Raw genomic sequence first — 121,896 nt, forward strand, 5'->3', positions numbered from 1 at the left:
ATGGCAACTGGATCATATCTGAGAGAGAACAAGTGGACCTCTGGAGACCACAAGGCACAGATTTCAGAGAGAAGTCAAAGGCATTAAGTCCAAGTCCAATTTCCTTGTCTGTCTGGACACTCGAGGTTCCCAGACGGTTTGGTCATATGGAAAAAACACACGGGTCTTTGATTTGAGAGGAAGCACCAAGCTAGCTACTCATAGAGGTTTACTATGTAATATATCACAAGCTGGTTATAATAAAGGGGGAAAGACATGTCAAAAAGAATAGCCTTGATCATACGTCTGCAGAGTGTTTAGGTACCGCCATTCGGACAGGTGTCTGAGAGCTCTTGCATGAAGTTCAGATTGGAAAAGTAGAAAACTAACAGCACAACTACAGTTTAATGTCAAAGGCTAGCAGTCCCTGTAACAGGAAGATTTTTCTGTAATATGCACAACTCACAAAACAAATTGAAAATATTATCATGAATGTTGTGTAAAGATACTGTTTAACATTTTCTAATATAAATATAATTGATTACAGAGGCCTTTCCAGCAGTGTGTGATGCTTCTATTGCATCAGAAGTGGCTAGTGTCACAGAGATACAGACAAGGTGTGTGTAGGTATCAGTGCTTCGAAATACTGGGCACAATAATTTTCAGTGCCTAGGTCCTGCCTAGGTTCCACTAGAAGTTGCCTAATTCAACAGACATATGGACATGAATCACCACAGTACTCTCACTTATGGTGAACCTTTGTTATAACAGATTATAACAGATTCTTCACCATTTAAGGACGCCAAGAGCAATTTGAAGTGCTTGGCATCTCCTCAGCCAACAGAATGAATTGGATGACTAAAAAAACAATCTATTTTTAAGTAGTCAAAATATGAAATATCTGGGACAAATCATAAAGATGGGCAGAAGAAGAAAAGTCACGAGGCAACCAGAGAACTGAAAGAGTTACAAAAAGGAAGTCAAAAAGCGGCCGATATGGGAGAGCGATGTAGAGATGAGGGAGAGTTTATTCCTCTCCCCTCCTCTGCTGTCCTTTTATTCTCTGATGCTCAGACCACAGATGTGTATCTGGATCTGATCTGCATCTTTTTGGACTGATCCCTCGCCGGAGTTCCTCAAACCAACCCTCTGTGTTTGGGCAAGCTTGAAAGAGCGCTGATAGTATTCAAAGTGTCATGACAAGAGAGTGACGCACACAGCCACAGAGCGTTATCTCGTCATCGGCAGCTGCAAGTGGAGTCCCAACGCATGCCCGCCGTCTCACATTTCTTCAGCAGCGATCCCAAATGCAAGACAGACCATGAAAGGCCCTTCATAGGTCAATGGCTAGGTGATTTATGAGACAGTGAAGTACTGCACAATGACAACACAGTGTGCCATGTCAGCTGAACAGATGCCTTAGAGGTCCTGAAATATTATCAGTTGCATCTCAGTCATACCCCTGAGCCATGGATACATAGAGAGATAAAATCCCCAAGTCTTGCAGAAAGCCTTAAGAAGCAACCAGCTGATAAATTCATTATGCTAATGTGCCCGTGTGGTTGGTCTAATTTCAAGCAGACTGCTCTAGTCGGAGAACAACAGGATGCAAGTTTAGACCAACCAGGACGTTTTCCTGCTTTATTGTTAGCACAACTATCACCACACAGAATGGAAAAACTCAGCGGATATCTCTGAAAAAAAGGCCTCTGCCTCACTCATATCAGCACCACAGATCAGTAAGAACTGCAGGGAGGTCTTTCACATACAAGGCAGATGATTGTTCCTTTTACTGCAGTTTTTCTAAGCAGTGTTTGCGCTGGTTAGATACGCACAGAAGTGATTCAGCAATATTATCATTTATTTTGTAATGTTCTATATGTTACTTCTACTTGTTTCTACTTGTATTCTTGGTCATTGTGTATTTTTTAATTCGTTTTGATTCCCTTTTTAATCATTTTTAATTTATCACATTTTAATCACTTTGAATCACTTGGACACTGTTTGTTTTTGGCTTTTTTTGTTTGGTTGGGGTTTTTTTTGTTATTTCATGTATTTTTAGTCACTCGATGTGATCATTTTCCATCTCTGCACTTGTTTATTGTCTCTTTGAGCTTATTTTCATCCCCTTTGGGCTGAAAGTGAAGCTGAGCGATCATGTAAGCATTTAGAAATCCATCCATATTAACTTGGGTGCACTCAAAACTAACTTGTTCATACATGTGTAGTCTGACCGTCCCTTAAGGGGGTCAGTGCTGATACCTGTTATGAACAGATGAACAGCCACACTTGACCTCTGTGAGATCAAAGCCATCATTGGTAATAGCTCTTACCCAAACCTAACACTGAAAAAAGACAAGGATCTTTTTGGAAAAACTGTAAAAAGTCATTCAGGGATGTCAGTTACAATTATCATTATGATTAATGCAATCTATCCATCTTTTTTGGCTTATCCAATTCCAGCTGTCCTAAGTCAAGAGGCAGGGTGCATCCTGGACAGGTCACCAGTCAGATGAAGAGAGACATGCTATCCTTCACTGTCATATTCACACCTATACCCACTTTAAACCTAACATGCATGTCTTTAGACTGTGGGAGGAAGTTCAAGTGCCTGCGGAGAACCTACACAGGCACAGGGAGAACATACAAACTCCACAAAGAAAGACCCCAGGGGACACTTGGACTCAAACCCAAGATCTTCTTGTTGTGAGGCACCAATATTATTATATTTTTTTGTCCCTGGGATAGCATGTCTTAGGGGAACAATTTCTAAAGATGAAAAAATACATATTTTTTTATTTAGACAATTTTTATTTTCATTTTTTATAGCTAATTTATTATTTTTGTAATTTTAATACATTTGTCTGACACAGATTTCTCTTGTAAACTAGACATTGAGTCTCAATGGGAGTAGCTGTATAAGTAAAAGTTAAATAAATAAAAAAATATTCTGTATAACACAGGGTTAGGGTTAGATCTCACAGAGGTAAAATCAACCAGGTTATTGATGCCCATCTGAGTTAGGGTTGGGTTTAGTTTTAGCTATCTAATGAATGGGCCAATTTTTCAAAACTAGGACATTTTAAATGAAATCTAATAAAGTTTGGCATTACAGTTATGCTGATAAAAGCTTTTTAATTTACAAAGTATGGAAAAATTCTATAAAAAGGGGGAAAAGTTCAAACTACAGAGGCATGCTGGTCTGGTTGTGGATCTTGGAGAGTTGCAGCAGTGCGTCTCAAACTTTCCATGTACGCCCCACTTCAGAACCTAAAAGATGTCAACCACCCACACCTCATTAATAACAAAAAAGGAGCAAATACCTTCCAAAAATAAAAATTGTTACTTCATATTTCTCTCCCGATTGTCTACAGCCAAAATTTTGGCAATGACTGAGAATAAAAACACTTATGTGTGTGCATAGAGCAGCAACACAGTTCCAAGATTGGAAAAACAGAAAGTTTTCACACATTCAGAGATGGTGTATAAAAATACTTTTTTAGTAGTTTTATAATTATCTGTTAAAAACCAATGGCATGTTTTTTATGGCCTACAACCATCAAAACATAAAAATCAACTGGCAGATAATTTTCTGAATCAGTGACTGAAACAGCTATTGCAAAAACTGATCACCGATGCCTCCTTGTGTTGACCGCTCATAGTGCAGCTCACACTTGAACACAACCCTTAAGTGAGAACCTAAACCAAGCTACAGCAGTAAAATGACGTTTATTACTTCTATAAAAAACTCTGGCTCCAGCTGTAAACCCTCCTCTAATGTGTGATTTTCCTCTTTACCGTAACAGCAGTGGGACTTTTTACTGGATCATTTGGCGACATCACAGAACTCCCTCACCGATTCCTCCCATGAGAGTGACTGTTCATGTGTGATTAGTGGTCAGCGTGTATGTTGGTGCTCTTTCACAGGCTCTGCACTGCACGCTACCGTGACTCGGGTGGCCAGACCGGGTCGTGATTCACAGAATTAGCTCCACTTACAGTTACAGCTACTGTATCAGCGGCAATCTGTGGTTACCGGTCTGGACCTCAAGTGGCCAGAACTACTTTCTCATGGTGCTCAAAGGGGATGTGAAGGAAAGTCCCAGACAGAGTCATATCCGAAAGTGATTGTTCCTGTGGCAGCTCGCTTAGCATTTGAAGTCTTAAAACATAAAGATGACTTGTCTCCACCTGCTGAACTTGCATGGCCTCAAACAATGACATCTTCTTCACCACTTCTCCCAGTTGAGCCAACAAAATGCCTGGGCCGGATGTTAGAGACCGGGTCCTTTGAGGTTGACCGTGACTCACTGAAATGGGGCAACACCCTCCCTCCCCCGTCTCTCGCTCCCCTCCCACAGCTTTGAAGTGGTGGCAGATTGTGCACAAACAACATAAACCTCCCTGCGACAAACCCTGCGATTTACCACCCAAGGCAAGGAAATGGCCACTAAGACAGATCCATTCAGTTTATAGGGTTGTTTTGTAGCTTTCGTACCTCCGGACGGACTCTCCTTTGTCACAGCCACTTTGAGATCTGTGGTAATGAGGATTCCCAAAGAGGGACTGCGAGAAATGACCTCTCCAGGTGCCTCAATGTAGCTTTGGGACAGTTTTGTCACAGATAAATACACACACTCTCACTGCTGTGCTTGACACCTCCAAAATACTGCAGTTAACTGCTGCTTCTTCAGGTTCAAGGTTCACCCACATGTGAAATCCAGAGCTGATTTACTAACAGTCCCGATAAAGGCTGCAAAGAACTAGATATATTTTCACACCACAATTTTCACTTAAAATTGAGTCAGAAGTATAAACAATTGTGTACCTCTATCAGAAGTATAAGGTGTACTTTGTACTCCACAACAGTTAGTTAACTAACTAAACACTATGGAGTACACCCAAAATAACAAGGACAACATAAACGCTCTAAACTTTACTTCAGCGAAGGAACTGAGTACAGGTAGCGCGTTCCGTCGATCATGCTGTGGCACTGGAAGATTACCAGGTCCGATCCAGCTGTACCTGCGGGTGGGCAATCATTAAGCTCCTGTCTATGCATTCAGGTTTGTGCTTATTGGTTTTTTAAAACAAAAGGAAGAAACACTGACTCGCAAAACTGAAAACATCAGATTTACTTCAAATTTTACAGTGATGATGTATCTCCTGTGCTGGATGACGCACTTGTCTTTTCAGTGTGTTACAGTTCTTTGTTTCTTGTATCTTGCCATGATTCTCAGACCCACTTTTTAACTGCTCTGTTCATGTGCAGCAAGTCTTCAAGCTCAGGTTTTAGAAACCCTCAGTTTAACTACAGCCCATGGGCTCACAAAATATATCAACAATTAGGAAAAGACTATTTTCAGTCTGAATCAGTTGAGACATAGGTTTTGTTTCCAATCTGATGTCAGATTCTACTGATTTTTAACCGAAAACATTGCAACACTTTGGAGGACCACTAGAGGGAAGCACTTTCCTAATTATTCAAGGCACAGTTTCCCTACATACATTGTGACTCACTGAATGCATTACACATTGTGTGTGTGTGTGTGTGTGTGTGTGTGTGTGTGTGTGTGTGTGTGTGTGTGTGTGTGTAATACTGGCCAGCTCTTTTTGCTTCTAAAAACCCATCATCAAATGTTCCAGTAAAAGAAAGAAAACTAAACATCCACATTAAGGGCTGAATATTTAAACATAGGTCAAAAGGTCAAGGTCATGTGATACTGTGTTATATGGTTTTAAAACAGTATTATTTTAATTTAGTCCTACTAATCTAATCTAATTTCTTCTATCATAAGCAAAATGATCAGAGTAAGAAACTATTTTAAAATACATGTTAAATATGTGTTATTTTTAATTTCTTTTTCTCAGCTTATTTGCATCATTAGTGTGTTTATAATAACCTGAATCTTCCGACTGTGCACAGATGACGCTGGAGGAGGTCCAGTGACTGAAGGAGGAGCTCAGCGATGGCAGATAAGAGGACAAAGCAGCCCCTGTACTCCAGCAGAGGGCTGCCTCACTTAAAGCCAGTACCTCATGAAGTCCACCTTGTTTTATGGAGCTGGGAGGATTGAACATGTCACATGTTGCACAGATTTTAATGCCCTCTCTGTTAGTGAAGGCAATAAACTGATTTTAAATGCAACATTAAACTCTGTTCAAAGCAAACCTTTCTATTTGCTTTCATTTTCGTGAACTATGCTGAATATTCTGTACAGATGTGTCTGTTGAAAATGGGCTTCAGTGATAGCAGAAAAGAGAGGAGACCACACTTTAAATATCTGAACAATTACACTTTTTCTGTTCTTCAGATTGCATGTAACACACTTAGTTTGGATGAGACAAATAAGAGACACTTTTGTTACCCCGAAATTTGATAAATTCATTGTTAAAGGAGACAAAACCCCATGTGAAACAGGATAAAGTAGAAGAGTTAAATAAATTAAAACACAATATGACAAAACAAAAGAGCTCATTAACGTAAAATGACTCATTTTATTCTAAAATAAAAGGTGAACAACAAATAAATGCAATAAAATGATTCAGAATAATGTAATATAAAACAATATAGTCTAGCCCTATAGGGATTAGATTTTTTAGTATTTTGCCCATGAACTAAAACCAGTTTAGCTCATTGGTTCAGCTACCAGTTTTATCAACTATCAATAAGAAGAGACAACACGTATGATGTTATGTAAAGGTAAGATTTGTGCATTTGGGCTGAATTCAGCCCACAAAACAAGAAACAGACATAAAAAGTGAGTCTATTTGTTCATGTTCAGTGACACAAATTGTCCGTGGACAGATACTTTCTAACTGATGCATTTCAACAACGTATAATGTGCTGTCCAGAGAAAGCACCATGGTTCACGTAACCACGGTAGCCAAGAAAACAGACCTTTAAAAGGAGTGGCAACTGTGATGAATCTCTAAACCTAACCACATTGTTACAGCGCGTAATCTGAACCAAGTAATTTTTAAAGGCTACACCAAGCAACATATGTTTACCATTAAAAAAGTTATTCATCTTTCAAAATTAATAACATATTAAAAAAAAATAATAATAAAGGATGAATGAAAATCGGTCAAATGTGTGACTCAACCCCCTACGAACTTTTGGCCATTAAAAAGTGAAAAATATTTTGGGCACATAAACACAAAATAGTTCATATGTGACTGAATAGATGAGAAGTCATGTTCAGGGAGATGAAAAAATGTATGTTCAGAGATACAAATCAATAGATTTAACTATAACTATTTGAAAACTGCTGTGAGACTGCGCTGGTTTGTTGTGTTGCAGAGATGTACTCCCTGTGTAATGCCACTTGGAACCACAGGGTGGTGCAGTGAGTCATGGCAGTGTTAGTCAAGCATCCTTTAACTCAGCACTGGGACAGAATTTATGCTGCTTTAATACTGAGCTGACGGGTAACCATTAGAAACCTTCTTTCAAATAATAATTTTAAAACAATTATTATTATTCTTTAATAATGAAATTTTAACTTTGATACGACATAGATTTCTAAATATTTGTATATTTATCAGACAATGTGTTTTAGCCACAACCTTTACTGTGTATTTAAAAAACATTAACTTGACTTGTTTCACAGATCTTAGGCTTATTACTTCATTATGTAAAACAATGCAGAAAAGTTGACGTAATGATGAATAATCTTAAATATATAATGCTGCAAAATATCTCGGAGTGATTTTTTTCTAACAGTGAAATCAAAATAGCAGCATGATTGAGCAATGGATCACCGACCTGCCAAGTTATCAGTAAGAAGTATGCTATAAAGACAAACGCTGAGTTTCTATTACGCAGACACTGACCGTCAGATCAAACTGAAATCCACCAGATTGGCCAACAATTTCATTTAAAGCAACATGTGACCTATAAACACGGGCAAATAATAAGCTGCACCATCACGGGCTGCAGGGGTCATCACTAAAGAATGCATGAGCTAATACGATCAAACTATGATCTTGTGGTCAGACTTTGAATCCTTTGCATGTCTTCACCTCACCTCCTTCCTTTTATACTTGTTCCCTCTTTGATTCTCTGTCCAAAAGCTTTGGTGTTCGATCTCTGCCGTTACATTCTTCTGCTGTAATCAGGGGAAAAAAACACTCATTAAAATTCCTGCCTGTGAGAGTGTAGTAGCACAGGAGAGAGGCCTGACACTGGCATTCACCCTCTTTTGAGGACACATACAGGCACAGAGGACGCTCATGTGCACAGGCTGGTTTTCACAGTGGCCACTCAGGCATGATGCAGGCGCAAAGAGAGAATGCCACAAAAGGTGGCACCTTGAGCCCCAAAACTAGCTAGGCCTGACAGCCCTCCTGTGACTCCGTCTCTCCTGGTTCTCTTTGCTCTGGAGCTGAACATGTGCGGCCAGGGTTACCTGGGATGTCCATGTTAGTGCTTGTTTCTCTCACACATGAATGGCAGGGCAGGATCACGAAAACATGCTAAAAGGCCTCTTTTATGGACTGTGTGTGTGTGTGTGTGTGTGTGTGTGTGTGTGTGTGTGTGTGTGTGTGTGTGTGTGTGAGTGTGAGGGGGCTCTGTGATTGACAGGTCCTCAAAAAACAAGAAATCCTCGCAGGGATGAAAAGCCGATGAAGAATGAATGCATCTGTGAGTCAGTGTCTAACATCACCAGTCATTCAGCTTTGAGTCTCTGTTTACTCAACTGCTATATAGTTATAAAACTGAGTTTGTGGCTTATTGTTGGGCAGCACTGCAAGTTTCAGTCATTATGCAGCTGTACTGTTTATAAGGCTGCAGAAACCTGCAGTCAGCTCACAGTCAAGAAGTCACCACGATGAGTGATTGCATCCTGGTATTTAGTTGTTTTTTAATACACAGCAATGGCGGCTCAAAAATCTTGCAATGGCTCCCAGAAGTTAGCACCATATGCAACCCATGCCATAGAGATAGTGACACAGAAGTTTAAAATGCACTTTTAAAAAATGTTTAATGTTAATGTTTAATTAATGAAATCAAATTCACTTGTAGATTTTGGGCATGATAGTTGATGCCAGATTAGGTTAGCAAACATAATAATAACCAGGAGCATATAATTAATTGTGAATTAATTTATGTTAATATTATTTCATCTAACATTTTGGAATCAGTAAAAAAAAGCTTCAAAATCTGACCTTGTTTTGTTGACCAAGTTAAATATTCGCTTGTAGACACACTTATCATCATGTTAGTTATCACGGGATTACTTAAACCACCATGAAAAAAACTGGCAGGTAGGTAATAAATCATTTTTAAATATTTATTCTGTTATATTAATGAAAGCAGCCGGATTTCTCACTGTAATGATCAGCTCAACTATGTCAAAACTGCAGTTAAAGGTTTGTTAACACTTGCAGTTAATGTTAGAGCTTTAATATTTTATTAATTTATATACAGAGATCTAACTACATGCACTTCACTTTGGCATTACCAACTATTGTATTGCAATGTTTTTATTCACGACTAATTCCTGAAAGAAGAGCTCTGCCTCCCTATATTCACATATTCCAAATCCCTGCACAGCACTTCCGGGAACTATCTGAAATCTATATGAACCACATGACAATCCCGCATTCTGGACCCCACTGAAGCAACTCTTCTCATTTGAGGGTCTCTGTGTGGAACCATTTTGACAGAAAACAGAATAAAAGATAGTCAACAGTGAGATAAAATCGCTTTAGATTTTCTTCGAGAAAACTAGACAACCATTCCTGAAGACCACTTACAGAAATTGCAAGAAAGCTACCTAAGAGAGTTCAGGCTGTGTTGTAAAGGCGGTCATACTAAATATTGACTTTCAGGCTCATTAGGATTGTACACACTCTGTTTTTGCCTCGTATGCTGTGTTTGCACACGTTTCAAAGTGGAAACATATACAAACATATAAGCATGCGATAAACTGCTGGACTTATTTTCCATTTTCTGAGTGAAATATGAAGAAATGAGTGACAGCTCAAGACATTTGTGCAGTGTTGTATGTGACTGTGTCATGAGTGGGGACAGCTCATTGGTAAACTGGTATTTATGTAACACTTTTCTACTCTTACTATCCACTCAGACTTCACACACGCGCTGCACTTCAAGTACTTTTTAACTGCCACTCACATTCTGACGCAAAGCATGCATCAGGAGCTTTGGGGTTCAGTATCTTGCTTGGGGACATTTCCAAATGCAGACTGGTGGAGACAGGGAACAACTCACTTGATGGTCTGCACAGACTGCAGAGAGGACATGAAAACTCAGTTATTATTATATTTTATTTGAAAGGGGAAACTGATGAGTTTATATATATAATTTCTGTTTTCTGTTTTCACACATTCACTGCAACACCCAGCTTTTTAAAAACAGGACTTTTAGTAATGTTGACAAGGCCGATGCTGATGGATCGAGTGTTCTTCAGACTTTAACCTGCAAGATACCTGGTATAAAGTCTGTGCACTGATGTGTGAATAAAGCAGCTAATAACCTGTTTCATTAAGCGCTCCATCAGGCAGCTTCACCTAAACCACACAGGCACTTACTGTAGTAAGACTATGTCCTGCCTGTGAAAAAGGACTACTGATTCTCCTGAAATTTTCCATGCTCCATGTGTGAAAGAGTCAGAATGCACAGAGCTCTGCAGCTTCTGGTAAGCCTGTGTTAAACGCAAATTCACTTAAGACCGGAAGGTGAGGAGGCGAGCTGGAGCACGGTTCTCATTTTCTTTTGCATTATGTTGATGGTCAGGTGCTGCATGGTGTGAACTTGGGGAAAGGATGCCACGTTGGCATCCTTTCCCCAAGTTCCCACTGGGAAGTTCCACTGGGAAGCACTAGGTCCTGCATTCATGTTTCTGTAAATCTAAAATTTTTAGAGACCTTGTGACACCTGCATGGGAGCCATGTTCCTCTTGTTTTAACAAATAAGATGCTGCCTTGGCATTTTGTGGCTGATAAAGTCAGTAAATCAGCTTCACCATGAGGCACTTCAGCATTAAAGTGGTGCTCACATGGAAAAACATCTGCTGGGGTATATATTCTAAGATTGAGCCCTTCAACTTTGGTTACTATGGGTATTTTTTATTTATTTATTTTATCATTAATCTGTACTTAAGCAGGATTTAGAGTTCAGTCTTTTTACTCTTCAGCTAAATTCAGATTTGATTAAAAGTAAACTTCGCGCACTTGTGCAGAGTGGACCTGGCTTCCCTCAGTTTCTGTCTCCTCTTTCCACATCGTCACTTTCCTTAAAAAAGAACATCTAATATTTTGAAAAAAGAACCACAAAATGAGCCTTTGAACGCTCTGCCACTGCCTGGGTTATGTGAGGTGAAATCTACTGTACATGCATCACATCATAAATGCCGTTTGTCCGCACCGTGCTGCCCCCGCTGCACCGCTCAATAAAAGGTTCCAACCAAGATGAAAAAGCCTACATGGAAGTAAACAAAGCATGAATTATGAAGATTGCCTGTTGTCTACTTTTTAAATCAACAAGCTGTGACTGGAACTACAGGCTGTAGATGTATCTGTTGCTGAATGCGCGTTTGGTTTGTTCATGATAAAAGAGCGCTTTGATAATGTGTCCACCCACTCAAAGAAATCACTGCTCCCAAAAGGGAAAATTACCAGGCGCTTATTTCTTTTCCAACATCAGCGCTTCAGCTGATGCAGATTTGCGCATTTTAAGCGTGAAGTCTAAACCCGGCTCAGATAGACACGCTTAAAGATGAAGCCTGTGAAAAACCGGGCAATAACTGAAACTTAAGCTAACTTTTTCCCCCTGCTTTCTGCAACTGCTGGATTGAGTTAGCCCGGCCCATCTGGTGCAGCAAATGGCCCAACTCACCAGGGAGCACGGGGAGTGAGAGGAGGGATGGTGAGGGGGGGAAGAGAGACAGAGAGAGAGAGAGAAGGAGGGGGGTCGGATTGAAAACAGATCAGCAGTCTGAAGATCTCAACAGCACCGCATGTCTCTGCAACAACTGCCGTGAGACGCACACAAACCGCGTTTGCTTCCAAACTTTTACGCGCATCAAGGAAGAAACTTAAGCATGAGGTTAGTTAGCTGAGAGCGCGCACAGCACAGCACGCACGCACAAGCGCACCTCTTCAGGAAGATGGATTGTAAGAAAAAGTTAGACACTGCGCTCTGAATCGGGAGACGAAAGAGAGAGAGCGATCGAGAGAGAGAGAGGAGTGTAATGTCGCGCAAACTTTGCGGCTTTCCAAACTTTTCTTAACTCGGTTCATGGAGTTTTGCGTCCAGCCTGGAGAGCGTCGCTCAGTGCTGGTGCCAGCTCGGTTCTAGTTTACGGGAATCTCGACTCCTGGCACAGTCCTCAACCCCCCACCCCCGGCAAAAACACGGAGCTGGAAGAGCTTCGAGGAGAAAAAGAGACGTCAGTGAAGGTAGGAGAAGTTCGTGCAGATGCTAACTGGAGTCGCTTTAATGTTGCTGGGTTTTTTTTCCCTCTCTTGTGTTAGAAAGTGTTTCACTGCTGTTCCTCCTCCTCCTCCTCTTCTTCCTCTGTTTCGGCTGCCTTGCGTGTCAGCGGCAGATGAAGCTTTTAGGGCAGCTTCACATCTCATTTGCACTTTGAACTTATCTGACACAGGAATCCAAAAAATTTTTGCTCCTGCAACTTGATCCATATGGGAAGAGATGTGATCAGAATACCCGGCGCCAATCCTGCTTCACTTTTCACAGTTTAGCACTAACGTACCCAAAGTCGACTGTATTTTTATCTTCTTTTCATTTGTTTCATTTCAAGCAAAAATAACCTTTGATATATATTTTTTTCCTGCTTCATTGTAGTTATTCTGATGTCAGCCACACGCTCCACTTTTTTAATCCTGTAATGGTACAAAGGAGCAAAAATCAAACAGTGAGCTGAGGAATGGTGGACACATCAGTGCCTTGGACTGTGGGAGATGTGTACTTATTGTTGAAAGATTCAAAGTTTACTGTTTGCTCTGCAGCCTGAGCAGTCAACAAACACTTCACGCCTTTGTGGGGCCCTTTAGCAGCTATATTTGCTGTTGGCTTTCCCTCCTATCTAACAGGCGCTGCTAATGATCTCCAAAGTCATGGGTGGACTTTTATGAGTCCCCCTTTTTTCTTACTTGCTTTGGCCTAAATGTTAGTGGGAAAGAAGCCCCGTCTTTGGTGGGAATTTTTCTAAGTCACATTTGAAAATCTGCTTTATTATTATTATTATTTATTTATTTGTATGTTAATGAGACACAGATTTAGGAAAATTGGGATTTTTTTGGACTTTAAGGCCAAAATGAAGCTTTTTCTAAAGAATTTTTTGATTTTTTTAAAGGTTCAGATGATGGCAGCATTTGTGATCCTTTTTTAAAAACTGAGAAGGTTCATGTGTGTTTTTTTGCTGCACATGATGACACTGGCGGTCAGGGCTGAGGTGATTTGCATGAGAAGAAAAAAGAAAAAGTTTTAGTGCGTTTGGCCATTGTGAGGAATGAAGAGTTCCAACAGTTCAGGCCTATGGAGAGTGAAAGGAGGGAAGAATGGATGAGCCTATTCAGCTCATTCAGCCTCAGTTTGGGGGCTCCGCTCTGTGCCGTTCATAGACCCTATAGTGGCCATGTCACTTTCATCTCTGCAGCCCCCGTGTGCTGCTGAAGCCCCCCATTTCACACAGGCCCTATTTTATTGATCTGCTTCTTGTTTTTTGTTTTGTTTTGTTTTGTTTTGTGTGTGTATGTGTGTGTGTGTGTGTGTGTGTGTGTGTGTGATATCTCCCCCACAGCACATCTATCTAAACACGTGTGTGTGTGTGTGTGTGTGTGTGTGTGTGTGTGTGTGTGTGTGTGTGTGTGTGTGTGTGTGTCTGTCTTTTTTGGAGGTCTGCAGAAAATTTAATGAACCACATACTGGTAAAGGAGTCAATGTGTGTGTGTGTGTGTGTGTGTGCGTAGGTGTGTGTGTTGGAAGAAGAAGAAGAGGAGGAGGGGGTACTTTTCTTTTTTCTTTTTTCTTTTTTTTAAAGCAAATACCGATGAAGTCTAGCGTACAGGGGCAGAAAGGAGGGTTTGGAGGGTGAAGTGACTCTGAGGAGGGGGAGGAGCACCCCTATACCACCACCACCCTCCTCCTCCTCCTTCTCCAACACCACAACCGCTCACTCCTGCTGAGTAAACTCAAAAGTTGAAAGACAGAGAGAGAATGCCTCTCACAGTCTGCACTGTACCAATGAAGCCATTCAGCGGCCTGTCACCTCGTGATGGCATAAAGTGCAGCCAGCGTCGGGATGCAGTAGCTGGGGGGGGGGGGGGGGGGGGGGGAGGCTTCTGAGGCCTCTGTGGTTGAGCGGAAAAATGTTTGCACTGGAATTTAGCTGCTGTGGATGAAGGATAGCTGCTGCTTGCTCCCTTAAGTGCCGTGTAAACCCCTGAACTGCTGCAGGGAGCGTCAGACAACACTTTGCAGACATACTGATGAGCACTTGGCCATCAAATCTTTGAATATGTGCCTTCAATCACTTCAGTTAGTTGATTGTAATCCAGATTATAATCCAGAAAGTGTACAGAACCTCCAGAAGATGAATGCGTGGATGCTTGGCTGTTGGTGGTAGATCGGCAGAAGAAAAATAAATAATGAAAAAGCAATTTAGACTGACAATCTGACTCCATTTAGGCTACAATTTTTAGAATAGCCATGGGAATTGGGACATGGAAAAAAAAATAGGTGTCCAATTCATCTTTATGTTTATTATGCCTTTTGTCCCCCCCGATCTGCACTGAAAAAAAACAAGTGCAGGGAGTTCCAGGGAAAGGCTGTATTGTGAGTGTTAATAAATCAATACTTCAATACATGTCACATTTTCTAAAATGACAATATTTCAAAAATGTTGTTTTTCGCTGTTACAGCATATGATATGTAATAACAGTATGCTGATCAAACAGGCACTAGACACCTCTTTTGGAAAGTTATGTGGATTAGAAAACTCAATTCCAAGGCTGTGGAGGCACCAATAAAAAGAGTCAAGAGGAATCTGGCGATATTAGCTAATCGACACAAAACAATTACTTGATTTTATTTTATTTTTAAAAGCAGATGAAAATACAAAAGTGAGCTAAATGATTATATTAAAGGATTATGAAAAATAGTTGAGAACGACACCCATATATTCAGAGTGTGTGTGTGTTTTTGCTCCTGTTTTCACTGAGCTGGCCTCAGACTGTCATTTCAGTCTGTAACTGCATCTTTGGGCCTTTTTCATCTTCTTCTTCTTCTTTCCTCTCTCTCCTCCTCCTCCCTTCATTTTCTTTTGAAAAACTTAAACATTACTGGCAGAGGAGCAGAAGCATGTGCACGCCTGAGCGTCGTGGACATGGTAGTGAGAGAGTCTGTGTGCGAGAGTGGGAGTCGATCTTGATGAGTCGGTCGTGAAAGGCCTGTTAACTCCTGCCTGCCTGTTGCTTTATTACCGTTCGAGTTTGTAGCGAGCCAAAATTAGCCTCGGGCTACCGGGAAATGTCCTCCAGGCTCCTGACAGGCAGTCCGTCACCAGCTGCAGCTCTTTTCCCTGACTGATGAACTAAATGTAAATAGAAAACCGTGAGTCATGTTGTCCCTGCTCAGCTTTGCAAAGTTGTTTTTCAGACATTAATTTTGGACCGAGTCAGGGTGAGATAGTTTCAGTTCAAGTTCAAATTTTTAAATTGAACTTTAGGCCCAAGAACCTAAAATTTAAGAGCTGAAGCTAAAACCTAATCTGCTGCAGACAACATCCTTCCTTCTAAAACTTTTATTTCTTGTTGATCTCATTGACCAAAGGGTGTTTTAAACCATCTTGGCTTGAGCTGAACTAAACAGTGATTAGATTTAAGCTTTTAGGGAGAGGTGAAAGCACACTACTGTAGGTGCGCTAAGGTGCACAAAAAAGATTGAATCTTTAAAGAGAAAATTGATTTGATTGATTGATTTTCATTATGATTGGAAGACAAATCTAAGTGAAATTTTAATATTTGAATAATCGACCAGTCTGAGCGTAAAGCAGGAAATACTCAGCTTCAGATGCATTCACACTCCATGTGCTTTAGGTGAGTGATCTGCCTGAACAGAGCGTGGAGGAGGCAGCACGCATGATGCTCTGTAAGGTTCTGGAGAAGCTCGGTTTGAAACCAGCTTTTAGTTATCCTGCTAAAATCTTCTCTGAGCACGCCTTAAAACCTGAAGCGACCGTCTCTGTGAGAGTCCCATAACTGACAACTTAAGATTACTTTCTGTTTTAATTTGTTTTCACTTCAGGCTGTGGTGTCTCAGGATTTTTGTCCATTCTGAGTCTTTAATGGTTTTTTTTTATGCCATTTCTACTTATATATTTTCTTTGAGTTCTTCTGCTTATCATATCGACGTGGCTGTTATGGTTTTATTTCTCCCTCTTTTTCACGCTGTGTGGTGTGCTTTTTAAAAAAAGGGTTTTGACTTGAAATTTGAGGGGTCAAAAAGATCAGGAAACTCACAATTCTGTCTTCACGTCTGTCACGGCCATTGTGCTTTTTTAAAAATATAGAAAACGTGATATCATCAGTTTCATTATCAGTTTCTCTTTCTCTTTTAAAAGACAAAAAAACATAATTGTTAAATATTCACATTATTGAGGGGATGATAAGTGCGATCACACACCCCTTACAGAGCAAGATGTGTGTTTGTGTGTTAGTATAGGTTTGTATGCAGGGATTAAATATATAACGACTGATTTTCACCATCACAAAAAAATGCTGTAAAATAATTAATTTGGTTTGTTTTATTTCAATTTGCTGAACCCGAAGTTAATGATTATGATTTAGAAAATAAAACATAATGAAATGTGTAGCTCAAAGCTGACATGTGGACCAAGTGAGAAATATCTGATATTGTATTAATGAAATCTGTTAGACACTCTGATTTGGTGATGATGAGACTCACTGTGAGACCCGCAGCACACAGACAGACGGGGTGGGGAGGTGTGCTGAGGACTAAAATGTGCAGGGATGAATTGATGAGACTTTAATGGGCGTTTAGAGCGGCAGTAAAAGGCGGCGTGCAACCGCCATCTTTCACAGTCAGCCTGCACTTCAGACGGAGGGGAAAGTGTGCGAGCGAAAGAGAGAGATGGCCGCTTACATTCATGTGTAGAGCCCTTCACTCAATCCCGTCTCCTTTGCTTCTGGCATGGCGGGCGGCGCAGGACAATCCCCGCTTGTTTTAACACTTGTTGTTTCTCTCCCCTCGAGGCGTCCCGTTCAATTCTGACTCAAGTGCGTGAGGTTAAAGAGGCTCACATCATATCCGGGCTGGGCTTCGTCCTCTTTACACTAGAGCGGGTACGAGTGGCCACTCGAATCCCGGCACAGAAACAGAGGTCACGCCACATTCAAAAGGAGCACACATGGCCTGTGAGAACACATGTGAAAATGCAGGATAATGTAGTTTTAACAAGCCGTTTTAAGGGCTGTGCAGTAAAATAACTGACAAGCTCATTACAGGCCGATTGACCTCGTCAATCACTGCAGCCTTTCTCCTTCATCTTCAACACGATTGCGGCGGAAATAAGTTGTTTCAGGGAAACTGAGCCAAACTGAGGGTCTAACGATCGCCTTCCTCTGTCATGTAATTCTACCTCAGCCAGCTCGAGACTCTCCAAAGAGGGAGGAAAACTTAAACACATCCACTCTTGTATACACTGTACTTGGTGTGATGCACGATGTGTCATCAGCAGCAGCGGTGGACAAACACACAGCCCGGTCAAACTCTTCACAGACGCTTCTCCACTGACTCATCTCAAGCCTGGTTTCCCAAAAGTGTTTCAGGTCTAACATCATCATTGTCTATCAGCTTACAAAGGAACAATGGTGGTCACAGAGCGGGGGTCTTGCGGGGAAACCCTACCCAGGTCACCACAGGTCAGTTCATTTGCAGGAAGGGAGGGGGGGGGGGGTGAAACTTATTCTATTATCTCACCGCAAGATAAACTCTGTGGACAAAGGAAAGTGACAGGTTGGATGTTTTTTTTAAGCCGAACACTGAATATTTTTAATTTAGTCCTGTGACTAAGTGATGAAGTGTTTGTCTCTGGCTTGGACCGTTAGAAAATTGGTAGATTACCAGACATTATTAGCCTGTATCAGCTACAAGCAGTAACCTCAAGAGCTGAAAAATAAAACCAACATGGAAACAGCAACAGGTGCAGTTCCTTTAACATCCACTTGAGGCTCCAGCAGTCTGTTAGTGCCCATAGACGTCCATGTGATGTCCAACTTCACATGAGAACAACAAATTATTTTCCGTCTCTATAGCTAATTTTCCCCTTCGCAACAGCTTTAATTGTGTGATATTTTTAACTCACCTGTTTAAATTGTTTTGCATATTTTGCATCATTAGGGGGCGTGGTCTCTTTGACTGACAGATGGCTGTAGTTGATAGCTGTCTGCTAGGCTTCACCTCGTCCCTGACCTGGACCTCTGGATTGTGTTTATGCTGCCTGAGCCTTTTGACGCATTTTTAATGAAATTATCGGACCAATAATATGGCTGCTGTGCGGTTATTTGTACTAACTGATATCAAAGAAGTCCAAGCTCCAGTGAAATTCTAGAATTTTATTAAACTGTGTCTGTATGCTCCCATACAGTCTACAGAGGCAGACTGCAAAGCATTTCAGCGATGATCAGGTGAAAACTTACCACTTCATTCAGATATGGTCACTTCCTGTTGTAGCTAGCATTTATAGATGTAAACAGAAAGTTGGCACCTAAACTGCACTGCACTCTTCTGCACATGTAGCCCTTACAGAGAATCAGCTTCAGATATTGTCCACAGTTGCTTTTTATTAAATGTAGCACACAGCACAGAGAAATAGTCGACCTTTGACCTGTTCACACTTTAGGAAATAGTTTTTTTTACACGGGCACAATCAAATGTTGTCAAGGTGTTTAATATCCAGACTAAAATTGGACATTTGCATTCTCATATTGTGCGTATTGTAAATAAAAAAAGGTTAAAGATTGAACTTCACATCTTTAGACTAAGTCGAACTGTCTTCCCAAAATATTTGAGTCTGTAGAAAGTGATGATGGTGTCCTGTTTATTGTGAACAAATGGAAACCACATGGGAAGGCAGAGTAATGTTTCCAAGCTCATGCATGCTTTCTTCAGTCCATGTTGCCCCCCTGACTGGCTGTGGAATCAGCTGTTAGTGCCATTGATGAGGAGGATTTCTGATTTCCCTTCACTGTATCATTGTCACTTCCTCATTAAACACCCAGCAGGCTTTTTTCTGTGTGGTGGAGAGCTGTGAGATAGACTGACACAGGCTAACAGACAATGCAGTATTGTCTGTGTTGTTTGCCGTTGGCCCTAATCTGATGCAGAGGCAGAGATCGGGGTTTGCGCAGAGGCCACTCGCAGCAAAATGCAGCCATCGTGCTCAAAGAGAGAGAGGAGGGGGATCTGTTTGTGCTCCTAACTCTGGGGTTTGTGTTGGGAAGGGGAGAGGGCAGGGAGTTTGTAAGTTGTGATTTACACCAGGCCCTCCCATAGCTACAAAGTCAACGCAGCCTTAAGGGCAGGGCAGCTGGGCTCCTTTTCTTACATTTCCATATGATGGGAAATATTAGATTCCACATCACGCTGACTCAGTGCCAGGCCACAGTCTCCTCTCAGATAGAAGCCGGAGACAAGAGTCGGAGCTCAGAGTTGAGCTAGGATATAGAGACATGTGGTTGTCTTCAGCAAGTTCCTCCAAACCTTCCCCCTCCTCCCTCATGGCGTTTCTGTTGCTGCCATCCTCTCCTCTCTCTCTGTGGCTTGGGTCTGCTTGTGTTTTGTAATCAGCTCATTAGAGAGAAAGTAGGATGAAAACCTCGCCGTGTTATCTTCAGGGCCCATTTTTGTTCTAATTTGTTTCACATGCAAAACTTCTGTAATGTCAGGCTGCTCTGAGCGTGAACTCGGTAATGCCAAAACATGGTCGCAGGGCAGCAGTGGATTCCAGGGTGAAAAAATTCAGGTGAAGACGGCAGAAAAAGGTTGTTTAACAGCAAAGCGCATGTTACCTTTCATATGGGCCTGACATAAGAAGGTCACGCTCTAGGTTAAAGAATGCAGCTTCATTAAAGTGGTTTTTCTAACACTAAATCTAATCCTTGCACTTAGAGGACAGTGCCATTTGGCTCACCTTGAGCTACACATTTAGTACTTTTAGAGTTTGTAGCAGCCACATAAAAGCACACGGGAAAAGGGACGGTCTACCATTTCTACACATAAGGATCAATCGAGAACCACAGCTCAGCTTCTCAGCTTCTTGGAAAGTTTTGAGGCTCTTTCTGGAGCAGAAGAGATGTCTGAGTAACTAACTGAAAGTCTGCAATACAAACTGGGAGTGTGGAAATTAGCAGCTAATGGTGTAATTATTAGTTTTAGTGAAAAATTTAAAATAAAAAATTAAAATGCACTTTAGGTCCTGATAACTGTTACTGGTCAACTAGGATCTCATCTGAAGATGCGCTTTGACAGCTGCTTTGGATGCCTGCATAAACACACATGCACAGCAAACTTCAATGGGAGTCCCTCTGCTGTGACTAAAGCTTTGACTGTGAATTGGCAGCAGCTGGCATGAGTGGCCGATGCAGACACATGCAGACTGTCAGCTATCAGACACTTCTACTAAACTCACCACAACGACGTGGAAGCTGCACCACAGTGAAACCTGAGTGTAGCAAATGCCAACATTGGCTCGTTGGAGCGTCCGAACACAGACGTGCAGAGTGGCAGTTTAGCTGATGTCGTGGTCGAGGTCAGTGACAGCTGGAGTGGTCGAGAGTGAGTGCTAACAGCACGTTTAGGATGAATGGCCCCCGGCCAAATGCTTCAGAGAGGGAGGCACGACTCAGCAGTGTGCATGGTGGCACCAGTGACAGCTGGGACTTAAAACACACATTACATGGATACAGACTCAGCTCAGCTTCATTCAGCTGAGATATGCAAGCAATGAGAACTTTCTAACTCGTCAGCTTATCAGTTAATGGTTTGATTAATGATTTGCATGCTTGTTGTAGACCAGCGTGGTGGGGCCACACTGGCTAAAATAACTTGAAAATGTTAAAAAAAAAAAACTTGCTGTGAAGTTTGGCGCGGGCATAGTTGTTCCGTGAATTGTGATAAATTCGGCAGTCCTGTGACATTTCTTCTTGCAAAAAAGTGAATACTTGCAAAAATAAAAGCATTCCCACTTTGCAGCTAAGGTGTAAGGTTACACAGCAGAAGAATGCGTGGCAAATATTTTTTTTGTCCCTTTTTCATGTAATCATTCAATAGAGATCAAAACAATTCAATTCAGTTTTTTAATATAGCGCCAAATCACAACAGCAGTCACCTCAAGGTGTTTTACATACTATATATTTTATAAAATAATATGGTGAAAACCCCAGCGATCAAAGGCTGACTTTGAGAATGCATTTGGTGACAGTGGGAAAGAAAAACTCTCTTTTAACAGGAAGAAAATGTAAGAATGTGAGTGACACCTAAATTTGCGCCAAACTCTTTTTTTTTTTTTGTGCCTTTGACAGTGTTAGGACCATTACAAAAAAAAATAATAATAATAATCACATTCATATATCTTCCCCTCCAGCTGGTGACCGTGTACTATATAGGCCACGAGCTCCACATCTGTTTTCTGTTGGTTGAGAGAGACAAAGAGATCAACCACAGGATATTGCCTTTACTAGAAGGAAAGGTCAGGTTCAGGGGTGGAGTAAGAACTCATCCACAGGGCTTTTTTCTCTCTGCTGTTTTAGATGCCTTTTATATTACATCAGTTGTTAGCTTCTCATTACTCTGTATGATCTGCAATCCACTGGATACTTGGTCTTTGGTGAGGGATTTGGTTCCCCCAGTGTGTTGTGCACATTGTAAACATTTGGAATGGATAGTAGATTCATACAAACATGGAATGCAATGGAGAAAATAGTTCAGTAATCCCCGATTTACATGCCTGTGATTGAAAACAGGGCTCACACATATGAGCCATAGTGGTTTTAATTGATATAAGAAATTATTTGCAGGCTTCCTTTGATTCACTGCACGTTAAATTGCTCTTAAAGCAAAGATCTTAAAGTAGCTCAGCCAAGTTAAGTGCTTAACCCTTAAAACAACCTTCACCCTGGCAATGAGAAAGCATATTGTGGCAATCGTCTCCTTTCTGCTTGGCTGACCTGAAGCTATACATGTGAGGCAGCCTGTGGTAATTTCGACCTCTGAATCAAACTAATGGATAACGTGCTACTGTCAGGCCTCTCACGTCTCAACTGCTTTCATGATCCTTCAGACCTGAGCTTCAAATCCTCAAAGGGAGACATTTCTCCGCACAGAAGTGATTCACCCATGGAGAATGTGTCCTGTCCTAGTCTAAACTTGTCTTTTCCCAAAGGTCTTTGTAGTCGCCGTCCATTTTGGCATATCATCTGTCAACAAAAACATTCCTAGTCTGATACAGACTGTTTTGCACTGATGGGGTACAGATTTTGCCACAACAACATCAACCACATTAAGTAGTTTTATGGTGTTATGAAAGGAGTTGAGGGTTTGTTTAAAGGTGCCAAGGTCACATCTTCCGTTTTACAAGACATCTGCATTTTGCATGATGTCAAATATTTGTAATATTGTATCCTAAGAGTTTTTTTTTTCATTTGTAACAGATTTGTAGCTACATAGGGGAAGAATAAAGAAAAAAACAACTCTAACATGTTTTCATATTTTTAATTTTATATGGTGGACTACAGTTGAGCCACGTTACCATTCAGTGGTCATCCCAAAGTTCAGTCTTATCCTGTTTACCTTTGATCTTCGGTCTCCACCAACTTTTAAGGGAAATGTTGGATTTTTAGTTCTTAAATGATGAACTGTTGTTGGGTTTTTAGAGATTTATCACTGAAAACAGCATGCTGCCATGGCTGCAAACCCAGCCAAAACTATAAATTCAAGTGAAATAAACTCTTGGGAGAAAGAGGGCCAACGCAGTTGAGTGACCCGTTTTATTGGTATTGGTTATTATGACTATAAAGGTATAATACCTGGTCAAAAAACTCTAAGTTTTCCACATAATCTCAAGATTTAGTACCTAACAAGCATATCTACGGTGGGTCATTACCCCATGACTTTACTTTCACATGACCATGACCTATGTTCTTTACTCTGGCACCGAAAACAACATGCAGAAATCAAAAAGTTAAAACAATTAAGTAATGGACATTTGCCTGAATACAGTCTCAAATGTGGTGAACCAAAGGTGAAAGTTTTAGAGTGTGGTTTAAAAAGTACTGCCATTTTACTGTTAGGTAGTGTTGCAGCCAAGACCAAAAATGAGCTGAATAGTCTCAGGAAGGAAGCATTTGGTAAGTGAAAAATGCTCTCATGGAGAGAACATCTGGGAAGTTAAATTAAAGGTTACTTATGAAACTGTCACAGAGTCAAGGAGAAAGTCCAGCCAAGGTGGTTAGAGCTGGCCATGAGAGGGGGAAACCATATGTTTTTATGTCCACATTTTGCCGTGAGCTCTCTGAATACGCAGGGGATGCAACAAAAGCACAGTAAAAAAAAAAGAAACTTGCGGTGAACCTGTCACCAGCACTTCCCCTCCGTGCACCGTACACCTGTCTACCTGTAAATTAGATCTGACAGCTGAAGAATTCCTACGTAACCTAAAAATAACATGAAACTTATTCTGTTCCTACGGAGAGTAAATAAGTAAAAATATAAATTATACAATTATCAAGGCATCAGTTAGATGGTTTAGTGGTCATTGTGTGTCACTGCATTTTAAAAGATTGTGAGTTCGATCCAAGCTAGCCAGCCTTATTGAAGCATGCTAGCATACGGTGTGTGTGGTGATCAGATTCCAACAAACCAAATGTGGGTGGGACAATGTGAAACACCCTAATATGGTAAGAGGTTATATGTAATGTAATTAACAAACTATGCAGAATATAGATTGGTCAAAAAGGTAATAACTAAAAAACAAATGGATTCTTTTTTTCCCCCCAGATTGACTATTAAGTAAATACAGTAAGCATACGTGAAAGATTCTTATAAAATAGCCTTCCTTCACCCATGTTTTCCCATTTTGTGTCTCAGTAGTTGTTCAGCCGTTATTTGAGCTGCTGTTCTGTCTGGTAACCATCTTTAGGTTTCAATAGGAATGCATCTGTACATCTGCAGGTCTCTTTTTGAGCGGCATGTTTCTTGTTAGAGCCAAGTATTCTGACTTCTATAAAGTAGAGCAAATACAAATGTGGGACACCGTCCCTGTAACAAGAAATAAAAGTGTTATCCACCGCTGGTCACGCTATAGAGCTGACTTTTAGTTAAGCAAACTTAATGGTTTAGCAGTTTTTTCAGCTTATGTGAATTATCCCTGTCATAGGACAACTTTAATCTAATAGGCTTAGTCACCTAAATGTAACCAAATCTGAACCAAAAAGATGGCAGATCAGGAGGTACTCATAAGGGTTAAAGATGTTAAAGGTGACAAATAAGAAAATATGAAGAGTAGTATACAATCCAAAGTCTACAATACCTCAAAAAAAAGATCAAAAGTCTTTCATCTTAATCATGGCTCCAAAACAAAATGTGTGATGAAGATCCAAAAATATGTAAAACAAAACCATATTTTGGCTCATTTTAGTTGTTTTGTTAACCTGCATGAGTGTCACCGTCAGAAACCCGAGCAGAGAGGTCTGCAGGTGGCATAGGGGCTGGAGACCTCACTTATCCGTCTGTCCCTTGTTTGCCAAGTGAGCAGAGTGTGGGACAGCAGTTGGTGTGAGAAACTGACTGTGTGTGTGTGCGCGCTGCCAGGAAAGAGAGCCTACCAGCATACGGATCGCATTCACTGAAAGATAGGAAGGAAGAAAGTAAGAAGAGCAAAGCCTGGAAATCTTCAGAATGAGAGGGCCTCTTTTGATGTGTGTTTGCATTCCTTTCAGTGTTGGTGAAAGGGGAGCTGTTGAACGGTAGTGGAGGAGAGGAACACTTGAAACTGAACGAGGCGCTAAGAAAAACACACACCGGGTCTCATAACAAAAGTCCTGCACGTCTGAGACGAAGGGGGCAGAAGGTAAATTAACAGAGAGCGGAAGAGGAGTTCAGACAAAAGCAGGCGAGACCAGGGGAAAATCAATCCTGACGTGAAGAGCAAATTCATTAAGCAGGCGATTTTTCTCACTACTGCTTTCATCGTTGCTCCCACAACAAATGATTTTGCTCAGAAATAAATGGAATGATATGGCTCTCCTATGATCTTAGGTCACTGGCAGCTCATCTAGGGCTTGGTTTGGTTTTAGCCACATGCTGAATAGCCTTTTTTTTAAAAATATATAAAGTAGAAGATGATACATTTCAAATGAGGTGTTAGACATTTTGGGGTTACCGGTAGTTTTTTTGTGTTAAAGTTTTCCATTTGATCTTCCAAACAGGCAAAACGTCAATGAAAATGGGGGGACATCAACTGAACACTAATCCTAGGTGACCTGATGGATCTTAAGAGGTTAAGCCTCGAAGCAGAAAACATATCAGTGACAACTCCCCATTACCTCAGTCTTTTTCCGGTGCCTTGTGCGGTTACTGGCACGCCTGGACCGTCCATCGTAGCAAAGTCCTGGGGAAGGAAAATCAAGATGTGCAATCTCTCCTATAAACTACTCCTTTTCTATGAATCATCAAATACAATAATTTATTATAAATCTAGAATATGTTCAGCAGACTGCATGTGACAGGAAAGGAAGGATTTGGGTAATTAAATAAATATAAGATGTTTCTTTGTGTCTGTGCTCACTTCTAAATAGCAGTTTTGAATGTTTGCAAGATAATTCACTAAAGTGGGGAAAATCATCCAGTTTTTTGTGGCAGGAAGGAGCAAGAACAAAGATGAAAGTGAAGCTTAAGGTTTCGGATATGGTTAGTCTGGCCTTAACCACAGGCAAAGAAAAGCAGCTTTGCATTCAGATGAACAAAATAAATCATTTAGAACTGCAATCTGCGTAAGTCTTGTTTTGGGATTTTGTTGTTAGACTGACATTGCTGTGGTGTTTTTAGCTCTGCACTTCCAGGAAATCATTCGATCATCAGAATTTTGAGGCCGTCTGTAGAGCATCGCCTCCAGTGACCGTCCTGTAAGAGACCAGATAAATTTAAAAGCCTGGGTTCTGCTCAGGTGTAACATAAAAAAAGAAGACTCAATCAGATGCCTGCTCTGCCCTCTGAAGTCTCTGAGCCTGTGGTCACATGACACCAGAGGGTGGATGGGGGGGGGGGGGGGGACGACGCTGCTCGTCCTGCGACAGGCTGCCCAGCCAACCAGAAGATGAGTAAAGAAGTGCACCCTTGTTGTTTGTTCGCCTTTGGCCCCTGCCATCTGTCCGCTTAGTTCCTGACACCTGTACCAGCCCGTCAGAACTGGGCTCCCCTGTCATTGGGGGCAACAGGGTCTTGCCTGTAGGGAGAGATTGGTTAAGGGGGGTGGAGGGTGTAATGTAACAGCTCCAAGGTATTAAGGAAGGATGAGTGAGGGTGAAGTTGGGGCCACTTTTTCAAAAATGTGCTCAAATTTTCCAGTTATTGACAGTTTTTGCACCTGTTTTTTTATTTATTCGTTTCTTGCTAAACGACCTTTAAAGGTGTTTGCACCCCCAAACCCCTCTTAATCTAAGTATTGGCTCGAGGTTCAGAGGCAACTGGAAACCAAATAGTTGGCTTGCTGTAAAAGCATGGAAACGGCCATTAATGCGATGCCAGATGTTCATCAGGCGGCAATGTTAAGGGGAGGATTCTCAGTCAGGCTGCTTGAAAGGCGAACACGGTTGCTCCGAGCTCTGGTCTGTTCATGGGCACATCTTATCCGAGCCAACAGGGATCACCACCAAAAACTAGTCGGCTTTTTGGCCAACTCTAAATACGATAAAGGCCCATGAAAGAGCAAATTAGATTCTATCACTAAGGTGATGTCAGAGTGACGGACTTCTCAGAGACGAGATGGCTCGCTGGCGAGCTCAGCGACATTTTTGGCAGCAGAAAAAAAGAAACAGATGTAGCCTAAACCTGTTAGTCGCCCACCTCTAATCGGCTTACATTGGCTCACTGACAGGCGACTGGCACCTCCGAAGGGTAACAGACATGGCTGCTAGTACGCACACCTCACAATAAAGCATGACATGTTGGAAATCCACATGAAACCGAAAACAACGCTTCACACGTTTGCCTGGTAGGAACCAGATCACTGAGCAATTAGGTTTCCATTTGAATGACAGTATCATTCTCCACATTCCTAATTGTGTATTTACCTGGTGTCACACCATCCCGTGTTTTAATATGTTACAACATAGGCTCCACTAATGTAATTTATTATCATCAGGCTGCTCTGAAAGCTCCCTGAAAAGCCTTCAGTCGATCCAAAATACACAATGAGACAACTAACTGGGACTAGAAAGAGAGATCCGTGTTCTTCTATATTAACGTCTCTTTTTTGGCGCAATTTAAAATCCAGAATTGAATTTTAAAATACTTCTCCTCTTGATTAGGCCCCATCTTATCTTGAAGACCTCACAGTATCATATAATCCCAACAGAGCACTGGCTTAGTTGTGGTTCCTTGAGATTCTAAAAGTAGAATGGGAGTTAGAGACTTCAGCTATCAGGCCTCTCTTCTGTTGAACCAGCTCCCAGTTTGGATTCAGGAGACAGACACCCTCTCTGCTTTTAAGATTAGACTTCAAACTTTAAGATATAAGCTTTCTAAAAAAGCTTATAGTTTGGGATGGATCAGGTGACCCTCCCTAACACAAAGTGAGCCGGGTGTTGTTGTGGATAGGTGCTGTATAACTGAATTATTTTGTGGTTTCTTTGCAGCCAAAAATCACATTTGTTTCTCGTATATAAGCAACAATTAATATCCTCTGGATGTTGTTTGTGTTCTTTGGGCACATATTAGGTCATAAACACATTTGGTTTATAAGATCTGAGGTTGTTTTAATCAGCTAGCTGCAAACAGGTGTGAGGAGAGGACAGAAACCTGCAGACCCAACACCCCCCTGTGATTACATGCAGTTGTTCATTCTCTTGTCTTTCCAGCATTGTGACAAACGTTTTCTCACCAGTGTCTGAAAGCATGTGGAAGAGCAACGACCACAAGCTAGCCAGAATGACTTTTCCCTTCTAGGCCAGCCCGGTGGTGGGGGGCTGGTGGGGGAGGTGGATGGAGAGACTGGGTCTTATTTGCTCTCAGCAGAGGATGATCTTGTAGGTCCCACCAAGTCAAACAAGTGGCAGGTTGCCAAGTCATCGAGCCTTTCACACAGACATGAGGAGGTATTGACACAGTGCGTGAGGCTAAAACCTCAGCGCTGAGGGCCACTCACATTTACAATTGGAACAGAAGGGGCTCCATGAACTCATTACATCAAACTGAGAAACCTGAGGGTGTGTGTGTGTGTGTTCAAGGCTTTTCGGTTACACTGGCCCAATAAACACATATGCACACCTATGGAGATATGCTACAAACACACTATAGCAAGACAGTTTTTGTTAGTTCAGTATGAAAAAAAATTCACCTCTCTTGCTTCCTGTGCCGTCTGTTATGTCAGCAGTAATTGCTGAGAGTAATTTACTTATTTAATGTTTGGCTTCCTGAAAGCCCAACTGTGCAATTCTACAATCTCCAGATTTTAATGTTGGGTCTTTTTCCAACTTAAATTCTATTTTGTAGCTTAAAGATTGTTGAAATTTGTTTGGCTTGTGAATGGAAACATTTGTGCTCTGTTAAACTTAGCTCTGTTTTTGTTAGTCTAGTGGTTCTCAAACTGTGGGGTGGGACCCTCTGTTGGGGTATTTGACCCACTGTAAGGGGTCAGTTTTTTGTTCTTTGCTTTTATTTTTTTGTTACTATTCATGTTAATAATTGAAGATAAATGTGGACTGTAAAGTGGGAATTAGTCTGAGTTTCTGAAGAGGGGCATGCAAGAAAAAGTTTGAGAACTGGTGTGCTAGATGTGAGAATGATGAGTATCTTTTTCGCTCGTTAGAAGAAAAGGACAATGTTTAAATATTTTTCAATGCAAGAAAAAAAATGTTTTGAGTTGATTTCCCAGAATGACAGAACACTAATACATTACTACAATACATTAATACAACTGTCTGACTTTTCTGTATTATTATTATTATTATTATTATTATTATTACGCTGTTTTTGCTTCTGCAGGACTTTGAGTTCAGCACAGTACTTCCTTCACCACATGATGTTTTCCTTGATCAGTTTTTTGACCTTATGTTCTTATGTGTGTCTTGCCTCTGCAGCTTGTGACAGAAATTGAAGAGCAGCATGGAAACTTCAGCTCCAACAGCAACTGACAAGAAGGAGTGTAAGAGTTCTGGTCTGGATGGAAGCAGCTTCTCAGAACTCCCGAAGAAACCCTCGCCCACCACTCTGACCAGAGGTACATCCGTATCCGTTTGCTCTTTCCTCATTGTAAGGTGGAAGTACAGCAGAAGAGATGACAGATTAGAGCTTTGACATAATACTTGTCAAAGTAATTTGTTAAAAAAAAAAAAAATCAGCTTCTCTTTGGCGCCTTCAAACACCAGAATCTGGACCTTTGTCTTTAGGTTTCTGCACTCTGCACTGCAGTGAACTGCTGCTCACTAAGTAGTTGGGTGGCACATGAAAATGCTCAAAGATGGGGGCTGCATGTTTCAGAGATGTCAGAGAATGAGTGATGAAAAAATGTTATAATGAGGTCGAAAGACCTTGTTCTCACCTCCCGAGTGTAAATTTCATGAATTACTAAAAAAGGCTGGCACAGCAGTGGACGACATGGTGTATCAGAGGCCGTGGATAAAGAGGAGGGAGGAGGGAAGCACCTTTGAAATGCTAACAAGATGTCGTATGACATTGTGGCGTTAGCGCTATTTCTGCTTAATGATGGGCTTGGTGGCCTGCCACAAGAGGAGCCATGAGCATTAATTGTTTAGGGATGCGTGGTGAGAAACTAGGGCGTTTCAGTGCGTCCTCTCTGGCACCTCCACAAAGGGTCCAAAAGTTTTTCAAACCAGCGATAAGAAAATATTGCACTTGCCATAACATGAATTATTCAGTCGTTTACACAGTTGTGACCATTGTGTGTCACGGAGGCTGTGGGGGTTGAATTTTCATAACCTTGCCCCATTGAAAAGCAGCAGGCTGCAACCATCAGGGGTTATTTGTGCTTGTGAGGTAACAGTGAGGGTGCTGGGTGTCCAAGACTTCGTCTCATAATTAAAAGATGAGAGCTCATGTTTTCATTAGTGAGTGTGTGATGAAAACTCATCATAACGAGGTTGGAGGACCTTGTTGGGGCCTCTGAGGTACAAGTGTTATAAATTACTAACGCCGGCTGGTGGACACTGAACCCCCTCAGAAAGATGCTCTGGCATCAAGTGAGAGGCCACTGCAGCGAATTCAAGTTGTTTTACTGTTTAATGAAGTGCCTGATGCCCTGGCATCACAAAGCTCACTTTGTCACACAGGGGAACCTTTAAAGTAGGACATTAGTATGTCATTAGATAGTTTTAAGGCTTTTGCTTTCAATTTGGATCATGCCTCCTTTTCGTTTCTTATATTAGTATGCAGATTCAAACAAAAAATATAGGACGATTGTGAATACATCAAGTAGTTCTGTACTGGTAAACTTTTAGGGCCTTGTTTGTTCTGCTTAGTCGTATTTGAAATGGAATTTTTAAGTACTCAAACTACATTTAAAAGTACCCGCGTCCTACTCCTAACCCTAACCCCAGATGGATTTCCGTTGACCAAGTGGGTGTAAGGTTTAGGTTTAGGTTCAGATCCACTCTTCTTAAAGAATTTCTTCCTCTTAGGAAGACCAAAATGGAAATGCTTTTTAAAGAAAAATTACCGATGTGGTCTCATTACAGGACATAAAATGCTGCCAGTCTTCCACAATACCATGATAGCACATGGTGTGTTTTAGAGTGAGTAGCTTCACTCACTGCCTGTGACGCTATTGGATGCACAAGGATAATAGTTCAATTTTAAAAGAGCTATAGGTTTCTTGTTGTGATAAGTCGCAGGTTTATCAGCCTTCAGACTGTTTAGGAGCCTTGTTTCACTTTAAAACCAATTATCAGAATTGGTTACCTTGGGAGAGTTTAAGTCTGACTTAAAGGAACGAGAGAATAACTCTTTTACTCAGTGTGATTGTTTTAATGTACTTTTAATTTGATCTGTTATTGTATATTTTACACATGTTGGTATGGGATATTGTATTTGTTTTAAATGTTATATACTTATGTGGTATGCGTATTTTGACTTTTGTTGCCATGATGCCAGGTCTCTCTTGAAAATGAGATTTTTAATCTCAATGAGATTTTTTACCTGGATAAAGGACTAATAAAAAAAAAAAAAAAAACAGTATCCCTGCAAGTTGAAAAAGGATGACTACTCTGAGCTTTAACGGTGACACCAAATGGTCCCCTGTATAGTCCATATGCAGTGAGGTTATTTTTGAAAATATAACTCCACAATGGAATAGTGTAACGCAAGGAGAAACAACCCGTGAACATCTTGTTCTCCATAATCCCTTCTGTCAGCTGGTCACGAATCTCATCACTTTGCTTGTGTTTCATGGAGACTTGCATTGCCTTGTTGAACTTGTCTGTGTCTCTGAGTGTGGAAACATAATGGAAGTTTGTGTCTGGTTTCTAATAGAGTGTGTTAGGATCCAAGGGGAAAGAAGAAGTAGGATGAGGATAAAGGGAAAGGGGAATGCTGGCACAAACGCCCAGATCAGATTGAGTCCATCTGATAAGAATCAGACTTGTTTCTCAGGGTCTTGTTAATGGTTTTAAATGGGCACCCACATTCTGTGTGACAGCCTGCATCTGTCTCGGTGCAGGGCGTGCTTCCACAGGCTCGCCTCCCGCAACCTGATTCCCAGGCCCAGGGATTTACGAGTGCTTCAGCATGTCAGAATAACATGTGTTCAGATTAGGTGCCCACTTCCAGGACTGTAAAACATCTCACAATTTCAAAGGGAAACCTGTGATTGATACAACCCCCTCCCCACTTTGCACCAAAGTGTACATGCGCTCAGATGTGCTACTCTCCTCTGACCTCGACTGACGAAGAGTGACGGTTTCAAACACAGACCTGCCAGAGTTCTTTTACGACTCCCGTTATATTCAGAAAAAGTTTGCCAGAGAGAATTTTTCCATCATCGCTCATTTTTGTGTTGACTGTACGAGGCCAGTGGAGCAGACAAGCTGGGTAATGCTGATTATTTCTGCCTAACCACAGTGTTGTCTTCATCTTTCTTAGAATTTGCCAGAGGCTTGTGAAGCCTTTGCAAAGATCGATGATCCTCAGCATATAAAACGTAATGTCCACAGATAGTTATTCTCAGCACTGATGTATCTAAGGAGAGTGCCAATAGAAGAAAAATGACCTCACTTTCGAGAGCCCTTACTGCAAAAGCATTAAATCACTTCTTCCAGTCTTTCCTCATGAAAATAGATCAGAAATAAGTCTTACTACTCTAACTCGAAATATCTCTGAAACAGAAATCCAAAAAACGTCTGTTTCTGTTCCTACGGGTATTTGAATGTAACTCCTTGGAGCCTTTTATTAGGGTAACTATGAGTAACTTTCTGAAGGCTAAAAATGGATCATATATTACAATAAGCAGAAAACAAATTGCATCTGCAACTTTTCTTCTAGATTTAAAATGCTGGAATCATCTGATTACTAAGTTTGAGTCCATTTTATTGGACTAAGAAAATTTTATTCTGAATCAGGTACCTGTCAGCAGGTGAATCTCTTGCTTTTTAGCCCTATGCTGAACACAGTTTCAGAAACTAGAAGATACAAAGATCTTTAATGTCAAGATCTAAGATCTTGACATTAAAGTCCAAAATTGTCACCAAAGGTTCAAGACTGGTTTCTGGTCTCCACAAGGGTACAGCTGTAGTACCATAGAGGTTACCACCCATGAGATAAGCTGTTTTACACGTAAAGGTACCGAAAGCGTAGCATAGATGGATGAAGACATGGTGTGTAGTATAATTGGTCTTTCTGGGAGTGGAGGGTGGATTTGCGATAAGGAACTGGGTGTTAATTATGGTTATCATTGGGTAAGTCTCAGAACTTGAGTCTGAGGGTCTCTGCTGAGGTCTCTGCCTTATGCACGGGGCCTTTCTCTGGATGGTGCTCTGGAGTGGGTCACGGCCCTCCCTGGCAGAGAAAAATGTCCCAGAGAAAAATAGACCTCCCCCCATCCCTCCCCGTCCACAGGGCTACTCCAAAGGGACAGCCACTAATCTTCCTGAGAAAGAGATTTCTGCTTTTCTTTCTGTGCTCCTAAATGAGGCTCTTACACTGTTGTGGTTCCACCGAACAGTTCAGAGGTGGAGGAGGGGGTGGGGGCACTCACTGGCCAGAGTTATGCAGGGATGACTCCATTCATGTTATACCCCTGTGCCCCCCTTGGGGTTCAACTCCTTGGCCCTCCACCTTGGTTGAAAGAATCACAGAATTCATCTTGTGATGCCTGAAGAACTCAACTAAAAAAAGAAAAATGCAGTTCCTCACAATTCTTCCTGAATTATTCTTTGAAGGAGGCAAGTTAAGTTGGCAGTAAAAATTCAACCTTATGTTATGTGTCCTGTTTAAAGAGGTGCTGTAGATTGAATTACATGGCTACACACAAAAAAAAAACCCACCTCCCCTGGGTCTGAAAGCCACCAAACATGTCACGGGTTTCATTTTTAACAGTATATATCCCCACTGAGGAGAGGGAATCGACTCTTATCAGTTGTCATTTACAGTAACATTTTGTAACATATCAATAATGCCTTCCCTGATACTTGAGAAGACTTGCAAGCAACAAGCTTACAGGAAGGCCTATTGACCAAGTCCCAGTGTTTATTTTCCTGTCAGGGTCTATAGCAGCACACTATCAGGAACTCACTGCTGTCCTCCAAGGATGACTTCAAGAGATGCCGATATTGTTTCTGTCCCGGAAAGACTTTCAATTTACAGCTTTTATTTCCAGATTTATAGCTTTGTTGTCTGCAGGATCGGCTTATACCTGTTTAGATTTCATACCTGATAGCTCCAGTATGTGTTTCAACCAAGTGACTACAGGCAGAAACAAGTTAAATTCAAGACTTCTGATGCTACTTTACCAAAAGTGCAATGGAAATAGATGAAATTTAAAAAATGTACATTTTTCAAGTAAACAGACTGATGTCAGTTCAACATCAAAACAAGTGATCTGATTGTCTGGAGAGGTCAAAAACACTAGCACTGTGTGCTTTACGTGAAATGACATAAAGCATTTAAACTGAATTTAACATCACTTAGAATCTTTCAAGGCACATTAGAAAGTGTGTATTAAAGAAATATTAGGTTAAGAACCTGTCTTAAGTCTGCGCAAGCTCAAGCTGGAAACATTGAATTTGTCTTTTTACACATGGACATGGACATGAACAGCATCTTCAGAAAGAAGCAAGTCAAAATCTATTTTGCCAATTTCCAGTTCAAGTCATTGATAATATGATATGATCTCATGGTAAACACATTAGAGCGTTACCTGAAGATGTTGGAATGGCCAGAAGCTCCTAGGTGTAAGCTTCAAAGCAATGTGTGACAAGTGGATTGCAACATTTTGAGCCATGAATTCATCCCCTAAGTTGAGACTGTTAGCAGAGCTTTACACTATGTTGTTTCTAAAAAAAAATTTTTGCAGAGGTCATAAAATGACTTCTGTGAAGTGATCTAAACATAGCAGCCACACTGAAAAGGGTCCAGAGGTCGGTGTGAAGATGATCTTGAGCTGGTGATCAGCCAAATTTAAATTTGGTTTATCTTTTGATTTTTAGCAACTTTTTTCAGTAGCTTCTTTGATCGCATCTCATATTCACATCTTCCCACCAGCTAGCATTCTTACAATACTTGAACGGTTGACTGGCTTTCTGGGCGCTTAAGTTAATTCATGTGGCTCTTATGAACAGTTAAGTAATCCTGATGTCTATGTCTGCCTCTCTGTCTTATCTAGTGTTTCACTTTAGGCCTCTGGCTGGCTAAGACAGAATTCAAAGATTAGATATGCTAAGTGAAAGCAGAAGGAGGACATCTTGTTTTGTTTTTTGGCCTTGCTGATTGCTGTGCTGTAGCCAAAAACACTCATTTCTGATCCCTGAGCTTTTGCTGAAGCCTTTATCATTAGTTATTGTAGGCAGTTCTCATCACAAAGTGGCTGGCCTACAAAATAAGTACAAGAGGAGGCAATAAGAAGCAATGGTGTGGCTGTCCTCCAGAGACTGGGATCAATTGGCTACAAGGGTTTCCAGTCTAATTTATGGTATATAATCAAACATTTGGGTATTTTATGTAAAACTGAATTATGAATACATTCCCAGTATTCTTTTTTATGTTTATAGCAAAGAAACCCCAACTTGAGTCCAACCAAGGAGTTCAGAGGAATTCCTAACGAGCTCCAAGCACCACAGAGACATTTCTTTCTACTTTTGAAAAAGAATATCACAAGACAAATGTTTATTTTACAGATTGCTTAGAAGACAGCCGGAGAGAAAAATATTAAACAGCCCAATGTTAACACTGTATTTTCTGAATCTATTGTATGCCAACTCAATGGAGGGCTAACAGCCTTTGGCAGCTCTCTAATGTGGTTAGGAAACATAAATCAGGCTCAAATGAGAGGACAATTCTGATACTGGTTGTTTCTTTGGAGCTCCGCCTCTGCTTCAAAGCCTCCAGAATTAAAAAAGCAATGTGGTATGCTTTGGGCAATGTCTGTGGATATAAATCTCTCTGTACCAGAGGTGTCTACACGCACAAGAACCAAAGACAACATGCTACATTCCTCGCAGTTTACAAGTAGAGAGAGAGGAGGTGGAGGCAATATATGGATGCTTTAGGGGATTAGCCAACACCCCGTCAACCAGCTTTCTCTCCCTATCCTTCAAGTCCCTTCCTTGCACTTCCCTTTTTCTTTTTGTGCTTCATCCTCTCTTAAGCAGAAAGCCCTTTCCCAGCATGCAGAGTGTAATCCATGCCCCCACCTCTCAGACACTTCCTGCCTGTTTTGTTTGTGGACTCATGGAAATCTGCCCAAGAAGGTGCCTATAACTCTTCTCTAAGGTGTCGGCTCAAGCAACTGCTTTTTTTTTTTTTTTGCCATGGGAAGATGCTCCATGTTATCAAAGAACTTGTTGAAAGTCAGCGACTGCGCTTTTCGACCTCTCCGCCCCAGCGTAATCCTCAGTATCCTTCAGACTAGAGTTCCCAGTCTGCCAGCCTCGGCTACTTTCATCCGCTAATGTAGCCCTAACACTCACAGTTCAAGTGAAGCCAAATAAACGTCCGAGGAGTTTAGACGTGGTAAAACAAAAATGTGTGCTAGCTGTAAACACAGGCGGGAGGTGCTTATATAAACAGGCCCAGTTCATATGGCTGAGTTGTTCTCGGGGCGGACAGTTTGTGGTCAGGCTCTTCCGGTTCTTATCCCCTAACCTCCCCCTTGACTGCAGGCACAGCTGTGGTCCGCCCTCGTAGAAACACTGCTGGAGGAAAAGGATTAAGGGGGAAGAAAGCCCACTGACCCATGATGAGACAAGCATGTCTGTGGTTAAGAGAATATAGGACCTCAGAACGTCTGCATCCACATAACAGCTCTCTGGGGATAATGTTCTCAAATGTTTCACACAAGACCCCCTCGACTCCGGCCGCCCAACAGATAAGGTATGTGCCAGCCACAGTAAGCCGCTGGACAAAAGGTGTCTTTAAAATTAATGCCTGGTGTAATTGTGTTGTAGCTGAAAGCAAGAGGAGGAAATTGATTTTTGCCATCAGTGAAATTCCTCCTGGGGGACACACTGGTTCTTTTAATTACAGCTATAAGGTTTCAACACCTCAGTCTCTTGCCTCTGGTAGCGTTTAGCAATTAGCCTAATCACCCACAGCTCTGGGGAACAGTCACACTTGTTCATACACATCACCTGCCAGCCTTTGGTTCAAACTTTTAAATAAAACGGTCATGGATGGAAACAATCTCAGACCATCCTGCCCTGTCAGCAGCAGCTGGGTTTGCAGCGGAGGCGGAGGAATTCCATAAACATTTATGAAAAAATAAACTTTTACAATATTTTTCGTAGTCACATCCCCAGGAGGGAGAAATCTTCCTCCAGACGGAGCGTCCAGCCATGAGTCCGGCCGCCCCCAGTGGCCTCGTTTGGGCAACCAGCAAAATAAGTAGATATCTGAGTCAAGAGTGGATACAATTTTCATAAAATATTTATTTTCACTGATGAATATTCACTGTGTGTGGGATTCAAAGTTCAGAATAAAGACAAGTTTCTAAAGCTATATACCATATAAACAATTTCTTACTTCTGGGCCTGGAAGTAGTAGTCCCATTTTATTTTATTTTATTTTTACCATAGTGCTTTTAACTGTTAACGCTTTGTAAGCTTCTATTACTTTACCAGCAGGAAAAACTTGTGCACTAAACCTTAAACACTCAAGAGAATTATTGGCAGAATTAGTTTTTAATTGATGAAGTTTTCAACTCTAGTGAGAAGTGGATGGGGATTGTCTTTACACTGTATATTACTACCAAACAGACAGCTGTTGAGGTACACATGCACATTTTTGGGGAGGTGTCTGTGAGGCCACAGCATAGATTTAACACAGTGTTATAAATTTAATGACTTTCATATTTTTCTAATTACATAAAAAACAGAGTATCTTGTAATTACATTACATCCAAAGGATACAAGTAATGCCCAAGTCATGAAACCAGCCCATTAGCTTTCAAGTGGAAGTTGTGCCTTACAGCTGAAACCAACATGTCTCAAAAGGCATAACTTTTTCTCTCAAGCCAAAGGATCTCCATTTTTGGTTTGAGCCACTCTCCTCACAGCTTGTTGTTTGGCAAATAGTTGTTGAGAGTTTTCATCCAGTCGGCATCTTACGTACAAACTACAGGGGACTGGTGCAGTGCTGTATTCCTCTTTGCAAACAGTTTCATCTAGTAACAGCAAGAAATGTCCAGCATTCACCAACCAGTCGAGGAGTAAATCTTTTTCCATATTTTTCCATCCAAGCTAGGATACACTTAAAAATCTATCCCCAGTTCCTCACTACCTTCTGTTTTTAAGCTAAGCTAAGCTAAGTTAAGCAAAACAAGTCTCAACTTGAGCCATGAGCTCCATCTTTTCATCCCACACAGGGGAAAAAAGCAAAAGTTTCCCAATTGCCCACCTACTTCTGTAAGATCACTCCACTGATATATCACCATATATCAAATGGAATCATATATAGCCACCTGCTATCATAACATTTGAGTTGTCTTGTCATATGAAACAAAAAAGGCAATAAGCTGAATCTCATACAATTTTTTCATATATAGAATAGAAGATAAATTCCAGTTGGGGACTGGTTTTCCTGTACAGTTCTTTATGTCGCCTTCTTTACTCCAGGATTTAAAAAAAACACAACAACAACAACAAAAAAAACAAAAAACGCTATAATTTGGAAATATATTCTACCAGCCATAAGTATCCATTTGCTACATCCTCTTATTCTTTGTGAGAAAATTCTTCAGGACTTTGTTTCTATTAGTTGCACTGCTCTGTAATCACAGCTAAGCCTGTCATGAGGCCCCTGGATGGTTGTCATGGCCCTTCGAAAAGAAAAAAAGCAAACAAAATGCTGCCATATGGAAAACTAATTTGTAATGTCATTCATCATCCAGCTGCAAGAAAAATGCAGGAATAAAGTCAGTCGTTCTAACAGCTGGGTAGCAACACATGATTGAGTGGTATTCCTGGCTAAAAGCATCCACCCTGTTTCTAGAAACAGGATGTCTGAGATCTGAATCGTAAATTCTCCTCATTTTGACTCATCCTAACACGACACATGTCCCTGCTTTTGGTCTGTTAACCTATCACTTTACGCTTGAATTGCCTTAGTGTTCATATGTATAGCAAACAGATCTTAGCTAAGCTGCCATTGTATTGTTTATTGGGTTTCTGAATACACTACACACCAGCGAGGCAGCTGTGCAGATTAGGAATGCAACCTGAGACTCACAAGATATTAAATCTCATTTGGCAAACTCAGAGAACCTAAAGAAATGACCACTATTAAGTTGCACATGAACTTAAAATTGATGGAAAAAGTAGAAAAGTATCTTCCCAAGGCAACACAAGCAGCAAGGACTAAGCAGTACATAGATATTTTAAAATACACTCATATATTTTCAAAAGTGGTTAGAAATTATCCTTCATAATGTTTCTCCTTTCAGTGTTTTGTCAGTAAAGTCGTGCTGGTGGTTTCATTTAATGTTTTGCATTTTATGTGAAGAGCGTGGAGGGGGACACAGTGCTAATACATCACTGAATAACACGCGGCTCATAATACCTTAATGTTAAAATTTAGATTTGTCAATGAAATTTGTTCATTTGGGGGAAATAACGCCCTCTTTGTAAAGCCTTTAGACTTTGCTGACAAAAAAAAAAGTAGCTTTTCTACTTTGTGAGCATTGGTGTTTACTGGGTCCATTTGGGTCTGAACTGAAACACTTAAGACACAAAACTAACCATCATTCATGTTCTGTGAGGCAGAATTGCCACTTTTGTCAGTGGAGTCTGGTGGAGTGTAATGGCAGAGGTGCTAGTTGGAGAAAGTAAAGTGAACAGTTCCCCAGTATCTTCAAGCTAAGCTAAGCTAAACAAGTCTCGACTTGAGCCATGAGCTCAATCTGTGTATCCTGCACAGGGCAAGAAAGCAAATATGCTTCTCAGTGTGTCCACCGAGATATCTCCTCTCATATATAGCCAGCTGTTATCATAAAAGCTAACATGTCTTGTTACATAAAGTGCAATGAAGTGTAAATATAATGGCTTCACTTCCTGTCTGACATCAGGTAAAAACTGTGATATATGTCTAGAGTCTCTGTCCAAGCAGTCCATGGCTTTAGTTTGTGTTTCTGCTTTTTATTACACGTAACATACTGAAAGAAACTCGATCCTCAACCGAGTGAAATTAATCACTGCTGTGACTTCTCACTTGTTGCTTTAGTAGAAAGTACAGAGATAAATGCATCATGTAAATCATCCTAAAAATATTAAGATAGAATTTCTTTCTATACCGTCCAGCCCTATAAGCTGCTTGGGATGCTTTGGTACATGTACAACACATGAATGGTGTTCAAATTCAGCTTTTACATTCTTAGAAAATACCAAGCATATTCCCAGACTTACCTCTGCCAAGTAAAGATAATGTTTTCTTATGCAAAGCTATAATTACACTTGTACAGTGAAGTTTCCCACTTTTTTCCCCCCTACATCTAATCAATAGTCTGCAAATGAGCGTTTATTTAGCTGAAGGCTGTGTGTGTTAGGCATTTGTGTTAGTATAGTATGTAAGCTTGTTGTGTTTTGCTTGCCAGGTGATTTCCCCTGATGGTGTCAGCTAAGCCTGAGAATTCCTGGTTTGGGCTTCAAAGGATACTGGGGTCATCCCCTGACAGCAACAAATACAGACATGTTCAGGGCAGACACAGATCTGAAAAATATCCCGTCTGTCTGTTTGACCGCTTTCATCGCACTTTGCACGGGCCTGAAGATTTGTATAAACTATTTCACAAAGAAACTGCAATGCTTCAACTGAAAACCAGTCACGAGTCCAGTGCTGCCTCACAAACACAGACTCAGATATTTGCCAAGACCATTTGTTTACACTGGATAATTTTATTCTTTCCTCCTGCTTTAACTTTAGAAATTCATTACTCTTTGAAATCAAACAAACAAGAGAGAGAGGGCTTTTTTTGAAGAGGTCATTCAGTAAATATAGCACATCCACTCTAAACCGGTCTAAACTTTAGCAACACTGCAGAATTACAAAGTAGCACTTTTTGTTTCCATGATCCAGACATCCAGACTTTTATTGTCAAAATCAGAAAATTCATACAGTCAAAGAATTGGGCTTGGTATGTGATGCTTAACTGTTAGCAAAAGAGAAAAACAAAGACATTTAAGAAAGTATAAAGAAGTGTAAACATGAATGGAAAACATTATGTAAAATGTAAAAATGGTATATAAGGTAGTGTTTGGAAGTGGTCATAGTGGTAAGTATTTAGTATATGTTCTGGGGTTTTTGCAGGAATTATAAGAAAGAATTTAATATTCCTGCAGAACAACAGCACATATACTGGCTGCTCAGCTCTGCAACATGTGCTGCACACAGTACTGACACGATTAAACAGAGGAGTTGGAACTGCACTGCTGGGCAAGCTGTGTAATTATAAAATTAAATTGCCTCAGTCATCTTTTCCTTTGTATTATGTTCTGTAAAAGACAAGTTTCCATAACTGGACAGTTATCAGTCGTTGATATCCCACATCATTTTTATGTTCTAGTATTAACTCATCTTTGGTAGCTTCTTTGTTCTTGGGTACAAGCTGTCTTGCTGAAAGGCAAGTGTGTGTGATATTGTTGTGCAGACTGAGGCACTTTCTTTCCAGGTGCACAGCAGAAAATACGCACTGCTTTTTGAATGCATACATGATTTAAACTGTTAATTTTGGAATCATGACTATCTTCCTGTCTTTATTAGAAGTGAAAAAGAAGTTTTGGAGAAGATCTAGTTAACCTCAGATAGTTTAAACTGTGTCTATGCTCTTTGCATGAGTGCTGTGCACATTCTTTAAGTGTTAGCTTTGGCGAAACAGGTTTGAGATGCTTAAGCGATAAAGGTACTGTAAATCCTCTTTATTCAACAGAGTTGTAGTCTTAGGGAGAATCTGGCCCATCTGAAATTCCCACGGAACAAAGAAGGAGGGAAGGGGGGAAGGGGTGAGGGGGGCGACTGAGGGGAAGAGAGAAAGAGAGAGGGAGAGGGTACTCAGCTGAAGAGGGGGTATTGTTTACATATCAAGACACTTCCTCTAACGCCGAGGAAAAGCTGTAATTTGCCTTGCAAGGTTTTACACTTTAATTTCTCCATTGTGCAGGGGGATAACCCCTTATTATAGAGAAGGAAGTAGCCGTAAGCCTCGGACAGAGGCTGAGGGCTCACAGAGAGCCTCAGTGAGTTTTTGACCCCCTCTTCTTCCCTTGCTCTCAATCTGGATTTTTTACTTTTTCATTTCTGTGGCCATTTTGGCTGTTCATTAGCACTCAACGTCGTCTGGGCACTTTCCAATTAACGCTCCGCTCCAGGTAATATTTCCTTCCTGTGAGGCCAGGCGAGCTACATTGGTGCAGACTCATAGGCGTCGTGGCCCAAAGAATGGAGGGGGGGATGGTTCAGGTTGCCAAAACCATGGGGTCCCTTACCATTTACAGACTGGAAATCACTTAATAAAATCATCCCAACTTTTGGAAAATTGAATGCAAAAGCCATTACATGACAAGCAAGCCAATTAACATCCAGACTGGGTGCTTGAACCTTAAGCTGTAATGACAGACGTGAGCAAATATTGACCTAACCTATAAATGTTCCAAGAAGGGTAAAATATATGGATACTGCAGAGCTATCCATCAACACGTCATTAAGTTGTGTATTTAGTCTAAAAAAATCTGCACATGGTTTATGTTTTCATATATTTTCAGTGCTGTTTAAGTTGAAGTGACAAGTGTCCAAACTTTTTATGGAAGCTGATTAATCTCAACACATTTTCACACAAGTTCCAAAGTCCCTGAAAGACAGCAGGGATCACAGTACCTCAACAGACTGGAGCTGAAATAATTAGAACATGACTTAATCAATTGTGTACATCAGTTGAAGTTGGAGTTTCAGGATGGGTTGATTTTAAACTATTAGTTGTGAAGGCTAGCTAGCTGAAAAGTGCACTTATAGGCTAGCTCATCCCCTGCTTTAGCGTTTTAATTTATGTTTATTTCAACACGACTTCAAAAGATATCATAAACTCGTCAGAAAAGAAATCACTGACATTATGAAGAAATCAGATTTCAGGCTTTTTCCATCCCTCTCATATAAACTGAGGTTTTGATCGCTGAAACCAAATGAAGCTCCCTCCATGACTAAAACCCGCAGCTGATGCAGACCCTAGTTTTTCCAGTACATCATTCATATTCATGTTTGGGAAAAGGGTTTCAATAATTAACACTGGCTTTCTTTTGATTAACATCAGCTAACATTTTCCTACTGTTAAGATATATACGACTTTCTAGATGTCAAACATAGCACCAAGCTGGCATACTTAGCTAGCCTCCTCACTAGCAAAATCAATTATGAATCCACATTGTTATTTTAGTCCTGACATGTAGTTTAGTCTAGTGTTTGTGATCTGGTTGTTACTGCTACTGATTAGTGGATGAGATTTTTAAGCTACTAGCTAGTGCTGCTAATCAGGCCATGTTAAACCCATTTGTAAAAGCTTTTCTTAGTATATTTCAAGGTAAATTATGACTTTGTTAGGATACGCTGACTAGCTCATTCACCAGCAGCGAAGCTGTTTGTGCAGGTGTGCATCAATGTACCAGGCTGTTGCTGATTCTGTTCAATGGGTCTTGTGGAAAATTGTGTGTGTGTGTGTGTGTGTGTGTGTGTGTGTGTGTGTGTGTGTGTGTGTGTGTGTGTGTTGTCCTGACTGGTTAAAGTATAGCTTTGGCAGTTTGTCACAGTAATCGAGACGGTGTAATTGCCCCTGAACTTCTCCACGGGGCAGATGGAGAAAAAAACAATAATACACAGCTTTTATTTTGGGTGACTCTCACGCTCATATAAGGACAGGATATCAGAGCAGCTCACCATACTAACCTGAATATTTATGAATTCTTTTCTGTAATTTTAAAAAATTTGTGAGAGAGTATGGAGCACATTAGCTCAACTCTTCACACTAGAAATTTCATACCTATTACATACAGTGGTTTTTGTTGGCCTCGCTGGGTGTTTTTGTAGTCTCATGTTCACCAAAAATGCTCTGAAAAATATTTTCCTTCAAAAAGTTACAGATAAAAGTAACAACTCAAACCACGCTGAACATCCTCAATGACATGTCAAACACTGACATTTAAGATATTCTTGATGTTCAAAATCTTATTAATATCAAAACTTCTAAACACATGCAGGCTTTATTTCTTTAAGCACCACTAAACTCTGTTTTTTATGAAGACCAACATCTGCATGCACATTAACCTTCATCCTTCTCGTCCACTGTCTAACTAACTTTCTCTCTTTCACTCGGCTGCCACATAGTGACTAGCACTATTAGCCTGTCATAACACGGCACATATAACCGGAGGTGATCCGAGGTCTCACTGAACCAAGTGTCCCTGGGGGCCTAGAGCTGTAGCAGTTGAACCCGATCACTACCTCGTGGTCTGGGGTGATGGGTACCACATGTAAGCAGAGGCAACCGCTAGCCCTAATAGTAGCTGACAAGTGGCGGTCTGATGGGGGGGGGAGGGATCACTATAGAAACATAACCCTGTTTCAATAAGACCTGCGGTGGCGGGCTTGCTTAAAATAAAGTCTTTGTATGGTAGAAAAACTGAGCTTATGGATTGCTTGGTCTCCCCAGGTTTGGCAGACAGTGTAAATAAAATGTGTTCCACGACCTGTTGGGTCAGTCAAAATCAAAGTTTATTTGTTCCACTAGTTATCAAAACTATAAGCCCAGTCTCACTGCCAAAGTAGCACATATAGGTGCTTGCTGAGGCTCTATCATATTTTAATTGGTACTCTTTAGCATCCTTAGACTAGATAGAATAAATATAGTGAACGTATATTCTAACCTCTTAAAGTCCACCAAGTCGTCAGGTGCATTCAGGTTATTAGCAGGGTTTGAGTTCAGATAACATACCCAGAGACTTGTGCTTTTTTTTGCAGGACATTACCTTGAAGCACAGTCTGGCTTTCTTACCAGGCTGTGTTGTGTACTGAAATGCTAACTCTAGTAAATGTTCCTCCTTGTCTGCTGTGTGACTCACAACACCGCACAAGAAGAAGAGCTATCACCAATTCATGGGGGAATATACAAAATTCACAGCTCTGCTGGAGTGTCAAATGGTACTAATGCTAGATGGACAGAAATAGGACAGTGGTGTTTTTCGTGACACGGTACGTCTCAGGAATGAATGCATGCCTCAGCGCCACTGGTGTGTGGGCTCACACTGAAAAAAGCAGAATGGATTTTAGATATAATGAATACTGTATGCCCCGCAAAGCTGTGAGTGTTTGCTGTAAGACTAACCCTTTAGCTACCAGTCTGGGAGAAGATGACAGAGAAAAACCTAACTAGCTACCTGAGACATACATACAAGTCTAGAAACATTAATGGGTTTAGAGAGAACATGGACAGGAGACAGATTTTTGCTACTTATACCACTGAGAAGAGTTGTACGGTCAAGATATGCCCCCAAAATTCTCTGTTACACAAATCCAGCAACACAGCTGGCATTTGGCCCATATGAGGTGGATGTATGGCTGAGTTGAAACAGTGAGTCTCTGACTTAGCAGTAAAAACCAAATGTGGTCCAAAAAACTGCAAATATAGGCAACATTTGGGCCAAACACAATCCGGGGTGTGAACTAGTAGGCACTGGAAAGAAAAACACTGGATATTAGTGGAGCTGCCAAATTCACCATCGTCTTTATGGTTTTTTGCCGCAGTCATGATTCATTCCCCAGCACCCAAACCTCAGCATATGGCGTCACTTCTCACAGTGTTTGTTGTGAACTTTAATGTGGAGCCTATAAAAGTAGATTAAGAATAATACAGTGGCAGCATGTGGCACCCTTTTCTCCACAGAAAGAGCATGGGTTGGTTGTTGAACATCACAACTGTGCCACATGTGGATCATTACGAGAGCCAGGCAGGGATTGTTAAAACTTCAATGTGCTTTTATATTAGTGCTTTGAAGCAGAGCAAAGGAAAAATACTTTCTAATCAAGGGCCCGGAAGAACAAATGCCACAGTGATCAAACTGTAGAAAGACCCATCTCCAGCTCAAGACGCCAGTCATGTTTACTGAAGGAAAACCCAAACTAAATAGTAAAAGATTGATAAAATAGGTCCATCTGTATTTACTATTTGTTTTGTTCAGTAACTCGTTCTGGAAAATTCTTTAAGAAGGCATCAAATAACACTTTCTCATTACGATAAATGGAATTCATATCTGGAAACAGACGGTAAATACAATTTAGCAGGCCCTCCCTTTTTGGATCGAGTCAAGATAAGCATACAAGAGTTTGCCCTGCATTATTTCTGGAGTTTGGCATGAGTCCACACTGTAATTGTTTCACTATGTCGCTAGTCAGTTGCACAATCACTAAGACATTAGGGCGTCTTATTTTAGCCCTCCAAAACATCAAGGTCTGATGAAATGCCACTGTTATCACCACGTTGTGCTCTCAGTAAAAACATTTGACTGCCAGACTCTTAAATTTGTTCTCCAAATGTTTCATTTTCTATGTTGATGGAAGCTCTCCAGCACTGATTCAGTCTACATGTGGGCTCAATGACAGAGTGCGCATACAGTCCAGTCAAGTATGGCTAACCCAATGTTTGTATGCAAAAACATTTGGTTTGCAATTTAACAATGCAGTAGAGATTTTAAATTACAGTATAAAAATGACAGAGTTTTACGATATGATGACACAACTTCAAACATCTGTGTCACAAATAATGATGTCAGGCTTCAACATGGTACACCCAGAATGAAGTATTCCTTCTCAAGAAAAAACACAACAAAAAGTGTCAAAAATTCATGAAGCGGAGGCCAAGTTGTCCTGACTTTGAATCACCAATAGTAATAGGGTGTCTACCATTAAAAGACTGACGATCTTAGTAAGTGTAAAAGTATCACCTAGGAAAACTATTAACTATTAATAAAGCAAAAAGATGGAGCATGGTTTGCAGCCTCCAAGTGAATACACAGTTGGAGATATGATCAGGTCTGCAGTAGCACTGATGATAAAACTAGCAATGTGCACCCAGCTTAGTGGCATAGGATAGCTTGTTAGCTTGAAAAAATACATGAATGGAGACTTCTGCATTTTGTTGTATGGCACTCAACATTCAGCGCAAAATGCCAGGTTTCCACGGCACGACATGCCCAAATCATACTGCTGAGAATCCCTGGAAATTTGTGTGTACAGCTGTTAACTTGGACACTCCACTTCATGGCATTATTAACTTTATAAGTTACCAGCTCGTTGATGAACAAGTAAAGTTTGGGTATTTTTCTGAGGAGCTTGTGGTGGAGACAGTCTTAGAGCTTAAACAAGATCTAAAAACGTTGTATTTTAAATATGTCAGTATTGTGAAGTGCTTGTTTATGAGGTTCATTCCACCAAATTAGCAACGTTAAAAAATGCACACACAGAAAATGAAAATTAGCCAAAAGACATCATATTCTTCCAAATGCCCATCCTCAAACTCTTATATGGGCAAGAGTCCTAAAAGAATACATAAAAGTGTACTTTATAGCCGTCCTGATTGCATGCTCTGTGCACAAATTCTGATGAGTATGACATCGGGGATTAATGTCATAATGAAGTCATTATGCTAACACTGGATGACGAGTTCTTACCACAACCATGAGCTGAAAGAAATGACAAATATGTTATAGACATGGGATCCTTTAAGAGAAAAAATAGTTCAAAACAGAATTTTAAATTAAATGCAGCTCTTTAATTTGGTCCTTTATCCTCAGAATGTAAGGTCTGTCACTCTGAGATGAATTTCCGATACGAGACAAATTTCTGCAATCACTGCTCTGCTGCCTGGATCTCTTGTAGTTTCAAGTTACACACATCAGGGCTTTAGAAAGTTCAGAACACACATGCTTTTTCTTCATTGTCAACTAGCTGATTGTATGGCTGTCGTCACCAGTTCTCCACCAAAGCAGCCTTGAAGTTTCCACTCACTGTGAAAATGCTTATTTTATTTTGACATTTGCATGTTTTGACATATTCACTGAAACACTGTAAGGCTACATATGTCGAGTGTAGAGTCAATGAAACCACAATGGAGTCCAGATGCTGGGTGAAGAATGCCAATAGGAATCTGGTGGATCAATTTAGAAGTCAATTCCTTTTTCCTAGATGGTGCAAACTAGATATCCTCCTTTAAATCCACTTTCCCTTTAAGCCACTTGTGTTCTGAAAGTAATCTGAAGGCTTGAACAGCAAATCAGTGGTATTCTTAGCCTGAGATGACCATATTAAGAAGTTCCTCTCTTGATGACATCATATAGAGTCAAAAATAGGACATTTTATGACATTTTATATATACAGATCTATATAGTATTTTATGATACAGTCTGTGTCATATTAAAGTTCTGTCAAGTTATAAGTTCAGGTGGTGCAAAAGTGTTTCAGACCCATGCGTGATGTTTGTCCAGCCTGCCTTGAATCAATATTTCTCTTTGCCACCATGGCGTTGTGTTTAAAGGAGGTGAGCTGAAGACACGTGTACAGCCCGCTTTGACCCCCTGACATGTTTACTATGCTGTTAAGATTGCTTTGAGGAGTGTGTGAGCAGAATTTAGCGATGGAGTCACAGTTGGCTGTGCTCCAAAAATAGCGCGCAAAGGCCTCGGTGTGCAGTCCTATTGGCAGTTGCAGCTGGGCTTCGGGTGTGGCCGTTGCTTTTCTTATGACGTATTTTTTGTAGAAATACAAATTAACAGGATTATCCCCTATTTTCATATTTGAGTTCTGGGAAAATCTGTTGCAAAGTAAGTCCTCATTCAGCAGCTGGTACTGAAGTGGGTTTGAGCAAGGCATCAGCTGAAGGCTGGTCGCTCGGGTCAGGCGGCTCAGTGGAGGTCTGTGGTTAAACTGGGCAGATTCTCAGTGTTAATATAAACAAGGAAGTGTGAAAAACATTTTTTACACATGCAAAAAAATCTTTAAACGGCACAAAATAAGTGGTCAATTTATCTTCCTGTTTGTTACATTTCATCATTTATTATCATTATCATTATTATTATTGTTCCATCAAAATAATTTAGACTGAAATAGAATTGATACTTCCCATTCCAAAGGAAAGCTCCTAGTATGTAAAAGTTACAAAACTCTAGAGCCACTTCCTCATGATTGAGAGCCCTTCCTGTCTGTATCCATAAAGGTGTTTGTCAGATAAAGGAGATTCCCCTGCAGGCTCACCCCGCCGTGACTCAACTCTCAGAGTGTCACACAAGGGAAGTATCGTGTTAGCTAATTTTATCACACAATGCACGCTGCTGTCATTGCAGCTCCGGTGACAAATGACGCCTTATCTTGAGGGCTGTTGTTTGTTGTTGCTGAGTAATGTCCTAGCCACTCGCTCCCGTCTCTGGAGCTTTCATCTGCTCGCCTGTCAATTGTCACAAACCGCAGTCACGTGCGCGCACACACACAAACAGCGACACAATCGAAAATGCTCAAGTAGCGCTCTGCAGAAACAACGCAAACTTTCTTTGATATGTACACAAACTCAAGTGTCATTTCCCCCATGGGAGGGTTGCTTTCTATGTTCGCTTTTTCCTCTCTGATTTAAGCTTTCCACCGCTCGGCTTCATGCCCTTCACATTTGCCCGTGTATAATCTACTGAAGACAGACTTGTAGTGTAACACGCATCAACCTCCTCCTCTTTCCTTTGTAAATGGTTCGACCCCGTTGGCAGCGAGGCCCTGATGAAAGGGACATGTGTTACTCATAGGGATTCTTGTTTATTTGGCTTCCATACTTGCATTGAGGCCAAGTAAACTGGCCTTTAGGCTGAAGAACAACTGGAGAGACGTCAAGCACTGTTACGCTGTTTGATCACTTTCACTATGGGGAGGAGATCTGAACCACTGATTGATACAGTATCTAACACTGATAGCATAATGCCTCTTGTGCACTTCTAAAATCCAAAAGTGTTTGCACATGGAGAATGGTTTGCACAAAGAAATGCTTAAGGAAACAAAACACACACACACACATCAGATCTCTAACAGTGCCTGAGGAATGAGGAGGCACCTGCAGGCCCCTTGTCATACAAAGGCAGGTAACCAGTGGCTCATTCTGGGGATGGGGTTGGGTTTTGTTGTAGCCACATGTTACCTGGGCAAATATTCAGAAAGTAGAAGATGTCTAATATTTTAGCATTTCAATTTTCCTTGTAACAGCTTTTTAATTTAGAGGTTCCCAATAGGCATAAACCCCTAACCCTAGCAGGGTTCACTGCTGACCTGATGATTGTTCATTTGATTCTGAGTGTTTATGCTTCGCTGATAAGCCTATCCGGTTACACTTTTTGAGAAATACAATGAATAATCTGCTAAACCACGTCTGCTACATTTTTATGTAAGACTGAAACAAGAGCCGCATCACAAAAAGAGGATGAGAAGGGCAGCATTATCAGACTGTGGATCACCTGCGAGCCGATCCGTTTAGTTGGAGGCCCTCTGACCTCCTTCACAGCTGTTTCTTGTTAGTGCTTTAAAACCAATTCACAGAGTTTCCACGCTGAATCCTGCCCCGAAGAAAGAGGCCAGACAAGAGAGGGGTTTGTGAGATCCGGCTTGTCTGTGTGTATATAAACAGCGCAGTCTTAATGTTTTATCTTATCAGGATAGCTGACCTGAGAGTGCAGGGGCTAGCACTTAAGATGCTCATCCCTGTGTTATGAACCACCAGCAGTCAGCTGTTGCTTTTGAGCTCTTCAAAATCTTTTTGTTTAAACCCTTTAGCATCCACCAGCAACTCATCTAAGGTTAGGTACTGAGGGTTTAAGTTAACATCCTGCCTCTTTGGAACATCTGTGAGACTTCATTTGAAGGAAAACGCCTTACGGCTTCATGAAATTTGTCTATTTAAACATGTGACTAAAACAAAACTTAACCCTAACAAATAAGTACAGTACAGTGAATTCTTTAAACTGTGTAGCTTTCTAATGCAAACATGCATTTAAGCAAAGTGGAAGGATGTTGGCTGTGTCCTGCAGTCGAGGCTGAAATGGCCCACCTGCTTTTAGAGTTGTTGTAAACTTTGCTGCTATTAATGTCTCAATGAAACTAATGGACATCAGTCGTTTATTTAATATAACTTCCACGCTGATGGATATAAACATTTTCAGCAGTGTAAATTATTCTAAACATAAATTATTTTTCCTCTGAAACAATTTACCTCTGGCCTTTCTAAGCCTATGTCTTCAGTAAGGGGAAGTGTGTATCCTTCTGGAAGACCAAAGACAGGCAATCTGATGGAGACCAGGTCCGTCCAAGAGATACTCCCCAGCCTCCTCCCGGGACCTGGGGAGCAGCTTACCCATGGGGGACACCTCACCTCGGGGTGAACCCCAGCTGGGACAGCTTTAGATTGATGTCCGCTGCCTCCTTCTCCCACACATTGTATGCCATTTTGGGCACTTCCTCTGTCTTTCCCCTTCTTTCCTTTAAAGAAAAAAGCCCAGTTTGTAATTCAGGGGGGTCGGATGGCTGCTTTTGGGTAAAGGATGCTGTCATAGAACCGCTGAGGATGCTCTTTGTGTGAACTGGCAGCCTCTTCATCAGCTGTGTATGAGAGGTTAAAGGGCTCATGGGAGACAGACAAAGCTTTCCTGCCAGCTCTTGCCATTTGAGGTTACTTGGCTTGATTGGTGCTTGCTAACACTGTTTGGACCGGACAGAGGTCGTGCATAAACCCAGTTTTTGATAAGTAGGAAAAGCAGAAAATGTGGTCGCGACACCTCATTATGTCAAGTATCACTCCATTGGATGTTAAACACATTTACAGGGGGCCTTCCGGTTTTTCCTTACATCCTCCTGACCTACAGAACGGTGACAAACCCAGTGTGTTAATTACCTGATCTGCCTCACACCTGTGCTCTAAAGTGACCAGGCAATAAATCAGAAGTCTGTACAGGAAGCTGATTATCCCGACACCCCATCAGTCTTCAGAGAGAGGCCTGCTGTAGGCTACCTGAATGTTAGCACAGGATACACCAAATCCTGCTAAATCTCACGATTCAGGCTTAGTGGTGCATATCATATTTGTGTTTTTAGTCCATTATAAGTCTCAGTGGGTGGAGAGCCAAAAATGTAGCCAGTGTTCTTTAGAAAAAGAGCTAAAAATGGAAATTTGGAAAAAATCTGGAGGTAAAACTGACAAAATTGCTCCTGTTTCCCCTCAGCACCTCTTTTACACCAAAGAGAGATATTAGCTCAGTAGCTAATGGCAACCCAGGTGAGGTAAGGTCTTGGTAGAGCTCAGTCTTTAGAACAATTAGGGGAGGCGGTGCAGCACCTTGTAGCCCAGGTGATGGATCATACTGGTGGTGGGTTCGTGGGGTTAAAGCTAAGACTGAGGAGTGATTGGCCGAAGCAGACGTGCTGAACTGACAGAGACTAATCACAGCAGAGAGGAGCCAGCTGGGCCTGAGAGGGATCTGTAAACACGCCGGGACAGGATCGGAGGCAGCAGAGGTCTGGGCGAGTAGATTGAGCATATGTGGGGGTGGGGGTGTCATGGCAATGAGACATAAACACAGGATCAGCAACAGACTTGTTAAGATTTTAATCACTCACTGACATGCACACAGTACATCATAAAAAAAATAATATCAATAGATGTCAGCCTATTTACAGAAATTTTAATATAAACAATTATCCAACTGTCTATTGTTTATCTTGGTTTGGGTCATGGGGGCAACAGTATCAACACCGTACCTACACATCTCTCTCCTCAGACCCTTCCTCCAGTTCTTCTTCTGGTGGGATGGACACTGAGGTATTACCAAGGCAGCTGAGAGACATAATCGCCCAGTATGCTTCAGGCCTCCTCCCAGTACCATTGAAATTCCTGGGAGCCATCTAGGAATCATCCTGCTCAGATGCTGCACCACCTCAGTTGGCTCCATTTGTAGCAGCTCTTCGCTGAGCCTCACCAGCTTTTTCTTGTATCACTATCCTGATCAGCAAAGTTTAGGACCCAGCTCAACCGTTTTTGTCAAGTCTACCTAAGGATCCTTCAGCTTCAACTTTAGAGATTTCTGATGGATGCACATGATTCATATGTAGAGCAGTTCTGGTCAGTACTGCAGTTCCCCTGATTCGGTTCAGTTTCAGTTCAACAAACAGGAACCTATTATAAAAGCCTTGCTATATTTTTAGGACTTGGAGACCCAAACAGAGCTGAAAGCTGATAATGTAATTTGACCAACCTATTATTACATCCCTCCTCTTTTTTTTCTAACCAGCTTTAGGGATTACAAACAAACCATACGATTAGCAGAAGTTTTTAAATGCTGCATATTATCTGATCCCAAGAATCAAAACTGACTAAATTGTCCAACCAAAAAAACTTTAGTCTACAGTACAGAAGTATTAGGATCCAGCAACAAATCTAACCTGTACTGGACATTATTTCGTTTGAAATATCCAATATCCTGATGTTCCATAACATAGTTACACTGATGATTCAAAACCTCTGGAAAACAATTGTGTCAGTGCTTCCAGGCTGCGAGCGTTTTGGTGTGTACACCATAACATCTACAGACTTAGCAGGAGTTCACAGGGACTAATGAATTTCCGCTCAAACCATCTTGTGTCATTACGGAGACCACTGGCCTAATCCACTTACCTTCTGCCCAGAATCCCCCTATCAATAAAAAAGGTATCATTTTACCTTCCCTGAGGGTAGTTAAAAGTAAAGAGCCACCCTGTTAAGACTTCCTTTTAAACATGGCAGTGGTTTTCGTGCTCTCCTGTAAGCCTCTAATCCTTCTGTCGCCATCACTCGCCCATGTACTGCCCTAGAGGAAGCGAAGTCTTGCAAATTAAACCTGCAGGTTTCATGTTGTGTGTGTACTGCAGGATTCCCGGATTAGGCTAAACACACACTTTTTTATTAACCTTGAGCATAGCACTTGCTGCAGTGTGTGTGTTTGAAAAGGGCAGTTCTGTTGAAGCTCCGAGCGGCACGTTTGTCTCAGTCACTTTCTGGACGTCTGCTTACGGAGACCGAACTGCAGAACAAATCAGTGTCTGTGTGTGTAATTGTGAATGTGAGTGTGTATGCAAGCACATGAGCGTTTGTGTATAGCCGTTGGCACGGTGCTGTGTAGTTAGGACTCGGGCCAACTTTTTCTAGTGGAATTTCCTGTCTGAATCGCGCACCCCCACCGCTCCTACTCCTCTGCTTTCTCCCCCCCATCTTTCTCCCCGCCTCTTTCTATCAAAGCACAACAGAAGCCTTTTTCCTGAAAATTATTCCTGGCCTGCTCTGGCCTTTCAGGGTATTATTATTATTATCATTGAGTACTTCCTCAAAGATATGAACCCACTCCGCTCTCCACTTCAGCGTAGTCCTGATCTGGGACTTCATAATGCAAAAGTGCTTTTCCTTCTTCCTCCCCTGAGTCATGAGACTCGAAGTAGCCTTTGTTGATATCGAACACCTGCCATTTCTTTAGTGAGAGATCAAACCGAGGATTCAAGATGCAAACTAAAAAGAAGGGATGGATGTGGGGCTCTTCCTGCTGCTTGGCAGGATGTTTAGCATGTCTGGAGCCTTCTTATGGGGGTCATGGGGGAGCAAAGATTTGTTCAGTTTTAAAACAAACATGTTACCAGAGTTCAGAGCAGATGTGAAGACTGAAAACGACTCCAGGTCAAAAGTCCCTGTGGCCGGGTTTGATTCATGAGATAAGACAGCCGGGTCTCATGGCATGAAAATGGATGTTTGTTCACGATAGTTTGTAACTTTAGTATTTTAATAGGAAGTTTGTTTAGTGTTTGTTTGTGAGGGGTTCAGTGGGACATGTAAATCCTGGCAAACAACTCTAAACTGGCAACGATTGCATTTTAACACATATGATCTTTTTGAAACTCAATCATACAATTCTATTAATAAATCATGTGGTCACTCGTGTTACTGTTATATCCTTAACAGTGGAAAACTGTTAAACGGTGAATAAGTAGATATGAGACCGATCTGATAAAAGATCATATTCAGGTGAGTAAAAATAAAAAGGGGAACACAACTTAATATTCCAAATGTCCTAACTATTTTCCAGTCTCCAGTGGGACTGTGTTGCATAAGACTGTGCCAAAACAAAAGTCCCTCAGTGCTCTGTGCACGACACGCTTATTGCATATTGAGAATGATAATGAATGCTATAATAAAAATAGTTGACTCACAATCCTACGGCTATTCCATGGTATGTGCTTTTATATATAATGTTAGATGCTGAGTTCTAAACTGTTTGCAATGACACAGCAGAAGCAAAACACTTGTGATGTCAGAGATCCACTAAATGTGTGTTTGTGCAAACACTCAGAAACCACAATGCAGTTAAAATACACAAAGGCTTCTATCTGAATAAATAAATGTGAATAAATCACATTTTAAGCAGTAAATCCATGGTACAATCTTGCTGTGTAAGCAAATCTAAAGTTGTCACTGTGATTATTTTATCCTCCATGTCTCTGGCACACTGATTGCTTTTGGGACACTGTGCTAATGCCATCCACACAGTTTTGGCTATATGAAGCCCAGGGTGGAGTAACCCCACATGCCAGCACGCCCAAAGGGGACAGACGGACGGTAAATCAAGAAGCTGAGGCGTGTGAATCGTCCCAGCCGTGTACCTGTCGGTAGTTGTCCCTGCAGCCCAGCAAACAATGCAGCTGTCTGGGTGATGGAAGGTCCTGCTCAGCCCTTATAACCCCCACATCCAGCAGCACCATCCTGGGAGGGGGTGGGGAGAGGCTTCATGCAGCCTCTGGAGCTTCTGCTTGGTGCTGGTTCTTTTAGTGTTTGTGCATGTATTTTCTCTAATGTCCTGGGCATTAGTCCTTACAGAAGAAACACCAAGACTTCTTCCTGTAGAATGTGATACATTATCCAAAAAGACTTAATCACTGTACATTAGCTTTGCAGAACCGCACAAAATATAATAAGTAAAGAAAAAGTAAGCTTCATCATCCTCTTCACCAGAGATGTGCCAGGAAGCACAAGCAGGGGGCACCCCTCACACAAATCACCAACTTCTGGCTCCACTTGTGAAACAAAGCTCAAACTTCTTTTCCCCAGCTCTACGTTTCTCTCTCTTACTGGGTGCCTGTTTTGGCTTGTTCACCAGAAGCTGACTTGGATTTGTCTGACCGTCTTGCTCAAAAATAAATAAATAAATAAAATGAAGGCGGGTCAGTGGCTGAGAACCAGCAACTTAGGTCTCAATAGAAACAACAAGCCCTTGGCCTTTACAGTTCAAGGAGGAGAAGAGGCACCAGACAGAGTTTTACAACTCAATTTGTCTTCTAGATCAGGTCTCACTGTTCTGGGCACATTCAGTGATTAATAAAACCTACAGGGGTTTTTTTCACTGCTCTCTGAACTAATAATTTTTATTATTTGCTAATTTTTTACAAATGAAAATCTTGTAGCACAGTATAGAACATGTGTATATGTGTGGCTGCTTTATTTTGACTACATTATTACAATGGCATAGACATCAGGACATTAAAATGTCAGTTGGAACCAGAGGGTAAAGTCTCGTTAGCTTTACTGACTGCCACCATGTTGGTTTCTGGGAGCCAGACTAACTATATTTGGATGACAGATGAGATGAGTTCTGTGTTATCATCTGCTAGCTAGCCTGGATATTAAGCCATATCCATAGACCGTATGGGAGAGATACATATACATGCTAATTGGTGCAAAGTAAGAGCCTAATAAAATCCAAGAATTTAATTCACCAAAAATTGAGCATTTTTTAAAACAATTTCTGAGCCGTAAAATTTGAGATATGGGTGTGCTGCACTGCAGTTAAAAATCTATTTAAATTGTTTTGTACAATTCTTCTCTTAATTTCATGTTTTCAACAGCGTCACTAGGGCAACGCCTCAGTAAAACCGGGCCTGTCTAAAGTCTGTTTTCAAAGGGTAAAATAATCGCTGAGCGTTAATGCGTGGTCTTAAAAAAATTCCACTCCTGTCAAATGTTATACAGTTCAGAGCTGCCTTCAGGGAACCAATCCAAATTAACCAAGAACAAGATGGTGCAACATCACAATGATTGCCTCAGTCACACTAACAAAAGGCTCTATTAGGGTTAATGTCTGTCTTTGTAACTGCCGTCACCTTAAAACAACATCCAGTATTTAGCCATAGCCTGCAGGCACAGAGTCCTGTTACACACCTTGTTTTCACAGTGATGGCTAAAGTGAATTAGCACACCTGAGGCACATCTCATAGAGAAAGGTGTTGTTAACAATGCAAACACTGAATGAAATGATATTATATTTATACACTATACACACAACTGTTGCTCTTTTTCTTAAAAATACAAAAAAACAAAACCCATAAATACTAATTATTCCCAGCTGCTGTCACGGCAAGTTTAAAAAAAACCATTTTTCACTAACAGGTGAAACTGCAGAACTAAAAATAAAAAGTTTAGTAAGTTTAAGAAGTGAAACAAAGTGAGGAAGACGTTCTTGCACTGGTTAAATTTGGGCTGAACATGTGTGAATATTGCTTTGCATCCCATTGGTGCTACACCAGTTTCCTCCTGACACTTGATGCCAGTGTTTTCTTAGGCTGAGATAATGATCTGCTTTGACCTTTAACCCTTCTGGTCTTGGGCTTACTTGTCCTTGTGAGGACAGAACTCTGCTGCACAGCTCTTTGTCTTTTTCCTCTTATAGTGAACAAACAACTGGATTTGCCAGTCAGATTCACAAAAAGTCCCGCTGAGATACGGCATATTTTTCTCCATCAAAGATCTGAGATGTAAACATTTTAAAGTGGAGAGAATTAGCCAGCCTTTATGTGTGATTAGACCTCTCCTCCTCCTTAAATCATGACGGTAAAGTTTCCTATGATCTGCTGCTCTAATGACAGTAATTAATGAAAAACAGCTGTTCTAATGAGACTTCCCTTGAGCCATCAGAGCATTTATGGCAGGAAATGGCAGATTCGTGCATTTTTGGTCTGACACATAAAGCAGCATTCATTGTTGTGTAAAACTTGCTTTGGTCTTATGGGGCGGAGAGGGAGCAGTTAATGAAGGTTCTTCAGGCACATATGGGTCGGTTTTAATTACTCCTGCATTATGGGAACTGTAAAATGGAGCGGCCACTAATCAGTAACTGTATTCCAGTTTTTCGGCGAGCGTTAAGAAATGCTGTTCTCTAACATTTTTCTGTCTTTTGTGTTTGCAGGGGCGCACCACCTTTTCCCCACTTTTCACACACCTATCCCGATTGACATGCGGCACCACGAGGGGCGGTACCATTATGAGCCACACCCACTCCATTCAATGCACGGGTAGGTATCTATTGATGTCCTCTGAAACACTTTATTTCCAGCCAACTATGGGGGTTGGGAGAAATTTAATGTTTAATTCAATGTCTAATAGCCAACACATTCTGTGTGGCATTAGTAGCGGAGTCTTAGTAAGTGAATATCAGCTAAACAGGTAAAATGGGGTAAAGTCATAACATTTTTCTGGGTCTTAATGGTTCACAGTTACAGCTTATGTCCCTGGGCTTGTCATAAAGTTTGGGAATCATGCTGTGTAACAAACCCAAATTAAAAGGACTTGTATTCTATTTATATTCTTTTAAAAAAAGAGAAAAATACAAGACATACATACTATTAAGGAGGGCTGAAAATAAGCAGAGAACAAAAAGAAACAAACACAAACGCTTGCTCATAACAAGGCTCGTTATCTTAGATCACATGAATCATCAAGCCGTAATAACTCTTTACACAGTGCAACTACATTAGCTCAGTAAGTCATCACCTGTGGATGGAGTTCAACATGGAAAACTCACATTCAGAGTTTTCCATGTTGTAAAAGGCTACCAGTCTAAACAAACGACTAGTGTGATTTAGTTGGAGGACTTGGTGATATGTAAAGTTGTCTCAGTGTGACATGTCAGTTGGTTTATCTCACCACCACTCCATCCAGCAGTCTAGCTGTGGCAGTAAAAAATATACCGTAGGTATCTTGGTGTTATGTATGCGTAACACGTGGGACGTCACGAGCAATTTGAAAGTAAAGCCAGCTGCCACTGCAGACACGGTCAAGAGAATCACCCCATCAAAGAATCTAATCCAGTCTACTAGATGGCTTTTAAAATTGTGAATGTGTCATTCTGTATCTGCCCTCGTGGACCATGGTTTAGGACTTAGCTCTACCAAGAAAGTGGTCCAAACATTGAAAGAAAGTGTTTCTGCAACACAGCAACATCTTTGTTGTATCCTTTAAATGAAAATAAGAGCACTGACTGATTGAATGGTTTGTTATAACAGGGTGGAAGTTTTTTTCCCCTCACTTTTACCACATGTATTCTAACCTGACCTAAAAACAAAGATTCATTTATTTTGTGACTTATGAGTGTAGCGTACCATAAAACTCTGGCCTGCTTAACATTACCACGCCTTCATCCTTATCTAAAATATTCGAACCCTAGAAGGGAACCCAGGAATAAGATCAATAGAGGTTTTGTGGGAATTGTGCTGTTACATTTAAATTCAGCCAGATCAGGTGATACACAGTGCAGGCAGAGCTATTCATCACTAGCAAAGCGAGAGAAAGGAGGGGGGCAAGAGTGTGGCTCTGCACCCGGTTTGTTGTGATTAATGTGATGTGACTCTGTCAGATTGCTCCCACTAATTCATCAAGGCCTTGATCTAGCTGTCTTTGCCCGGCCCGCACCAAATTCACCTAATTACCGCGTGTCGTACTGGAGAAATGGAGCAGGCCGTCGGCGCAGGGCACCTGGTGGTGGAACTTCGTCGGTCACGATGGTTCCCAAGTGTCAGCGTTGCGCATCCTTTTTGATGGATCCTTCATTACTGTTTGCATATAACATAATGAGGTCTGAAGGCCTTTCTATAAAAGCTGCCATCCTGCAGTACTTCTTCCATCCTGTGATTCTGTAGGTATCGCAGGGCTGAACACATTACACTGCCTGCTCCTTGCTGCAGTCACTTAGGATATTTGTGCAAGCTGGTATTGTGATCTACATTGGCTACATTGGAATCACACAAGTGATCCTTTGCTCGAATCTCCAGAGAACAAAAGACTGTTATAAAACAGTGTCTAGGCCAAGTATGTATCAACTTTCTATTAATTATGCAGGCTTTCAATGTCATGTGCATTTTTCAGCAAATTTCTAAAGGCTTGGTCCAAAAATTTAAAAGTAGCAACCGTCACACTGTGGTCTCCGTGCCATATCCGAGCTGGCTCTGAAACACATTAGGAAGAGCTTCTGGTGGGCGGACAGTAGAACTTGGACTTTGATACAGTACTTGTGTGCTGTTTGCTGCATATGTGCATCTTCTGTGCAAACCCACAAGCCAGGAGAGCCAGCCACCGTGCCAGTACGTTTGACCGAGTAATTAGCATCTGAAATCCAGCCTTCCGTTCCCAGAACCTCAATGACAACGCCGTGGATGAGAAAAACAGATCCCCCGCTCATTCCACAGCCTGTATTTATGCTTTTTGGGAAGCAGTTGGGGGCAAATTGCAGCACTGAAAAGTTGAAATATGCCCAAGGTTTTTGTGTGGCAGAGCTGTGGCCTACACCGCCCCTGTACACAAACAGATGTGGTGCTGCTCACCAGGCAATCAGCCTGCTGACGGCCCGCAGCCCCACAGCTCGGAATGTGTTGATTAAATACAGTTTACGCATGAGCCATTTGGGCTGCTGTTGTTTTGTTTTTTTTGCCCTTCATTGTTTTGGTTTGGGTAACATGGGGCGAGGCGGGGTAGGGTGGACTTTGGATTTTCGACTCCGTCTATTAGTTTTCGGTGGTTTTGACAGACATGTTGGTATCTTGTGTTGTTTCTTGTTGGCTCCAGGACCTACTCATTGTCACGGCTCATGTTTGAATTCGGAGGCTCCCCTGAGTTGCAGCCAGGAATGTGCGGCTGAAAAGACAAGAGAGCCATCAATCAAAAGAGCGGGATGCTGCGAATCAATAGGCTGAAATTTGCACGGTTTATCGCATGGTTTCAGTGTAATTTTCTTACACTCAGAAAAGACTAAATGGTATGTGACAGTAGCGGAGCCGAATAATGGATAATTACCCACTGTAAAATCCCATCTCGTTTTAGTTTATTATCCAATCGTCTGACATAGTTCCACAAGGCCTCTCCTTTGTGTGCACAGTGCATGCTTCTCAGGGAGTGCAGTATCACATCAGCTCCAAATCCTCAGCATCCTGATCAGGGCCCCAAAAACATCCAAGGCAGGATCTCACCACATCCCCTGTGGGGCAGCATGGTGATTTATCTTGATCGCCTTGGCTGCCCAGAAGTACAGAAGGGAGTGTGGTGCATCATAATTCATCCCACCCTGAGCCAGTAGGGAAAATGCCAGAGAGGCAAACACTAACTTGTTGGGCAGCTAAAAGGGCAGGGAGTCAGAAGGGGAGCTGACTCTATGTGACCTCCCCGGGAACACAGAAAGCATCCTTTGGTAAAGAAAACTGATCATTTTCAGAATCTTTATTTGCTCAGACAGTCCAGATGGAGACATTCATTCTTGTTCGAGATTTAACAGATTGGTTGAATGGCTCTTTTTGAGTTCTGGGTCCTCTTAATTAAACAGGGTTTCCCTCAAATCCCTTAACAGTCAGAACAAGTATATTTCTGTTCAGTTTAATCTTTTCACTTTTTACCTCCGCACACTTGACCAATCAGCGCCTGTTGGGTTGTTGGTTTGTGAAAGTCTGACATAATAAATTCATCTGACCCCACAGTCTTAATAAAAACTATAAATTTTTCACATTTGTGTTTAAAGGCTGAAATTGAAGGGAGACCAAAGCAAAAAGAGCATGTTTGCTTAACTTATTGTTTCTGTATGATATTGGACTGGAACTGTTCTGGCCCGTAAAAACGATCCACTTTTCTTTACTTCATAACTAATCGTAGTGAAATCTGCCACCACCAGCGCTGTAATGTACATGCTCTGTGGTATGCACTTACTCATATGCTCAACAAGCCGTACCTTGTCCAAATCACTTTTTCTCACAGCAGCGTTTTAACAATGGAACAACAGAGAGCATGTAATCACACAGTACAGAACACAGAGACAAATAGCAATTACCTGCTTGAAAGCATGTCATCTACCGGCTCACACTGGCTTCCTATCCCTCTGTCTCTTTTTCTCCTCAAGTATCATCATCACCAGGACAAATGACAAGACATCTATATTAGGTCTGTTTTCCATTTCTTAGTCTATTTCCACTGGGTAGCCACCCATAGTGTTCAGGTATGATGGAAATCTCTTTAAGTGGCAGCTCCTGATTAAGACGCAGGGCTCCTCCAGAGCTCAGAGCTCCTCGGAGAGCTTGCTATTAAGCCTCTGTGATTGGAGCCTCGGGAAAACACACAGACTTCAAGTAACATCTTGTCAGAAAAAGGGTGGACTGACAAGGCTTCAATAATGGTACCTGCCAAGCAAGACTATTATTTGCAACCACCTGACAGGCAGGGGCAGTAAATTTCACCTTATTATCATGGCCTCATACACACTCTTTGGCTGTTTGAGTGATTTACTGCAGTTCGAGTATTGTGTGTCAGCACGCGGGTTTGCTGTCAGCCAAGAAACAAATAACTTTGCTGATGGATAAAGGTTTAAAGTAAAATGTGGGAAAATAGGTGAGAATAAAGAGTTTGGCATTTTTATTATAACCGGAATTAAATACATTTATTTTCAAATCAAGTTTGAACTGGATAAGTGGAAGAGGATGGGTTGAAGTTCACACTTGAAACTTTGATTTTGCATTCAGTGAACAACAGTGAAAACACACTGTGGTTACAATTAAAGGCAGCTCATTTGACCTTATGTCTATAAACATAAAGACACACCTACAAATGACTGTGCAGCATCAGTGGCTGAGATATTTAGTACTAAAAAGCTTTGTGCTTTAACTTTATTCGTGTTCTGATCATGTTTGCATTCTTTGGTTGCAGGTAAGTAGGTAAAACAAGTGCTTGAAACCATCAGTTATCATCTTTATGTAGTTTTTAATTTAATGCATTTGTATCCATAAACAAAAACTGTCAGATATCTGCAGATTTTGGCTTGGATATCTGCCCTCTATTGCAGATGGAATATAAACTATTATATTTTAAGATTTAATGAGACCTAAATGAAATTGACTATGTTTCATTATGGACTCAGCTTCGATCCAGGATGGAGGTACAGATGCAACATGCTCAGCAGAGTCCTGTGTTGCATTGAGGCAGGTATTTTTACTGTTCTGTCCATTCAGGACACATTGGATTGCCTTTTTATTTAGCTAAAGGCTGGGATTCCCAGTTACTATGATGGACTTTGAGTCCGCTCTGAGACAGCACCAGTGCCAGCTTACCCAGGTAGTCCTTCAGTGAAGCACCCAGGCACTAATCTGAGGAGGCAGTGCCAGCCTCTCTGTATGCTGTTTACAGGCAGATCGGGCAAAGCGTGTTTTTGTGTATGGAGCGTCTGTTTCTTCTCACTTCTCCCCTCCCGTCCAGAACAGAGGGCTCTTTATGGTTGTTTGTAGGGGACGGCAGAAAGTTGGCCCTCATACAAGGCCGGCAGTCTGCAGGCGCTTACTGGAAATGGAGCGAGGGCCTGGGCAGGGCTGGGCCCGGGTGCAGGTTGGCGGCTGCACAGATACACTGAAAGAAAGACTGAGCAGGGAAATTCTGAAGGGAGGATGGGGTGAGGGGGACGTCTCAGCCTTACCAGGTCCCTGGCCCACCTTTCATAGCCACAGAAAGGAGTTTCAAACAGGAGCAGTCACATTCATTTCATCAAATCCTGCCTGATTTTTGATTTTTTCCTCATTAACTTTGATTTATGCCATAAACTTTTGATAAATTAGGTTATACCTCTATAAAAGATTAACCATTCCTAACACACACACACACGATGTGTACCCAGCCTGCAGTCAATGCTGCCAAAAGTCAAAACCACACATATAAACACTCACTTGTTCACACAACAGCCATGGAGATGCTGAAATGTCAGAGTTTGCTTGCCGTCACTCGTAAAGAGAGCATTTCTGTTATTTTTATTACTTCGAATTGTTCTAGTGAGTGCTGCTGACAGATGCATTTAACTGAAAACGAGAAGATTATGTGAACGAGAGAGCTAACTCGAGGCATTTAGTGTGTAATGTTTGACAGATTTGAACAAGGCCAGCATAAAATCACTTCAATCACACACTTGAACATGTAAAGTAAGGCCTAATATGGGAACAAAATGACCAAATGGGAACATTTCAACATTCAGTTTGAACCTCTTAACATCCAACAGGTCATTGGCAACTCATCTGGGGTTAGTGTTCAGTTACACACCACTCCTTTTTATACACTTGCTTAATCGGACCACCCAAATGGAAAATCTTATATAACATTGTATAGTTTATAGCCAACAAAATTTGCTTATTTAGTATGTGGCTAAAACAACAGCAACAAAAAAGCCCAACTCTAACCACAGATAGGTTGCTGAAGACCTGCGGGATGTTAGAAGGTTAAAAGCAGCCTTATGGTGGCCAAAACTTTAATCATTTCTTGCTCCGACTCATTGTGCAAGGCCCTCCTCAAACTCGCTGACAGTTTTAGTGAGTCATTAGTCTGGTCATTTCTAAGAAAGGGAGGACCCCGCTGTCTTCAGGGCTGTCTTACAGTTATTACCCACAGCTTCCTCCCAGTGCCTGTTTCTGTCCTGACTGTAGTATGAATGACTGATGACCTATGGCTGCGATGCTCCCACGTGATCACAGAGAATGAAACTTTTCCAATGCCTTCTTCGGCGTTCACGAAAACAAGTGGATACAGGGTCTCACTTTGATTTCTGCAACATACTGATGGACAATTTACTAGCTAGTAACATAACCACCCTCTTTTATTTAGCATTTTAGTAATCATTGCTTAGGCTTAAGTGTGTTTCTGAGGGCTGGATCTGTGCCAGGTTTTCGTACCACACACTCAGGGGAAAAACAAGCCACTTGTCATGCCTAAAGCAAACTTGGCCGACATAAATACTAGTGCCCCTTCAAAGGGCTGTGTCGTACTGCCAGCGGCTATCAGACAGTTTTATCTAGCTCAGGATTACAACACCTACTTGTCTGCGTTCTTGCTAGCACAGCTGCCAATTACCTGCCACAGGTAACAAATTTACTGTATAGGCCAATTTGACCGGCAGGCTGACGGAGAACTTCAGACAAACTTCGAGCCGAATGTGGAATGTGGCTACAGGGAACCACTTAAGGTTTTAAGCATCTGCTTGTGTCCTCTTATCACACTCCTTGTAATACTTGATTTGAGACACCCAGCAGTTTTGCCCACCCGAACAGATACAACACACTTCATCGTAGCGTTGCAGTTGAAGTCCTGGTCTCAACTTGTCTGTAGCTTTAGGGCTTAATGGGAGAAGGTGAACAAATGGAGATTATTATGTATTAGCTGTGTGACTGGGGAGGGGAAAGGGTGTAAATGGATTTGGACTGAAGACACAAAAGTTAAGGCATGTCTATGAACATACCACTGGAGATCATTCAGGAGATAACAACAATGCTAATATTCAAATGAACGCACTCTATTTTCTCTCCCTTGATCTCTCGCAGTCTGTCTTGCGCCTTCCCTTAATCCACTCTGCCTCTAAATCTTTCTACCGCTATTTATATTTGTCCAATTTTTACTTCCTTTCCACAGGCCTCCTGGACTGACGGGCAGTCCAGTCATCTCAGATATTTCGCTGATTCGCCTGTCTCCTCATGCGGCAGCCGGGACCGGCGAGTCACCATTCAGCCCTCCACATCCGTATGTCAGCCCTCACATGGAGCACTACCTACGCTCAGTACACAGCAGTCCCACCCTCTCTATGATCTCAGCGGCCCGAGGACTGAGCCCTGCTGACGGTAAGATTTTCCCCCCTCAGTGGATCTGATGCACCACCACAAAAATGTCAGTGAGCAGTGGAGCTTAAGCTTGTTGGTATATTTGAATAGAACTTGTGCTTTAAAGTTTATCAGAGTACATTTTTCTCAGCATTACCTTGTGAAGCTGTGTGTCAGGATGCAAATGTGTAATTCTGTAGACTAAGAAGTTAAATGGGATTCCGACAAAGTCTGTGTGATACTTTTTATAACTTGAAGAATATGTGCGAGTAATCAGCCTGCAGACTCAAAGTGGTGTGCTCGTCCCGTGCCCTCCATCACAATCTAACCAGAGTTCTTATAATAGTCAGATTTTTGCTGCTGTGTTTGTAAGAAAGGACACGTTGGACATTGTTTAGAGTTTGTGTCTGAAAATGGCTCAGGTTTCACTGATTGTCCTTCTTGCATTCTGGTACAATTCAGAATTAAGTTTATGGTCCATTTAGAATAAACTTGCATGAGGTGTTTGCTCACCAAGTCAAAAATCTAAAGCACTTATAGTTGTTTCAAGCCATAAAAATCATCATCTTGTAGTTTTCTGCACAATTAGACAGTATGTGTGGTAGGAGAGGGAAAGGATGAGAGCACGTGTGCATCCAAGTGTGTGTGAACACGAAAGGAGGCACGTACACACCTTCTCAAATTAAGATTTGTAACAATAAATATCACCACAATAATAACTTCATTATCCCATGGATGAACTGCACCTCCACTATCTTGCACTGCATCTTGTTGACTTTGTTTTGATCTGCAGCCTTAGCGAGCTACAAGGGGAGCAGCGTCAGCCACCTTGTGCAGGTTCTGGTTAAAGTGGACCTCCAACTTTTAGAGTCTCCAGAGCAGAAAAAGGACTACTCGTACAAGAGATTTGTTTGAAAGTCTCCAGTCACTCTTCTATGTAAATTCAGCGTCTAAGAATGCAAGCTATAATTCTGGCAACTTAAATCAGAAGCTTATAACAATTTCTTTGCACCTTTATTACATTTATATCTAAAATCTGCTCAAGTAAAATAAGATGAGACTACCTTCTGTTGGATTACAGTCACCACCATGCATCTGCAAGATTTAAACACTCAGTCTTCTTTGCTGTACGTAATGACCACAGACTGAAGAGTAAACTGGAAACTCGGCTTTAAGGAGGTGAGACAAGAGTTGAGCGGGTTTAGAATTTATGTATCCTGTGAACTATAAACCAAGTGTTTCTGCTCGGCTGCAGTTTACACAGCTGATTATTTCACCAGCAGTGATAATTAGTCTTACACCTTATACACTCCCCTACATAAGTCCTGACCCACACCTTTCATCAAGCATGCTCTGGTGTTTCTGCATGTGTGCGCATGCTGGTAATTTGTGGTTGTATCAGGCACATGCTTTGCGGTGCCCGCTCGTTTGTATGTGTGTTTGGAAAGGGGGGGACCGTGGAAAATTAGCACAGACACAAACGCTCCGTGCGCCTGAACTATTGAGTTCACACAGTGACAGAGCCATCCTCCACAACCGATCGGAGAGGAGAGGAGCCCAAGGCCTGCAACGAGCTCCAATAAATCACAGAGCACACGCTGCTGGCAAAGCAAAGCCTCCCCACCTTTCAGGAGAAGCAATGCGGAAGAGATGCTGTCACTGATAAACAGGCGGGGAAGTATGGCACCAAATGGAGGGCACTCTGCAGCTCAGCAGAACATAAATAAAGCCTTTGGAAGCATGGAGCTCAGTGGAGCATGTGTAAACTCCAGATACAGTTACCTAGGTGTAATGCATGTGTTAAAGACTGTTTGTAAAACTGCTTTTGGTGTGATACAAAGTCTGTGCTCATAATGCCAAACGCAAATGTAATTAGTAGCTGGTAGTTGCACTGATATGTATCTCTGACATTTCTACAGTATGTGTGGAGAGGTAAAAGGAAGGACGTCCTAACGTCTGACTGCATGTAAAATAGCCTCAGCCGTGTTAGCAGCATTCCTCTAGTATTGGTTGGTCTCCAGAGAATAAAGTAAACTGCCTGTAGACATCCATGGATGTTTGCTCAGCACTGAACTGGAAGACTTTTGCTTTTCACCAGAATATTTCTGAATGTCTGTTGGATATATAGATGGGAAACATGGCAGCTATGTGACAATGACTCGCTGAGCTTTGGAGCGGTTTCCAAAATGACTTTCTACCTTTGACACCTTCTTGAAGTCTGGTTTATTGTAGGGTTTTTACTTGACAATATTGGATTGAACTGGTTATGTGCAGGAAATGTATGATGCCTTTAAAAGTTACCAGAATAAATGATTAATTTGTTTATTTCAGCTGATAATAGTTTGAGTGGTAGCTTTAGTTTTTTTCTGTAGTATTATTATAATTTTCTGTATTATTTGTCAAAAGAAATATATGCGTTTGCAATTTATTCATATAGCACTTTCAGAAAGCTTTCTTAGCACTTTCAACAACAACACAAACAGGTGACTCACACTCATGTAGACACTCAAAATCCTCTCACGCTGATCTGTTGACAAAGACTAAAACAGCAGAATTACAGTTCTTTGTTTTCTACTTTTTCACTTAACTGAAGCTGGAGAAAGCCTGGGTGTGCACGGGTAGAAGCTGAGTTTGGAAAACATTTCAACTTTTGACCAGTGTAACTTTCTGTCTGCTTTCTCTGGGGCTGTGGAGCGTAGCCGCTACCCCTCATCCCTCTGTGTTCATATGTGAGGTCACACACATACACCCAGACACAAAATGCTTCTGTGCGGCGGTGGTAACGTGATCTGGCAGCCGTGGAGAAACCAGGAGTATGCTTGCAGCAGCACAAACATGCTGCCTGTGCGCTGTTACCACAGCTATGGCCTAATAGTTTCTGATGGACCCACAGTTTTGCTTTATGCGTCTGTGCGTGTGCAGAGGGTACAACCCCAGCTTCCCCCGTGTTTCCATTAGGGTGCATATTAATCCATTTTCAGCCCACACCCCTGTCTCCTCCAAATACCCACACCCACTGGAGGAATAGGGAAAAAGTAAAAGCAATCTGTCCCTCACTCTTATAGTTTATGACATTTTTAAACATTGCTTTACTGGATGCAGGTGTTAACACTTTTTACGTCAATATTACTTTTGTTCATGCAGCGTTTAAGGCTTCCTCAGCATTGCACGGGTCCGTGAGCACCTGCACTCTGTGTATGACTTCAGCCTGTCAGACACAAGAGGTGCAGGAATGTGGTCCCCCCCCCTTCCCCCATTTGCCCTGCTCCCCTTCTTCTTCTGCTTCCCTTTAGTCCCCAGAGATTCTTCCCCAAACCCTTCAAGCCTCAAAGACATCAGACTTGTTTCATCAAAAAAAAAAAAAAAAAAAAAAAAAAGCAAGCCTCACGAACATGCAGGAACGAATCTTGAGTCTGTGAAGCAGGGCACTCGATTCCTTCGCTGTTCTCCTGTTTGTTTTTGTCATTCTGTCGAGGGATATGTCAAACACTGTCTGTGAACATATCACTTCATTACAGGAAATCCATTTTGCTCAGCCCTTCTGACTTGTCAGAATTACTTTAGCATCACTTCACAGGTTTACAACGACCTCTGCACTGGGGGATGAGTGGGAATTCTAACAATTTCTCTTACTGATTGCGAGTATTTGCTTTGATCTTTATTTCCAGAAAGAGAAGCTGATCTATTCTCCATTTGTCTCTGTTCTCTGCCGCAGTAACCCACGAACACTTGAAGGACCGCGCCCTATTCAGTCTCCCGCCACCGCCTCCGGGAGCGAACCCTGCAGAGTACTACCTGATGGCCAGCGCCAGCCAGAGAAGCCCCTACGGTGACCTGCTGATGCAAAGTGGTGCGGCGGCCGCAGCTGCAGCGGCCGCAGCTCACCTTCCCGATTACATCAGCCCTGTGGATGGTGAGGAGAGAAATGCTGAGTGTACTGACACATTTACTGTACCCATCAATGTATGCATTAATAGTTTAGCTGAGAAAGAATACTTTGAGTTTAAGACAGGGTCATTTTAAGGAAGCTAAATGGTATGTTCAAAAAAATACAATATTTTATTTCAAGTTTCCATAGTGGAAAAAAGTCTAAAAAGGAAAAATGGGGTAAAAAAGAAACCAAACTGTGTAAACCAGTAGACTCAACAGAGACAGGAAGCCACATGAGGAAATAACCTTCAAAATAAAACAGGAAGAAAACTGAAAAGAAAAGACACTGACACATGATCAGAGCCTATTGTCATATATGTACCACTTTAAGGTCATTGTCTAGCATCCAGGGCTGTCATAAATGGACATGATGAGGAAATGAAAGGATGCATGCAAGAATAGGTATACCTGTAACTCAGGAGATGTTGGAGAAGCTTATTATAGATGGTACTAGACTTTTAACAAATTTTACATAAAGGTGTATTTTATATCAACCCAGGGTTTCTTCTAATTGTAACTAGAGATGGCACGATACCACTTTTTTATGTCCGATACCAATATCATAAATTTGGATATCTGCCGATACCGATATGAAGCCGATATAGTGTTTTTTAATCAATAAAACTGTTTTTTTAAATATCTTGCTGCATTTTGTATAAGTTCATACTCAAGTTTAAAACAACAACTACACTAAAACTATTCTGTTATACCTGTATGCAAAAAAAAATATTTCATAGTTCAGCAATACTGATCAATCTAATAAACTTAAACCTACACCATCCTCCCTATTCTGGTATTTTAAAGAGTACTTAGCGTAAATATTAAGCAACCTAACTAATAGGGTTCCAACTCCCAGCAACAACAAAAATAAATAAATAAAAAATAGGGAACCACCCCTCACGCTCCACCTCATGATGCTTAATCGACGTAATCAACCTTAATTTGATGCAGTGTGAAAAAAATGCACAGAAATCAATTATTTTTCAAGAAATATTAAATAGATTCAACATCTTTCTTCAACAAAATTGCAGACTGCACAGATGGTACCTTCCCAAAGGAAAAAGTACTATAGCTTACTAGGGTATATATATTATACTTAATAGTTACTATATACAGTAATGGACTTCTATTCATTTTACATCAAATTAAAACTTTGGGTGTCAGATAATTATTTATTAAAAGCTAGACATTTTAAATGAGAATAAGAAAGAAAAGTATGTCTTTGTGCCCCCTTTTCCTTGTTAATGCCCTATCGGCCCCCCTGGCTAAACTTTGCTAAATCCGCCCCTGCACAGTTACCAGCGTCAGCTACGTAGAAAAAGATCCTGGTGTAGAAATTAATATTAAATAAATTCTAACAACAGCTGATCAAGCTTAAACGTGCTGCTGTTGTTCAGCCGCTGGTTTCCTCTTTCTGGTGCAAAGTGGGCCAAAAACAAACAAGAGAGACGGAGTCGCGACAGAAAAGCCGATCAGCTGATCATTAAGCAGTTTCATGATTGAAGTAGCAGCAAGAAGAAGCAGTCGCTCCATATATCGCTTGTTAAGCTTAACGCAGGAATGCTTTACAAACATTCAGAGATGGACTTACACACTTGCTTTACTTCTCTCGGGGATAACTTTGTCGGAGATGAAATGCCGGGTTGCTAGCGAAGCTCCACATCCTCAACCAGACCACCGACAGGTCCCGCATGCCACAGCCGCTCCATCACGTGATGCATACTGCTCCGACGTGCTAACGTTCTGAGGCGAGTTACGGCGTGTTGCAAGTTTTGTGAGGTGCTTTCGTCCAGTAATTTAGGTCAGTATCGGACGAATACCGATACGTAATATCGGATCGGTCCATCTCTAATTGTAACTAAGTCATTTTAGTGCCTAAACTGCTTAATTTAGTGTGTTGACCTAATCAGACATCAATGAAAAAAGGCAAAGACATGTTCAGGACTGGACTTTTGGAGCTCTGTGTGAGCCTCACATTGAAAAGTGACACCATGGGGGTAGCATGGAGAGAAGAAAAAAACCATGATTCCCACTGTGAGGTCAAATTTCAACAGCAATTCGTCAAATTATTGTCCAGATTTTATCTAACAGAATGTTTGGGTTCACTGGGAGATTCTGACATGAAAATCAGTCACTGGAGAAGATAGATCATTCTGTTTGGTTCAGCTGAAAATCAGCCTGCAGACTTTTATTTCATAATTAGGCATTTTTGAAAACCTCAAACCAAATCAAAACCAGAACCTGTGGAAGCTCTCGGCGCTTCCAGCATGATATGTCAAAATATTATCAACCATCTTGATACGGAAACCCAAGCTTGTCTTTTATCACCACTTTAACACTAAGAGGCTAATTTAACAGCCACGTTGTCCTTTGTTCTCAGCACCAGACATGTTGATACGGTCCTCTTGTTCTTCCTCTTGAGGCTTTTTCATGGCAGTGCTTTCAACATCAAAGCTAGTGGTTTTTAGACTTACACGTATGGGGGCCGAGGCTAGTTGAGGGTGTGTAAACACTGAAAGCCCAGAGGCCAGGATCTCATAAAACCACATCACCTTAAAGTCTCTAATTCTGATTGTGTTTCAGGTGTGTTTGTGATGTCGTTATGAGTAACAGCCGACAAAAAAGAAAAACGTCCGGGGTAGCCAATAAAGAGGCAGCATGGAGGTATACCTTCATCTCTGCTCTGTATCAGGCAGGGCTCAATCCTGCATATACTGCTATGTAATAGCAGGGAGGTTATTGCTGACACACACACTCACACTCAGTGGCAGGCAGAAATTTAACCGCCAGGCTAATGCTCACAAACTCGTACACGTGTTTGCACACAAACTCACAGAGGCCAGCCTGTTCTTTGATGCCAGCCAGAACCTCGGCCCTCTATCAAAGTGACAGTCAGGCACCAGAACAGACGTTTGACTTCAGCAAGGAAACGCTTCCAAGAAACCTTCAGCCCTCATGAATGAGAAAGAGAAAGCTCACAGAGAGGAAAGTCGGCCTTTTCGATGCCTGATAATCAAACACCCTGCTTGGCACTGACCCCCTTCAGGAGCCCTCATTCTTCCTTTCATTCCATCCAACCACCCACCCAGAAAAAAAGAAAAAAAACCTGCTGCACTGTCACGCTTCCAGAAGACACTAAAGCTGCCATCCTCACACACAGGTAGGAAAACTCAGCAGAGAGGAGAAAATCAGGTACAGGATGGCTTGAACATTAATCTTTTAAATTACCTCAATCACTTAGTCAAACAGAGCTGAGCTGAGCTGCAGGCTGAGGCGGGGTTTCAGAAACTGTAGACCACCGCCTTCTCCCGCCCTCCTCCTTCCTCTTCCTTCTCCCACCACCTCAGTGACCGCCGCTGTGCTGCCATGCCCACACTTGTTTGGGTGGTTGTTTACTTGTGTAGCCACAACCCCCACCCCAACACCCCCACCGCCTGCTTCACTGCAACGTCCACACTAGCTACCAGCTTTTATTTAGTGTTCTACCATCCTCGGAGTGATGTGGTCAGGTTTGGGTCACTCTGCCAGTCTCGAGGCACAGGGACCACATTGACCGAGGCGGCCAACTAATGGTCATTGCGGGCAGCCTCAGCCTGAATCAATAGCCTTATTTACTGCTAGAACATGGGAGAAGGAGGAGGAGGAGGACGTGGCAAATATGTGCTTCACCCCTGCCGTTAGTTTTGGAAGGCAGCACAGATAAAATCCATATTAAAAATCAATTTATGCACTAATATTCAGCAGACCCACCGCAAGAACTGGGAGCACTCAGTGACCCTATAGTATGGCTCGTCCAGCCCATGTTTTCCCTCTGGATGAGTGAACAGCAAGGCTCAGAGTAGAGCCCCAAACACTGGGTGCTGCTGTGAGAAGGGTGCTGCTGGAAAAGTTGTGAGCACACGGGATTTCTGGCAGGTCTGCAGGTCTTGCTGGTCCACTTAAGAATTTTTAGGATTTGCTGTCGGGTATACCTCAGACGAGAAACTTAAACACACCAATTTCTCCCCGATGAGGATGACAGCATTTGAAAGACACTGCTGTGGCGCTGACTGAAGTGGCACAGACTGTTAAAAACACAAACCTAACCAGCAAAATGATTGCTTTTTTTCCACTGTTAAGACTCTCCCTTCCCTCAGGACTGCCATATGACAGGGTGATGGACAGGTCTCCTAAGCAAACAGTGTTAGCAGTGGCCGTGAAGGCCTCGCTGCAACGCTTAACTGCTTCTGTAAGTTAGTATCTGTGTTTGCGGTATGTTTTTCACGCATCAATCACTGTCGTTATCTGGTGAGAAATCGACTGGGCTGAAATAACAAAAGTACATTCAAGTCCAAAGACACATTCATGAAAAATGTGCATGTTTGGCAGCTTGTTTAATTTAGCATTGTTTCCTAGAGTTTCTTTAATTAAAATAGCTCGGCTGGTTTAGAGTTAAAGAAAAGTTCCTTCAGTTGCTTCTTTAAGTGACAGCTAATCCCACGACTAACCTACTTTCAGTAGATTTTTACACCAGCTCCTAAGCCAAAAAGGAAAAAAATGAATAAATCAGAAAACATTTTTGTTGTTACGCTGACCTACACCTGCCAACCTAAAGATGTGTGCAGCTAATTGTCACATCCCATCAGCAGTATGACCTATGTGAGTCAACATAACTGGAAAACTCAGGTACTCAGGTAATCATGGTGCTTCTCTCTTTCTCGTTCTTTCTTGTTATATTCAGTGTAATATTTGTAAGGAAGCTATTTTATTGCATAATAGTAATATACAGTTTTATCAGCTTCCACAAGAACTATTTTCCTTCTCCCGTCTCTTTGTGCTCCACTCTGTGTGTGTGTGGAGGTCCACTTGCAGTGAGGCTGAGACCTGGGAAAGAAGAAACTAATATGAATATGAAGTAATGTGTAACAGTAGGGAAGTAAAGGAGACCAGGGGGACATTAAAATAAAAATAGTACTACATTTAGCATTTTTTAATCTGTACAGATCTGTACAGATGCATCTAGTTGTGTTTGAGGCCTAAGCTTGAATGAGGTTTAAGTGATACTGGGTATATGAATATTATTTTAAATGCCCTTTGCGTATTTTAAGGGTTTGATAATGGTAAAAAAAAATAACAATAATAATAATAATAATAATAATAACAACAACTTAGATCTGTATAACACCTTTCAATAAACCTAAAGACAGTTACAAATAAATATACCAAAAAATAAATACTAATAAATAGGGCAGGACAATATGGACAAAAATATTTATCATGATATATATTTGCAAATTTGCGATAACAATAGAACTGATTACATAATTGATGCGAGACAAAATACTTTACAACTCCACAACTTTATCAGTGCAAAAAAACCCATCAATTTATTTTCACTTAAACAAGCAGCTGTTGCTGAATTCTCTCGCAGCTGCTCTGTTCCCATGTTCTACTGTGTGACTGATAGCCTTGAGTTTAAAATCCGCTTCATACGCATGTCTCTTAACAGGTGTCATTTTGGACTCCTTATACACACACAATACGGTAATATTATGTTGAAGCGCAGTACGTATTACTCTGCGAGGCTCCTGACTACGGTAGCTGTAATGCTCCGACAATCCATCAAGCGGTGCGGATTCATAGATTACCAAAGTCAAACTAGACACTTTTTTGCAGATTTTCGAGCACCGTGTACCACATAAAATCGGTTCGAGGTCAGTAAGCGCAACCAGAATTCATACATAAGGCACACTGGATTATAAGGTGTGCTGTCAATTTTTGAGAAAATTAAAGGCTTTTAAGAGCGCCTTAGCGTCCGAAAAATACAGTAATAACGACGGCCCGCTTGCATGTTCTACAAAAAACTGTGCTTTGGTGCCTATCTGACGGACAAAAACCAAACCAGTTTCACGTCACTGAAGTTGCACCATTTTTACCAACCAATTCTGGTTCATCTGTTTCATTCAACGATCTGCTTATGCCCTTCTCATTCGCCGCCATGTCCGTATGAAAACAAAGGCACTGCGCATGCACATTTTACCCATATTCTATCGCGATATTTGATTTTCTTATCATTGCCTAACATTGTACCGGTATTACTGTGAATGGTATAATATGGCCCAGCCCTACTAATAAATAAATAAATAAATATACAAAATAATAAATATATTAAAATTACAAAAGATAAACTAGGGCCCATAAAACCAGTTGCCCGAGCTGGTCTTAGCCTCTTAATCCCAGTAGGATTAAGACTAAGGAAAGTAAAGTTAGTTAGTGAATAGACTTTAAAGTGTTATTAGCATTGGTACACCGCCACTGCTATGGATGCAAATAAAGTCACATTATGGTATCACATTGGGAGGCTTTCAGAAGGCTGTTTGTATATGAATGCACAGGTATGTGAGGGGTGGGTGGGCAGAGAAATATCAGAGTAGTTTGCTGGAAAACCTTGAAGCTCCCATGACAAAAGCAGCAGCCAAAGTAAATGTCTGCCATCCTGAGGAAAAAGATTTCAGTGTTGATGTAGCGGGGTGGGGGGTGGGGGCCATAGATTTGTGTACCGATGTGGTGGTGAGGGGAGAAGGAGTTGATGGGGTGGGGGAGGGGGGGGGGGGGGGGTTCCCCTCAGACTGCTTACACAAACACTTAACTATATGTTAGTTCATGAGCACATGGGTTGGAAGTGTGTGCATAAACACGATGGCAAACACAACGCTGGCTTTGGGCTGGACACCGGGGGCTCGTAGAGGATACAGTGCGAACCCTCTCGCTAATAAAATTCACAGTGTTCGTATTAGTGCGATTTAACAGGAAAAATAAACAGTCCCCGTCTCAGGCTTGACTGGGGGGTGGATGGAGATGAGGAGGCCGACTGGCAAAACCTTAGCTTTGGTGTAATGGTGGTGTGGGTGGTGTGGTTATATCTCTATTCAAGGTCAAGGTGGGTAAGCTCAAGATTATCTGCTCATTTAAAAGCGCTTGTCAAAGCACAGAAACATTATTAGAAACTCTTATTTGGAAAAACTAGCATGCTTTGGTTCGCAGATTTGTGTTACTTTTGTATCTAGATGTTACTGTTTATACACATTAAATATTGAAAAGTTAAGCCACTCTGCACTGAATGCATTTTATTTTACCAATAACCATTAAAATCCAAGTTTTTACATTGATCTATTTCCCCTAGAAACATAAATATTTACTTGATATTTTCCCCTTGTGTATGTGAATAGATCTTTGCTCTACTTCCATATTCATATGATGGTGCTCACTGTCCAAAGCTGAATATCTGCAGAATACTATGCAAACTAAAATCCCTTAAGAATTGTTTAGAGAACATAAATGTTAGTTCTTAATGAAAACCTTTGACCCACAAAGTTAGTTGCAGTAAAACACAGTGAAGTATGCATGTTCTTGGCTTAGCTTTGCTGTCCTGTACTCAAAACAGATGCTAACCCTTTTTTTCGAAAGCAGAGACAGTTTGTTCACACGTTCAAGGATGTTAGAAGGTTTGCATTTCTTACTACGTGTTTGAGGATTTATTGGCACTGAGCTGAATTTCTTGGCAGTCTTTGTGGGTCCAACTCAGCTGCAATCCTCACCACTCCTCGTTCTGCTGTTGGCTAACTCTGCATTAGCTTAACTGTCTCCATGAACTTATCAAGAGGCCAGTGGATTCTCAGAGAACTGTTTTCACTCACATATTGGCCATGAATACAAATATTTTTCAAACACTGCTGTTTTGTTATCAGTGTTACACAAGGAAAAGCTGCAGACCTATTCTTTGCAGGGCTGCAAAGTGACCCTCCATTGGCTCCGGCTGCAGCGACACCGAGTGCTAGCAACTTCTGGAGATCAGCACAACCCTCCAATTAGAGCATTTTCATTTTCCACAAAACTATTTCGGCAGAAGCAAATGCTTAAAATAATCACGCACACTCCTCACTCGGGTTCTTTTTTAATATTCCTTTTCTTTACTGTATCAGTGTGTGCCTGTAATTATGCCTCTATATAAATCCAGATCCCACAATTACAACCAGCCCGGGATTCAGGCCCACAAAGCACCGATGCACATGCAGACACTCGCATATATGTACGCACAAACACACTCACACACGTTACCACACACTGCTGCGTCGCCACGGCCTGCGCAACATCTGTTTTCTCACTCCCTGCCGGAACCTGTTCACCCTTTCAGTCATAACCACCACCTATAAAACGCTCCTTTACCAAGTGGTGAGAGTTTCAGAGTGAATGAAAGTTGTTCCAGGTAAAATTAGGAAAGATTACTGGGCTAAACAAGAGCTTGCTGACCAAACATTGTTGAAAATTTGTTGCTGGAGGCACTGAGAATTCTTTTGAGCTGAATTAGATGTACAGATTGAAGGCGGCAGTTTAAAGATGGGGGTAGAGGGCGGCACTGTGGGCGCCGTGCCCAGAAGGGTGAGGCTGGCGCCAGCCTACCAGGGCACCAGGCTGTGAGGCCTGTTTCCTGCTTTATAAAGGGGAATATTAATACCTGTATCTCCCATTAAATCTGTTGGCAAGGGTGCAAGTTCACCTTTAAAAAAAAAAAGTCCCCATTCATGATCCCAGTTTTGCTTCAATCCTCCCGCCTCCCTCCTTTACTCCACTCCCACCCCTCTGTGTGGCTGGGAGATGATGACATATTTATTTATTAACCCTACGGAGTCGCATTCCTGAGCAGCGTTTGTTGTTTTTGCCAACTCTTTGATACATGTCTATATCATCTCCACCAGCCTTTTTTCTCCTTTTCCAGGCCCCCAACTTCTGTTGTCTGCCATCTGAAGCTCCTGGGAGCCTTTTAACTGAGTGCATATGCCTCTGCTTTACGACTTGCCACCTCCAAACATAATAGCTTTGGAAGTAAGCCCCTTCTTTATGGCTGCAGGTCTGGTGCGGTGATTATGGCGGTGCCTGGATTAATTTGGCTAGAGGGGTTGTGAGTTGTACCAGCAAAGAGTCGCGATTGGCAACATATTGGCAGCAGCGTAGCTGACATGCAGGAAATGTGTGTGTGTGTTAGGTCACTATGCACGTGCTTAGGTGAGCCGTGATGGGGCTATTATGAGTATCCTGCCTCTCACACCTCTGATGATGCCTGTTGTAAGTTGTAATTGAACGCACTCAACTCAGCTCTGTCCCCTCACACTGGGACCAGCACCTGTTGGTCCCCACCAGTGATTTGTCTCCGTCTTATGTGGGAGTGAGAGTTGCATGCCTTTAAAAGAAATAAATACACATCAGTATGTGTGGAAAAACAAATTGCCTTCTTTAAGTTCATGGGAAAGTAGTGAACCCCGTCATTTTCTTGTGCTCTTTTTGAAAAGAATGAGAAAACAGTACAAGAAGCAGGTCTAACAGGAGGCCATTAACTCTACCTTTGTGAGTCAGCCTTGTTTTTTTTTAAATGGGATTCTGAAATCAATTTGTTCAAATTGCCTCTATTTAACTTCCCCAAGTACAGCGGCTGAAAGAGATTCCTATCAAAGTAATTACGGAGAATGATTAGGCCCAGATTCATTATGCATAAGAGGATGCAAATGTTAAATAGGGGAGCTGTGTGTGAGAGAGATGCAGGAGATAGGGTTTAGCTTAGCATGGCTGTGACCTCCACTAGAATGCCCGCGGCTCAGCATTTCCTCGAACATGGTCCAGGATAACTGCTGGTTTCTATTGAGGCCATGCATAGTTTTTACACAAGGAATTTGCACATTAAAGGCATTCAACGTGAAATCCAAAAAAACATATTGGGACAATATGTGTGGAGTGTTAGATACTGTTAGCTAGCTTGGGTGTATTCAGTGCTCTGGCTTTGCAGCATTTATTTTTGCTGCAAAGCCAGAAATTTTAACATTGGCGTGTATGTGGATCCGGTCACTTTAGGAACCAGTATATATTAGGGGAATGGCGGTTTTGTCATTTCCTCACAGTCTGCATTTTGCTGTCCATTTTTCAAGCAGTTAATTTATTGGTGGCAAAAAACTCAAATATCAAAAGGCAAAATTGGTGACATTTCTGCATTTGTGTCTCTTGTTGTCTGTCCCCAGTATCCCGTTTTTCCAGCCCAAGGTTGACACCCCGGCTCAGCAGAAAAAGGGCGCTGTCCATCTCGCCACTGTCAGATGCTAGCATTGACCTGCAGACCATGATTCGTACCTCACCCAACTCCCTGGTGGCCTACATCAACAATTCACGCTCCAGTTCAGCCGCTAGCAGCTCCTATGGGCACCTTTCAGTCGGCGGAATCAGGTATAATTGCGGTTCATACAAGAATACTGTATGAACATTGACAGGCATATTTATAGTTTCCAGCAACTGTAGTCTGCAGGCGTCTGTTGATTCAGATCTACCACAGTTATTAATTAGTCACACTTTTAAAAATCACCATTTTTCTTGAAATATCCATTATAATCAAGTTCCTTTTTTGGGTGGCTAGTAAATGTATATATTTTCTATTCACAGCTATTAAAAACAAATGGAGCAAATTTATTGTATTCATACTGTTACAACAAACCAGTAGACATGCAGGGTGGCTTCAAGTTAAGCAAGATTGCTTTGAAGAAAAGATGACACATTCTTCTCCAAAAACTATTAAAAATACATCAGTGAGCATTTTACAACTATCACTTAAAGTGTAAGGTTGCACTGGAAGTAAAGGTGCAGTGTAAGTGGGGGCTTGTCCGGGATTTGGACTGAAACCACACAAAAAAACAATTCTGTAGTCGTTGACTTGGTCTTTATGAGGCATTTTAGATTCAGAGTAAAATCGACTTTCCTGCAGTGCCAGGTTACACTACATGGTCCTTGCTTCAAAGGAGAATGCTAGCTTATCTATTTTCACTTGGTAGTGAGGGACAATGCGACCATGATTCCAGTTGCTTTAATGTTAGTAGACAAAAGTCTCCAGCCATGTTAGCCTTAAAATATCTTTTTTCCTCTCACCCCCTCACTCAGCCCGACATTCAGCTTCCCCCATCACATCAACCCCGTTGCCTACCAGCAGCTGTTGTCCCAGCAAAGGAGTCTCAACGCCTTTGGCCACACGCCTCCTCTCATTCAACAGTCGCCATCTTCGTTCTCTGCTCGTCAACACCCCCTCACTGCATCACCTATGTCCTCCCACAATAGCACCAACTCCGAAGCAAACCAGGTAACATTCATGTCTTTATATTTTAAAGTTATACCTCAGATTGCATTATACGGATATGTAAGCTTGGGATGAATACAGATTTTCTCTGATTACCAAATTTTCACTTTTTATGTCATGATTCTAATGTTTTGTGATCACTAGGTCACATAAACATTAATAGAATAAACAAAGTTTAAGTCTTGTGGTTCTCCAACAAGCAAAACCTTTATAACATTCACCGGACACTATCCCCTAGACAGTTGCCAGTCTTCCCAGGGAAGGGAACTTCACCCTGAGCTCAGAATGTGCAATGCTCTGCAGCTACACCTCAGATTCTGCAGGCCTCAGTTGTTATGCTAATGTTCATGACAGTACAATTAGAAAAAGACTGAACAAATATGACTTGTTTGGAATTTCTGGGCTGTACTTAGTTTTTACGCTGTTACTAATGCCACGGTCTCATTTTTCACATGTTGTTGTTCATCTAATGTTTTGTCTTTAAATAAATTTAAGACCTAATAAGGAGCAAATGATTATTTTTATTTTGTCCTGATACATAAAACATTGCAAAGAGTTTAAGTGTCTCTTGAACTTGACCGTAGATAAAGGTAAGAGAAATTGTAAAATAATACTTTGAAAAGAATTCTTCAAATGTAATAGCATACACATTTTAATTACAGATGAAAATAAAATGTAAAAAACAAACAAACATAGCAACCATAACAAGTAAAATAAACCAAACACAAGTGGATATCTCTGCAACACGATACGCAGACATCTTGGACAAAATGTCCAAACTGCTGTTTCTCCACATTCTTTTGATATTTTTAGATAATTTTAGAAGCTATAAAACTCCAACAAATAGTCGTAAAAAGAAGATAGTGAACCGAGACATAGATTTGAGGTGCTGGAACAAAGCCTAATTGCATGAGTTATCATGAAGTATTTTTACAAATGATGTCTCAGGTCAGAAAAATGTTTGAGGCTCCTTCCCAGTTCCATCTGTCTTACTTCCCACTGTCTCCTCTGCTCCACTTTATCAGCCCACTGTCAACACCGCAGCCCCTCGTAATGTAAACTTCCCACTTGGTGAATCACTCCATCTCACACTACACGCCACTGCCTCCAGCTCTGTTTCAGCACTGTGTCTGCTGAATCCAAGTGTGCTGGAGTGTACTGTATATTTGCACCTTTCTGCACACACTCACACACACAGCTTTATTTCTGTAGTGATCAGAACCATATTTCCCTCTTGGTTTCCAGCCAACTGAATGAATCATCGAGGCCCCTAGAACTGCACTGTAGTGTTCTGGGTGGGATTAGAAGACCCCCCTCTCCATTGTTGGACTTCCTCCAACGAACCTCAATAAACACACACACACTCATATCCATCCTTTCTTTTCTTCTCCATTAGAGCTTTAATAGGCCTTCGTAGTCTTTGTCTTTTCAGAATCAGTCGGCAGATCAAAGCCCTCTCGTCGCCCCCACATACACTCACATACTCCTCTAGCCCCGACCCTGCCTCCTCCCCCAATCTGTAGCGAGGGTAATAACTCCTCTTCTTTCATATTTCCTTGCGGCTTTGGCGATCATAAAGCAGTCTAAACTGTTTAGTCTCGGCGGCGGGTCCTAGTCTGACTTATGAACCGTGGTGCCTGGTGCAACCAAGACTTGTCACATCTCTTTGCAGCGGCACAGCGTAACTTTGTGACTCCCCTCTGCTCCCTGTGGTGTGGAAAGCAGTAGAGTCTGGTGCTCAGTCGTTGGTTTAATTAAAAGGTGAGGGAGTGGGAAGATTAATAGTTCACAAATGAATGAATGGTTAGGGATGGTTTGTATTACGAGTAATGGAATGGTTGGCTGATAAATTATGAATGAGATATTTCCAGTGTCAAGGGATGGCTGAATATTTAAAGAGACAAACTCAAAATTTTAAAATCAAAACCTGTAAAAATAAGGATTTGGGATTTGTGTTTTTTTTTTTTTTTTTGTTTAGGCCATGATTTCTGAAATGAAACATTGCTGCTGAGTTTATTTATTAATGTATTTTAAGCACCAAAAAGTAATCTCCATTATATTCAAGAGAAGGCAAACATCAAAACACCAAAAGCTTGATGTAAACTGGGCATTAGGATTGACAAGCAAAACTAGTGGCCCAAGGATAAACGTGTAAATAAATAAATATATATATATATTTCTAGGTGTACTGTCCCTTTAAGAACAATAATTCTAACTAATTTTCCTTCAATAAAAAGAAATGTAGGTAATGACAACCAGTTAAAAACACATTCCTCTGTTCCTTCATGTCTTTCAGAACGCCAGTGGAGATCCAGCAGTCAGCAGCACTGTCAACCCACTGACCACGAAGAGGTCAAAGGTGAAGACCGAAGCAGAGGGTCCACTGCCCATTTCACCATCGTCTCAGGTGAGAAAATAATAAGCTCCTTAAAGTGGGAGAGTGGTGCACCTTAAAGTTAGGTTGCTAATTAGTCTCTAATTGATTATAAGTAATGGATACAAATGCAGCTTTAATATGTGACAAGAGGTGTGTTTTTTTACAACTCTTCCTCTGTAATAAAGAGGTTGATAAGATAAGAGAAATGCAAAATAGTGCGGAATGCTTCTTAATGACTTGTGAAAGGTTAAGTCTTGTTTTTTGTTTTGTTTTTTTAACTCATTTAAATTGGATGCACGTATTTGATATCTGAAGTATCATACACTTTGTCTCCAGGACCACGGTGGGGGGATCCTGGACCTGAGTGAAGATCTGGATAAAGATGAGTGTAAACAGGAGCCAGAGGCCATCTATGAAACCAACTGCCACTGGGATGGCTGCTCCAAAGAGTACGATACCCAGGACCAACTCGTTCATGTGAGTTTTTGAGTACTCAGTTGGATTTTTTTGTTTGTTTGTTTTTTAATGACAGCCAGCCAGCAGACAGAGGACATAAATCCAGCGATTCCCACAGGATTAGATTATATTGCAGTGGTGGACGGGGACGTGCAAGCTTTCTTAATTAGATTAATAAGTAATATAGACTTCAGGAACCGGCCCTGCAGCCTCAGTCAGTTTAAACCAGTTGCACCTGCTGCAGGTTCTGGACTGCTCATCCAGAAACAGATTTTAAAAGCAGAACAGGAACTCCAAAGATGGATTTAGAGTCTGTCCCAATACGAGACATCACAGACCACAACAAGAACGACCTTGTTAGCATGTCTTAATGCATCCTCAATCATCAAGGAAAGGAAATTCTAAAAAGCTGATTCTGTTCTCACACTGAAAACACTGTCTAGATGGACAGAATCAACTTTTGGGGACCTTGTTAGCAGTAACCAACTTTTTCAAAATAAGAGCATTGTCTATGAATTTAAAATATATTCTAAAATGGTTGAGAGTTGCAAAAAAAATACTCAGTTAACGTTGGGAAACACCAAAACTGCTAAATTAGAAATTCCTTTAAAGAAATACATACTACCCTCCTTAATCCCTGGTGGTTGTTAGGGTTCTATGTTGTGTTGCTCATTATGTTGTCAGTATCTGCTGTTTTGTTTGCAATGACAGTGGATAGACTACTGTTGTTGTGTAAAAACTCAAAAGTTCAGATTCCTCTTCTGCTCCTAATTAAATCCATGCTGATTGGGTCCACTCAGAAAGCTGAGTAGTGACCGGTCTCTTTCTGTTGGGTCGACACGCGTAATGTTAATGAGCCTGCTGGCTCTTGCCAAATTCAAGCCCAAGCCCTGCAGCTGTGCCCACCCCTCCACAAGCCCAGAGACCCCTAACCCCTAACCTCTTACTCCCAGCAACATCCCCAACCCCCGAAGCCCAAAGGGCCGGCCATAAATCCATCGTCATGCCAGCAACTTTGGGGTTATGCACCCTTGCTTTTTCCAGGCCAACTTCTCTTCTCTACACTTTCTGACTGGCAGTGAGTCACCTCCGAGTAGCAGTAGGAGAGTCATATGTCAGGTCCATAGACCTACAGACCAATGGGAGGAGGTGGACAGGTCGCTATAAGCTGCTACACGCAGGACCAGAGTTACCTTTAACAACTTTGCAAACTCTGTGGACCAGTAGAGGACTGTGCTGATAAACAGTGCCAACAGTGCGTTTATGTTCCTGTTTTCTATAAAGTATAAATTACATGGGTGTGACCTCTAACACCACCTCTCTGAGCACATCTGGGGTTTCACATGAGGTTCAAACATCATCAGCGAAAAGAGACCAAAACAAACACACATACACACCACACACACACACCTGTGGGTTTCTTGTGGTTTCTGTTTGACCAGAGTAATCCTGTTTCAAGAGCCTCCAAATTACGGATTCACAGTAGTGTGTAACCTGAAAATAGAGACCTCTGCGTGGGCCACACACTTTTTTCCATTCCTCCTCCTCTTCCTCCTTCCTCCCAGAATAGCCCTCAGTAGAATTGCTAACCACAGACCTTTTCTGCTGGTGAAGAAGTGGCCACATAAGTGGAGCATTGTAGGCTTGGATGTCCTCAGGAAATGAGGTGGTTCCTCTGGGTGTGTGGATATTTGAATGCGGTGGACGGGACAAGTGTTTTGAAATGTGTCTGTTCAGAGAAATCATGTTTGACTGCAGCAGAAGTCATGTGACTAAATATGCTGTAGCTGAGGACATTTTGCCTTGAAGTGCTCTAGGCTGTATGTACGTTGGACTCCAGCATGCCATTCTTTTTTCTCTTCACGCCTTTGATAATTGAGTACTGTCTAATTTCTCTGAAGACTTTCTGCATATTTAAAGTGCAAGTTAAAAAGTCACATAGAAACTGTTTCGATTGACCTCATGATCCATGGAAATGAAGGAAATGAAGGAATGCAGTCGGAAATCCTCTTCTTGATCACTTTTTACAAGGATCCGCTGTAGTTCCTTTTCCAAGAGAAATGTGAACACAAACACAGCCTGAAAAAACACACACACACACACACACACACACACAGCCTTTGTAGCTTTTGTCTACTATTGACAAAGGCATAATAACTGTCAGCTATAATGGATTGCAGAGTGATGTCAGTGAGTCAAGCATGCATGGACACATGAGGCGGGAGCCTATTCTGGTGGGAAAAAGACAAGAATTTGCTGACTCTTCTTTAGCATTTTGTTACGTTATTTTCATCTTTAGGGAAAAGTATCATAGAACTGTGACAATTTACTGGAATCAATCTGTATGTACAGCATATCAACAATGACCACATCCACGGTGAGAAGAAAGAGTTTGTGTGTCGCTGGGAGGAGTGTTCACGGGAGCAAAAGCCCTTCAAGGCACAGTACATGCTGGTGGTCCATATGAGGCGACACACGGGGGAGAAGCCCCATAAGTGCACGGTAAGCGCCTCGTATTCTTGGTAATTTGCTGACTGGTATCACAAGCCATCATCTCCCATAATGCAGCCAGCACCATTTTCCAGCTCGGATTGCAATGCAAGCTATTTGGCATAGTTGGTGACATCCAGAGAAATACAGACATACAGAGAAAACCTAACGATCCACTATAAGCAGCAAAAGGCAACAGGGGGGAAGAAGAATTCCTTTCATAACATATATGGCATAGGTTATAAAACCCACCTGTTAAGCAATGATGTATTAACTTTGTTTCCAAAACCATAAACCTAGGTGTGATCTGCAAAAATGCTTTTTAACAATGTGTGTGTGCATAACAATGAGAAGGCAGACACAAAATCTCCTCTCAGATTCACTAAAGTTCCTGCAGAGCCACAGCAGACATGATACAACTAGTTATACACACTGACTTTAATTCTCACAGTTGGTTCATTGATCTGTGTAAAAACACTGGAGAGGCCCTTTAACCTTCTTGTTAACATGTTAACCAACTAGTTGAAGTTGGAATTTATTCCGCCGCTTTAGCAGTCAAAGAATGTCAGCCCTTTAGTGCGTCAGTTTCGCCTGTGGAAAAAAACTCCCTTACAAAAAAACTTGATATGATTTTCTTTGTGCGTACCACCACTATATTTCCCGTGTTTGATAAATCATGGGCTTTCATTGAAGCCTTCATTTGCTGTGTGAAGATCAAATTGAGGGGCCTGTTTGCTTGGCTTCAAAGCTCACTCTGGGCCTCTCATGAATGTATTAAAACAGATGACTTGTGAAGGATAAAGTTAAGAAAGCTGATTGACAGTGTGGGTGTGTAATTAAAATTTGCAGACAAGCAGGGGGCCATGGGTCCTTATTAAGACCAAGCTGTATATTCTGCACACAAATCCCACATGCATCTTCTCCTAACTCCCCTTTAGTCTTTTCTTTTTAAGGATGAGTCTTCGGACTTTTTCATCCCCTTTCTGGGCTGCTCTAATTTGATTCTCTTTTAATTTCAGAGCCAATTACACTCACAATGACTGCTCAGAAGGAATACCAAATTATAGCTTGTACAGTATAAGTGAATACAAAGGCTAAACACAGACTTCTCTTTGTCTCAACAAAGTGCACCAGACAAAGAGCTCTACCACACCTCACACTTAGTTTGGATTTTTTGTGTAATAGCCCTTTTTTTACCAAAAGTGTAGCAGAGCTTTGCTTTTGTGTGGCACACCACAGTAGGTGGGCAAGAGTCCAAGAGTAAATGACATTTAAAAACTGGAACAAAAAGAGCTTTTTCGTGTTGTTTTTGTTGTTGTGTTCCGGCTCTTTTCTCTGGCCAGCTGCAGACAAAACAACAGCACTCAAGCATCAATCTCATTGTCCGTCTGTCCCATTGTCTGTCTCTCTGCAGTTTGAGGGCTGTTCTAAAGCTTACTCCCGCCTGGAGAATCTCAAGACCCATCTCAGGTCCCACACTGGGGAGAAACCCTATGTATGTGAGCACGAAGGCTGCAACAAGGCTTTCTCAAATGCCTCAGACCGAGCGAAGCACCAGAACCGCACACACTCCAATGAGGTAAGTTCACACATGGATCTCATCTGAGCAGCCGGAAAGGTCAGCTAAGATTTAGATTTGCCACAGTAAAAATCATGTTGAATCCATCTTGGCAGAAACCATATGTGTGTAAAATCCCGGGCTGTACCAAGCGCTACACGGACCCAAGCTCTCTCAGGAAGCACGTCAAGACGGTCCATGGACCCGAAGCTCACGTGACCAAGAAACAACGAAGTGACGCTCCCCCAAGGCTACAGCCACCCAAAGGCAATGGGGAGAACGAGGCAAACTCCAAGCACAGCGCAAGAGCCGTAGATGGCAAGGTGGAGGCCAACAGCACCTCTAGGGGAGGGGAAGACTGCCTACAAGTCAAGTCTATTAAGACAGAGAACTCTATGGTGAGTCCTGTTTATCGGTTACACGAGACAGTGGCTCTGGGTGAGCTTTAAAACAGGGGAACAACAGTTATCTTACATTTTTACTAACATTGTTAGTGAGAGGTTCCCTGCTGGACCTGCATGCGTCCTTTCAAACTCACTCTCTGTTTGTTGTCTGAACCTGCTTCTCTCTTTCCTTTGAAACCCTGCTAATGGACAGACTTCACTGAGGTGAGCACGCAGCCTGTTTCAATGTCTTTTTTTTTTTCAAATTCCTGTATGGTGGAAATGTATGGTGCATGATAATCCATGTTCATATATTTTCTTGCTCCTTTGCATGTAAGACAGTCTTACGCTGCCATTACACTGGATTTTTATATCTATGAGCTCAATATTCAACCAACGATAAAAGTCATTGTCACATTAATACTGAAAGGCAGGGACTTGTGTAGCATGTGTGCTGCTCACAGAACTTTTCTATTATCCACTTGTTTTCTTAAATAAATAAACCTCCTTTATAATTCACAAGAGTATGAAGCTATAGGGCTACATTAGTTATTACAAAACACCATCACAATCAGAATTTTTTAACTGTGGTAATTATTTAATATTGAAGAATATCTAATAGGTTTTTTTTTTAGCTTGGCACAAGGCTGTGTTTTAGTTTTCTTTCATTTATATTCATTTTTAAATTTCACTTTTTAATCATTTTATTTTCTTTTTCATTTACTCAAACAGCAAAGTGAATATTTCTATGATCTACTAACCTCTTGGATTTTGATTCATGACACTTTCGTCTGTCCTCCTCCAGACGTATCAGTCCAGTCCTGGTGGCCACTCGTCATGTAGCAGCGAGCCATCGCCTCTCAGCAGCGCCAACAACAACGACAGTGGGGTAGAGATGGCCGTGCACAGCGGGGGCAGCTTCGGGGACCTCAGCGCACAGGACGAGTGCCCCATGGTTGACTCCACTGTTCCCACTGGGGGCCAGCAGGCTGGGATGGGGCTTCAGTTGAGGAAAGCCACGGGTCACGGTGGTGCAGTCACCATCAAGCTGGAAAACATCAAGAAGGAAAGGCTGAAGACGGTGAGGGACCCCTGCCCCTGGGTTAACTCTGCGCCACAGCCGCTGCAGGGCCAACGCATTAGCATGAAGCTGCCTCCCATACCTGCAGTTGGTAAGGACTACATGTTGAAGAAACACCTCATATTGGGCTGTACTGTCATAGACTGTGAAGTTGGAGATGGAGATGGAATGAACCATTTATACCCATCTTGAAGCCTAAGCTTTAGTTATATGTGCTGCTTAGTTTTTTCTTAAATGAGTGATCATATTTCAATTAAAGGTTGGAGCAGTAAGCTAATGCTAGCACTAATAAGGAACATCCAAAACTTGTCTGTCATACAGAAACCTGCTAATAAATGCTCAGTACATTCCAGTAAAATCCCAGAATTTTACTACCCAAACTGGAGCACAGACTTCTTGGACAGTCTGTCAGTACAGTTAACTACACAACAGCCGTATTATTTGTTCCAAAAGTGATGGTGAGTTTAATCAGGTGAGGTTAAGCCTTGCAGACAGCTAGGAGCTACAGCTCCCTGTACATGTAACAAAGCGGACAGTGCTCTAGCTTTCAGTCCCTGTACAGTTGTTATGAAGGTGGACACTAGCTATAAAGACCAAAAACAGCGATGCTGAGAAATGCTTCCTCTGTAATTATAAACTCATGTGCATATATAATGTTATAATATAATAATATTTATTCTAATCTTTTTATCTGCCAGGGTCCCTGCTGGAGAACTCCAACATGAGTAACTTAAGTGGTTCGTACCCTGGCCAACGCATGGATGACCTGTTGTCATGTGAAGTGACGCTATTGAACCAGCTGAACGAGCGCCGTGACAGCACCACCAGCACCATCAGCTCTGCTTACACCCTAAGCCGGCGCTCCTCTGGTATATCCCCGTGCTATTCCAGCCGTCGCTCCAGTGGGACATCCCAGTTTGGCGCTAATCGCCACAACAATATCAGTTCAGCTGACTCCTATGACCCAATCTCTACTGACCTGTCTCGTCGATCCAGTGAGGCCAGCCACTGCGGAGGTGGCGGTGTCAGCGGAGGAGGTGGAGCAGGCCTTCCAAGCCTTCTCAGTCTTACACCAGCACAACATTATCGGCTAAAGGCAAAGTATGCTGCTGCCATTGGTGGAGCACCACCTACTCCTCTTCCCAACATGGAACGAATGAGCCTAAGGACTCGCATGGCACTCTACAGCGACTCCCAAGAAGGCTCATCGCATCCCTTCCATCAGCCACCCTCTGGAACTGTACCAAGACGGTGCAGTGATATTGGATATGGCACGCAGAGCATGATGCCCCACGAAGTACCCACCAATCTGCCACGCCGTGCAAGTGATCCAGTGCGTCGTACGACACTGGACCCTCTCTCCCTTCCAAGGGTCCAGCGCTACAACAGCATGAGCAGCATGAACCCCATGAATGCTCCACCAGCTGCAGAACGTCACCAGACACTGGCTACACAGGGCTATACTCGCTCTGATGGAAGCCTGCAACGCTACCCATTTGCCCCCAGACCACCAAGCATTTCTGAGAATGTAGCCATGGAGAACATGGCGGTAGATGGAATGATGGTTGGGGGTGAGCAGGGTGGAGAGGATGATATGGTGCTTCCAGACGATGTGGTACAGTACCTCAGGTCACAGAATTCTGGCCCCTCTACTCACAACTTGGGACAAACCGACTATAATTCCCACGGTCAGACTCAGGGCTACCAGACAGGCGTGGCTCCACCAGCATCATTTTTTGCGCAGAGGAGGATGGCCATGGTGGATACCATGATGGCTCAGTCCAATCAGGATGTGCAGTCCTGCCAGATGGGTCCGGGAGGTGCTCAGCAGCCTTTTGCAGCACCATCAGAAAACATGAACAAGAATAACATGCCAGTGCAGTGGAATGAGGTGAGTTCAGGAACAGTGGACACCACAGCCAAGCTTCCCAAACAGCAGCAGCATCCTCTCAGGGGGAATCTAGCTGTTGTACAGCAGAGGCAGAACTTTGGGTCCTTCCAGACGCAAGGTCAGGGCTTGAGCAACAACCAGCAAGTTGTGCCTATGAGTCAGAATATATCTATGCAGGGGTATGCAAACCACAGCAACCAGAGGCTGATGAACATCTCTCTACAGCAGCATCCACAACAGAGACAATGCAACAGCGTGAACTTTAGTAACCAAATGAGTCCTCAGCAAGGGTTTGGCCAAGAAGCAATCCCAAGTTCTATATCTGGAAGCACTAGCATGAGACCTACGCGCAACAGTATGGCAGATCAAGAGGTCCAAAGTTACAGATCAAGGACACAGACTGATGTCTATTCTTATGTCAGCCAAGTGGATCCTCAGCAAAATTACGTTATCTCCCAACAGCAGCACAATGTCCAAAATGGAGGCAGAGGAATGTTACAACCCAGGCCTCCCACAGAGCCCAGGTCTACTGCCAGACCACACGGAGGGTCTAGCATGACACAACCGAGCCGATTGCTCAAGTCATCGGATGTTTGCCCCGGCCAAGGTAATGATACCTCTGAGGCAAGCCCAAAGAGGCCCAGTGGGTCAGTAGCCCATGACAGCAACTCAGAAAATCCAAACTCCGCTGTGTTCTACACAGGTCAGATTCACGTGTTTGAGCCACCTTCTGTCAGCTTTGATGCTCCCATGTCCCCATGTGCCAGTCAGGCTCCTTCCAGCAACAACACTTCTGCAGCCAACATGGCTTCACCAGGCGTCAACCAGGTCTCCAGCAGCACAGTGGATTCTTCCACCAGTGGATCTGGGGCCACAGAGCACGCCCAGATCGACTTTGATACCATGCTTGATGACGGAGACCACTCAAGCCTAATGTCGGGCACCCTGAGTCCAGGCCTTCTGCAGAGCCTCTCTCAGAGTTCCTCACGTCTCACCACCCCCCGCAACTCTGTCACCCTCGCTTCTGTACCGGCAGGGATTGGCAACATGGCCATCGGTGACATGAACTCTATGCTCACAGCCCTGGCTGAGGAAAGCAAGTTCCTCAACATGATTAGCTGAGAGCAATCAAACACCTCATCATCCATCCATTCTTACCATGAATATCAGGAATATAAAGACTATACAAGAAAGCACTGATTGTACAATGCAAAACTGCTCATTACATAAACTTTTTCTACACTGTTCATAGTAATATGCTTATCCTGTAATATTTGTTTCAGATTATATGTTACATTAAAAGGTTAATAGTAAATATAGATACGGTTAAGGACCATTTTCTATCATTTGTTAAAAAGCCATACTTTTTAGCTACAAGTCTATGATAGCCCAGGGTATATAAACAGATCAAGAACAATTGCCATTCAGTATTTGTCAGCGTAATAGGCCTTTAAAAAGTGGTGCACTGATAGCAGTTCACATAGTGCCTTGATGAGGTCATCAAGTGTGAGAATCTGAATATGACACAAAAACCGAATTATCAGGAAATGGACACAATATGTGGATAGACTGTTATGTTTGTAGATGATACTGTATGGTACCTGGTCTAAGATATGTTACACACTTGCTGTTTAAGCTAGAGCTGTCAAACAGTTTATAAATGATAAATTCATTTTGTATTGACTTAACTAAACGATAATAGGCAGTTGCAAAAACTGATTATGGAAGCGTGGAGCAGTTTCTTCAGCCCATGTTATGGTTCTTTACTACAACTAACTGGCAAACCTCACACAGGGTGATCTGATTAAGTAGCTCTACCTTCTACATTTTCAACACATCTGCAAGTTGCTTTTAACCCACCCCAGTCCCAGCTCCTTGCTTTTAATACTTTGTCTGACTTCATCAGTGTCATGCTCAGTGCCTCTTCCTGTTGCTGACATCCATGAATGCGCATAGATGGGAGGGCATGTTGAGCTACCATAGCACCAAATAGGCGGGGCAGGGTCTAGCCTGCAGTACTACTTTGACACAGTGACCAAATAAATTTTTAAAAAAGCCTGAGGCCAAATTATACACCAGGGATGGTCATGATTTTCAATAGTCATTCAATTATTTTTTCTTCTATCATTTTCTTTTCTTTTTTTTAATCAGTTGGTTATGCTAAACTATATTTTCCTTTGGCTTTACCAGAATCTGGGTGGATATATAACACACTAATACTCCCAGAGGTCATAGTAATGTAGCCACAGTAGAAACTGTTTGCTGACAACCATTAAACAACGGAAACAGGTTAAATAAGTTATGAAAAATAACTGGATAACAGAAGCATGTGTAGTACAGCAAGGTTAGACGCTGCTGTACAAACAGGAGAAACATGCCAAGCCAAAGACAACCACAGAAATCCCAAAATTTAAACAAAATAAAAAATAAAAATGAGGTTCGGTGCAGATGTTGTCAGGTAAAGCTAGCATGTTACTACATGTGCGTGCACTCATTCGAGTATTTGAGTCTGGGAGTCGAATAAGTTCCAGTAAATATCAGCGTATCTCTGCTCCCTAATAAATGCCAGTATTGGAAAAAAAATAAACTGCCGTTGTAGTTCATATATGCACTTAACCATCCTGCAGCAGAGGAAATAAAAGCTGTGTTTGCTGGAGCATGTTGTTATGTAATAAATGTTTACCATCTGAAATGTTTTGAAATGTGTTACCAACATGTGTGTGTGTCATAAAATTTCACTGAATGCAGTTTACAAAGTGAACATATTTGACAGCCCTAGTTTAAACACATGGTTGTTAGGCATTGTGATCCACAGAACTGAAGTGCTTTCTGGTCATAATCTGAGATTGTGAGGATGTGAAATGTGATTTCCTTCTTTGCCCTCTGGATCAGAGACGTTCATTCTCCATGGTCCCATCTCACAAGGGTAAATGATTGAAAAGGACAAGGATATGCATCAGTGTTAGTCCATCAGGGCACATGAACCCCTGCGCATCTGATGAGGAGCACTCTCTGAAAGAATATACAAGTACCTCTGTGTGTTCTCAGTAGAGATCCAACTCTAATTAACACATTCATACCCCCGTCAGTGCACCCTGTCTCTCCCCTGGGTTCTCAATGAACTGCAGAGTCCAGGAAAGGACTCAGACTTTGATAATGAAATCCTGTTTTCGGACAGGATGGGCAAACTAGGTCTGCAAATTCCTCTGTTTTATTATGTTTGCTGAAATTGCTGAAAGTAGCCTTTTAAATGTTTGTGTGTATGCTACCATCCACTTTTACTATGCTTGGTATGTGTGTGTGTGTGTGTGCGTGCGTGTGCATGTGTATATAGCTTTTGTACATTTCAAATAAACTATCTCCTCTTTTTCTGTCTAAATCTGCTTGCTGTGTCTTCTTTGATCTGTGTTCCCTGGAGACAGACCATGAAAGTGGGGCTACACTGCATTCGAAATCTCATTTAATGTGTATTTTCTCAGACTGTTCTTGAGAAAAACTGAAACCAAACACTATCACATATTCATCCATACAAGTTACTGAAAACAGATATATCTTAAATTGGGGGGGGGGGGGGGGGGTAAATAAGTCACCTGTATAACTCATACCAAGATTGAATTATTAGGGGTTGCGGCTTATTTCAAAAACAGGAAGACACTAATAAAGGAAAGAGGAGTGAAGCTTGCTAGCAATTTCAACTCATCTCCTGAAACATGAATAAGTACTGGACCTGAATCTGCCTACAAATCACCCCCAGTGCCATACTTACCCTCAGTGCAAAAAGTAACACACATTAGACTCTAATGTGTCTATTTTCTGCGTCTAATACAGCAACGTCTGGCTCTAGAAACCAAAGTGGCAGCTATAAAGATGAATTCGATGCTTCAAACACATGCCGATGGGTGACCTCACCATGGCTGCATCTATCTTTTATATACAGACTATATGAGAGCATTTTAATAAATGCCTCACATGGTTATTGGGTTTAAGCTATTTTCATAAATACGTCATTTGATGTTTGACATCTGTAAATACTAATTAAGAAGAGAAATGGACCTGTAGCTTTACTTTTTAACACACTTCACATAGTCTGTTGAATTTGTGCTAAAAATGATTCATCATCAGTGATTTAATTGTTGGTTTTAAAGGATATCAGTTTTTTGCAGGTGGTGTTTTCATCACCAACCTGGAAGTCCAGCATATAATCCAGCAAGGATTTTAACGGGCAGGATCAAATTTGGTGTGCTCTCTTTTTTATTCTACCTTCAGTAAAATAAACAAATTCAATAAATTTTACTAAATACAATGTTAAATTATTGTCCATGATGTTACGCAAAATGCCAAACAGACCAGATTGATTTTTTTTTTTAAGCAGTCATGATGGTTTTTCACTAAAGGGCCCAAATCAAGACACAGGATCAAGCGAGCAACAGGAACAATCAGTGGCTTTAACCCAAAACTTACTTCATGATACAAAACGGAAGCAGTTGAACAACCACAAGGAGGTTGAAGAATTAAGAATACAGAGTGACCGAGAAACAATCAGAGAACTGATTGGGCGCAGGTAAAACTAATGAAGACGGGGCACACAATCACAAAGAAAGAAAAACACAGGCAAAGAAAAGAGGAAAAAATGCCCAAAGAAAGTCACTACCAAAAAACAGGAAGCAAATTTAAACAGTCTAACTCTGAAGTTAACTTCTCCTCAGATGGTCACAATCCAGGACCTGGGACGTAGTTGCTTTTAATTCTTACTGGAAACAAAACAGCATTTAAACCATGTTGATAACTATCTCCATCATGTAATTCCTTTAACCTGACTGGTTTTCAGGGTTACTTACAGTCTACTTCACTATTTGCACACGTCAACTATTTTCTCAGTTGCAAACCAGCAACTAGGTTTTCATTCAGTTTCTTTGCTTTCAGAAATCTTCATCGGTTAAATGCACCAAACCCACAACCCATAGAGTCCAACTTTACAGCAAAACTAAACATGTTTATATGAGAAACCAAAGAATGGAGGAGAATATTCTTTAATTCACCTGTTTAAAGTTTGTTAATTAGGGGCACGGCCACTTTGACTGTTTTTTTATTAATCCTTTTTATTTATTTTATTTTGTAGTATTATTTTCAGCCTGTAATTGTATTAATTTTTCATCAATTTGTCATCCTGTGTTTGTTTTACTTACTGTGCAGTGTTTTTATGTCTTATATGTTTAAATGCTATATAAATAAACTGATTTGAATCGACTGAGCAGTAATCAGCAGGTATCTCTGTCTAATAAAGCCAGCTGGTAAGTTAGCACTCCATTCTCTCATCCAAAATGGTCACTTTTAGAAATAAAGAAACAACTTGGTCGAGCCAAAACTTTGTGAATGTGGAGTCCAAGATCGATGGGTAACATCACAGTGGCTATATGTACTTAAAGGTATATATTTTACATAGTTTATGCTTGCAACTCAGTTTTCCAATTATTCAACATCACACAAATGCACAACGACACAGACAAACAGGAGATACAGATGCAGCATAAAGGGAAAAACACTAAGAACATGAGAATGAAGCAGCCCAAGGACAGTCTACATCTACAGTTGTATTAAACTCAAGGTTTCTGCGTACTCCATCCATAAATTTTCTCTGGGCTTTGTTAAGAACTTTCACCAAGTAAAGAAAATGCTTGTGCAAATGTTCCTGCTTTCAGTCTTCGAAATTATTCTTCTTATGTTTCAGTTTAAATTTTACACTCTGTGTCAGGTTAAAAAAACTCCTGAGGTTCTTCAGCATAAATATAACATCACAGTTAATGTGGTGTCAAATTAAACCAATTTTCCTTCACACTTGTTTCCTTTGCCTTTAAGTAAGGTGTCTTTAGACTGCTGTGTGATAGCTTCAGTGCATATGCTTCAATAATAAAGGAGCAGCATTTGTTTTGCTTTGAAGCCCTGTCTTTCCTCTGCATACATCACTGTCTGTGTGCCCCTCTGCTAATGAAAAGATAATGGATTATTTTAGTAGTTGCACTTTTACACACAATCCTCCAGCCTTCCTTAGAACAAAAGAAAGAGGGGGGGAAAATCCCATCTGAAAAGTCAGGTGAAAAAGGATACTCCATACAGCAAAATGCATACAGCGCAGTTTCTAAAGTTAGATGGTACACTGGCCAAAATTAACAGTGGCAGGCCGGCCCTGAAGAAACAGGTCTGAGGGGCAACATAAAGCAGGAAAGAGGAGGCGGGAGAAAAGGTGGCACAAGAAAAGGAACATCAGAGAAGAAGAGGGGGCTCTTGCAGAGAAGAAAGCAAAGCCAGTGAGAGGTGTAGAGCAGAAAAGAGATGCCACATGAGGGGCCGGGGGTAGAAGAAAAGATGCAGAAAAGAGAGCGAAGAAATCACTTTTAATCTGACAGTGAATTCAGCTGGGGACTGCTTCGAAGTGGAGCCCACTGATTGCTTTTGCCACTGGAATTCCTTATTCTCTTAGAGAGAGGATGGGAGAAAAATAGCCCCGGGGTAAGGAGCCTCAGCAGAGAGGAGAACAAGAGGTTAGTGAGGCAGAAACGGATGATCAGACAAAGCACACAGCTGGGGAGAAATGGTGTGTTCTGAAGCACACGACTTCACATCATAAACAGGCTCCAGGACACACACATACGCACACATACTGCCTGTTTCATTCACACAAAATTTGCGTTTTACAGTAAAGACTCAGTTTCCCTCTCGTACAAACTTGTTGGACGGGCTGTAAATAATAATGCTCCAAAAGGCAGCGAGCGTAGCATCAAGTATCAATCAACGTTATCGTTTCACCAGCTGTTCATATAAAATTATTAGCCAGTGATGCTTTAAAGTGCACCTGTTGTGCTTTCTGCTGTTCCATTGCAGGATGTTCGCATGAAACCTGCAGTAATCCACGTGAGCCAAAAGCTCAGCTCTTAAATCTCATCTTTTTTAATACTTAGTTTTTTTCTACGTAATATCTCAAACAAATATGTCCCATCCACCTGCTGGTCAAACCTCTTGTTTGTGAGGGGCAGCTAATCAGTAGAAAATTGGTTTAAAGAGGGGGAAACTAAAGCTGTTTGTTTCAGACAGTTGATGAACTGAAGGGCTGCAGCAAGACCCAGAATGAGAGAAAGAAGGATTATTTATGACTCTATAAATGAGCAGAAAGTGTTCTTTTGAGGAAATAAGTAGCTTTCTGGGAAGTTACACTCCCAAACACAATGATTTTTAATAAAAAAAATAATTTAATTTGATGAAAAGACTGAGGGGGGTTTGGTTGTTGCTGCCAGGTTTGTCAACAAGTTCTTAGAGGAAAAAGAGGGACTGAAAGCAAAGAGTTGCTAAACATTATTTTTGTTTGGCTCAGCTGTTCTGAGGGTGGACAACATCTCTTTGCTCTAAGATACAACTGCTTATGAGGTCGAATGCAATTAGGAATCAGCTGTTGGTCGGTAGTATTCACACCCTGCACCGTGGCCGCTACCAGACAAAACAACTTCCATCACAGGGGCAGAGGGTCAAGTGGATGAAAGACGGATCCCCTCAGTTGACCCACATGGAACAAATGGAACTATAAAGCCTTAAAATAACTTCTCAGAGCTGCAAACATAAAAAGCAGTAAATTATAGGGACTGTATGGGCCAAACAATGCCCTGTAAAGGTTAATGACAAATAAGTGAAATATAATATATCCTTAAAGAAATGAAGAGGAATTGTTTTTAAAGGACTTGACAGTTTTATAAAAGCTTGTCCTTCTCTTTTAGCAACACAACTGTTGAGGCTTGAGGGAACCAGATCAGCCTGTGACTGCATACCTCCATGAAGGCAGAAAATTCCCTCCACTCCATGCATGAATTGAGTCCATGGATCCAGAAGGATATCTGGACCAGGATTACTTTGCAGGGATTTTCCTGCATAAAAAACTCCCACTCAAAAAACCCCCAGAAAAAACAACACATTAGGCACCCCCAAAAAGGTTTTAGACTCAAAAGAAAATCACCAGGACTGTAATAACTCTGCAATGTAATACACACACACATCAGATACTGTGGATGCCATTTCTTTACATGCAGCTTATCTTTAGGTAATTTTATTATTCATGAATCATTTTACAATTTATACAACTGGTTTTAAAAAATTACCTTTAGGTAAAACAGATTCGTTGCTTTAACTATATGTGGCGCAATCCTCCATCAGTGCATCATCACCTGTAGATGCCCATTTAGAACTAGAAAAAAAACCCTTTATTTATGGAGGAAGATCAAGATAGTGTGCCATGATTTTTATTATTTGAGATTTGACATAAAATGTCTATTTTTGCCCCTGGGGGGTAAAAAAAACAATGGGGCCAAACTCAGAATAATGTGGGAATGTTGGATCATCCCCAACTTTGAGCCAAATATCCCAACAACTAGGGACTGACATGAAAACCTTCAGATATTCCTGGATGCTGACCCCCTGATTTTTCCATCAGTGGTTTTAATGTTGGTTTTTAATGTCTTATCACCAACGGTGATGAGACGGCTTACAGGGAGGAGGTCAGCGCCCTGACCCACTGGTGTCAAGACAACCATCTCACCCTCAACGTCGCAAAGACAAAGGAGTTGATAGTGGACTTCCGGAGGTGCAGAGAAGTACACACCCCCATCACCATCAACGGCGCTGCTGTGGAGAGAGTGAGCAGCTTCCGGTTCCTTGGAGTACATCTGGCTGAGGATCTTACGTGGTCAGTACACACAAACAAAACAGTGAAGAAGGCGCAGCAGCGCCTCTTCTTTCTCAGGAGACTGAAAAGATTCGGCATGAGCCCCCGCATCCTCAGGACCTTCTATCACTGTGCCATTGAGAGCATCCTCACTGGATGCATCACCACCTGGTATGGCAACAGCACCGCCTACAACTGCAAAGCTCTCCAGCGAGTAGTGCGGTGCTCTGAACGGATAATTGGAGGTGAGCTTCCCTCCCTCCAAGACATCTACAGGAAGCGCTGCCTGAGGAAAGCGGGGAGGATCATCAAGGACTCCAGTCACCCCAGCCATAAACTGTTCAGACTGCTTCCATCAGGAAGGAGGTTCTGCAGCATCCGGTCCCGTACCAGCAGACTGAGAGACAGCTTCTTCCATCAGGCCATCAGACTGCTGAACACTTCATAGACACCTCAGCTTCACTTATGGAACTTCAACATTATGCACTCCACACTGTATATAAATGCCACTTGTTTTGCACATATTCAACTCTGTATATTTTATATATTATATTATTATTATTATTATTCTTTTTTTTTTTTTTTTTTTTTTACTATTTAATTTGTAAAAATGTGTATACACACACACACACACACACACACACACACACACACACACACACACGTAGGAAAATATTTAGTATACACATCCAGAAATGCATACACTATTATATATTGTACATATATTTATTAGTTTCAGGTTGGCCATTCTTGTATTTTGCTCGTTTGTGTTGTTGTGTTTGCACATCTCTGTTGCTTGTGGGGCTCGCACACAAGAATTTCACTCGCATGTGCTGTGCCAGTGTGCCTGCACATGTGATGTGACAATAAAAGTGATTTGATTTGATTTGATTTGATTTGATTTGATTTGATTTTGTAGCGGATCAGTGTATATAGTGTGTTTCTGGCTTATAAATGTGTTTCTCCATCTGGTTAATTTAATTATCAGGGCAGTGAGATGAACATATGTAATGTTTATAAAAAATAATTTAATAAAATACAATAAAAATAACAGACATGTCACCAAGTGTTACTAAGGTCACTAAACAAACTGCAAAATAATATATCCATCATTTCAAACTCTTTATACTACGATGGCGCTCCTGTAAATAAATCTAAGCCCAAAACTGTCGTAACATGTGTCCACAATGAATCCACAATATATTCCAAACACATCTGAGCCCTTCTGAAGCTGTATCGGAGTGTGTCACATTTTGCTCTTTGACCTCTGAGGCCAGGTCATCATAATAAAGCGATTCATTGGCTTGAGCTGCTGTGCCTTTCTCTGGGGGCTTTGCTCAGTTTCTCATCAAAGGTTTCCTGCTCTGAGCTCTATGCCTACTGAGATCAGAGGGAAATGACCCGAGTCAGGGTTACCTACTGCTCCGACAGAGCTTTGGCCCATCCCGCCGCTGCTGGCCCAAGGGCAGGCGTGCCCTGCTAAACTCTGGAAGTACAAGAATTATGATCAACTGGCAGAGAGCCCAGAGAATGTCTGTGAAGAAGGGCAGCATTGTGGACCTTCCTCCGGGGTTTGAGAGCCCAGAGTCAGTCTTTAACCCAGATCATGACCTCTCCTTAGTTATTCTCTATTAGCAGCCAAACTGGAGGTCAGATGGTCTGAGAACCTCGTCATGAGTAGGCCGTTGAGGAATGCCATAGTTTGATTGAAGTTAGGAGGATTCGTCTGATTAAAGGCTTACGTGAATGAGAGAGCAGGCATGTGTATGACCTTGTGTTAGTTATTGCTCAGAAGCATTTTGATTGCTTCTCTTTTATGTTTTCTATACTTTTCCTCTTCCTGTCATAACCAGCACAAAGAATGCGCCCACTCATCTCCCTCACTCACTGCATCCTTTAAAATGAATGCTGTGTCATTCGGATTACAGGGGCATGATTGTACACTTGTCTGCTAAGTTGAAATGAAGCCTTTCCTAATATTCTTGTGTACATTGAAATGATAGATCTGTTATTCTGGCAAAGAGAAATGTACTGGGTAAACACCACAGGGAGAATGGGCAAGTCAGTTCCTACCAACGTTCCTTTGGTTAGGCTAACTTGCATTTTTGTGTAGGCCACACTGACCTAAGCATCTTTCCTTTCTTTTTTCAGAGAAATAAGCATGATTTTAACTGGTTTCAGCAGATGGCATCACATCACTTCAGCCCTGGCTCCTCTCCACTGACTTCCTGTACATAATAGAACTAACTTTAAGATTTAAAGTATGCCTGCGTCTGGCTTCCAAGGTTCATTTCGACTCTGTGTGAGAAATTTTGACCCCATGAGTCAGTTCACTTTAAATCCTTTTTGGGGCTCTTAATGATGGTTCAAAGTCGGGGCTTTATGCAACTTCTTCTCTAATCTTTTAAGGACTTATCTGATTGTCTTGGTTTCCTCGAGCAGCCAGTGGAGGATTTATATTTGAAGACCTTGGCTTTCAAAGGACACTTAAGCTAACTGTTGAATAACAGTACAGACATGACATGAGTTCCACATGAGGATTTCATCTACCCAAGCCTGTCTAACCAAACAGCATTCGACTATCAGTGAAAACCAGAGATGGGCAGTAACACGTTACTTGTAATGCGTTACTGTAATCCGATTACTTTTTCGAGTAAAGTAAGGGATTACTATTGCAAAAACGGTAATTAGATTACTGTTACTTTCCCGTAGGAACGCTGCGTTACTGCGTTACTAAAACCGTGATTTTCTTGCGAGAGTGTCTCATGACAATGACGTAAACGAGTGCAACGTTGGTGGCAACAGCTGTGTGCAGATCAACAATGGATAATATATCGAGTGCAGGAGCGAGTATGAGCGTGCAGCGTTTAAAGCGTGGAAGTACTGACCTTGCTTTGAGTTTGATTCCATAAAAAGTGACAAAAACATTTGCGTCTGCTGATCGCTGCATGGGAAGAAAACTTCTTTTTACAGCGAAAAAAACTCCTTAACTTCTGAGCAAGCACCGAGTGCGCAACAAGGTAATGATTCTTCAACTGACCGCTGCGGCACACCTGCACCAGGGTAAACCTACGCCTACGCCACTCCTGCTTTACAGGTGAAAATAGAGCCAAAGGACCGCTAGTCTTTGATTTTATTTATTTTATGCTGTGTTTTACTTGCATTTATTTGAAAGACTGAATGTAAACACAAAAAAATATTTTATTTTATGTGCTGGAATGTGCAGAAGATAGGTTTAAATGTTAAACAAATTTCTTCCAGTCAGTGAATGTTGCATATAATTAAATTTTTGCTTGATGCATAAAGCTAAAAGATCAAAACTAATAAAACAAGTTTTAAAAAGAGACTTTTCCATTTGATTACATTTTGTATGATGGATTATGCAGAAAAAGTAGAATTGGGCTGAAAGATCTATCGCTTTAATACCTATTCAGGTTATAAATCGTGTTTTTAAAAAGTAACTAAGTAATTAATTACTTTTGAAAATAAGTAATCAGTAAAGTAACGGGATTACTCTTTTGGGCAAATAATCAGTAATTAGTTACTGATTACTTTTTTCAAGTAACTTGACCAACACTGGTGAAAACTACAGTCAGCGCCAGTCCAGTAGGATGGTTTATTCATGGTAGATGTTCCACAGATCTCCTTTAAGTCTGACACCTAGTTTTTGCTTGCCATTTTCACCCTCATGATGCAACATGTGCACAAAGTGACATCACAACTGATGGTGCACTCCACTTCTTGTGTACCAATTTTGTAACCTGGCTGGGTGTTACATGTGTTATTATGTTGGCCTTTCAGTCATTGGTCAGCACAGAGGCTCAGAGAGTCTTCAGAGAGAGAGGCTGACTTGACTTTGTAAATTGTGAATTAAAAGATCTACAAAAATAAAGTTTACACAAAATATTCCAAAGGCTGTTTCTCCACCCTGAAACTGAACTCTTAACCCTTTGGAGTTGTAGTTGATGAGTTAGTATTTTCAGATCCCACAACACTGTAATTATGTAGTGGAAATGCCATCTACAAATACAGTCTGAAAGTCTGAGCACAGCTACAGTGGAATGATTGGCCTTCAAAATGAGTTCTCTGCAGTAGAACTTGCCCTTAAAACCTTGCAAATAGATATTTCAACATGTTTGTTTTTCCTTAATCATACAGTCCTGGAAGCACTTAAAAGAGCCGAGCACCGAGATAATCTTCATCCCATCATAAATCAGTGGAGCAAGGAGGAGACTGGTGCCATACGTTATTTTAGAGAAACCAGCCAGCCACGCAAAGCTGTGGGGTCAGGTTTCTTTGAGTTTCACCTAGTGACATAAGAACAAGGCCTGAGCATCTCACAGATATCATATATTCGTTATTCTGTCCCTTCAGGCAAGGAAGGAGGTCTGCGAACATAAACCTGCTTAGACAAAACACAAATTGTTTCCTTCCATTCAATGCACAATGCCACATAAAGTTTGCTCACACTGCAGGTTTGTGTAGGACAATAAAACCAAGCAGTGCTGTTAGAAGGAAGGAAAAAGTGTTGTGATGTTTTGGGATCTAATTCTTTCATTCACCATCAGCTTCTTGCATCAGTTTAAACCACTTGAATTTGACTGCGCGTCATCCAAAAATACACTGAAAGCTGCTCATCACTGTCCACGTCGAGTGAATTTTGGTTTACTAGGTAACCATCAAAGGTTCCCGCTTATTAAAAATGGACAAGTGTCAAATGCCTCTTCAACTGCAAATTTTAATTAAGCCGATTTACAAAAGGAATTCAGACATTGAGTCATTATCACTGTGCTGATGCAAATTCCCTAAATATCCCACACAGCCAGTATGGCCATCAAGTAGTGAATGAAAAGTGAGTTATGTTTATGTAAAGTCTTTATATTAATTTAAATACAGAAATAGATCAAAGATAATGATAAATGATAAAAACCCAGTATATTATTCCTAACACTGTCACTGGGCCATGTAGCTGATCACTTGGTAATGAAGGAAAATGAATTCTGTGTGAAAATATATTTAAAATATCATCTTCATGTCAGGGTGGTTGATGACACTGTGATAAAGACAGAAGGAAGACAGTACTTTTAGCCATATGGGGTAATCAAGGAAGTGGAGACAGCTGGGTCAAACTGGACACAGGTAGGACAATCAAGACAACAAGACAGGGAAGGATGAAAACTGAACCTAAACAGGAGGCAACAAACTACCAAAATATAATAGGAAGTAACTCAAAGGTTAACTACTACACAGAAACAAACTACACTGTACAAAAGGGCCACTGAGGAAACTCAGGCTCTATAAACAGTGACTAGGAGTCAAATACATGAACTAAGGGATCAGAATTCTAGTGTATAAATCAAAATCTCAAGTTATGAACAAGAACAATGAAACCAAACAAAATATCTAAAGTTCACCAAAATACAAAACCCAGAGAACACACACTAAACATGATATCAAAGGGCGCAGAGAGGTTAGAGTAACAAACACAAGGAACCACATTTAAATAACACAACAGTGAGCTGATTTCTAAAGTTACAAGAACAACACCTAAAATACTGAAACAATATCAGGTAAACAACAGGAAATCAAAACTTTAACCTAACATTAATCAGAAACTATGAATAAACCAAACTGAAAACACCAAAAAAGAAACAAAAAGACTAGAAACAGACTTGCTAAGCTAATTCTAGCTACATTGTTAGCAAGTTCCATCAAAGTTTCACAAATGCAAATCCCTACTAATTAGTGTTAAATAACCTTGTAACAACACACTTTATTTTTCAGGCAAATCCATCATTAATGATCTAAAAGTAACCAGCGGCACTTCAGTGACTTAAATCAGTAACAGTTGATCCCCGAGACAGCTAGTAGTTCTAAACCTGTTATCCAAAGCAGCACATTCCCAAGTCCTTCCTGTATCCAAATGGAGTTTGGGGTTCTAAAAAACACATCCCGTGAAAGGTTTTGTGAACATTTCTGTTGTAACAACCACAGGACTATAAAACAAGTACTGCATGAAGTCTTTTACCCTTTTTTTTAAACTTTAGAAGCCAGCTTCAAGCAAACATCAGAAGTGCTGCAGGTTTCTGGTTTATTTTTCAGCCTGGAGGTTGCCCATTTCTATTCAAATACAAGCAAATGAAGATGAACATCTCTGAAAGTACTGAGAGCAAAAGAAAAGCATGCAGTTGAGTGATAATTCCCAGTGTGTCTGTCACTGAAACTGAACCCTTTGAAGGTCAGCAGAGTTCATGTAAAAGTGACATAAGCAAGTAAACTATTTAATACTTGTTTTAAACAATCTTAAGTAAATAAAATTGTTTCCATAAGTATGCAGCCATAAATTTGTCACATATGTTCTTTTTTATAGTTCAGGGCTGACTAAGAATATTTTCTGTGGTGTTGTAACAAGGTTTATACACATTTTCTACAGGTACTTATTACATGTATGTGTGCACAGTTAATAGTAGCAACCTGTGGTATCTTTAACTGAAAAAATAGTCATCTAATAAATCATAAACAAATCAGCATGGGGTTGAATCCTCCAAAAATATGTATAGAAAAAAATATTTTCTCTTAGTCTTGTCAAAAAATCCTGAAGAAAAATCCAGGACGGGCTTTTAGTGTAACTCAGGTACTGCACAGAAGGCCTCACTGATATGTCGGCTTTTAGCACTCCAAAGTGTCAAAATGTCCCATTTTAGGTGACAAAGCATTATCACACATCTAATATCCAGCTACATGGGTGGGGGTGACTAAGAGCATCTTTTTGACTCGCAACGGGACACCCCTGCTACACACTTAAATATCCAGCACAGCCTCTACAGCTGCACAGCTATTCTGAGCTAAACCTGAGAACAATTCTCAGCAATGTCACGCGTTTAATTATTATTCCTTCAATAATGCATAATATCTACATATCCAGTGAATATTACTGAGCGTAAATTGTATATAGCTTCAATGGTGTGTTTAGCTGGAGGAAAATCACAAGTAAAAAATTTATTCCCATATTTTTGCCAGCCAGAAAGATTTTTTTTTAAATTTTCCTGACAAAAAACTTCAGTTCCTAAAAATATTTCTGTTTTTTCTGTTTCTACATAAACTTTACAGGAGAAGTAAACATGTTAACGGACTTCTATAAATTTTAGTTTTAAACTTTAGCGAATTTTACCTTTCATAACAACTTTACAGTGGTGAAAATGTTTATGACTCACCTGTTTAAAGGTTGCATTATCAGGTTATCATGGTCTCGTTGAATGACAGATGGATGGTGACACAGTTGGCTGTATGTGGTAGGTATCTGCTAAGTTTCACCTTAGCTAAATAGAGTTCATGAACTGGACCGTTGGACTGTGTCTGTACTGTTGGAGCCTTTTGGAGCATTTTTAATTCAATTAACTGACCAGTAACGTGACTTCTTTTGCACTTAATTGTACAAACAGGCCAATCCAAGAAGTCTGAGTTTCAGTATTGGTGAGTGAAATTCTAGGATTTTTTTATGGTTGTTATCTGATGCTCCCATACAGTCTATTGATGAAGTCAAGCTAGCTAGCCTTAGTTGATAATCATATTTAGATGATTAGGTTGGATGTTATTTTTAGTGCTAAAAGCCCAACATGGCAGAAGTCAAAACAATATCGAGAGTCCAAAACCAACATGTGACGAATGTTTCAACAAAGTGTCAAAGGAGGGAAGAACTTTTGGTTCTAGCCACATATGAACAGCATTGATTGATGTTCTTAGTCCCTAAAGGGTACAAGAATAAGACAGTGATGCACCCACAGCACACATTGTCATTTGGGAAGTGTAATTTCAGGATCAAATAGAATTATTCTGCATCGTAGGCCAGATGAATGAGATACCTACAGTGGCTAAAAAAATTTATATATTTTTTGTCTTAACAAGAAAGTAAAGCAAATGTTCATAACCATCATAGCAAGTGCACTTTCTTCGATCAGATTAGCCATGTTTACACAACATGCTGTCACTAAGGTATAAAAGCCACAGAGTGATGGTCCTGATGCAGACGTCATTGTGAGCTGGCAGCGGTTCAGGGCCCCTGAGTGTAAAAGCTGCTCCCTGTTCAGAGTGAAAAACCTGCTTTGTACTGAATCAAAAACCCCTGGCTGGTTCTGCTTTTCTCCTCTGGCTGCATATCTCAGTGACAGCGGTTCCAGGAGCCAGACCCTCACCACCAACCCTGAAACCCTCCCTCTCACTTCCCCCTGCTCATTTCTGTCCATTAGCAGTCCAGAGGGGGAGGTTTAGCTGAAAACAAACAACAACAAACAAAAGACCAAAGTGGGGCGAGAAGTGCAGCGGGGGGGTTGCAAAGGGAGAACTTCTGTGTGAAATAATTGCGAGGAACAATTTCAAACAGATGTCTGTTTGGACTTGGCCCTGGGCTCGTGTCCCCGTTAAATATAGTGATTTGATTGGAAAACAAGCAGTATGAGATGGGCTGGTGGCCAGCCGCACCATTCGGGGGCTCTCTAATGACCCCCGGGGGTCGAGGGGTCGTTGGAGTAAAAGCAGATCAGAGAGGATGTGGGGCCAGCGGCCAAGACAGGGCCCATAAATCTAGCCCATTCTCAGAGGAAGCTATCTTTTTTCACTTGGCCATCAGAATTAAAATACAATCACAATCGTCACATTGTGCTGCCTCCAGTGAGCAAAGGTTATAATTCAAAGGCAGCAGACAGAGTTGGGGGGCTGGGATGGGTGGTGGTGGACTTCTGGGAGAAAGGTCAACAGGGTGGTGTATTTTAGGCTGGATGAGAACCGTGGCTCAGGGGGCTGTGGGAAACTTCTTTATCCATATTTTAAAATCTGCGATTACTGACTTTGCTGAAAAAGCATGACATTACTCATAAAAGCAAGTGTGACAGTGCAGCCTGTAGCTCGCTCTTCCAAAGTTCACAAAAATGTTTATTCCAATCCTCTAAATCTGCTTTATGATCTCTGCAGTAAAGTATCGTGAATGGGATGTATTATTGCAGCATTTGTAAGGGGCAAAATCTCCGATAGCACATCCGACCTAGAGTTTTTCTTCCGATTTTCAGCCGGCTCAGCTTTTCACAGATGTGCTAATGTTGGGTGGACAGCTGTGCTTTATGGCAGAATGGCGCAAGATGATCGGGATCATTTTCACCCCCGCTGACCGCTGAAGGAACACACGTGCTTTTCAGTTCATCAGAAATGTTAAAAAAAATCATCAGGCTGCCAGAGAAAAGAGAGTGAGAGCGAGGGTGAACAGATTTCTTTCTCCTGCAACAAAGGCCTTAGTCAGTAGGGCCTGTGAGCTCAGATTAGTGTTACACAGCTCTAACACGCTCCCTGCAGGAGGAAGTCATTCATCAAAATCACTCTGACACAGGGCAAATATTGTGCAGCGTGCATGTTCGGTTTATATCGTGACTCAGTATTCTTCATGCCTCTTGCTACTTGTTCTAAATTCCTGTGTTTAGTTAAAGATCTTCTTTGTAAAAACCTACGCCTAAAGAGTTTGAAACCTTCTAAATGAACTGAAACGTTCGGTTCCTGGGTGAGCAACTAGACTCATGCTGCCACCTTCTGGTGAAAGTTTTCACTGATGGTTTTTCTTTGCAGCAGAATTGAAAAAAAAAACAACCACAATGACTTTATGTATTTGTACTGACCTCTGTGATATCAGCTGAAGGTGAACTAGGACCAGTTGTGTTTGTGTAATACCAATATGGACTACAACATGGTGCAGGAACTAAATCGACACAGCATTATCATTGCAATAACAATGGGCAGCACGGTTGCACGGTGGTTAGCACTATTGCCTCACAGCAAGAAGGTCCTTAGTTCAATTCCACCATCAGGCCGGCGTCTTTCTGTGTGGAGTTTGAATGTTCTCCCTGTCTTTGTGGGGGTTTTCCACGGGTCCTATGGCTTCCTCCCACAGTCCAAAGGTTAATTGGAAACTAAATTGCCCATAGGTGTGAGTGCGAATGGTTGTCTGTGTATAGGTGTTAGCCCCACGACTGGCGACCTGTCCAGGGCGTACCCTGCCTCTCGCCTTAAGACAGCTGGGATAGGCAACCCTGAAAAAGGACATCAAGTGGAAGCTGATGGATGGAACATAGGTATGGCTAGAGAGAATTATCAAAGGTTTAAAGAACAGCAGAACAGGTTTGGCAACATTTCAACTCACACGCTTGTAAAACACTGCCTCCAGTGATGATAATTAGTCTTAAAATTTACAGAGGGTAATTGTAAATAGTACCGTTTAAATGTAAATCCTGTGTACATGACCATTTATAATAATGACTTTTTTTAATGAATAAAACATGGTAGTGTATCGTTTTCTGATAGTCATAAGATGAACCTTTTAATGCATTTTATAAATGGTATGATATCACTGGTTGGTGAGGTTGTGTCAGCGTTGCAGGTGCCGCATTGGCTTCGTTTTGCCTTTGACTGTACTGTGATGATATAAGGAAAGTGTTTCACAATTTCACTCATCAAACTCTGCTGCAGGTCTTAGGAATTACTAGTTTTGGATGATGGCAATATTTGGATAGTGGATTATGTGTACTAGCAACCATAATATTACAGTGTTATGTAGTATTATGATATTATTATGATATGAGCGTCTGGCTAAATTAACTTCAAAGTATTTTAAAATGTGTTCTTCACTTTTAGTTCTCTAATTCACATTGTGTGAAGCAGCAGAAACTCCTTTCTCTGGCAGGAGCATCGGGTTTCACTCACATGGCCACTTTGACCTTTTCACCTCCCGTATGCCTAAAGTTTCACTTTGGTATGAATGTCAACGAATTACAGTGACATGACTCATCTAAATGTAACATCTCAGGTTGCAAAGCTACGTCCAAGTGAAGCTGCTAAAAGATTTACAGCATGTGTTCTTCTGAATCTACGTCTATAGATAGCTCACACATCTAACTTGCTCCATAATATGTTAGAGAAAGGCTATACTTATCGCCAGAATGATGACCTTCTGACCCCCAGAAGTGACCTTCTAAAGATTGCTTTCAGCCATGTGGTGCAGGGGTACTTATACTTGGAGATATCGTCTGACTCATGTCAGAAAAACAGAAGAAATCAGGAAGAATAAGCCATCTGTGCATAAAGAAACAGTGGGTACTCTGTCTAAAGTATTAATATAATGCATTGGCGTTATGGTGAAGTTCATTTATAAATTCTACTTGAATTGTATTAAAATTTAAGTTAAAAAAACAAACGATAAAGGTCGAACTACAAACACGTTTACTAGCGCGACAGCCTAATTTTTGTTTTTGTTTATGTTTTTGTATATTTAACTAGTTTATATACCTCTAGGGTGCGAGCAGATCGACTGTTCAAATCAGTTTCGAACCTTGCTTAATTTGAGCTTTAACTTTAGCAGTTGCAGAGACACCAATCAAATCTTAAGCCAGATCCAAGATATTAAACTATTTTTTCTGTTCAGTTGTATTTTAGTTTTGTGGGGTTTTTTAAGTCCATTTCTGAGCTTATGTTGCAGCTCTGTGCTGAGTGGAGGGACAAACTAACAGTGAGTGGGCGAAGGAGAGGGTTTTTTTTACTCAAACAAATTCACACCAAATTCACAGTTTTCACTCAAAAGCCATCAATCACCCATCAGAATATAGAAAAAAATGGTAGCAATTATCCTCTTTAAGCCAGCATTCTCACACTCTTTGCTCTGGAGCCATCCAAGTGACAGGTATCCCACCTAGCTGCTGCATAGAGATCTATTATATTTACACTGATTGTCCAGTAAAGGCAGGGCAGCCCCCTTTTTTGAAATTTTCTTACCATGACGATATTTTTGAAACCATTAACGTGTAAAGCAAGTCCTTGGGATTCTTATGGTTCAAAAACCATTTAAAAATGAGTTACGGGCTCAGATTTAGAAACAGTTTATCAAGAGGTGCGCCGGGGCAAATTTAACAGGGATATAGAGTGACAGTGAGTGATGAGAGATGATATCACCGTGGCAACTGACAGCTAATTCAAATGTGGGCAATTATTTTCAGTCCGTGATTTTAAATCAGTTCAACTGGATCATTTGGATTAGCAGATTACATCTCAGGCCTGTTTCTGATTGGTGGATTTAATTTGAACAGGCATCTTATTAGAGTATGGACAATTAATATCAGGATTTTAATTAAATCACCTAAGGGCTCAGACAATTTGATCAACTGGACTTTTTTAAAACCACTTTAATGTGTTTTTACTGTCAGCATACAGTATGGAGGGGGACAGCCACAGAGATGTTCAACTAAAACCCAAAATACCATTATAAAAGCTACAAAATGATTTCAGCTGCAGACACTGTTCAGCTTGTAATTCAGAATTACTTCTCTCTCACACTGTTGGCTTTTCCTAATAAAACAAATGAGTTGCTGCCCCCTGGTGGTACGTTTTAGTTAAATTCTGCAAAAGCTCTACCCCTCTATATTAGTGTACTTAACTACTTATGTAGTTTGTAGACAAACATACACTGAATGTTAGCGTACTAACATTGTACCTATTAATATTAAAATGCCCTTTTAGCAAATTAAACTGTTTTCCATTGCAGGTTAATATCATCCAAAATCGAAGATGCATTAAAGGCCTTCACAGAAGAAATGCAGTGGTGATGTTCACTATCTTGTGTCAGATTTAGAAATGTAATCTCTTATTGATGTGTGTCACATGGTGAGCCACCTGCTGCTTAGCCATGAGTGTGAGAGAGACTAGATGTGTCTCTGGGGGCCATGAACTTATACTCACAAAGCCCAGAAAGTAGCACCCACATTCAGCGAGACTCCATACTTTACCTATCATCCTGACCCACAGGTATAATGATAGGTAACACCATGTGGAGCCCGTGTGTTCACAAGCCTGTGCAGGGCAGGGGGGAAGTAGATGGGAAGATAAAAGAGGGCAGCACTGCCCTGTTAACCATTCACTTTTTAACATATTAGCTGCCTGAATATATGCATTTTATTGTTTGCATGACAATAAACTGTAGTTATCCATTTTTAACTATATATCCTGCATTGTTTAATGTTTCATAAATACTATTTCTTCCTTTTTGGTCTGTCATCCAAAAAAAGCATAAAGCACCTCACACTTTAGGCTGTATGAGGAGCAGTCACAGGGTTATATAATGCAAATGCTTCTTAGAGCTTTTGCATATGACCTAAACTGATCCATTCAATTTCATTCCCCCCTAATTTGAACATAGTTATGCACTTCTTCATTTCTGGAGTCTACATATAACTATTAGAGTGCATGTGCAGTGCATTTTAAAGTAACCCTTACATAGTAATGTTGCAGTACATCTTTATTAGGTAGAAAAGGTATTGCAAAATTCAGTGCTAGATTTTACATGGAAACCAAAAAACAAATCATGTTGCAAAAACTGCAAAAGTAATATAAGACAATATGATAAAACGTCAAGTGTTGGAATTTTAAACGTTAGACAACTTCATATACAACTTAGTTGTATTAATCAAATAATCATTATGCAAAAAATTAGTAGTACAAAAGTACACAAATCAAATATAAATGTACTATAAAAATGATTTAACTATACTATTAAATCCATCATATATCACTTTCAGTCATATAACCTAAAACGCGCCAACCAGTAACAGTTACATTCATTTTCAAATATCACATATCAGTTATTAAAAAAGACTAACATTTGCAGTGACTTGTGAGCTACAGTGTAAATGTTGTTAAGACATTGCTCAAAGGTTTTGTATGACAAATGCCCCCACCCCTTGCAACAATAACAAAAATACAAACATCATTTATGTAAAGTACACAGGAAAACATAATCACATATAAGCCAAAGACGACAATTATGCAGATGTCCAGTGCAAACTCTGCCAGAAAAAGCTAGCGTGTCTCATCTCTGTCATGACCATGCATAATCATTTTTGTCCAATGTCAAATGCAACAGGTCCTCTCATGGAGAAACCTATGAAGAATGACACTTTTGACCCCTCTGCATGCCCACTAATCTGGCTCCGATACATTGGGGTGACTGGAAGACCAGTATCTGCCATTATGCAATCACTATGCACCTCCCCTGTGACCCTATAAAGGAGCTCCTCCACCTTCTTCTCCTTCCATATTGTGCCACTTCCCCACATGGAGGCAAACTGCTGTTGCCCATCCACGATGCACTTTTTGATCTCTCCAATGTGGACCAGTCGTTCATAACCAGGCTTCTTTCCCAGGAGGAAATGAATAACGGGACTCTTGCCATTGTACACTTCCTTCATCTCTGCATGATAAGAGGTTTTCATCTGTGAGATGTACCTTCCAAGTTCTCTGTATACCGGACGGTTTGGCTCTGGCCATAACAGCAGAACTGCAATGAAGTAGAGCGGCAAACTCTCACTCAGTGGGATTTGCCCACAAAGAACTTGGGGGAGAAGATTTACCATGGTTTCATATGGCTGTAACAGATGTGATCCCAGTTTAAGACGACTCAACACAACATTGACATAGATAAAGTTCACTTTCTCCTTTGGAGTTGGGTTACACTGCCAAATAAAGAGATACTGTCTAGCAATCTTTTCCAACTTTGCAGTTGAGGTTTCATTTGAGAGACAGCTCAGAATCCCAGAATAGGTGTCAGCCTTTTCCTCTTCCAGGAACTGTCTCGTCTGGTGTAGTTCCAACTTAGTGTGCAAGGTTTTATTCTTCAAAAGAGATGCAGAATCTGTCTTACAGAAAACCTTTGCATAATTTCTGAAACATCTGAAAAGCTCATTTTGGGACATTTGCTCACGGCTATCTTTCATTCCAAATCTGGAGCCCAGATTTACATAAAAATTGTCAAGGAAGTCTATGTTCTTCTTCATCCTGTATTTGAGGTTGTAAAGTACATCCTCAAACTGTTTCAGAATGACATAGTAGGGTTTGTTTTTGGTGTGCCAACGATCCTTACTTTCTAGGTCGTAAAGTTTAAGATCTCCAGAAAGAACCTGGCTCATTATGTCATGACGAAGACCATCAGAAGAGAACACAGGGGTCTTTGCCAGCACATCAGTGACAAGCACACCAACCTGAATTTCTCCCAGGCAGCCAGAGGTGTTGAAAGTACAGTTGTCTGTTTTGATTTGTAATCGTTGGAGTGACTCCTTCTTTGCAAGGTTCTGTGTTTCCTGGAATGCTTCCAATGCTGACTGAGCCAGTTTCAGAAGTGTTTTCAGTTTCTCTGGACGGATGGGTTCTTCCTTGCAGTCTGCAATGGCATTCTTGAGCTCATGCTTGATCACTTGTGCTGATGTATCTGCAATATAGGAGTTGTCTTTGTAAAGATCTTTTGCTTTTTTTGCCCAAAATTTTGCCTCTACAAAATCTTTCTTTCTTAGGTAATAGTACCGGGCGAGTAACTGGGAGACAATGGGATCTTTCTCATATCTCTTTGAGGCATTTTTTAACACCATCTCTTCCAGTCCAGGTGTTTCATGTGCAATGTCCTGAATGAGTGGAGAGAACTGTGATTCCTCTAATTCATGATATCGCTTGACCAAAATGTGGTGAACATCTTGCAGGAGCTTGCTTTTGCCTTGTGTGCTTTCATAAAACGTGTCTGTGTTCAGCAGAAGGTCAGCAATTTCAACTTTTTTCACATTGTGTGTTGCTTTAAATTCCAACAAACACTGCTTTGCAATTCTTGAGTGAATCATTTTCACAGCTCTGAAGACTACCTTACCCTGAACTGAACAGCTGGTTATAAAAGTAGAAAATTTTCCAAAACCACATTCAACTTTGTTGGATCCACAAAACGGTTTTGGTTGAAGGTCAAGGAATTCCTCACACAGAGAGACTGATAGAGAGGCCCCGTGGCAGTAAACATCCAACAGAACTAAAACTGCAAGAAGCTGGGCATTTTTCTGATTCATATTGAAGCTCTTCAGTGTGTTGCGGACCACACTCTCAATGTATTCTGACTTAAAGTTCTTCTTCATGATCATGAAACCATAGAATGTTTCAGTGTTTTTGTAAGTTTTCTCTATTTCGACTAGTTTTTCCTCAAACTGTTTCTGTTCCCTCTCAGAGAGATTATTTCCAATGAATACAGTATCTGCAGTTTGCCCAGTCGTTTCAGAAGACTCTGATCTCATGCAGTTCAAGACAACCACCTGCGCAGACTTAGACTGAATTTTTTTCTCTTCGCATTCTTTTTCAATGAGCTGCTGCAAGTCAAATACTTTTTCCATATCATCAAAGTCATCTATCATCAGCAAAACAGGGACACTTGGCAGCTGCTCCTGATATTTATACATGAGAAGTTTGGTCACCTGACTGGCTACTTCAGCAAAGTCAGCATTGTTGTTCCTGAGGACAGCACAACGAAATGTGTTCCGGAGAGACCACAATATGTGCATGGCCAAAGTTGTCCCACCACATCCAGGTACATGCATGAGGTTAAACAACACACAGGCTTTTCTCAGAGAGGATAAATCAGGTATGATTGTATCCTTGATGTAGTCAAAGTGGTCTCGTTTGATAAACGGTGTGGATCCGGGCTGCTCCGAGAAATAAAAATTCCACCACGTCACCTTTCCACCCTTGTAGAAGTTCTCCTCTATCACATTTTTTTCCTCATTTCCTCCTTCACATTGGTTCACACAAAGGACATCTAAGGTACTCAGACTTCGCTCCACTTTCTTCTCAAATAGCACTTTGCTTCCCCCACCACACGGTAGGAAACGACTGGATCTGCGATTCTCTGACCAAAGGCTAAGGATAGTGCCATTGACTTCTGCAAAGCTGAGATCATGTATGCATCTACCTGAGATGTTGATTCCACATCGAGCCTCAATTAAGTCTCTCCAGGAGTTGAATGCTTTGTCATTGTCACATATGCAAAGGATCTGATCTGTGCCTCTGAGTTCCTGCCAGAATGTACTGAAAGTCTCCACAAGGGGGTCCATCTTCTCACTTACTCTTGACAAAATTAAAAAAATGACGAGGAACCTCTTGTTTGGAAGGACATCTTTGCGACACAAGAAGGAAATCACATCTCTGATGGAGGCTCCCTTGTCCATTAACCACTGGTCAATGTCTGAGGGCGACTCATGCTCAATGCCTCCATTGCAGAACACCCAGCTGGTGTTTTGCGTTAATTTCAACTTGTTCGCAATGTCTTCAACTCCTTCTGTGATTTTATATCGTGCCGGTGAATGAATATTTACTGGGCTCTGCTGGTCAAAATATTGCTCTAATCCCTCTTTAGCTGATTCTGGATCAAAGTCCAACACCGCTGTTGGGTTCAGATCTACAAGAAATTTTAGATAATCTAACTGGCTTGGGTATGATTTGTTAGTTATTATCACATACTGCTCAACATTTGATTTATCTAAAGACAGAGAGCCACCAGTGATCATGTGACTGAGTCTAGAGCCCTGAGTGCTGTTTTTTATCACACTGAGGTGCTTCTCTTCTGCCTTTTTCCGGAGTTCTAATTGCTGAGCCATACTTTCTAGAAACTGCTCGTACTCTCGCTTGTTTGGTTGCACAAGAAGATCTCTGCTGCTACCACCATCACGGATAAAGAAACATTTTGATGGTTCTGATTCAGTTTCTTTCATTTTGCCTTTTTTCTTGCCCTTTTTTATGGTGTTTGTGTGGTAGCCGTTTTCTTTACAGATCGTAGTCTCTGGAACAACGTCGACTTCTATGACACATTTGTCAGATAATGTCGTGTTCTTGTTGAGAACTTCAACAAATCGTGGAGGTTTGATGCATGTCTGAGCAGCTTGTTTATGTTTATGTTCAAAACACCCATTAATGGCAGATTTTAGTTCATTTGCAAAAGCCTCTCTGTCCTCAACAACCACTCCCAACACTTGACCGTGGGTGAACTCCGGTTTGTCTCCTATTCCAAAATGTATGGTGCCGTTGGTGCGGCTGTTCATGCAGGCAGCTGCAAAGCGAATGACCTCAGATGTGAACTTCTTCATTTTAGTTTCTTCTGTTGTGCTGGTGAAAGCTTTGTACTCATGGCAGGGTTCAATCAAATCTGAGGCACCTGATTCTGTAACATCAAGAATGCTGCTTTCCGTGTATCTGAATGTATCGTGGTATCTACAAAATGGATACGGCTTGCACGGTTTCCCAGGCTGGTTTCTAGAACCTACTGGCTCTTCTTTTTTAAATTTCACAACTTCATCTCTGGCACGAATGAGAAGTTTAGCCGGTCCAAAAGTCACACCAATTTTGGTTAAGTCAGTTGTATCTAAAAGCAGAAGACTTTCACCATTGATGTCTTCATTAAACAATATTTCAGCAACTTTGTCATCCACGCGATCCAATTGGAGAACCCATTGCCTCACTTGATGTTTACTCCAATCTTGTATGTCTGATGACAGATCATCTTCCTGGCACTGAAATATAAAGTCCAGTTAACATTCCTAATTTCTAAATTAATTATTAGACACTTCAATATTTAGTGAATATGTCTAGTATTATGTGGAACAGTTTAAAACATGAACCTATGTTTTAATTTATAAAAGCTCACTTCTTAATATTTGTTTTATTGAAGCATTTTTCAATTTTTACTTACCTTCATTTCACCTTGATCTGCCATGACAGTACTGCTTCCTCTTTCACAAATATAGATTAGTGATGCTACAAAATAATTTAAATAGAAATATTAGCAATAGAGGAAAAGTAACTGTATTGATTGTAACTCAAATTAAGCAAGTTCAGCCTCACCTTAATTTTTCCTGATCATCAATGATGGCTGGTCAACTTTTCACACATATTGGTAATGCTGCAAAAAAGTAGAAGTATTATAAACACATGGCTGAGGCAGTTTAGGAGTAACAAGGGAGGGATTTAAGAACCAACGAGACTAATTTATTTAGTTTCAGGGGGAATATGTATGACATTGTTAATCTCAATAATCGTTAAGATGTGCTTTGCTATACAGGATTTCAGTATATATACAGTTTTTGGTCTCCTTTATTTCTGTGGTCTCGATAGGTGCCAAGTATTGATTACAGGGTGGGCTGTTTAGCAATTGGTTACCCAGCAACCACACAATTGGAATTCATGTAGTATATGACTTAGCATTGTCTTCATGAAATAAGTAAGAACTTGAAAAAGATGTAATCTGGATGGCAGCATATATTGCTGAAAACCTATAAGTTACCATAAGTTGGCACCTGTGAAACTAAAAACTGGAAAAACAGTATAGTGCTAAACAAATATTTTGAATAAAATTTGTATAATTTGACTGTCTTTTGAAAGAACATCCCAGAGAAGGTGAGCGTTTTTAAAGTAAATATGGGGAATTCATCATTCTATGAAACTGGGCAATTATTTCAACAATTTAATAAATGAAAGATTCAGAGACTCTAGAGAGGTTTCTGCACACAGGAGCCAGGACGCAGAGCTTAGATCTTGATAGGGTTCAGGCCTGTACTGCATTAGAAACAGACCTGTGTTGGAGATCACTGCATGACCTTACAAACACTTCTGAAAAGTGTCGGCAGTTAACACAGCTCTTTGTTGCATTCACACATGCAAGGAACAAACAGAGAAGATACAGAAACACTGCTTCCTTCCTTAAAACCAGGAAGCAGCCTGTGGTCTCACCACTTATCCTCAGTTCAGTTCAGTTCTTTTTTATTTCAAAGAGGATGTTTAGTTACATCGAGACAGCAGCCTCGATAATACGTATAATAATACAGGATTATAAATTAATGTGCTTGGTATAGGTAAGTTGTACGTGTGAGAAGGCCCCATTGACGCTGAACTCTGTGTTGAAGTGAAGGTGGTGAAGGCAGAGGAAACGGAGGTTCACTGATCTCAAAGTGAGGAGTAATGATCAGTTTTAAAGAAAAGTTGAATTTTCATGTGCAGCTGGCTTATTGGCAGAAGGCTCTGCTCTTTGGCTCAGGTGCACTATGTGGCATATTACAAAGTAAGATGTTTTGAGTCAGTTGTATGGTGCAGTGTGTGCTTGCATGAGAAGCCTCTGTGGAACTGTGTACTGACTGAATTAAAGCAAAGTACATATGTCAAGCCCTTGACATGATCCTGTTTTCCAGTGTGGACCTTGGTAAAATATATTCTAATGATACAAAATTAAGAAAAACCATTTACATACATTATTAGGATTAAGAAAGCTGCCTGAATTTTTTGTAGTAACCCCGTTGCAATACAATAATCAGTTTTGGAGTCGAATTTGTAGCATGATTTAGTGTCAGTGAAACAGAAATCTGAATTTATTATGTTCAGGACAATTATTACAACTACAATAACAGTAGTTTTGCTACTAAGTTAAATTATTTTTTCATAAATTTTATTTTTGCATTTAAATTAAACATAACATGATTATACGAAATCAACCAAGAACAGCTATTGTTTTTAACATTTGTGAAATTATAAGCATGAAAGGAAAAAAGAAGAAAAGGAAAAGGAAGAAAAAAAAAACGAAAAAAAAAACAAACAAATAAAATAATTCACGCGGAGTGTGAGGCATGAATTATGATCAGTTATTTTTTTTAAGAATTCTAGAAATGGTTGCCAAATCATACAAAAACTCGCCAGTTTCCCCTCTCTATCAAATCTTATCTGCTCTACCCTGGCCACAGACACCATCTCATTAAGCCACCTGTTAAAACACGGGGCCGAAGAAGACCGCCACTGTAAAAGAATAAGTTTCTTTGCAGCCAGCATACCCATTGTAATTAAGCTCAATTATTTTAAACATATCTGTTTTCTCTGTATGGAAGAGGATTAGGGCCACTGGAAATCACAAAGAAAAAAATATGTGGTGGAATTTTCAGTTTATAAAGTCTGCAACATGGTCAGCTGTGGTCAAGGCATTTAAATTACTGTAAGCAGGAGAGCTAACACAAATCAAACATCACAGTTCTAAAGTCATGAGAGCTCTGAAACAGAAGTAGTGCTCCCACTTCTTTATCCATTACAAGGAAGAGGGAAAAAGTCACAAACTTATCACACCACACATCACGAGGCTCGTTGTTTTGTGCCCTTGTTCGTTATTAGCACCTGCAAAGGGAGTTGTCTTCTCCAACTACTGAGGCTGAAATAAGTTAATATAGTTTTAGAAACTTACACTGAACAGTCTATTACAGTGTTAAAACTAGGCATATGCATAAGCTACTTAAACACTTTAAATGAGAATAATAGAAATTTTCTATTACAATTCCAAATTACTCCCCACATTTTTTAATGGTTCTAATCCTCTTCCGTACTTCTGATTCAGAAGCACACCAGTGGTTTCAGTGGTGTGCTCTACAATGCCAGCTAGAGGTTAGAATAAAACCAGGAAGTGGCTTTAGTGTTTAATGTTTTTGTTCAACCCACAAATCCAAAAGACTTAAGGCAACAGAACCAACAGAATCATTCAAAAACTGGTTAATTGCTTTCTGGTTAAGTCTTTTTAGATGTGATACAGTAGGTATTAAGTGGAGACAGGAAGATATGTAATGTAAGGTAATATAAGTAAGCGAAGTGTCATCATAGAAAGGCAAACCCTGTAAAGTAAAACGAAGAACCACAAAAAATAACTGGTTGCATCCTTACTACGCATTTACTATTTTTCCATTTATCTTTATAACAATGAAGGCTCAAAACAAATACTGACCAAAACTCACTCACATTTCATTCAGTCCGCTCTTCAGTCCTCTCGGTTTAAAGCTGAGCTCCGTAGCCAGGTTAATGTAGCGGTTTTGGAGAGCAATAAAACAAAGAGGATACAGATGAGAGAAGACTGAGGAAGAAGACTTCAGCTGGGCGGGTCATTCTCAGGAATTGAAACCTAACCAAAACTGTCCGTGTGTTTCGATTATTCTTTCCGAAACGATACTTGTTGCGAGATGGGTGACTTCCTCCGTGATTTGTCAGCATTGAATCATGTTCTTTTCGTCGTCTTGATTAATTGTGAAACGATATTGTAAATCCTTTGATCCCGGAAACCCTCCC

General features: G+C 41.2%; 2 protein-coding genes across 3 annotated transcripts; one reads left to right on the forward strand and one right to left on the reverse strand.

Annotated features, from left to right (window-relative positions):
- The first annotated feature begins 11,627 nt into the window (after positions 1-11,627).
- gli2a (GLI family zinc finger 2a) lies at positions 11,628-94,608 on the forward strand. Its single transcript, XM_082508341.1, has 14 exons — positions 11,628-12,405; positions 29,344-29,483; positions 58,231-58,336; positions 65,733-65,938; positions 69,633-69,830; positions 79,894-80,095; positions 80,801-80,996; positions 83,290-83,400; positions 83,707-83,847; positions 86,179-86,328; positions 87,731-87,895; positions 87,991-88,272; positions 89,063-89,429; positions 90,037-94,608. Exons 2-14 carry the CDS (start codon positions 29,369-29,371, stop codon positions 92,349-92,351), a joined length of 4,554 nt encoding a protein of 1,517 aa, XP_082364467.1. The 5' UTR covers positions 11,628-12,405; positions 29,344-29,368; the 3' UTR covers positions 92,352-94,608.
- Positions 94,609-113,236: 18,628 nt separating this feature from the next.
- LOC309690900 (sterile alpha motif domain-containing protein 9-like) lies at positions 113,237-121,667 on the reverse strand. Of its 2 annotated transcripts, none has more exons than XM_082508342.1 (4): positions 121,573-121,667; positions 118,654-118,711; positions 118,502-118,566; positions 113,237-118,322 (listed from the first exon to the last, which is right to left on the reverse strand). In XM_082508342.1, exons 3-4 carry the CDS (start codon positions 118,523-118,525, stop codon positions 113,850-113,852), a joined length of 4,497 nt encoding a protein of 1,498 aa, XP_082364468.1. In that variant the 5' UTR covers positions 118,526-118,566; positions 118,654-118,711; positions 121,573-121,667; the 3' UTR covers positions 113,237-113,849. The 2 variants fall into 2 exon arrangements, with proteins under 2 accessions (XP_082364468.1, XP_082364469.1); XM_082508343.1 differs by having other exon boundaries at positions 121,559-121,661.
- Positions 121,668-121,896: the final 229 nt, after the last annotated feature.

This window comes from Aulonocara stuartgranti (genome assembly GCF_965226115.1).
Source record: "Aulonocara stuartgranti genome assembly, chromosome: 16".
In the NCBI taxonomy this organism is placed as follows: domain Eukaryota; kingdom Metazoa; phylum Chordata; class Actinopteri; order Cichliformes; family Cichlidae; genus Aulonocara; species Aulonocara stuartgranti.

Coding starts and splice junctions, on each gene's coding strand:
- LOC309690900 (XM_082508342.1), bottom strand. CDS start 118,525: ATGGCAGATCAAGGTGAAATGAAG. Junction 118,323..118,501: donor CAGATCAAGGTGAAATGAAG/GTAAGTAAAAAT, acceptor TTTATATTTCAG/TGCCAGGAAGATGATCTGTC.
- gli2a (XM_082508341.1), top strand. CDS start 29,369: ATGGAAACTTCAGCTCCAACAGCAACTGACAAGAAGGAGTGTAAGAGT. Junction 58,337..65,732: donor CCACTCCATTCAATGCACGG/GTAGGTATCTAT, acceptor TCCTTTCCACAG/GCCTCCTGGACTGACGGGCA. Junction 65,939..69,632: donor AGGACTGAGCCCTGCTGACG/GTAAGATTTTCC, acceptor TCTCTGCCGCAG/TAACCCACGAACACTTGAAG.